Source organism: Papilio machaon, chromosome 13 (genome assembly GCF_912999745.1).
Source record: "Papilio machaon chromosome 13, ilPapMach1.1, whole genome shotgun sequence".
NCBI lineage: Eukaryota > Metazoa > Arthropoda > Insecta > Lepidoptera > Papilionidae > Papilio > Papilio machaon.
This window is the reverse complement of record NC_059998.1, coordinates 1,702,366-1,843,068: the sequence shown is the minus strand read 5'-3', so window position 1 is coordinate 1,843,068 and position 140,703 is coordinate 1,702,366. Positions and strand designations below refer to the sequence as shown.

At 32.8% G+C, this 140,703-nt stretch overlaps 3 protein-coding genes across 3 annotated transcripts; 1 reads left to right on the top strand and 2 right to left on the bottom strand.

Annotated features, from left to right (window-relative positions):
- Positions 1-22,068: 22,068 nt before the first annotated feature.
- On the bottom strand, positions 22,069-84,066 carry LOC106717761 (kin of IRRE-like protein 3). Its single transcript, XM_045680576.1, has 15 exons — positions 83,916-84,066; positions 51,451-51,572; positions 27,603-27,752; positions 26,923-27,106; positions 26,560-26,754; positions 25,997-26,191; positions 25,656-25,727; positions 25,335-25,455; positions 24,739-24,882; positions 24,120-24,304; positions 23,792-23,947; positions 23,327-23,443; positions 23,037-23,070; positions 22,628-22,843; positions 22,069-22,145 (listed from the first exon to the last, which is right to left on the bottom strand). The coding sequence occupies exons 1-14, from the start codon at positions 83,980-83,982 to the stop codon at positions 22,636-22,638; spliced, it is 1,950 nt and encodes a 649-aa protein (XP_045536532.1). The 5' UTR covers positions 83,983-84,066; the 3' UTR covers positions 22,069-22,145; positions 22,628-22,635.
- An 8,469-nt stretch (positions 84,067-92,535) lies between these two features.
- On the top strand, positions 92,536-93,492 carry LOC106717881. Its single transcript, XM_045680751.1, has 2 exons — positions 92,536-92,631; positions 93,036-93,492. The coding sequence occupies exon 2, from the start codon at positions 93,051-93,053 to the stop codon at positions 93,429-93,431; it is 381 nt and encodes a 126-aa protein (XP_045536707.1). The 5' UTR covers positions 92,536-92,631; positions 93,036-93,050; the 3' UTR covers positions 93,432-93,492.
- An 8,000-nt stretch (positions 93,493-101,492) lies between these two features.
- LOC106717763 (hemicentin-1-like) lies at positions 101,493-140,463 on the bottom strand. The gene is made up of 15 exons (XM_045680587.1): positions 140,407-140,463; positions 120,264-120,385; positions 111,497-111,646; positions 111,111-111,294; positions 110,056-110,250; positions 109,444-109,638; positions 109,255-109,326; positions 108,830-108,950; positions 108,556-108,708; positions 108,021-108,205; positions 107,513-107,668; positions 107,107-107,223; positions 102,396-102,429; positions 101,990-102,175; positions 101,493-101,676 (listed from the first exon to the last, which is right to left on the bottom strand). The coding sequence occupies exons 1-14, from the start codon at positions 140,417-140,419 to the stop codon at positions 102,001-102,003; spliced, it is 1,872 nt and encodes a 623-aa protein (XP_045536543.1). The 5' UTR covers positions 140,420-140,463; the 3' UTR covers positions 101,493-101,676; positions 101,990-102,000.
- Positions 140,464-140,703: the final 240 nt, after the last annotated feature.

Sequence of the window (140,703 nt, the reverse complement as noted above, 5' to 3'; positions counted from 1 at the left end):
ACAATGCTATCACATACAGTAGAAAATAATATCAATTGAGATTTAATTAAATTCAGACTACCAAAAACTTTACAGTTTATTATTTTAATAAAACACGCATTAGAATTAACAAACACTAAAACAAAAAACTAACTGCTTATCAACACATACGAGTATGACTTGACGTTTACTCGTGTAAATTTGATTTATTTTATGCAACGCACTTGAAATATAAATTGAATATACACTTTTGTATAATTGTCTTATATCACCGAACATACATAGAACATTCAAAGTCATACAAACACTAACACTAGTGTGACGAGATGTTAAACTTATCAATTCCATTCACATACAACCCATGCTAGAGGAAGCGGAATAACAATATTATCGATAAACAATCTACTCTTGTTGACATTCATTACATAATTCAACTATAACAATGCATTTGTGTTCATGACGATACAGCTAAGTAAAATTATTTTTAACAATTTCCCGAAACCGTAGGCTCGTAGGCTCGTAGCAATCTACGAATGTTTATCCCGCCGTAGCTAAAATCCCGTCTTTCCTCTAAAATCATATAACCTCGACCACAAAGTACATTATGTAGTTTTAGTCATAATATAGTTTTATATTGAAACATATGATCTGCTTGTGTTCTACCTAACGATATAATATTCTTGGCTTGCAATGTCATGACCCTTGTGTAAAAAAAAATTGTTCATCCTCTTATTGACTATGATAAAATAGAGACAGAAATTTTAGACAACCAAGAGGAACAAGACATGACAACTTCAAATTATTTAAATGCAACGTCCGGTCCAATTTAAAAATATCAAACTTAATAAATTGGGTCGAATGATAAGAGTGTTATTAAAAATTCATCAAAATACGCAATTAATAATTAATCTATTTTTAAATTTAAACTACGCAAATTAAATCGTTTAGATTAAATCGTTTAAAAACGTTTACATGATAAAATTATTGTCACGCGTATGAATAACGTCATTGTAACCGATAGGACTGTTACAGATACAAAAATAAATGATAAACGTAAATAAAAATAACGTCGTAAAAAGTGTGGCCGAATTTCGTCACAAAAATTAATGAACTAACGTCATTTCACTACTTGACCCCGCTACTGACGTAAAGAATACAAATTGTTTTTAATTTATCCATGAAAATCCTGTTCTTTCGTCAATTATATTTGCAAACTGATACGACACAAGTACTTACCAATGTAATTATTATAAATTAAATTCATGTCAAAATATAGTCGAATTTATGATGAGAAAAAAAATGCGATCGGAAAATGCAAACAAATAAATTCGCATTCTACTTACGTTCAAATCTATATAATACTAGCTTTTAGCCGCGACTCCGTCCGCGCGGAATAATAAAAAATTGAAAACGAGGTAAAAATTATCCTATGTCCTTTTCCTGGTTCTAAGCTACTTGCCCACAAAATTTCAGTCAAATCGATTCAGCCGTTCTTGAGTTATAAATGGTGTAACTAACACAACTTTCTTTTATATATATAGATATATATATATGTGTCGAAATGGCTAGGACATTAAAGTCTCCTACTGTAAATTGACAGTTTATAGCTAACGGTATCGTACCGATTGTTTGAAGTAGTCGGTGTATAGTAAACAGACCAAAAAAATCGTTTTTCATTTCAGTATTTTGAGATATACGAATATATGAAGGTCTTTCGTAAGTTGTCGTTCTTTGATGTAAGAAGTTCTTGTTTTGTTGTTTTATCCGGTATATTTAGACGAATATTCCACATGTTTATGACTAGCATCTGTGCGACAAACATATGTTAAATGATAAAGAGTGAATTGATTAAAATTTACGAGTGACACGGTCTTGTGGCGTAGCGATTAAAATGTTTAATATAGTTTTTTAATTAGGACAAACTTAAGAAACAAAATATATATTTATAATTAAATTTGTATAATATAGTGAGATGAGGTTTTTTTTTCAAATCATAAGGTGGCAAACGAGCAAACGGCCACCTGGATTCGCCACAACAGCGAGGCGACCGTTGCCCATAGACATCCGCAAATGCAGATGCGTTTCCTACATTTTATCTACGGAAAAGGGGACGCACAGAAAGAGGATATTTCTCCTTCCTATTTGTAATTGCTTCCACTTCACGCCTGTCTTCTGTGTGGTCGTGTTATTGCACCGGTCGACCCGGCCAATTCGTGCACCCAACAAATATTGTTGTTGCGGGATCTACCACTGTTACTAATAGTTCACAGATTCACATGTCTTTGTTTGACCCTTTTGATACAATTTCTACTAATCAGTTATGATACACGGTATACATAATTTCCACCAATGTTTATTATTAGTTATAACTAGTAATTGCAATTAATAGAAATTCGATCACAATTCATAATCATAGAATTTTCTTCACACTTTTTCATCATATTTACAAGTTGGCGTAATTTCATTATAAAGGAATACAAAGTTTCTTAACGTATTAATGATTAAATTGTACTTTTGTGTATAATGTTGATTTTGATGTTGTTCCCTAAAAGGTTTGAATGAGATCTGGGTTCGATTCGAATCATTATTTGACGAGTAAACAAAAGATAGAAACGTTCCAATGCGTTCATGCAAAACAAAACACAATAGAACAGCTGCAATGTCTGTTATTTTATTGTAATTGTAACAAGTTAATTGTCGTATGCAATGACTAATATATAATACCATCTAGGATCTGTTAAAAACGTAAATCATTAAGATAATACTGAATTATAATATGTTGCATGTCCGTGTTACAAATGCAGTTGTTATGGCAATCTGGTAACTGTTATCATAAAATATATGATAGCTTTTCCATTTGCGTATGAAAAAAAAAAATATTTAAGATAATAAAATAACTAACAATGTAACATGCTTTAATAATGTTCCAATGAACGATCGAATTTAAATAGCTTCTAAATAAATCTTTTTAGGCATTTTATAAACTGACAAATTACACGAACGTATGACGCGTGAACACAACTTAGACAAAGTGTTTTTTTATATTACAAGGTGGCAAACGAGCAAGCGGCCACATGAATTCGCCGAAATGGCGAAGCGACCGCTGCCCATAGACATTCGCAATTGCAGATGCGTTGCCTACTCTCAATCGACGAAGGAGGAGACGCACAAAAAGAGAATATTTAGCCTTCCTATGCATCTCCTCCTCCATCAAATCGACCTCCCCTTCCCATCTTTTCCTTATAAGAAAAGGGGTGGGAAGGGAAAGGGACTAAAATTAGGCCTCCGGCACCACACTCATCAGACGAAACGCGGAATTACTTCTACTTCACGCCTGTCTTCTGTGTTGTCGTGGTATTTCACTGAGCGAGGCCAATTCGTGCAACTGATGTTGTTGTTACTGGCATCTACCACTGTGATAAGTCTTTTGAAAACCTAACAAGGCGCTAGTTATTCATAATAAATGACTTTCAGTGACTAATAATTTAGAAAAACCAATAAACCCGAATGACTGTGCCCTATAAAACATCGAAAAAAAAAATTTAATGACACTTCGCTCGGAGAAATCGGTTAATCATTTTAGTCATAAAAGAATGGACATTTATAAAAACCACCTAACTCCTGACAGGCAAAACAGTCTCGATTGTAGTCACTTCTGACTATGAATCTATAAATAACACAATTACATGAGTGTTACCATTAAAATTGATTATTATGCCATGTCTAAGTGCTTCCTATCTGACTGCGATATAAGTTGTAGTTGGTGCTTATTAATATCAATATGTAAACAAGTCAATGTTCATTCATTGCTTTATACCAAAGATTGTAAGACTTGTGAAAAATAATAATAACTGTGTTATGCAGTCCTGTGCGTAATTACGAGCCGCCATAACGTTTGAATAGGACTATACTCGTATCAGTACATGTCTCGGAAGAAAAATAGAAATTGATGGATCTAAATTGAAATGCCTAATCTCCGCCTGTCTGTCTAGATTACATTGAGATTGATATACATTTGGCCATAAAGATTCAAGTGTTTATTAATCTATTAATTGATTTATTTTTCTTGTTACTCGTAATATCTCGACAGCTGACTGACTAGATGGCGTTGCTCATTTGTCAATGCAATTGAAATTAACATTGTAATGAGTCTATGAAATAACAATGTCAATGTACTTTATCTTCGAGCTGGTTCTAACGACATCTCTATAGAAAATATTCTACAATTTTTAAAAAATCTCATCAATTTTGCGGCTTATCATCAGAATATATGAAGAAATTTTCGATGTTCGACTAGTTTTTTTTTTGTGGTTTTTAGTAGCTTTGTGTTACAACTATCTGTCGCCTGCGACTCCGTTTGCGCGAAATTAATAAGTGGCCTATGTGTTCTTCCAGACTATGTTCTACATCAATGCCAAATTTCATCAAGATCCGTTGACCGTTCTGAAGATACATTCAAAAAAACATCCATCCATCTAAACTTTCGCATTTGTAATATTAGTAAGATTTAAATGTTCACTGTTTAGTATATACTTATTTATGTATATAGAAGAGCAGCGCCTACCTTACGAATTGGGAATATAAATAAAAAAATCTTTTATAGAAACGAAAACAAGTTCTTTTATAATCTTGTTACTTTGTCGGACGTTGCTTCAAGGCAACTCATTGGATGACATGCAAAAAATTGCCTGATGTTTACAAAAACTTTTCATATAAAAAGTAAGGTGTGCAATTTTATAGATAATGGAAGCGGATGCTTTTTTTCGACCAATAGTGTGTGAGACGACCTCTATTGGCAGTAATTAGTATCACACAAGCGCCAGGTGAATACCCTAAAGTAATTAAATTAAACTGAAAACTAAAATCAATTGTAAGAAAAGCAAAAAACTCTGTGTAAAAATATCCTAAGGTGCAGTTCAGTAAACTTGATCACAATTAACTCTTATTCTTCTCACTTTATGTGAAATAAAAAACAAATGACAGGTTTTTATTTTACTTTCATAGTTGAATTGGATTTATTTTATTTAATTCAGTTAAATAAAAAATAAATGCAAAAATCAAAAATGGGTTATAGGCGTGTTAATATTTAATATAAATGTCTATTAATTGCAATACATTTTCATTTAATAGTACATAAGGAAAAGTTAAATATGTACTAGTGAAACTAAGCGTAAACGAAGGTATTATGTCTCCATCTTTAATGGTTTGTTCAACAGAATTACGTAATTAGTTTAATTGTTTAGCAAGATTGATAGCTTAACTGACATATTGTCTAGTTAACACACAAGGAAAATTAAATTCTTTTAAGTTTAATATATTTTTTTCTTGCACACTGTTTTGATAAATCGTGGTCGAAGATATTTATCTTGATTTTTCAGGAACAATTGACTGATGATATCCGGTTAATGTAAAATGTATTAGAACTAGGGGTAGCCATCCGATTGACGTCGTTTCCGGACGAAACCGCAAGCGTGCTGTGACCTCACCACCATGCGTGGGAGGAACAGAGGGGTTTAGTGGGTATGATCCTTATTGTGGAGGGAATCCCATATAACTACCATATCATCTCCCGAGCGCTAAGTGTACATAAAATATGCAGAAAAAAGGGTAGTCATCCGTAAACCATGACGACCTTATTTTATTCAAATCGGTAACAGAGTTCATTGACTTAAATTCGTATTTAAAAGTGCAAATAGCGATTCCATTGCTTTGTGTAAATCTGTGATAAAATTTTGTTATAATGATTGAAAAATAAATTCTAACAATGCAAATATTCGTATGTCAGCATTATAAAATACTTTATTAAAATGTTAAAGTGTGGTTACTTTTTCTTGTTTTCTTCTTTTGTCAAGAAATTAAGCAAGATTACTCATTAAATTAGTCCATATCTATTTATAATGATAACAGTATCATCGCATGTCAAAAAGAAATAAATAAAAATTCCAATCCATAGAGTACGTGTATAAAGTAAGAAATAATGATATCTGTTGTCAGATGTTGCGTAACGTTCGTAAATAATATTTTACTCTATGTTTGAACAACAGATGGCGCTGATCACAATAACAACATTTTACCATAAATTAACCAGAAACGGTACATTAAATCATAAGTGTCTATTTTATACGAAAGAAGTAAATTATAAAGGTATTTTAAACAATCTACCTGTCGAATAGTCGAAAAATATAACAAAGTGTTTGATGTTTGGAACTTTACTCGTAGAAGTACATCAAATGCAATAAAAGATGGCGCTGGCATCAATATTGTTTGATAAATATAATTTGATTTGAATTTACAGATAATATAATGTTATTTCAACATAGAACAAAAACAAACTATGAAAAATAAAAATAATTATAAATAAAAAAGCAATGTAGAGGTAAATTAGCATTTTTTAGGTTTGTGGCCAAGAATTGCTAGGCGGAGAACATTCTAGAAATTTAACAATGATCTGGGTTTCCCCGAGTTTTACAATGTTGCCCGTAAGTCATGTTGTTAGCACATATGGGGGTAAATTTAGTTTAACATACCAACTTTTAAAGGCTTAACATCGAGTTCATGATACAAAATGTATTTAATTTATCAATTATTATTGATTTTAAATATATGATGGAAGTAAAACTTAAATGAACAATTGATCGTATTAGAGTAATTAAATGAGATAATTTTTAAACATATATATACTTAATATTTACATTAACTAACAAATTTTTTTTTCATTCGCATGATTTCAATCAACTTTTATTAATAGCAAAAGCTGACAATAAATGATTACCTATTGGATACAAATCAGATACAACAAAAGTGACTAGTATTCAAATTTTTATTGCTATGCAGTTCATTATTAAAACACAATCCGTTTACAAAATTATTCCAATATTTCATAGACGTCACTTGTCAAACTAATTATTATTAAAATAAAAACTATTAAAATTTAACAATAAGCCGATAGACAATTGATATATGATTTAATAATAAAGATTCAATCATATGATAGCAAATCTAATAAAATTCAATTCTATTTTTAGGGAACATATGAAATGTGCAAATGTGAACACTAAATGCATATCGATTCACTCGGAGCTCGGGGTTATATAAATGCAAGTCTGACGAGTCACAACCATTTTTAGTTTTGTAAAGTGAAGTTCGAGGACGTTGACGAGGAAGCTGTGCATAAGGTTAGTAGTTTCCTTTTTTTGTTCATTGATAAAACATTTAAGACTTCTATTATTAGAAGAAGGAGTAAGTAAATATTTGAAATGGTAAATTCTCAGTATATTATTACAACCATATCGCCATTTAATGTTGTTTTTGCAATTGTTGCAAAATATTGGCGTTTATTTATTGTTTTTTTTTTGTGAAATTCTAAGTTGGTTTCATTTCTTTCCGCCTGCCTTATTGCCTGCCTGCGTTTGCGTATTTTCCGCCATTTTGCTGGTCTAGACGTATTGCAAATGGCGCGATTCATACTAATTGATCTTAACAGGAGACAGGAGACATACTCAGTCATCATAAGTCACTAACCGTGAGTTTCGCCCTCCAAGCCATAAATAGGAATAAGACATAAAAATATATTTGACTCACATTCGTAGTTCTTAGGTATTTATTTTATATAGCCCTTTTGCCCTAGAATTAGTTTTTATTGCTTTTTAAACTGTACATAGATGTTTTAATCGTAATATTTTATTGGTTTTATTTTATATTTTAGTAAATTATGTTTTTAAATGTAAATAGATAATATTATTATTATGGTATTTTAATATTTATAGTAGTTAAGAAAACGAATGTGTTAGTAATCTAAGTTTTATGAAATGGTTTTGAAATTATACAAAGAAATAAAGAATATCCCGCACCCCAGGTCCCTGACCTTGATCATGTTAGGGGAACGAGAGGGCGGCATAGAGCCGCCCATTAAAAAAAAACCGTGAGTTTCTGAGGCCAGATTCCCCATTTAAAACATGTTATCTCTGTTTTATTTCTCTGTATTAAATATGACATTTTTGGTATTTCAGATCGCAATGGGGCTTTTGGCGGCAATCGCAGTAAATGCTATTGGAGGTGCCGTCATTTACGGCACAGGTGGGCTAGGCGCTGCCTGGGTGGCACCTATGCTGGGCTTCAGCAGCGGAGGTATTGTCGCCGGCAGCACGGCCGCCGCCGCTCAGGCCTACTACGGGAATGTAGCGGCTGGGAGCATCGTCTCACAGTTGACTGCCATCGCTATGGCGTCACCTACACCTTAAAACCTAGGTGAAAAATTCTACACCAATATATAATCTGTATTTGTTATTTATAAAATGAAAAAACTCGACTGAAAATGTACCCAAATGACACGGGGGAAGTATACATTTGAAATGACAACTCAAACTTCAACAGTAGTTCAGCCATTTAGGCTATAAGCACAAAAGAATTTACATACATTACATTACATGCAAACATGCATACATAAGAAAAAAACAAACATACACAAGAAAAATAAGACCCGTTTGTCTTGTCGGGAAAGAAAAAAATAATGTTTCATGCATCGATGTTTAATGTATTTTTATTTATTTCAAATTGGCTGGTCAATGTCTTAAGAAAAATGGAATAAATGTGTTTAACCCACTTAAATTATTTGTTTTAATTTACTTTAGTCCAATTGTAGGTACTGGCGTAATAACCAAAATTCAGTTTTATGGAGACATTATACTAATAGATTGTACTTGGCAGGGACCGAAAAACATGGAAAAGGGAGGAGGAGGTCTTTACCCAAAGCGGGATCCATATCTGAAGCTGTACAACTAACCACACTAACACTTTTTATTTTATTATTTTTAAACTTATTACATTTTTACATTTAGATAGTGAATACTTGGTACCATTAAACATATAATGTTTGTGTTGGCACTGCACAGTTCACTGATACAATTTAGCCATGTAGGATACATTCTATATATCCCATCTTAATTTAACAAGAAAAACATTATATAACTATGAACTACCGGAGTTATGTAAACATAATTTGTTAACAAAGTAAACTATATGGTGTTATTCTTCAGTTTTTTTTTTCTTAATTACAACTGGGTAGTTTGACGTCTGTCTATTAAAGTTCATCTCATAACGCGCAAGACACACTGGGCTTAAATTTGATTAATTGTTAATTATTCATATGTTTTTATTCTGGATTTGAAATATGAAACAAATCAAGTGCACCATATTTTGGAACTTACTAACTAAAAGAAATAGAAATAAATACCGTTCTTATTTCATTTTGCAAAATAAACAAAATTTTTATGGTAATATTATAATCAAAATGTAATTTTAAATTATGCAATTAGTCAATACGTCATAAGATATATATCATAAAAATAGTTAAATACTTAAACTTGAATATTTTTATTTTTTATTTTTATTTAACTGGAAAACTATGTTTTTATAGTCTTCGCAAATAGACAGTAAAAAATAATAGTATCAAAATCGCGAAGAGAATAAGAACAATTGATAAAGAATAGGGAAGTATAAAAATAATTCAAAAAAAGTTGAACAAATTAAAAGTAAACAGGAAGGTAAAAAAACAAGCGGCTAGCGAACCGGACAACCAAAGAATTAACATATATATAACATATTCTATTTTATTTGCAAGTTTTGACTTATATTAAACATCAGTCAAAACTTGCAAATAAAATAGAATATACATGTAAATGTAATATATGAAAATAAAGTTTAATGCCCAGCTTTAATCCATTAATCGTTAATAAACGAAGTTAACATTTGCTTAACGGATTAACTTTTAAGTTAACTTTAAAAAGTGTTAACGCTTTTGTTAACTTCCGTTAAACTCAACTTCCGTTAATTAAGTCCGTTAATCGTTACATTAGAAATTTGTAGTTATGTCATTTTGCTTATTACGCGCCACGCCAAGCTCCCTAAGTTCAGCTATATTAGGCGACTGCCGAAGACTCGAATGGTGAACAAACGAGTTGATAGTTGATATATGTGAAGTTTGCGTGCAAGTGTAATGCATCAGAACGTCCGGGAAAGACGGGACCAACAGGACAAAATAAAAAGAAGGTTCGAAAGATCGCAAAGATCGAATTAATGTGTTATAAAAACTATAGTGAAACAAGTCGCCACAATAAGTGTGAAATTGTAAATTGAATTTAAAAAAGTGCGTGCAATTCGCGCTTATCAAAAGTCGTTAAAAGATGTTATTTTTACTTGTTTTACCTATTTCTCTCAGCCCCTGAAGCAGTAAAATTTTGGTATGGTTAACTGATAACGATAAAATTTAACTTGCGTTAAATTTTCAAGAAATTAACGCTTTAACAATTAACGAAGTTAATTTTTTAATTAACGAATCAACGATTAAAGAAATTAACTTTTCGATTAACTGTGTCCCATCTGTGGAAATAATCAAGGCTTTATTATTATTATACTAATATCAGACACGTATATTTTTTAATCAATATAATATTTGAAAACAATATGTCAGTTCTTTAATATAGTATAAATAATTTTAGAACCAAAATCTACATGATAAAGGTAGGCATTATTTATGTTCGTCTTTCACGCCATATTGACACGGACGCTTTTTTTAAAACTGCGTTGGCGACTCTCACGTGAGTAACACTTTAAAATCACTCTTGTTGCGTTCGTTGAGCGCTCAAAATACAAAAAAAGCGGGATAAAAAGCGTTGCGTTTTAAAAGCGCTGCCATATCAACAGATGCGTGTAAATGCAGTTGTTGTATTGTAACGCTTATTAACGGGCGATAAAAAGCGCCAGTGTTAATGAATGGCAAACCGTCTAAATTTAATGTAATGAATTCTAGGTATAACAGAATAAGGAAAAACAAGATATTCTAAATGATGCAGACGTTGAACAGTTCATTTAGGTGAAGGCCGGCAGACTGTAGCTTTTATTTTTGTTTTTGAAATGCGCCTATTATTATTTCGATCATTCAGCATTTATAACAGTTAAGGCTGTTACTTGAACGATTTCGTGTTATAAAACTTTCTGTTTTCAATATTGCAAAATAACATAAATCTTTTATACTTTCCTGGAAAGTAAAAGTTCCTACTGTTGACGGCAATTCCTTTTAGTATATTAAGGTTAAAGGGGGTTGTGAAAATTATTGTCATTGGAGTTGAATATATTTTTCACTATATTTATCAACGACTAGCTGTCGCCCGCGACTTCGTCTGCGTGGAATTAAAAAAAAAAAACTTAACATATGCCTATATGTTCTTCCAGACTATGTTTTATATCTATACCAAATTTAATTAAGATCTATTAAGCTTTTCTGAAGATAACTTCAAATTATCCATTCATCCATCTACTTTTCTTAATTTTTTTTTTTGTCATAAGAACCTTCTGACAATAACAAACACAACAAAAAAAAGTGAAATCGCTCCAGCCGTTCACGCGTGATGGCGTGACCAAGGGATATAGGGATTCATTTTTATATATAGATGTATACCCACACTAATACATTCTGTAAACGTAAATTTCCGCTGCCGAAATAGTTGTGCAAAAACATATTCTCATCCCGCTCATTTCCATTGAAAAAATAGAGATAAAAAAGTTTCGGCAGTGTCATGGTCCCAACTGTTTAATATTCTTGTATTGCCAAGTTTACTCAGCAATAATAATTGTCAGTTGACATAAAAGCAAGGTCTTTAATTCCATGTTTTATTGAGGTTAGATGGAGACCGAATTAGACGCTTAATAAAAATGACTGGGTTAAGATCACGCTTTCACGGTACCATTTCATTTCGTTGTTATTCATCAAAATTCCGAAGTAAACCATTCGAAAATAACAACACGATTAAGAATTTCCATTTGGCGGCTTACATACCTTTCTCTTCTATTCCATTCATTTAACTTTAGAAGTATAAACTCGTCTTATTAGTTAAGATCTGACAAGAAGAAAGTAAACAATTAGGATTTTTTTTCTGTTGAAACAAAAGTTTTATAAATCATTTATTAATTGCTTGCACGCATTGAAATAATTTTTTTTCATATCGATAATGATAATTTTTCAAATTTTTATCCTATTTAAGTTATTTAGCCTTATTTTTATCCTGTAAAACCAGTTTGTCAGATAAGTCGACTTTGCTAAGTTTTTCCTTATTAATGTAACAAGCTATTTAGGGAGCAAAGGAGACATCAAAATGAATGTAATTTTCCTTGTAATTATTAAATGCATATATACAATGTTTAGTTAACCTATTTTATGATTAGTTTACATTTTATTTTACTTTATTTACGTAGTAGTCGTCTTTGTAACATCGGCGCAAGTATTTAGACTGTGGCTATATACCTGCGCTGCACAAGTATATATGCAATGAAGAATAATTAAGTATGTGAGAATCAAGTTAGATAGGATCAAATTAAATTAGTCGTAATTTGATATTATTTTTAGTTTGTTAAATTAATAATTTTGCGTGCTATAATATTATTATCAGGCGCTTAATAATAATGTAGTATTCCAACCAAGTAGAGTAAGCACTCCATTTCATATTGCTTGCAATACACGTTTTAACATGCAGGTTTTTAGACTACATGTCTAACGTAGAGGCAAACTTTAGCGTGTGTGACAAAATTGTACAGTTTTGTTTACTATGAAAATCGGTTGCGCCTTTCGATATCGTTCTGCAAGGTCAAAACCAAAGAGATTCTAATATAAACAGCACGAATGGGTTGGCTCACTCGGTTCAATACCACGACCACACAGAAGACCAGGAGTGAAGGGGAAACAATTCCGCGATTCTCCGAATGAGTGGGTGTTTCGGTGGTCTAATTTTAATCCCCTTACACTTCTTGCCCTTTTCTTTTAAGTATGAATGAGAAGAGGAAGTGAATTTGTCGGAGGAGGGGATGCATTAGAAGGGGAAATATCCCCATTCATCCTCGCCTCCATCTATTAAAGGTAGGCAATGCATCTATAATTGCGGATGACAATGGGCAGCGGTCGCTTCTCTATTTATGCGAAGTCAGGTGGCCGCTCACTCGTCTGTCACCTTATGACATTAAAAAAAATAGTTATATTCTTAAATGTCTATGGTTAAAACCGTCACACAAAACATTACATGTTATTGCGATTACATTGTATTTGAGTAGTATCGAAATTTATTTTTATAATATTATCAAAATATTGATGTCCTTCAAAATAAAATTCGCACATTATTGATGATAAAACACCCACAACTTCCGTATAGCATTCTGTTTTTATTTGATATATATGTAGTTTTTTGTTCGAGACCATGTATCAAAATACAGATTTAAATAGTTTGTGCATTCGAGAGAATTTATACCGGAATAGAATTTTTCATTTCATGTGTTGTTTTATATGTTAGCTGAAAAATGTGTACTTTGTGATAAGAGATTTTTATTGTTGCTCTTTAATATTTTGGAATGAAAATCTATTATATTTATTTACACTAATTTGACTTTGAGGGTGAAAGAATCTTAGTGTAGATCTTACACAATAAATCTACACTAAGGATATTTCTTAACGGGCACTGAACTACTATAAGTTTAGGTACAACTATTTATGGGCCGCGACTCCGTCTAAACTCTCCGTGTAATGTCTCCGATTGAAAAAAATATCTTAATTAGTAGCCTATATCTTCTTCCACACTATGTTCTACATCCGTGCCAATTTCATAGAGAACCATTGAGCCGTTTTGGAGATACCTTCAAACAAACATTAATCCAACCATCCATCCATCATAAGATTTTCATTTATAATATTAGTAAGATGTGGCACACGAACAAGCGGACATAAAAATTCACCAAAATAGCGAGGTGACCGCAGACATCCGCATTTGCAGATTCGTTGCCTTTAATCAAAATCGTTACCTTTAATCAACAGAGGACCAGAGGAGTATATATGTTCCACTGCCTTTAGGGGTGATTACAAATTTACAAGGGTACTTAGCGTTACAACTACTCGTTTTGTATTGATACAGCATATAATATTAGACAACGGGAAGTGAGATATACGTTCCACTGCCGATAGCTCGTGACTCATGAATATACTTGTTTGTCTACTCTGTGGTTATCTGATAGTTTGATTGGTAATAAATTATAGAAATATATTAAATAATGTAACTACAATGCGTAATACAAGTATACAGGTAAATGAATTAATGAACAGATTGAATTACGAATAGATTTTACATCTTCATTCACTTTAGAAAAATGATCAAGAATTGCCGATAAAATTGGAACTCTGTACATTGTAATATGTATTTGTACAATTTGTGGGACGACAATGAGAATTTATAGAACAAATCACTTATTAGGTCAGGTTATTTTCGTCTCACAGTACAGTACTGGCCTCTTTATGAAAAAGATTTATTAAGCGTTCGCGGATCATGGATAACACGTGTATTCGATGTACTTTTTTATCTGACATGTAGAAATCATTTATATCATTGTTGCTTATCTTAATTAAATACTTTTGTTCTTTTCTACTTGCTAAAGATGATGTTGATTTTACTTCAATCCAACGCAAAAATTAAGTGAACATGTACAATGTGAATTGTGAATTCCGTGACGGTAATGATTTTTTTTGGAACGAAGTTCCTTATCGCGCGTTGTGAAAGGGGACTAGATTCATAGAAATAAAATGTACTTCTTGTGAAGACTTAAGTTTTTTATTCATGGAATAAACATTGGTTCCTTCACTAATTAATTGAATGGAACTTCGTTGCATCCGGGTGTCCCTTGACACCTCTCAAGTTTTTATTATTTTAAATTATACTGTGAAGTGTTTCAAAGTAAATATGTAGCAAAAAGTGTTGTCGTAATGTACGGTAAGGGTTGGTTGAATCGAAAATAAAATGACAAGTTTAAGGGGTAAATGTGCAATAACAGTGGTAGACGCGAACAACAACATCAGTTGCACAAATGGGTAGGCTCGACCGGTGAAATACCACGACCACACAGAAGAAAAGCTTTAAGTGGAAGCAATTCCGCGTTCGTTTGATGAGTGTGCGTCCCGGGGGCCTAATTTTAATTCTTTTTTCCCTTCTCATCGTTTTTATTATATAGAAAGGATAGGAAGTGGAAGTGGATTGATGGGAAAATATTCTCTCCCTGTGTGTCTCCTCCTCTGTCGATTAAAGTTAGACAACGCATCTGCAACTGTGGATGTCTATGGGCAACGTCCGCCTCGCTATTTTGACAAGTTCAGGTAGCCGCTTGTTCGTTATAATTGGATTTGCTACCTTGGAATGGATTAGAACGAAATATAAATACTTTTTTTACGTATTAATGATGCGTGCAATAAAGACCTTGGTGGTGTAGTCGCTGTGATTGTATATAAAGATATCAACACACCTTTAGTTTTAATTAAAGAACATATAAAAACTTATGTGTGCAGTCTAAGTTCTAACTGCCGCTTAAACTATACAGTGGGCCTATTACGAATATTTCTGACAAACGCTAACGTATCGATATCGACAAAATTTATCGGACATAAACGTACATCACTACTCATAATAATTTTGATATAATTGACAATGACGATAGAAATGCGCTTGTCGCAGATATTCGTGATAGGTTCACAGTTCTAAGTCTTGCCTACACACGTACGCTGTTTAGATAAAACTGAAGGTGTGTAGCGTGCATTACGGATATAACAATAATAGCAATTGTCTCACCGGTATTTACCACTAACTCGTCACGTATTCTATCTCATGCAGAAATTGAACTTTGAATGAATTGCTCGCTCTATTTATTTTTTTAATTACATTCGTTGAACTCGAAACTGGCTTTTCCTATTAATCTTATCGTATCCTTCTTATATTATTTCTCCGGCTTCAAATAAGTAAGTTCTAAGTTACATCGAGTGTTACTTTACGTGTTAAGTTCGTATTTAGACATTAAGTTACTTACATAAATACTTCGCAAGGAACTGTTGAGTTATATGCATAAAAGATGATGTTTTTCAAGACCAGTGAACTCTGACTGACTTTACTTACTAGTTTCGTAAAATAATAAAAAATAACCTTAACCTTTATTTTTAGAAATATTTGATGAACGTATATTAAAAAATAGTGATTGTTTTTATGAATATGTTTTTGGTGAAAAATAAAATAAACATGTTTTACGATATGAAAATTTCAAAAAATTCAACGTAATTATATTCTTTTTCCGTTGCCATAAGTTTCAGTATGTTAATATAAAATTAATTGCCAGGAACTATTTAATCGCTCAGTCATAGTAAATTAAAAAAGTTTTAAAAGCTTGTTCTCTTTATACTATTCAATTTAGTACCATAAAACAATTCATAAACTTTGTGATTATCTTGTAAACTTGAGAAACGTCTGTTATTAAATGTCTAAGGGGAACGAGACTCTTTATCTTTTAATAAACCATCATTTTTAATAAGGTACTGTAATCTTTAGTTGTTTCCTCTATTATATAAATAAAATTTATTAAAAATAATTTTACCTTTTGTACGAACCAAGGTCCATCGTTCTCTAAAAAGACGCGTTCACATGGTCTTCCGTATATTGGAAAGAGATCTTCAGATTTGTCGAATTTCATACGCCGTTGTAAAGCGTTCATGAAGTATAAGTCCAAACCATCTTTCATTATGATATCTTTTTCTCTCATCTGCGTACAATTCTTCTTATACATCACCGATCCCATAGGACAGCATTTCCTAAAGCAGTTCTTAACTTTACACACACAACCGCGAGTTTCATTTACACCATTAAAGCTTTTCTTATAAACATATTTTGACGGAAACGCGAGACCGTTTGTGAAGATTGTACTGTCTTTTAAAACGCCGTCGGATATATCTATACTATTTTTATCTTCACACGGCTGGCCATTTAATTCGCAGGCGTAGAGGAATATTAAAAATAAAATCCGCCGCATTTTTATAAGATGTCGTATGTCGAAATGCTCAAACTAGTTTGCACAGTTTGGCGGGAAGCGTGCGTGACACGCTTTTGCGCGACCGATAAGTAGCTCCGCACTGGCCTACCGCGACTCTGACTCTCATTTATATGGGGTATTGAAATGTGATCACTTAAATTTGTCTGCGTGATAATTGGATTACTGCGGTATATCCACCTTCTTCGAAATATTATTGATACTTTTAAGAGATGTTATAAGAACTATCGTAAACATGTAGCTTTTTTTTCTATACAAAAGTTATGTAATTTTTAGGTTAATTGATTTTGTTTACTTTTACTTTATTTATAATTTTGTAACAAAACTTGTTTTTTCTCTGCAACTGTCCTTTTGTAATCAAAACCTTTTCAATTTACTTATTTATTTAATAATTTTTTCACTAATTTTTTTAGATATGTTCCTTAGTTGTTCAATAGGTTTTCTTGTAATGTACAAACTTTACGAATCTTGGATTAATAAAGTTTGTATTCAAGTCTTAAAACATTACGTGGAACTAAATGTGTTAGAATTCTGAAAATCAGCGAGATATGGTTGTAAGATAAAATGCTTGAAAGAAAAAATAATAAGTTTACTGTAGGGTTCCCTATTTTCTTTGTTGACAAGGCTTTTATGACTCCTCAAAGCAAACAGTGTGATGTCAGTTAGAAAATATATTTGCTATTTTAAATATTAACATATTAAAAGCTATGATAAAATTATTTGATAATGCTTGGAATAGATTCCCAGTAACTATGATCACATTGTATAGTCCGGTTATGTCATAATAAGTACATTGCAGTTAAACATTTATATAATCGAGGATGACAATGTCAAGGTTTATCGACACTGATTAATTTTTGCACCATATTTGTTAAAAGATATAAATCGTATCTTTTTATTTGATAGGACGCCGATTTCCAAGAGGTCTTTGTTAGTAGAGAAGAAGACGTGGTAGAAAAATGATAAAGTTATTTACTATTCAGAAAATAAACTGTCTTTACCTTAATCTCTACTCATTCTTTAACTTTTTATAAAACTTAATAAAATAGATATTTGGTAATTTATCATACTGTAGATCTATTACCAAATGTAGAAAGAATCATGCTGTATAGTTGCTTTGTTTCTGAATTAATTGGGTTGCATCAGTCGACCCTAACTACAAGCCTTTTGGGATATATCGTCCTAATTGGATTCCTTAATAATGTATTTTTCGGAATATGCCCGTGTTATCATGATAATTGTTTCTGCAATTTAATTAATATATTGATTTACGATGTTGTAGTTCGCCGAAATAATTTGTTCTTTGTAACTTGGGACCGATTTCCGAATTCGCTAATGTGAAAGTTACAACCGCCTCAATTAGTAGCGGCGTTAGGGTAGGGCCTGGTGGGACAACTGTCCAGAGCGCTCCGCATACGGGGGCGCTGCAGGCGCCGGTTTCGGATATAAGGGGGCATAGCAGGCGTCCGATCTTATATATCTTCGGAAAGGGTGCGCTGCAAAAATCTCGCCCAGGACGCCGAAAATACTAAACCGGCCCTGGGCTCAACAGTCTCAAAATAATACGTCGTAGTATGCCATTATGTCACTTAAATGACGTTTTTCAAATATGACAGTAACAGCCATCAGATAATAATTATTTCTTTTTGTTTAAGATCATTGAAAATCCAGGGAAAAAATTAAGATTGCAGACAATGTGTAAACTTATACAAGTAACAAAAGAATTGAATAAGCCTGTTAAAGTTGGCATGTACAATTTTAATTTAATTTCTTTTTAGCAAAAGACATTTCTATCTAATCAAGCATAACCTTTTTTTTTTTCAATTTTGACAATATATGTTGGCAGACCTTAAGGAAGAGTAGAGCGACAATTGTTACGTGATCTTAAGCTCGCTTCACACCTTCACTTCACAGTCGGACTCCTCGGCTAAAGCATTCATGTGAAGGCGAAATTTAAGCTATTAGTTAAACTGTCAGTTCTGACGTAATTTACAATTTAATACACATTTTTATCTCTATTTTGTCAGATATAATAACAGGGATGATGATATGTTTTATAAAAACCTGTACAAGAAAAAGTACGGACCAAGCGTCTGTAGATGTAATTTTATTAAAAAAAAATCATGAAAACAAGGAATGTTTATCTCAGAACAGTGCAGTTCACTTATAGGCCTATATAACGAATACAGATTATATTTTTTTCTATTACAGTTATACATTTTGTCTTACCATAGAACTTACTAGAGGAACAATTATTGACATAGTTCCGAAGGTATTCAAAATAATAGATGTTTAAAACTGTAAGTGTGTAGTGGGCTTTAGATAATAGCTACTTAATTCCACCCTGTCAGGATTATAGTCGTAAGAGCTTATAAAAAGTAATTTATTAATTCATGTCTACAAACAATTCACGCATTCTGCGAACGGCGAACACTTCATGTTAAAGTATTATTGTCACGCTAAAATACATAGGTATTTAATATTAATAGTCTCTCTTTTGTTAGTACATTCGTAATAAACTGCTATATTATGGTTCTTAATTAAATAATTAAAATAAGTGTTTATGAAAATTTATAGAAAAATGTTAAAACTCTCGCTCAAGTGTCATATACAACCTTAATTCCATCTGTTATATTTTGGGAATCTATATATATATATATATATATATATATATATATATAAAAAAAAGTCGTGTTAGTTACACTATTTGTAACTCAATATCGGTCGAACTGATTTAGCTGAAAATTGATGAGCTTGGAACTAGGAGACGGACATAGGAACTTTTTTATGTTGTGTGCCTTTTTTTTATTCCGCGCTGACGGAGTCGCGGGTAAAAGCTAGTAATAAATAAAAAATAAACTCAACATTAGTTTTATAGAAAGTAATATTATATACTGGCGTGCTCCATACATACATACAATGATGAATCGTCGACGAGAGTTGTCTATTCGGTCAGTACCAACAGGCATTTTCTACTATACATCTTGAAATCACAAAGAATTTTCTCACGACGATCTCGACCAGGGATTCCCAAACTATTTTGGACAAGTGACCCCTTTTCCAAAATGAACCGTTACCACAGACCCCCATGGCCAAATGACCTACTTTTAAGATCAATTATTTTTTTTTTTTTAATTCTGACTTAGGTCAATAGAAAACGACAGAGTGAGAATTAGCAATGCTTTAAGTTGGGGGTCGATATCAACCACTTTGGGAATCCCTGATCTAGACAAAAAGGTAGCGAGCGACTAGCTCTGACGACGAAAGACTAAAATGTCGACAACGAGTGACTGTGTGTACGAATCCCTATAATATTATTTCAACAGTTCAAACTTAAAGTTAGTTAAATCTGAATTGCTAAAAAATCAACAACTCTATCGAGATTCTTATTTAGCTTACCTCTTGTAAGAAATGGCGATTATTCAATTGATATTTCTTTCTGCATGTAGATCCTTCTAGAATCTTGAATTTATTCACAAGATGTCTCCAAGCGATGATTTTCTCAAAGTAATGTAACGGTTGCAGATTTTCCATAATTAAATCCGAATTATCACTAACTGGGATACATAATCTACGATTTGTAGTTTTCATAGAATAAATAAAACCTATAGGACAACACTTTGATATACATTGGCTTTTACATAGTCCAGTTTCCCTTTGTTTTATTTTTTCATATGTTACATTTTCACAATATGACCACTGACACAAAATAAGTATTAAATAAAGATGTAACATTATAGTATACATCTCATATGTTTTTGTAAATTAATAATTTAAAATTAGAATCGTATTTTTAACTAACAAATAAAATAGTTATTTGTTTTCTATTTGTTTATAACAATTTCTAATATAAAACTAATATTCACAGTACGAGCAAGGATGTAACTGATACAATATTGCAGAAAACAATGTATTTAATAGCTGTGTTATTACCCTTTTATGTTCATTAGTATAATGAAATATGTATTTTATTATTATTGTATGTCAAAAGAATACAGAGTGTTCCGGGAATAAAGAAAACAATGGACTATGAATTACAATATTTTAATACTGTTAAAATTCAACAATAACTATTTACAACATCAAATTAATAATAACAAATTATATAATAGTTAATGAAAGAAAAGTACATATATATTAAAAACTAGAATTAAATGCAATTTTAAGTACGATTTAATAAAAAGAACAACATTAAGTAAATGTAAAAAGTTAAACTGTAAAAAAACATACAACCTTTAACAGTTTCTTTTAATCAATGTTCAATAGAAGCGTTGTTAGAAAAAAGGTATTTTACAAAATTTTTTAAAAATTCCAATAACGTTAATAAGTATATGTAAAATTGTGCAAACACTACCGTAGTCAATGCTAAATAGCAATAATGTCATATATTTATATAAATAAAGAAAACTGATCCATTCACTTTCATTTACTCTAAAGAGATCTAATTATATTTCATCATATTTGCAAACATTCTAAATTTCTACGGCATCTGGAAAAACATGATCCAGGTATGCTTGATAACCATAAGTCTGTAAAGGTCTTGGTCTCTCTTTCTTAAAGTTTAATGATTGAGCATAATTCTTATTATTCCTATCGAATTTAGATGCGATTTCTTTTACTTTACCGGGTCTTGGTTTATAATCTTCTGTTGTGTCCCCATTGTCGTTCACATTAAATTCTTTCTGCTCATTTGTAGAAATTTCTATCTTTTTTCTTACTTCTTTTACAGGTGTAGTTTTGTCTACACTCTTTCGACTATGGTTTGATGTGCGAAAGCTCTTCGGATCACTTTTAAATAAATCTTTTTCAGACGCATTCTTTTCATTATTAGAATTGTATTTAGAAGAGTTTCTCTCAAATATAATGTCTTTGCTTATTTTATTTACATCATATCTACTACTTTGCGTAAAAGCATTTGCCAAGTAACTTTCTGTCCCTTTTACTATTCCAAAACATGGGTCTTTGGAATATTCTACATCATTATTACTCTTGCAAACGTAACTCTTCTTATTATTCACATTCTTGCCTTTGCTGCTTCTATCGGATTTTCTATAAACAGGCTTAAATGTGGACAGTTTGATTTCGTTGTTATTTATTTCGTTTGCAAAGTAACGTGGATCGAAAGCATGTGTTCTTTGGTGAGTTAAAGGCTTAGATAGTGATAAATATTTCGGCAGCTCTCCGTGCTTATTAATAGTTATATCGTATTGTATATGCGGATCTAAAACCGCATACACATTCTCTTTGGCTTCTCTTTCCAACGACGCTAATGCTGCCTAACAAAGAAAAAACAAGCTATAAAAAAACTGCATTAAAGTAATTTTTTAAAAGTAAAATATTAGTGCGGAATGTTGTTAATTATAATGTTAAGTTCTTAAAGCCACAGCGAGCATGCACTCTAAATAATTAAACGTCTTTCAAACCGTGAATCGTGTGGACAGCTTATGTCTACTAACAAACGTGGTTATATTTATTTTGTTTTGGAATAATTCAAACCAACTGTACTATTATTAATTAATCTCACCCACTGCGCCAAAAAGTTGACTAGACAAAGGAGTGTCACTAATAATAATCAATTCGAACGACCTTTTTATTGTGGTTAAATTGATTGTGGTTTGTTATATGTTTTACATTGCAGAGAGTTTTATGCCAGGATGTGAAATGTGATGGAGGCAGAGAGGGAAAAAACTGTTTTGCTCTCAAAATCTCAACGAAAGAAGTCATGCTACGAGGTGTTGGTGTTTGTTAGTGTCCACACCTGTGCGGTCACACGGTGGTTGGTGGTTGCAGCACGAGCGCGGCGCGGCGAACCTGCAGCGCACCAGGCGAGTACCGTGGCCCCTCGCGCTCCCCTGCACCAGGAGGAGGAGCCATGCTAGCACCAGGGGCAGGGGCCATGCCAGCTATCGAGCCGCGGACGCTGGCGTGCGATTGTGGCGTGTATACCGCGTCCGCTGGTAGCACCTTCACGTCGCTGTTGGTAACAGATTAAGTAGGTTTTAATCTCACCACAGAGTGCATAGAAGCAGCAGATACGACCTTATAGAACCTCACTAAATTAGAGTATTAAATAATTATTGGCACTTCTGACAATTCTCTTATGAGTTTAAAGAATAACTATTCAAGTCTTGTGTAAGTGCATGTCTTGTGAGGAAAAATGACCTTACCTGTTTAATTCATCAGTCTTATATTCGACGCTACCTGTAAAGAAAATAATAGTTTTGAACTAGTATTTAATTAATATCTTCAATAGAATATACAAAATTCTAGGCAGTGAAGGATTTACAAGGATTACATTATATTATGACTTCCATGTGTTTCTTTTTGCTGATTCAAGATTATTTTGACTTCTAAATTACGTGGCTTGAAATAAAAACACTTGAAATTCTAAATTACAGTGATGGCTTACTGCCTGTAAAATGATAAAGAGGAACATTTAGCTTCACAAATAGTTCACCTCTCTTCCGTCGACATCGCACTATGAGGCACAGCAGTAGCACCAGTAATGCTGCTATGACCAGCGCTGCAGCGATCAGTGGCGCAACGTGCGCAGTCTCTGTTAGCGAAAAATTATCTGCGTGAAGAAATTTCACGACTTTCCGTTAGATATTTGTGAGTTTGCAACCAATAAACATGCACTAAAAGCTACAAATAGTACTAAATATGATTTGCGTTTCAATATGAACCATTTTATTTGGTTGATTAAGCGATGAAAAGTAACTTAAAAAATAGACGAATAAGTGAGGCAGGTTTAAGTTGTAAGCATGTATTAAATAAGTTTACTTATAACTAGGAACTCTACTTCAAATTTTCTACTGGTCTTCAAGCCTCCTAATTTAAAATCTGTATTTATATGTAACAAATTAATTGTCAACGAAGTCCTGTATATTCTATGAACAAATCGTGTCGTATCGTGACGTACCGTGTACGGTGAGTGAGACAGCGTGCGAGGAGACACCTCGCTCGTTCTCGACATGCAGCACGTAGACACGAGCATCGGATGCAGACACGCTGCTAATAGCCAGCGTGTACCGGTAGCAGCCGTCGATGCTCTCCGCCTCTAGCGCTCGGTACCGACCTGACAAATAAATAAAGATATGAACACACAGAATTTAGTTGCTGCTTCTTGTGAAAGGAATGCTTAGTTCTTGTGTATACGAATATGTGTATGTAGACCAATGACCTCAATATCAGGCATTGGGAATGAACTATTTTGTAAGGTGTTGGGATGATGATGCGGATATGTTTACCCATATGCGAGGGTACATTGAGGCGCAGACTGCCCCATAGCCAGGCGGCGGAGCGCGGCGGCGGTTCTGCGCAGACTGAAGCCTGCGCGCGCGCCTCGCCGCCACTCCAACCGTGCGCAGACACAGCGTCCGGACCCACCGGCGGGCCCAAGATGTTCAGCGTCACCGGTGACGACTGCTGGCTCCTGGAAAAGTACAATGCAAATACTGACAATGGCAAGTCGCTTCATCAATTATATTGTTATGATTCAAAAGTCTCAAACTGCTCAACATTTACAACATCAAGAATTTTAATAATTACAAAGATTCTATCTGATGTGCTAATCTTAACAGATTACATTTATTGTAATAGATGACTGTCGTAATCTTGTAACTCATATTTTACTGTGACAGTTTTATTATTAGTTTGACTGTTCAGATGTCTGTTTAATTGAAATAAATCTCACTACAAAAATTAAGTATTGGGACTTGGGACTATATTTAGATGCGACATAAAATCCAATAAAACTAATGTTCTTTAATCGCTTTATATTCCGTCAGTTAGTAAACCGTTTGAATTATTTGTTTATTTATTAATGTATGTTTGTGTGCTTGTATAAAATAGTACTCGTGTATTTACCTTTCTTCAAGTCCTATGAAATTCTTAGCAACACAAACATATTGTCCGTGTTGATTGTACGAGACGTTGTAGAGTTGTAGCTGAGGTGTTGAAGATATCAAGTAACCGTCTTCTAGCAGATTGTTTATGTTTCTTGAACCAGGACTAAAATAAAACAAACAGAAGTTTTACAAAAGAACATAGACATCATTATTCTTCTTATCATCATCCTCTGAGGCGTTATAGCCGCGGGTGGGCCTGGGCCTGGACAAGTAAATTTCTCTACGCTGGTCTACTTTGAGCTTTTTGCGTCATTATTTTTCTACTGAATTAGTATTTTTTATCTAACTTCAAACTTTCGTGGTTTTTACTAATATACTGTTCGTAAGAAACGGATTCTTACCACGATTAAATCGCAGCTTGATTTTTAATCTCTTTAATCTTTGAAACAGCAAGAATAATCGGATGGGGAATGACTACGGCGGAATGTTAAAGCAATATAAATAATGTCTTTGACCTGAACTGAAAAAAATACTATTCGATCACATACAAAAAAGTTCTCATACAATTTAAAATGAGTATTTAAAAAAATGTAAGAAATATGTTGATATGTTTACCTGTGGTACCACTGATATGATGGCGCGGGATTCCCTTCAGCCCTGCAGTCCAGTGTGACTTGCGAGAATAGATTCGCCTCCACGACCGTGTCAGGACCGACCCAGGTAACTCGCGGAGGATCTGAAACAAATGAACGAACTTTTCAATATTTGCATTCCACAGATTCACCGAGTTTTTGGTGATGGAACAAAGATGGCGCTTATCTTAAAGCGAACAGACGGATTTATATTTTAATAAAATTATTATATTTCAGCTTTATATTTTAGCTAAATAATAATATTGATAATTAAATGTTTATAAGGAATTGGTCAATGACTTACATTTAACGTCAATTTCGATTTTAACTGAATCAGATGTTCCTAGAGAGTTCCTTGCTTGACAACCGTAGATACCTGTAAAGGAAGCGAAAATTAGTACCATTAATATTATTTTATAACATTTTATTTATCGCCCGCGACTCCGTCCGAGAGCAGTTAAAAAAAAAATGAAAAATAGATGTTGGCCTGAATGAATTGAATTGTACGTTGCGATACTTACATGGTTATATTCTTCTTTTATTAACCTTAAAATTCGTTGCTAGAGTTTTATTTTCACACTAATATTAGAAAATGTATTCGTCGTTTAAAGCAGTGTAATAACATTTAATTTGAATATAACTTACCAGAATGATTTCTTATAACGGGTGCTAGAATCAGCTTAGGTCCATTAGTAGCGATTATTTGACCATCTTTCGTCCACCAGACATAAGGTTTAGGGTTTCCATCAGCTTTGCAGTCTAAGGACAGAGCGCTTGAGCCCTCTTCAAGACTGGAGAGACCACTCGCGTCCGCTCCGAGAATAGAGACGACAGGAACGACTAAAAAATAATATAACATCATTTTATAATCTGGTTTATAAACTTACGGAAAAATTAATTATGGTATTTAAAAGGAGTTTACGTAATTATCACACCTTTTCCCTCTTTTCAAGAAAATAAAATAGTTAATCTCTCAATATACCCTTGGACTTTAATGTAGTGTTACCTTCGCAAACTATTCATGATAGAAAACATAAAATACCCACAAAGTTTTCTTTAAGTTTATTTTTTAAAAAAGCACGCTTCTTTCCCCAAATGTCGCAATTAATAAGGGAGATAATGGGATAATGAGATTTTATGGCTCGATGGTGTTTTATTTGTTCACCTATCCTTAAAATATTGGATATGTGAATATTGTTTGTACTTACACGTAACATCTAGCATAGTATACGAGTCTCTATAATAAGGTGCGGGGTACGAGGGATGGTGCGCGCGGCATGCGAGCTGCTTGCCGTGCGCCGATCTGGTCGCACCCATTTCGAGCACGGACCGCGCCGCCCACACTCGCGGTCTTTCCACTTCAGATGCATTCGTCTGACTCCATGCTGTTAAACGGTCTTTTTCTGAAACGAAGATGAATTCTTAAAGAAATACAAGGCAAATAAAGCATTTGACCAATTTCTTGCTCATAGACTGTCGTGGTCTTCAATGAAAGTTCTTTATGATGTCAATTTGTAACCTGAACTAGACTGAGACGTGTATCTCAGAAGTCTATAAAATTTAGACCTTACCTAAGTACCATTCGATGTACGCCGGCGGGTTGCCGTATCTGGCCTCGCAGACGACGGTGGCTCTGGAGCCGGCGGGCACCGTGATGTTCTGTCCCGGCAGCACGTGGGATCCGTTGAAGAGAATCCTCGGCGACTGCGGCGGGACTCGTACAGCAAGTGCGGCTGGTGGACTAGAGAGTGCATCCTGAAATTTTAATTAAATAGTCACTATAGTTTTGTTGCTTGATCACCCAATAGAAAAGTAAAATAAAACCTTTTTATTTGAAGTAAAAGTCAGATTTGAATGTACAATACATTCATACATTATTTATACAGATAATTAAATAATTGAGTTTACTTTTATATTCCAAATGCCTTCAGTAAGAACAATACAAAAGATTTTTAAAATTCCATTTCAAGTGTTCTAAAACTAGCCTGAGGCCAAAATTCGTTTTTCCAATTGTTTGCGAGCACGATCCGTTAGGTAATTGATAATGGATTCAGAAGCGTCTACTAGTATATTTCACATATATTGTTCATCCATTTTGTTTTTAAGCTTAGTCGAGTAGCGCTATCAAGGAAGTTTCAGTGAAAGAAGTTGCTAAGTCTAATGAATGATCTTATGCGAGTAGGATGAACATTTTTTAATAACAGACTATCAAGAAAATTGTGATGTAATAAAGCTATAATTATTCACTTACCTGAACATCGTAGTTGCTAGCGGTGACCTGGCACTGCCACTGGCCGTCGTCGAGCTGCAGCGTGGCTGCACGCACCCACAGGGAACAGTCGCCGCCCAGCGCGCTATGTTCATTCGCCCACTCATACTTGCCACGGTATATACCCACTGGCTGGAAACAAAAACCATTAACCTTATATCTTATATCTTCTATGTTGCACGTAATGTAGTGGATTGCGTCTATGGAGTGAGCTACGAAGATGCGTAGCTAGAATAGTATCTGCTCTATAATCTAGGTTGTAAGACTGTTAATAAAAACCAAAGTCTTTCGGATTCAACAGAAGAGCGCTGTTGTGACGTTAGTGGATATTCACATGTTCAAGAGTAGCTTTTTAATAATAAATAAACTCTAGTTGTTCGTTCTAGAAGTCGGATCAAGATTGTTAGAAAATCGAATATCGTCTAGGTTCCCATCAAAACTATAATGAATGAACTCTGTTATATAGTCGATTACACAACAGGGTGCAAGCAATAATAAAGCGATCCTAACGATTATGCCATCATAATTATGCATAGCATTTATTAAGCTAAAGCCGATCAAAATCATTGTTGTACTGTAATGAATACTCTATTGAAATAAAGGTAGCTTTACGCGCCCGAATTCTAATAAGTATTTAAAAGCATAAAGACATTTCAATACACTCGCGACATGAATAGACCCCATAGACAATGGTTAAAAGAAACAGGAAGCTAGCTTGAGGTATGTGAAAGAAGGGTTCTCTTTGAATGTCCTTAACAATACAAATAGTTTTATGGCACGTTATTATTGGTGTTGTAGCTATATAATTACGTATAAAAATCTAAGATCGAGTTATGGTTTTATGATAAATGTATTGTAGTTTCGGTGGAGATATACTTTACTGAGTATTTTCACTGCCCTAGGACGTGTACAGTCATGTCCATAAATGTATATATTTATGAAGCTTCAGAAAATTGTATTTATTTTCAGTTTTAAAAATATTTATGTACGTATCGACCATGGATACCTACTAATGACGAATACGTGCATACATATTTTTGAAACCGAAGGCGTATACAGGTTCCTATATTTTTTGTAAATGTATGTGCTGATGACTGTACAAAACATATTTCTAATGTTGTATGTTTTTAAGTATGTAGTATGTTATAAGAGTTATATTAACATGTTCTTGCATCTCGGCAATGGATGTCATAGTGAATTTAATATACTAGCTGTCGTACGCGACTCTGTCCTGCACGGCATTAAAATAAACTTAATAAGTAGCCTATGTGTTCTTCTAGACTATGTTCTACAACCGTGCCAAATTTCAACAGGATCCGTTGAGCCGATTTGGAGATAACTTCAAACAAACATCCATCGATCCATCTAAACATTCGCATTTATAATATTAGTAAGATTAAATAGTAATTTTAGTGATAGTAATTTAATTTATAACCTATTTTTGTAACATATTTTAAAAGAAATATAGCTTGAAATTGAAGAGGAAAGAAAATCCTATTCACAATTTTTGTAAGCTTGTTTCGTCTATACATATGCATGTTTGAACGTCCGTCTATTCACTATGCGCTTTGTACTAACGAATGCACACGTTGCAACTGGATAAAGGTAAAGTAAAAAAAAAAGTCCACGGTTCTTAACAACGTAACCTTATTATCTGTACGGTGTTAAAAATTGTTAAAAAAGGGATTCGAATTATAAACGAAATTAAAAAAAAATCACATTAATATTGTGTATATAGCGGTATAAATTTAAGAACTTTGTTATTAGTGTCACCTAAATTGTAAATGTTAACTAACATACATATATTAACTTCTTTTTAAAATTAGTCAACAATAATTAAAAATAAGGGCTTTACCATAAAAAAAAAACTTAGACATTGTTTCAAATACATTTTAGCTTAAACATACGTCAACACTTTTATACCGTGACTCTAGCACCCGGCGCGAATTTTTATCAATTCATGGTTATTGAATCATTACTATTCGTAGGTTTGTGAAATGCGATATTTACCAATATATTACGAATTACTTATACCGAAAGCATTGTGGTGATATTTATTTATGGTGAAACATATAACCAGGTTGACGTCAATTATATCTAGATTGGCGGTCAAACGCTTAGAACACGTCAACTAAACAGTGTCTAACAGAATTTTTTGGAGTAATACAGTAAGTCTTTAGCCTGATTAAGCGTCTTAATTATTCCGCAATGCTCTTCTGTGATACAGGAGTGGATTTGAGAGGAAACAAAGATACGGAATGGACGGAAAGGAGATTGACCTTACAATACAAAAAAACTCTACTTCTAGCTGTTCTTATGCGACAATGTATTCCTTGTTTGAATAATTTTTAGTCAGCTATTCATACCATTATTCAATGTCATGTTTGGGTTATGGATATTGTAAATATAATGCCAAATGATTCGATTTAGATTGTGCCTTTCCAGTGACTACTTTAAATTGTTATTCTTTAAGCATCAAGCGTGAACCGTAAAGCTTATCAGACTGTAACGAAGTCGTTATACCAACATGAAGAGTGTTTTTTTTAATATTATAAGGTGGCAAAGGAACAAGCGGCTATCTGAATTTGCTGAAATAGCAAAGCGACATCTAAAATAGTAGATGCGTTGTCTACCTTTAATCGACGGAGGAGGGAGCGCACAACAAGAAAATAAGTTCATATTGCACCGATTGAGCGTGGGCCCATTCGTGTAATAGATGTTGTTGTTGCTGGTGTGTACCACTGCTAAGACTCTTTCGGTCTTTTATACTCGTGCTATCAAAAGTCGGATGCATTTGTTTTTGAAAAAGCACATTATAGGAGTGGTTATGTTTCAAAAAGAAGCAAATTGAGTTCGACTAAAGATTCACGTATTAAGTCCATCAGGGGCCCTTCATCAGGTTGAGGACCGGTATTATTCCAGCGGACTTAAAATTACTTCTCTTAGTACAACCTTGAATTTAATTTACCTATCTGTTTACTTAGCATAGGTAAAGATCGTATGTTGCGCAGAATAGTCCAGAACAATCGACTTCTAACTATCGTCAAAGTTGAGTAACTCGTTTACTGTGAGATAAGGAAATTACTTGTTTAAGGCTTACTTTTTTTAATAATTCATTGTTAAGTAATAAAGCGGTTACATGAACAATATTTAGTGGTGCTTTAACGAAGCGATACAACGATAAGTTATGAAGTTGAGTAACTGAATTCATTCTGTCTAATGCTGTAAGCATTTTAATAGTTTGTTCTACTAATATCATAAAGAGGAAAGATTTGATTGTCTGTTTGATTGTATTTAATAAGCTCCGAAACTACTGATCTAATTTGAAAAAATTTTCACTGTTGGGAAACACATGATGACTATATTCAGACGAAGCCGCGTGCAATTGTCAGTCTTCTATAAACCTTAAGTAATATCGAGTAAAACGTTAGTATAAGGTAGATGTAGGATAGTTTCGAGTGTTTTCATTGTTTGTTGTTAGTCTATCGTCCGGTCTCTATGTTGATGTTACACTTACGTGTGTACCTCCAGTTATATTCTTCGATAGAAGTACGATTGAGAATGAAAACTTAATTAGTTCGAAAATCAACACGACTAGTAATTATTTTCCGACTACAAAATGTAGTAAATCACATGCAAAAATAACAACCACACGCATGTCTTATCCTACGATTGTAGCACATTTAGCGTGAACACTTCAGTGTGCAATAAAAATAATTTTCATTATCGAAACGCAGAATACATTTTTATAGAAAAGCAATAACAAATAAAGAGATTGATTTCATGATAATCGAAACGGATTGAACATCTTTATAAATCGGTGAGCGTAACGCTCGCTTTCCCGCCAAAACAAAGCAACGACAGCGGGTATTAATAATGATGTAGAACAATGGAGAGCGCGCAATATCCGTGGGCAGGGCGCGCCTCAACGCGGTCCATCGACCGTGGTGTCTTTGACCATCTGGCTGGATTGCTTTTTGCTTCCTTGAACAATACCTGGGTTTGTTTTAGTCTATTGAACAATATGACGTCATTGACAGAGAAATGACGAATGTTATAAAAAGTTTACCATCGATTTTGTAGCGAGTAAGACGAAGATATACTATATTTCATATTAGACGCTTGTGATCGAGCAATGCCTTATCTCAAATATTTTTCATTCACAAAATAAGTTCAAACTATGCTAAACCAATGCTTTTGTTTCAATCCTTTATAAGTTTTAATTCTTGTACAATTTGTTATGGGTATTTATTCCGGTAATTATAACTTTAAATAACTTTCTCAACAATAACACCTTTTCGAACCATAATACCAGGGTTTAAAGCGAACAGGGAGTCTGCGAGGAGAGTAATCAAAATTTATTATACCAAACTCATTAGGCTTACCATAATATTATGTGATTAATGTGGAACGCTATCAGCGCTGCTAGTATCTAGTATTAGGATAAAATAAAGTGATTCATTTTGCATTTTAGATAATATGGAAATAATAAAAATATAAGAACTATTTAGACAGTTAAAGATAACGAAGATGTCGAAGCGTAACAACTTACATAAGTAAAAAATATACTATAGTTATATATACCGTATACTATAGTTTGTATAGTAGAAGGTGTATTTTTTTTATTCTACAGTGGGCCTAACACGATTATGACAATCGCCATGGTAAAGTTATCGACAAAATTTGTTTCAAAATTTGTGCAGCGCCCCTATCGGGCGTAAAGTACACCAAAAATCCCATACTAAATTTGACATACGAAAGTGGTCGTCGCAAATATTCGTGCTGGGTCCATTGTTCTTAATTTTGAAATAAAAGAATCTAATCGATTCTGGTACCTACTTAATGTTACGACAAATTACTTGTCAAAAAAATCAAATTATCTTTTTTTTGTTCTTACAAATGAATCTTTAAAATGAGATAAATGAATGACCTAAATACATATTCGCAACAATTCATAATATATGAACCTAAACGATATTATTGTTATTTTATTTTAATTTAGTTTAGTTCTAGTTTGTCTGTAATGCCTCGTTTACATTATGCTAGTTGTATGCCAGCGCTTATTTTGAGTGCCACTGTCCTACTGTACTGGCATAATGTAATCCGGGCATAATTTTCATTGTTACTATCTGATTCTAGTGTTGTTGTGTATTGTTGGTTAGGAGTTACAGTAGACAGGTTTAGTTTGAGTTGCTGTCTAGTTTCTCCTACATAATATAACGTTTGGATGTTTGTTGTTTCTGTTTGTGCATCTAATCTCTTTGAATAAGTGCTTTAACAATCAGTGACGTATTGTGCTTTGATATATTATTTTTTATATTTAATTTTACTTCCATTTAAATTTCAACTATTATTAACAGAATGTGATAATTATATTTTTCGAGTACAGTGAAATGTTTTTTTTTATTATTTATATTCGTATGGGACATTTCCCACTAACAGTATCCAGTGCTTAGTAGCTACGTATATCGCACGCTTTACAATAGTGGGATCGGTTCGAGTCCTTGGTACTTAGTGAATTTACAATACACTATTGAATCTTTGACGAATTACGTCACAAGCACACAAGGACGTGTACGCGCGAATATCCAGGGGAACTCTTAGATGTATTCACGTACGGGCGTACAATTATGATGGAATGAGTTTGAACGGAGCTATACTCTCGGAGGCTTTCACGCTCGAAAACTCCGTTAAAATGTATGAGAAAGACGTTTTAGAGTTTAAAGTGAATTTTGCCGAAGTAATTTTACGGAGAAACGAGGTTGTTTGGACGGGCACCCGGCTGAAGTATGTTTTGTTTAGCGTTTGTTTTCCTTCAAAAGCATTCGGAATCATTGTTTGGTAATTTATGTTTAAGACGAGTTTGGCTGTATAATTTAACCTTGTTACTTGTTTTATATGCGAATTAAAATAGTATTAAAAACAGATTGGAGTTTCATTTGTTATTTGAATAAAGCGTTACGAACGTCAGATCAGTGTCCTTAAGGATCTTTCTTTGAAAGGCTTAAATACTTAATCTCACCGGTCTTAATCATCGTCTTAATCAGTTCATTTATATTTTATCATAATAAAAACCAGGTTTCATTTTTTTTTTAATAAACTAAGTATATTTTCATTAGGATAGTAAGTACCGGGTTTGATTTCCCCCATAATGTATTTCCGCATTTTCCCCTTAATTAACAACTTAAAACGTAAGTAGCTTAAGTAAAAAAAAGATTTTAGGCTCTCTCATTCATTCATTTATAAACCAGTAAAAGAGTCCCTATTATACATAATAGAAGGTCTGTGTTTAACTTTCTGTAAATCTTTGTAAGCGTTAAAGGAAGGAAGAACATTTCGCAGATAAAACGCTCAAAAGACCAAATGGTATTATGTTCAAACGTGGGAGAGATAAAAATAAACGTTTACGTTTTTAAATGTAAATATATTTTAAAGGAAACAGTCAAAAGAAAACTGTTTAATATTCTTATTTGCTATTTATTGCGTATTTCTTTGGATTTGCATATTTACTTATTTTATCAAGATTGAATGTCATGTTTGTTTAAAAATTAAATGACCTTGTAAGAGAAATAACTAGTTTTAAATATTTGTTACTAGCTGTCGCCCGCGACTCCGTACGCGCAGGGTTAGTATCCTATGTGTTCTTCTATACTATGCTCTATATCGATGCCAAATTTCATCCAGATCCGTTATAGCGTTTTAGAGATACCTTCGAACAAACATTCATCAATCCATCTAAACATTCGCATTTATAATATTAGTATGATATAGGAAAATACTTATTTATTGATAAATATTTCATACTAGAAGTTGCTTGCGACTTCATCCGCATCCACACGGAATTAAAAAAAATCACTCGAGGATAGGGAAGCTTCCCAACAGTGAAAGAATTTTCCAAAACGGTTCAGTAGTACCAGAGCCGATTCAAGGCAAACAAACAATCAAAACTTTCTTCTCTATAATACTAAGTATGGATTTTCATGGTTATATTCTTAAAAAAAAATCAAAACATACATCAAGACACAAACAACAGTGTGTGACTAGCGATCTCTATTTTTCTGCCTATATTCTATCAAATAAACGCATTCCGGTAATTCCGATCCAAAAATAAACAAGAAAAGGTCGTCCTCGTAAACGTACCTTTAAACAGCTTAAAGATTTTCGATCGAAAATCCTTTTTAATCTATTTCAATGCCCATTGAGAAGAGAACACAAAACACGGAGTTGCTTCGAGTATAATCATCTCCAATACTCCATAATCCATTTAGCTGGGCGACTCACATCGTTTTGAAAGGAACAGTGCTATTCATACAGACAAAGGGGCTTGTGTACGATCGATCTTGATGCTCACTATCACATATTAACATCGTTAATGGCCGGGAACTGAATAGAGACCTTTTATTCATAAGCCGACGAAAGGCGGCCCGACACATAAAAACTAACTTGGTCGTTGTTCCTAAAGCGATTATGTTATGTCTTAAAGGTGATAACGTGCTGAGCATGCGCATTAAATATTTAAATTTGGAATGTTATTTTTTTAATTTTAAGCCAATGTTTGTTCTTTCAGCTTCGTAGCTAATGAATGAGATAGATACGTCGGTTGATTTATGAAAAACTAGCTTTTACCCGCGACTCCGTCCGCGCGGAATAAAAAATAAAATAGAAAACAGGGTAAAAATTATCCTATGTCCGTTTCCTGGTTCTAAACTACCTGCCCACCAATTTTCAGTCAAATCGATTCAGCCGTTCTTGAGTTATAAATAGTGTAACTAACACGACTTTCTTTTATATCTATAGATATGCAAAGAATTACAGCAAATGAATTCGATGGATTATATTTTCAATAGTGGGTTATTGTTTATTTAATTTGACATAAAAAAGCAAATAATCTAAATGACAAGTATATTATATTCTATATGTATGTATGAATGCAGAAGAACGAGAGAGGTGTGTCAGGACCATGCCAAATGGACCGTGGTTTCTGCCTACCCCTCTGGATTACGGACTTGAGTTATGTTGTTGTATATACTACAAATATGAATAAAAAAGTTTCAACTCATAAAAAATTGTACTTGGAGTTGTTTCGAAACAAAACATGTCGAATTTTGGGAAAACATTATAATGGTATTGGGCCCATAGGATAAATTATCACAGTAACAATGAAGGGATTGTGCTATTAAGAATACAATAGGGATAAAAGATGCAAGTTACACACTTTTAAAATACACATGGTAATCTATAAGGGTAGGTGTCCACTGTCGATATACTTGAAAAAAATATATAATTTCTTTGCTATTTCTCACATTCTCTTTGAAAAAGTAGAGACAATAATAAGTCGTAATACAAAAGTGACGATAAGAGTGTAAAGATTTAAGTGAAAGTCTAACAAGTCTAACAGTTTTATTAGTTTATGTAAAGCAAACGGTCCAGGGATAGTATTGTGATGTATGAGATTGTAGGTGTAATTCCACAATTCAAAAAATATCAGAACGAGCGAAGATATACCAACTTACAGATCTACAGTTTTGCGGTACATTGGTTTTTGTTACAGTAATTTTAGATAATTTCTACATAATTTATTTGATTATATTTTTTTTATATTCCTAACGCCATCTGTTAGACAATTCTAAAACCAATAAGATAACAATAAAATCATATAATAATCTTACTAATATTATAAATGCTAATGTTTGCATGGATGGATGGATGGATGGATGTTTGTTTGAAGTTAATTTGGGAATTCTTACGATGACGGAAAACATCGTGATGCCACCTGCACATATCTGAGAAGAAATTGAAAAGATATGTGTGAAGTCAACCAACTGGCATTGGGCCAGAGTAGTTGACTATAGCCTAATCACCCCTAACTTGGAAAGGCTCCGAGCCTCCGACGTATTGTGAGCTGATGATGATTAATCTCGGGAACGGTCCAGCGCATCTTGATGATGGCACAGAAGTAGAACATAGTCTGGAAGAACACATAGGCTACTTATTAAGTTTTTTTAATCGGGGGTGATACTTAGTAATCTACACATTATAAATATTGTAAAATTAGGACCAGGACCACTTCGCATGTCTTTCTTAAGCACTGCTTCATCATATCTAGTTATGATATATTAAGAACCGTTTAAAAACATAGACATACTTAGCTTTTCATGTAATTGAAAAATTAAAATAAAAGTTTGTATTGAACTGCCTATCACACTCTTTGTGTATTTTGGGAACTTGTGTTACATAACAGATTGTATACGTAATTAAGCGGAATACGATTACTAATTAGGGATCATCAGCCATCAATTATTACAACAATTATACATTTGATTTACAACCGGTAACCGATCAATAAATCATAAATCAACGCCGATGCATATTAATCTTACTAATATTATAAACTAGCTTTTACCCGCGACTCCGTCCGCGCGAAATAAAAAATAGAAAACGGGGTAAAAATTATCCTATGTCCGTTTCCTGGTTCTAAGCTACCTGCCCAGTAATTTTCAGTCAAATCGATTCAGCCGTTCTTGAGTTATAAATAGTGTAACTAACACGACTTTCTTTTATATATATAGATGCGAATTTTTAGATGGATGGATGAATGGATGCTTGTTTGAAGGTTTATGAGATCTGGTACAGATGTAGAACATAGTCCGGAAGAACAAATAGGCTACTTATTAAGCTTTTTTTTTAAATGCGCGCAGACGGAGTCGCGGGCGACAGCTAGTTATAAATAAATATTTTCATAATTTTTGTTATAATAAAAATAGTATTTTGAAAATTTATCGACAGCAGTAATAAAAATATTCGATAAAACTGTGAGTGAAATATTTATGTATAATTTCGCATTTAAATATAATATTTATCTGTTAAATATTTTTTTTACATAAATTTATTTATCCAATAAATATTCCCTGAAAAACGTAGTCAGTAAATTGTCTGACTATGACCTTATTTACGCCATGACGAGATAAGGTAATCCCCCTATACTGGTACTTAATGATCCGAGAACAATAGTAAGCTGTTAACACAGTAATACGTAGTAATTCGCCGCCCTTAAGTTTGAGACCTTAATTAACGTTATCATGTTCAGTGATAAACATGCTTTTATTACTAACAATATATCTCCCGCGACTCTGTCCGTACGGAATTAAAATAAAATTTTAATTAATAGCCTATGTGTTCTTCCAGACTTTTACATCAATGCCAAATTTTATCGAGATTCGTGGAGCTATTCTGAAAATACCTTCAAACAAACATACATCCATCCATCTAAACATTCGCATTTATAATATTATTGAGGAAGTAAGATAGATACGCCTTGTCTCGTTTACTAATTTGAATTAAATTGTATACAGGATGTGTATAGGATAACCTTAAATCGTACGGCATACAGGTGTTGAGAAACGATATTATATTCAACAAAGACGACGCTATTGACGAAATTTCCTCTGCAGTCGCCAAAGGACGGATTTCAAACGATTGTTCGCAGCGAATTTAGCTGTGTATTTATTTAATATATAGGATGTTAAAAGTATTGTGTTGTTGATATATCGAGATTGATCATAATAAGTAATTATACTTTCCAGAAGGGGTATAAAGGTATGAATATAATTATGTAAAACACAGTATCGTGAAGAAATTTGCAAGTCAGCCGTTGATATTGTAATTCAAAGGCGTGTTAGTCAGTACGGGCATAATGGATTAACGTGGCTCAGTGGCTACCCGCTGCTTCATAGTCAGGTCGTGCAAATGATGAAATAATCATGTGGAAAATAATGCAAGATACCCTCAATACCTTTTTCACGACAACAATAAAATAAAAAAAGTATATATCGAAATTAAATTGTGATATAAGATTTCGAATGCAGTGATACTTGTATAGACATTATATATTACTAGCTATCGCCCGCGACTCCGTCCGCGCGCAGTTAAAAAAAACTAAATGGGGGGGGGGGTATGAAAAATAGATGTTGGCCGATTCTCAGACCTACTCAATATGCTCACAAAATTTCATGAGAATCGGTCAAGCCGTTTCGGAGGAGTACGGGAACGAAAACTGTGACACGAGAATTTTATATATTAGATTGTTATCTCTCACATTTTCTTTAAATAAACAGAGACAAAAATACGTGTCAATACAAGTGGCGTTGCAGCCAAAATCAACAGAGAGTATTTTTTTTTTTTTTTTATAAGAGAAGGGGGCAAACGAGCAGCGGGAACACCAAGGTGTTCATCGACGCCCATGGACATCTGCAATACTAGAGGAATCGCAAATGCGTTTACAAAATGTATCTTGTGTTTTAAATATTTTGAGCCTTGTCAGTTGAAGAAAACAAGAACAAATTGCACATGTGTGCGTTGTGCGCTTTCTATACATATTAAAAAAATGAGATGTGTGTTTGTAATTTACAACAAAATCATATTGTATTGATGACATATTATGTATTTAGCGTGATAACAAAAATCAATTATTAAAATTTCTGTCTGAATATTTGTCTGTCTTCTGTTCGCTAACACGCCTTTGTTCGGGTAATCACGCAGGAATATTAAAAGTTACATTTAATTCTGAGCTGACGAAGTCGCGGGCGACCGCTAGTAACTTAATATATTAATTTTTAATACTAAAAAGTTAAAATATATTCCAATAAATGTGAAAACAAAAAATATGTTAATTTACACTTCAATTTAAATGGAAATGTGGAAAATATTACTTGAAGCTTACGTTGAAAATTAATATAACCAGTTGATGCTCCATTTCATCTTCAATTGATTGTATCTTTTCATGAAATAATAATTTTTGCAATGATTGTATCACAAATTGTAATGTACATAGTCATATCATTGTGTATATTTGTCATTGTGTGTATAGTTTGTAAGGGAGATAAGGTACTCAAATTAATAAGGATATAAATACCTGATAACCTGAGTCTCATCGTTTACTAAATTTATAATTAAATTATATAAGCAGTGGTTGTTCGAATTACGATTATAATAAAACAAAAAACTTGAGAGGTGTCAAGGGACACCCGGATGGAACGAAGTTCCTTTCGATTAATTAGTGAAGGAACTAATGTTTATTCTATGAATAAAAAACTTAAGTCTTCACAAGAAGTACATTTTATTTCTATGAATTTTCGTTATATATTGAAACGTCGTTGCCATGGTGAAGTAGCGCTCATTCGTCGTTAACATACTTACTATAGCAAAAAGTCTCGTGACAACTTTTCGTAAGAATTTTTTCCGTCTAGCCCCCTTTCACAACGCGCGATAAGGAACTTCGTTCCAATACAAAATCTATTTTTGAATGATAACAGTGGCAAAGACCCAGTTCCTATCATTAACCTATTTGCTTATACATTTAGAATAATGAGAAAGAAGGAAGAGATTGAAAGGAAGATAAGAGAAAATACACTTTATATAAACATATAAAACTAAAAAACAGTGATGCAATGTGATACTAGTTCTTAGCTTCCTATAATACGTATAGTTACTGTGTCGGTAACCGAGTCTCTATCGATGTATCAAGGCATGACGACGCGACGATGATACCGGAATACTAAAAGGTACAGTCACGAACTTATTCGTGACGTGTGTTAGGTTAAGCGTGTTCTTGTGTGGTCTTGTAATGCATTCTTACCATTGAGAGTATAATAGATGAATATAATATAATGGAATGTATCAATCGTTAATTATGAGTTTCGACTGTTAAAAATTTTTGCAATAAACATAATATTACTATTTTTTTTATCGAGAAGCATGTCTATTTGTAACTAAGTTAATATTTTATTACCTACTAGCTTTTTGCCGCGACTCCTTCCGCGCGGAATAAAAAAAATAGAAAACGGGGTAAAAATTATCCTATGTCCTTTTCCTGGTTCTAAGCTACCTGCCCACCAATTTTCAGTCAAATCGATTCAGCCGTTCTTGAGTTATAAATGGTGTAACTAACACAACTTTCTTTTATATATATAGATTTGATATTAACTTACGAATTAATTAAATTACGCTCTGTAGTATACGATATACACATCTTTGAGCAAAATGGTAAGAAAAAAAGTTAATTTGCAAAGTGCATCGTCATTCCTCCGTACTTTATGTGGCCGAAGGAATCTCAGAGAAGGTTCGGGCTTCAAAGAAACTGTCGAGTCGCAAATGTAATCATTTCGATACCGAAATTATGTTATATTTTAATATTAAAGTCTTATATTCGAATGTTTCTTTCATTTTATATTTACAAACTGAATTAACAAATCGTAAAGGATAAAATGGAAATCATAGGAAACATGTACTTCTTGCTAGTCGCGTAACTTATTTATAATAATAAGTTATTTCTTGGTGGTATATAAACTCACGGTCTAAACTGCCGCAGTTACTAAGCGAGACATAATCCTATTTATTTAATGACAAATAACACATTAAAACACTTCCAAGCTTAAATATTTTAAAGCAAATATTTCAACTTTAGCTAAACCTTCTGCAGAACCTTCAATTGTTAATCTCGATGCTGACCTTTACAAATATTAAAAAACTATAAGACTTCATAAATATGTATCAAGAAATACAAAAAAAAAAAATGCAAAGAACATTCAATATGCAGATTGAAACTTGTCTATTTTCAATTCTTCTCCAAAAGAAGAGAACACATAGCCACATTAGTCACTATCAAACAACATGAGTTGGAGACAAAAGTTTTCAATTTGCATCAAATTGTACTTTATTCCGTACTTTTGAAATCTATCGGTTTTCATTTGTTTTTTTACGATATCAGCTCACTTGTACTGACTTTGTACAGCTTGTAATTTTTAATGTTTCTCTCATATCGTTATCTTTGTTTTTACAAAGAGAAGGAGAGTGATGGTAATCTATCTTATATCTATATCTATCTATCTATGTATATAAAAGAAAGTTGTGTTAGTTACACCATTTATAACTCAATTGGTGAGCAGGTAGCTTAGAACCAGGAATAGGACATAATTTTTACCCCCATTTTTTTTTTTTTATTCTGCGCGGACAGAGTCGCGGGAAAAAGCTAGTATATATATAAAAGAAAGTTGTGTTAGTTACACCATTTATAACTCAAAAACGGCTGAATCGATTTGACTGAAAATTGGTGGGCAGGTAGCTTAGAACCAGGAAACGGACATAGGATAATTTTTACCCCGTTTTCTATTTTTTTTTTTATTCCGCGCGGACGGAGTCGCGGGTAAAAGCTAGTAAGGGATAAGGGTAAGGAAGGATAACTCACTTGTAATGTCAACATGATTGTTTTTGCACGAATAGATATTGTATTATAATTCAGCACGTGTTAGAGTTTGATCACGTAAAAAAAAAAACAAAGTTTTCACATATATCACGAAATTTTAACTGGTGTTGTAATGAGAAAAGTTGCGAACGAGGATAACGCTCCGAACGCGTTGGCGTTTTAGTAAAAAATATTCTTCCCATTTCGAATATGAATTGTAGTTTGGAATTGGCATGTTATATCGCTTTTCAGTGATAATACTTTAAAAGATCATTTTAAGAAAGATATACGTTGTTTGAAGGTCACAGCTCAAACGAAAAACTGACGCCGTCTCGACTCCGTTCGCGCGAAAATAAAATAAACTTAATAAGTAGCCTATGTGTTCTTCCAGACTATGTTCTACATCTGTGACAAATTTCAAGTTCTATCCATCCAACCAAATTTTCGAATTTATAATATTAGTAAGATTGTATCTTAATTTTGCTTAATTTATAGTATTCACTTAATCAACTAAATTTTGGTAAAAAATATAAAAATTACGCAAGTGGTAGTGTCTGAATTGGTAAGGTGGTTGATGTAGAAGGAAGAAGGATAGAATTTTAGTTTTTTACCATTTAAAAAACTGGTAGAGAAATTCAGAAATGAAATATGTTACAACTCAAATTTAGCACTTTACGTAAGTAATATACGTTTGTTCCGAGTAATAGTAATAGTGTTTGAATACGTGATTTATTCTAAATGGAATGTACCACGCGGAGAATCTTTGTTAGAGGGGTTGAAAGCATAAAGCATTTATTATTTCTAGTTCTTGCTGCAGTTGAATGTATTGTAATATGTTTGTTTGTTAATTTAACATAAATTTTAGTTAAAACAACACTGAATTCTAGAACTCTCACGTGTTCATTGGATTGGAATTTATGCATTATAGGATTCTGTATGTTTTAAATTATGGAAATGTTCGTTATTTATACGAAAAAAGGTAAATAAAAGAATACAGTATTAGTAGTGATACATGGTTCAGGGGTTAAGCATTTGACCTGTAATCCTGTAATCTGCTGGTACTCAGTGGGGTCGTATAGTGAGCTAGCTGATGGGTTTTAGTAGTTTGTTGATATTTGTTTTCATTGAATGTCTATTTTGTTTAGTAAGGTACATTATTAGGCATTCATTTATTAAACTATTAGTCATACTGGTCAAGATAGTACTGAACATGAAGTAGCAGTATCACTCGACTTACACATAGTGTAGAGTTTCAAATAGTTCCGACAAAGGAATGTATGATTTATGCCTACCACTGTATCATATATACAACGCTGCGATATGCTGTAGAGTTTCTTAGAATTAATCTGGGAATTAATTAAAACAGCATAGGTGTGGTGTTTCGAACTTCCACGTACTAGTAGGGGGAATATCGTTAGACGGGCTCCATATGTGTTACTGTATACACTATTCACGAAATTGTATGGAAATTTTATGATTACTTCGGTCACGTAATGGTACTTTGTCGTTACAATATTTGGTCTACTAATCTTAACAGTATAATGAAAATTCTTTTTCCTAAGTACCATAATACGTGTATTTCTGGATTATATTTTTGGTTGGTTAGACTTTTAATTTATAGCTTTGTACTTGTTCCGGACTCGATCGAATACCGCAATTAAAAATAAGCATGCCTTTTTTAATACTTGACATTTGTTGAGTACAGAATTAAACATTCTGCCAAAGAGGTGGCATACTGGTCACTAGACCTTTGTCTTTTTAGATTAAGAAAAATATAGGTGAAAAATAAGAAAGAGAATCGCGCGGGAAGTGTTAACAACGTGATGTAATTGTCAATAGTGTTCGAGGATACAATTAATGTAAATATATATATACTCGCAGTTTTAACATAAGTTTGTTAACAATGTAATAAATGCATTTTTCGCTGCCGTGGTGCTGTTATCAATTAATACAAGTTTTTGTCACAACAAATACCTTCAAATACTTTTAAAGGACGACAAGATAAAACAGCAAGAATTTTATCATTGTAATCCTTTTTAAGTCCTCGTCGATAAAGGATTAAGATAACGATTGAGGTAATACTTAATGGACGACTTAACGTTGTTTATCGGAACCTTGTGACTAATGGTCTAACAAAAGCTCGTTTGTAATTTAATGCTTTATTGACCCAATACTAACTGGAAGAGGGAATTCTAAATTTAAAATTAAAATACTTGAAATGAGATCTATCTGACACAAACGAAGGACTTGTTACGCAATGGATAATACGTACGTATTATGAAACGGCAAGAAATCTTGAGGTACAGTCAAGGAAGTTTATTTCCTACCCGTTTCAACCAAAATGTCATTCGACACTGTCGGGTCATAGCGACACAAATATGTGGTAAATTATATCTTTTGGTAACAGTCTTTTTCCGATATTCGTATTTTCTATTGTTTTGTTGTTGTATTAAAGAATTGTTCTAAAACTAAGCAAACGGTAAGCCACGAATCTGTAACTTGTATGTATGTTGGGTCACATTATAAAAAGTCCACAATATGTTGCGACGTATGTAAATAAAGGTGGACGCGTACTCCACACCTCGTATATCGAGCACCACCCTGTTTCGCGAGCGTCGCGCCGATCGAGTTGACGGAGAGTGGACGCTTGGTGACATACAACAAAACGTTTTGATAGCTTATATATTTTATATCTTTATCCTGCTCCATCGGCGACATTGAGGCGGCAAAGAGTAGATGCCGCGGCGATTGCTAGGCGGGACGTGCCGTGCCGTGCCGTGCCAGGTAGGCGAATAGTTGACGAGTCGGCGTCAACCTTTATGCTACTTACATATACAATGAAACAAAGTCGGACCGTTTTAGGTTTTGCATTGGTGCCGCGAGTAAAATGGCCGTAAAACTTTTTATTGTTCGCATTAACAATAAAATCGTAAATCTAAAACTGAACGACATAATTTATATAACACATAGTATATTATAACACATGTCTCAATGGTCAATAATTAAGGAATGTAAATGAGACAGTATTTTGACACTCTTTTTCAAGGATACTGTTATAGTATGTTTAATAGATTATTTTCCTCTTTACCTTATATTAAAAAAGGAGGTGGTTCTTAATTCAAATGTTAATTTTTTTTTAATTATCTCAATAACCAAAATATCCACAATAAAATATAAAATCATTATCTATAAAAGAAATTTAAAGTGTACTGTAAAAATCCAACACTTACGGTAGCAAGTAATTAAGCTATAACTTTTGACAATGGCTTATTTGTGTCGTTGCGGCGTGAGTTGAACCCATTACCGTTTTGTTCACCACTTCACCGTGCGCACTTCCCAAAATTTAAACATTAAGCTTCGCAGCGATTATCTGATCCGATGCTTCCGAACTGGGAAACTGGGAAACACTACTATATTTTCGGTAATTTGAAAGATAAAATCAGGAATATCAGCGTTAAAACATTTCAATTTGTTCAGTCATATACACGTTCATACATTTTCTCTTTGCTTACATATTATATTTTTTATGCCCCAAAAATAAATACGTCAAATACAATAGTAACGATCGTTAAATAAAAATAAAATGGAATTAAAAATATGCATGCCTTTTTTAATATTAGATATGCGAAGGAAACATGGCAACACTAGTTTCATAAAAAGTGACATCGAGATTGAGAAATTTAAAAGCAGCAGATTAACACCAGAGTTGAATTAAATCGAAACTCTTTTGTAATTAACTACTTGGTCTGGTTTGGTTTGGTTTCCTAACACAGCATTTATTTACAAATTAATCGAAGAAAAGCTATAAAGACAACACAAAGTACCACAAAGTCAAAGACTGAGACTTATTCACTCAAAACAATAAAAGGAGATAAAAAATACAAGCTGTAACACCGTCGCGTATGGGGTCATACGTACGAGCGCCGAAAAGTCAGCATATTGTAATGGAAAATGTGCGTCTGGCCCAAGTGATAGCTGACACAGCTCACTTTACCTCAAGTGATATTTCTACTTTAAAAATAACATGCTAAAATAATAGCTCAAAAATAATATTTGTTTAAGAAATTACAATATGATATAGACAGTTATCTTAGACGTCAATTAAAGAGAAATTAGAAATTATTAAAGAGAGAAAAAAAACCGCATCATGAAAATAGCGCGAAATGTGCGAAAACGCAGCATTCGCCATTCCGCTAATCGTTAAACAGATTATTAGATACAAATTGTACTAAACAAATTGTAATAAAATATTTTTTACAGTCATAGGTCGTTGCCGTGTCAATGTCTCACGCTATCTGTTTATAGTTTGCGGCAATCGCGAGGGTAGCCGTAGAACAATGGCCGGTACAGCGTGACTGCGAGGCGTGACTGCTGTGCCTCCCATGACTGTTGTTTACGCCGAGTGCGATATGACTCCGCAACTACAACCACAACTAAAGGTAGGGTTGCCGTCTTTGTTTGAATCGGTTGCTGTGCAATAGACTATGATTTTTGAATACCATATAGTCCGACAAATTTATGTGACCCGGTGTGCATGAGTGACACTAAATTATACAAGCTTATTAGGATCACCTTGTTCATGTCAAAATGGTGTCACATGACCTTTGGCGTGCTGTAGCAGTCTTGTCATGTTATTTTAGATACCTAAAAAGGTTTTATATATTTTATGATAGGCCTAATCGCAATGGCAGCGCGCTCTCACCGGGCCAGATAATTTTGTCGGACTATACACATGTATAGCAGGAATGCTAATAAAAACATCAACGATAAAATTAGGAAATCGTACTGAATTAAAATCGAAAATAACGTACTGTTAGGGTTGCCATCTCAGTTTTAAAACGTTTAAAATATTGTGAACTACCAAACTCTAGAGAATGTGCAGGGTTCTTACAAACCTACCAGTTTAAGAATCCAAATTAAAATAAGAATATATTGTTATAATTATAAGTGGAGTTAAATAAATAAATAAATAAAAAATATTATACTTTATGGTTTTTAATCAAACGTATATCAAATAAACTTAACTAAGATTGATGTTAGTTGTGTATAAATTACTAATTCGTGACTAAATGAAAGTTACATTTATTCATTTAGTTGTATATTATATATTTAAATTATTATTACATTAGCTTCCGTCATCACTTTTGGTATCCGAGTTGCTGAGAAATCCGCCTCCTAATCTAGAAATCCAGGATGAGGCTCGCCTTAAACGTTATATGAGATGAAATGTCGTTAACTTAAAGAGATATGTACGCTTGTGAAATTACGTTGGCAAGTAGATGTATATTTCGAGTGAATTAAATTTTAAAGTAATGATACTAGAAAATATGGTAAAGATATTTTCCTTAGCTAATTTGCAATGCCTAAAATACTTTGGTAAATATTTATGTTATATATTGGGATCAAAAGAACATGCTGCTTAAACGTTGGTAGCCCTTGAATTATTTTTGAAGTTGGCAACCCTACTTGTAGCTATGAATGGCGCGGCTATATTCAGACAAATGCAACTGCGAGGCGAAAATGAAACCGCCATGTGTTTAGCTTGGAGCACGTTACTAACGGAAAACGTATTAGCATTCTTCGCTAAATAAAGAACTCGACTGTACCATGGGTAATGAGAAAATCTATTAAGAAACGTTCCTTATAATACTTAAGTCTAAGTCTAAGATCTAAACTTGAATCATGGTGTCAAATGACTATTTTAATTATTGTATTGAGTACGGTAACTCACAGTGATTGTCTAAATCGGCTTAACCGTGAAAGTACAATGACTCCACTAGATACCGGCGTCATAAGAAGGTGTTTTATATTCAACTAGCTTTTACCCGCGACTCCGTCCGCGCGGAATAAAAAATAGAAAACGGGGTAAAAATTATCCTATATCCTTTTCCTGGTTCTAAGCTACATGCCCACCAATTTTCAGTCAAATCGATTCAGCCGTTCTTGAGTTATAAATAGTGTAACTAACACGACTTTCCTTTATATATATAGATTATTTTATAACTTCAACGATTTAAAATAAAAATCGCTTCAATTAGTTTGTATCCGAGAAAAAATTAACCCCTTATAGAGCTAGAATAAAAATTAAATAAACTATTACGGAAACAAACTAAAAAAAAAAATTGATAAATTGAGATAAGAATTGGAAAAATATTTATTTGTCCACATTTACAACATAAATGTACATTTTTAATAAATGTACATTTTTTAATTTCTGGTAGTATTTAAGTTTTACTTTTATTTTGTATACGTTGTAACGTTGTTAATACAAGTCAGGTAACAAACTAACTAAACTAAATGTTTTGTGACGTTATAAAAAGATTTGTATTTGCAATAAGCTACGCGTAACATTCAAAATAACTGCCCGTTTAGGTTTAATAAGACTTTTACGTGAACTTTATATTATTTTACAGCTTTTGCGCCAATCACACTCAGTTGCACTACAATAGGCATGTCTTTTGTCTCAATATTATTCAACGATAATAAACGGGATTGAATTTTGTTTTTGTACAAGATTTTTACCAGTGTTAACTCACGGTTCCATAATGATACCGCAGTAGGATAATAACAGCGAATAAACCTAATTGAACTGTTAGAACATTAAAATAAAAAATAAAAATACCTGAATGACCATACAAATTTTTCCCACAAACAGAAAAATTATCGGTGTTTTTAATTTGAATAAAATAAAAGTGTATTGATTGGTATATATATTTTCTTCACAAAATACTAAGTCTTTAATTACAGAGACTGGTGTTAAAATTGATGTCAGAGGCATCAAGGTATGGATTCCTTCAACTTTCTGTTGCAATGATTCACAGGCCGCGCCGCGTGACTTGCCTAGTAATGATGGCTCAATACCGCGATCCTTTGTCTTTCCTATTGGTATTGCGGTTTCAATTTATAGTCATAATAGTTACTAGCTAAGGTTTTCCGCATGCTTTTTCTAATACTAACAGTGGGAGAAACTTTTAAATTAGAAAAAAAAATTAATTAGTTAATAGTTATGAAATAAAAACCATTGTAAATAAAGTTTAAGCATAATTTATATTGAAATTTAATTTGCACAATATAAAAAGACAAAAAGTTATTAAACAAGGGGTCTCGTAATAACAAATGACTTCCCTTAAAAAGACGTCGAGGATGTAATGAAATTTAAAAATTACCCTTTTTGTAAAGTCTGGGCCTAACATTTACTTTACGGCTTAACTTTTGTATTTTCAGGATATATTTCTCTTGTTTCTTTTTTAAAAAAATACTGTTGAGTGAACTCTAATCTAGTTGGAACTTTAATTAAAGTTATAGCAGTTTTTGTTTTGACGATGGGGATAACTCAGGAACGTAACAAAAAAAACGAGTAGACATAGTAGTTTAACAAGAAATAATTTGTTTATATTTACATTTTTTCAGGCATTAACAAAAATTCCAATTTTTAACATAATTAAAAAATACAGAGTATTCGCACTATTATAATTGAAAACAAAAAAAATATTTATAGTATTACTTAAGAATAGACGAAGAAAGCCTTTAAATGATGACCGAAATGTGGAACAGAGACAATTATCAAAATGGAAATGTGTCAATTAATATAAATTAAAACATTTTTTTTTATATCATAAACCGTACGTCGATGTAGTCGTGACTAAACCTAGTTAAGATTCAGATCTCGCGTCCGCTTCGACCGTTCATACTAAATACGTGCCATTTAGCTTGTAGCTGACCAGATAACCGTCGGTTAAGCGCTGGGCGTTTTGTTTTATCATTGTTAACGAGCGCCCTCCCTTATCGCGAGTGCATTCCGCTTACAACAGAAACTTTCGCCGCGGTACTAACACGACTTTTGTTTAAGCGATGTACGATTAAAAGCTAGTAACAAAGTAGGTTTTTTCCGTGTGGCTCAATGGTTAAGAGTCTGTTTTAATGTCGACCAGGGTTCAAATCTCAGTTCATTTTATATAAAAAAATAAGGTAGTAATGATGCTTTTTATCGAGGTCGTTCACAGTATTTCGGTTAACTGAGCAAGTATTTAATACGATTGAACAAAATGTTATGTCAAAAAGACTTGAAATGTTTTATTGCACGCTATTACACTGGCTAAATTGAGACATTCAAGTAAAATAAATGCTCACGGTGACCTTTAAAGCGCAACATTGTAATGCTTCGTTTTCGGTCAAAGACGGGAAAAATGTTTGTAAAAATGTTATTTGAAAGAAGAAATTAATAATAATATATTTTTGGGGGTTGGGGAAGTTTTTTAAGTATGGTGTATATTTTTCATTAAAATATCAAAGTATTTAAAATATATTTAATATTTTTTGTAAGAATTCCAAATAAAATCTAGACCTTTAGTAGGATATAGTTTTTGATAAAAGTGGAATGGTGTTGACAATGGAACCCATTGTCGACAGTTAAAAGTTCGTGCCTTTAACTATTGGCAAATGTTAAAGGCACAAAGTACATGGAACAAAGTAGACCAATATAACCAGAATAGTAGACTAGTGAGCGCTAAAATGTTCATCAATGGTAAAACGAAAGGTGAGAGCATTGCAAATGAGTTTCTCCTAGTACTGGTAGTTGAGCTTCAGTTTCCTTTTATAGCGGGCGGCTATTTGAAAAATTGCACATCAATCGACCACTTCCCCGGTCATAAACGGTCAGCCGCTCCTCTGCCTTTGGTACTTTATAAAAAGTGCACTTTTGCGGTACCAAATGATTCAGAAGCGCTTTTACGTTCGTAAATTACCTTTTTTTTTCAAATTGCCACATATATTATGTTGGATAAAATATAAGTGTACCTTATATTTTAAATATACAGGCTACATACGTTTTTAGGAATATACTCTAATTTTATTATTAAATCCCCCAAAGGACCAATGAGTATTATCTTTTCAATATCAAACCACATTCAGAGGACTGAAAAGGTAATGTTAGTAAAAAAAACAGCTGGCAGCTTTTATATGGGGTTGAATTCAGTAGAAGTCATGTCTGGGGAGTAGGGAGATTAATGCCAGTGCCGTGTGTCCGAAATGTTTCTATTGCTTTTAGAAACGGTTACGTTTTGTTGTTTTATTTTATTAAACAAGTGTTTTTTAAAACGTTTTACTATTTTATTTGCGACCAGTTGTTTTTTGGGTTCAACTTTCAAGGGATACAAAGGATATCTATGAAATTATATTGTCATCCCATTGATTCTTTTTGATGTTTAAGCTGTTGATAAATATTTAAGCTTCTAAGTGTACTGTTCCTAGTTTACACTACATCCAATGAAATTACTGTGATTACAAGATTAATTACTGAGATGATAACCGTACTTATACCGTACAGGTCCACGCAGCGTGGGCAGGCCTCCCGCAAGATGGACCGATGATCTGGTCAAGGTTGCGGGAGTATCATGGATGCGGGTTGCACAGGACCGATCATCGTGGCGATCTTTGGGGGAGGCCTATGCCCAGCAGTGGGCGTTACGAGGCTGAATGGATGGATGGAACCGTACTTAACTTGTTATTTTGTGCGTGAAAAACACCAAGTGTATTTTTTTATTTTCCCAGACTTAATTTTTCGCGAGTTTATTTGAGACAGAAATTTAGTACCTTGTTATCCTTCTGCCAGGAGCAGATTCCCTTCTTGTCGGATATCCGGCACTTGAGCAGCGCGTCCTCGCCCGGGTTCACCTCCGTATACGTCGGCAATTCGACAAAACGTTGCACCGCATCTGGAATTTTTGGTATTTTTTTGAAATAATTCTCAAAAAAGTTATAAAAAATTTGACAAGTAAAATTCTTATAAATTGAATAAATTGCGAATTTAAATTAAATTATCTAATATATAAAATTCTCGTGTCACAGTTTTCGTTCCCGTACTCCTCCGAAACGGCTTGACCGATTCTCATGAAACTTTGAAACTTTGTGAGCATATTCAGTAGGTCTGAGAATCGGCCAACATCTATTTTTCATTTTTTTTTTAACTGCGCGCGGACGGAGTCGCGGGCGACAGCTAGTATATTATAGATTTTAATGAAAAATAAATGTAATCCTGTGAAAATATTACCAATTAAATTGAAACTATAGACTATGTAGGCTCTATTTAGGAATCAAACACAGCTCACATGTGCATTGCTTAGCAACTGAGCCAACGCAGTTGAATAATAGAAACTCGTAACCACTGTATACCAACTTCTAAATAAATTACATTAGTAAATATTTGCCCAATTTGACTTCGATGCAAAATTTAGTAGGAAATTTGCAGACGTACATTCACCAATGTTCCTTTGCAAACATATTGCCAAACAATAATATTACTCAAAGGAAATTGAATCTCCGAGTCGGCAGAGGCGACTGGAATATGCACCATTCACTTTAATAAGCAGCCGCTATTCTACATTTCTGTGGAACAGTGTTGAAAACTAGACATTTCGTACGAATTGGGCTATGTACACCTATAATAAAAATATGACGTTAAATGAGATCTATCCTAGTAATATTATGAATTCCAAAGTTTGATTAGACGATGTTTAAGTCAACCAACCCGCACTTGGCCAGCGTGTGACTATGGCCTAGTCACCCCTAACTTAGGGTAGGGTCCGAGCCCCTCAGTGGGGACGTATAGTGAGCTGATGATGAACTCCAGAATTTATAGACGGATTTTAATGAAATTTGGAGGAGAGATGGACACTATTTTTGTGGATGGATACCTTTTTTAATTCGTTTTATTTACTGGAATATCATTTTTTTCAATAATTAAATGCTTTCTCCAAAGAACTATTTGTGTCTGTGAGATGCGAAACAGACAACTTGTCTGTCTCGGATTCTCCGAAGCGTTATCGTTATTAAATATACTCTCATAATGAAATGTTAGCTATTTGAGAAAATTCCAGTTATGTTTCAAATAAACTTACATAAATTACGATCAAATTTAAAATTCCTTAAACATGTTTACAGATATTAATCAAAAGTTTTAAAGAAAATTACTTCAAAATTGACAAAAAACATTTTTATTTTTCCATACATTAAATACTGACGTTACGATTTTTTCGTCCACCGAAGTCAGTTATGTAATAAACTTGAGGAATACAAAAAACAATAAAAAGTAAGAACGAATTTAAAACGATTGTATAAATTTCTAAAGTGTCATGGATGTAAGAAAGTGTGACTCGTGCGTGGGCCGTTAGAGTCAGAGTAAGCGACATTTTTACGTGCACACGGGTACATATGTTGTAGAATTTGTATTCAGTGTGGATCCGCGTATCGCCAATCGAAGTAAGAAATGAAAACAAGAATTTTCTTTTCCAATGGACTGCACAATACAAGGATGCAAAACTTCCACTGTTAGGTATCTTTATGAGGTGAAGTTTATAGTACACTTGCAATATATTTTTTTAAATTGTAAGGTGCAATTGTTTTCCCAATGTATAAGTACCTATTCTTAGATTTTTGGGACTCCGCAGATGTGAGCTTTTTGTATGTTTAAAATATAGCGAACTTAAAATCTGTACTCAATGTTAAACCTATAAAGTGGATAGATTTGCCTGTTTGTTTCTATTGAATGGGCTCTGAAACTACTGAAGCAATTTGAAAAATTCTTTCACTGTTTGAAAGCTAAACTATCCCCGGGTGACATTGGTAACATATTTTTTTTTAATTTCGCGCGGACCAAGTTGCGGGCAACTGCTAGTAATTCTAATTAAATTAGAGTAAAATAATTACCTTGCAAATTAATTTAAACAACAATTCGAACCCAAGACCTGCAGATCGCAAGTCAAGTGCTTAACCCTTGAGCCACCGACTCTTTATTTTCGTCGGTAGAAATAGGCGATTTAATGCGGAAAGATGTTCAATAAAGCGGAAACCCACGTTTATTCTGAATTCTGATTATTTGTGATGAAGGGACCGTATTAAGTTTGTTTAGGAAACATTAAATAAGGTCATGCAAGGTTATTGCTGTTTTCTTTGAAAATACCACCTACGAGAGATTATTTTTCGGATAAAAGCGATTTTTATAAGTAATAGGAAAAAACATTTTTTGTACGAAATACAAATGACGGAATTTAAGCAGGTCAGATTTATATACGAAGCTTGATTTTACTAATTAGAAGATAAAATTTTAGGAGTTTAAATTGCATTTAAAGGAAGAAGGAAGGGGAAGGATAGGAATAGGTAATATTCTCTTCCTGAGCATTCCTTTGTCTACCGATTAAAGGGCCAGCGGTCGCTTGCTCTTTAGTCACATTATAATATATAAAAAAAATACATCAGATCAACAAGAAGCTAAATTCACTCATATTACAATTCACTGAATATTCAAACGTTTCATTAACTACGGCGGGTAAAAATACATCAACCTTATATTCCTGACGTTTCAGCAAACAAGGGCCGTAATTATGTCCCAGTCAATCAACCTTTCGCAACACAAACAATGTACACTGCGTAAATACACACCACAATTAAACTGTCAAGGAATTCCGTAAAAAAAGATAAGTTGGCGTTTACAGAAATCTATACGGTTTAAAGTTAATTTTATTTACATTAGTAACGATGTTTAACTACATCGCAGTGCGCGTGGTAGATAAGAACAGAACATCAACTAAAACATTTATAAGTAAAAGGAAATTTTAATAACTACAATTAATTCTTTGCCTATTTGAAAGGACGTACAAGTTCCTGTATGTTCTAAATTTTTCTTGCCTTCATGACAATTTTAAAATTACAGCATTCATCGTCGTTATTATCAAGTGACTCAATATTTTTTCTCATATACTTTAATAAATATAAAGAAAATAACTTCTTTTTCGTATTCCAAGAACTCACTTAATATAAAATAGACATTATGCCAGTCTTTTTGTTTGAACTTAAACGTTTTGGTATGAGTTATAATTTATATTAAAAAAATCTTAGATTAAACCAGTCAGTGACCGTAAAAGGGGCATATTTACGAAGCTCGTAAGCCGTTTTTAAAAGTTATTTCATTTGCATGTAAAAAATTATGAGTCCGTAGTTGCAGGCCGGCGAATTTTGGCAGAGTGCCTGACCTGTGGTTTGTTTTATTAATAATATATAATAATCTGATTGATTTTAATAATATTACAAGTCATAGGAACATTTATTTAAATTGATCCATTTAAAAATATGATCAAACTTAAAAGGTATACGGAAATTAATTTATGTCGTTTTAAAGAAGTGTACGAATTGCATATACAATTGACTTTACTATAGATAATCTTAAAAAAATGTTGTACAAGTATATGAAACAATTACAACTTGCATATTTTTTGGTATAATGTAAAAAATATAATAAAAAAGTTACATTTAAAAGACCAGTACAGAATTAAATTTTATAAAAAGCTACGGTACTGTAACCGAATCATAGTCTGTATTAAATAAACAAATTAAAGAGGATTATGTTCAAATATTACTTGTATTAGAACTTGAGTATTCGGTAACGCGCAGTCGGCAATTCAAACAAATTAAAAATACATATTTCTCCTGTGAGTTGTATTTAAATATTTTTAATATTTAAACTCTGGCTCATCGCAATTTGTTAGAATTAGGAGTACAATGATCCTATTTACACACAAGTAAATAAGTAGCGGAGCTGTAACTTCCCTAAACCTATTTTTTGCTAATCACTTAAGTGCTGGAATACAATAAGTAATTTGTTATGTATTAACAAGAGTTCATTCGTAACCAGAAAACATCACTGTGGTCGTAATTAGCCGAAAGCATCATTAGTAATGTTTCCAGATTTGATTTGTATTATCTTATACTAATTACATATGTGATCAGAATACATTTGTGACATTTCTAGAAAATCTTTTCTTATATTCTTAACTCGATATTCAACGAACATTACGAAAAAAATGTTCAATTAACTTATAACATGATGGTTCAAGAAATGTTTGTGCAGTAAATAATTACAACATATTTTCCGCACAATTGATATAGGACGATTGTTATGTTACACTCTATATCAAGACGCTTTTTACCACAGCAAAGCTTTCCCGCTAAATGAATACGTTCACACCTAAAAGCGCATTACGAAATTTTAGAGGTTTTAATACGTAAGCGAGTTTGAAACGCCCTCTAGCATTTTGCAGGACGTACTTTCGTTAATTAAAATTAATTTAATCCTCTCAAATATGAACTAGAAACATGTATTAATTAAAAACCGTGAAACTTTATAACATTTTAAGCGAACCACAAATAGTTATAACTGAACCCATTTGCATTTAATAGAGTTTCTTGGTAAAATAACATTAGGGTTCTAAAGTACGTAATCTAGCTTAACGTTAGCAAATTAAATAAATAACAGTCTTAAAATCCTCGCTAACAACAGGAAAGCCATTCATAAAACGAGGCCGTTACAGCAATCCATTCGTGGATGCATGATAATGCACCGCAGTATAATGCACTAGCTATATCTCTCGACATTCCACTGGCACGTTTAAGCTACTTATTGCACCCCCAAACAACATGCCACCCACTTTCCCATTAACACGAAATTTCCCATATTTTCGGCAAAACATTCTACTGAATATGATTAAAGTCGGTTTACATTCGCGAACACTGTTGTATGGAGTTTTAAATTTACTAAAATATTCATAGTATTACCAACATTCGCTTATCAAATCATCTTACCAAGTATAAAGTTGTGCAAATTTGATAAGCTTTTATCATAATATGCACACGCTGGGAGAAGTAATTTTGTTTCAGTTAAATATCTGATGCTCTTTAAAGAAATATAGCGGAACAGTTTTGTTGACACTTTCTTTTATTACCGTTAAATTTGACTGCCTGTACACTTGTATTAAAATATTGTTGTCCTTATTTTATCAAAGAAAATGATAGGGACGAAAATCTATATCTATATCTATATATATAAAAGAAAGTCGTGTTAGTTACACTATTTATAACTCAAGAACGGCTGAATCGATTTGACTGAAAATTGGTGGGCAGGTAGCTTAGAACCAGGAAACGGACATAGGATAATTTTTACCCCGTTTTCTATTTTTTATTCCGCGCGGATGGAGTCGCGGGTAAAAGCTAGTATTTTATAGTTTTATGAAAATGTTTCGACTATGCAGACTCACAGACAGAAACAAAATAAGTCCATTTTTGTTTTAGGACAAAAACAAAGTCAATCAATGAAAAGTATTAACTGTATTTGTTAAAATCAACAAATTATTTATTACCATAGCAGAAACTAATTCTCTAAAAGAAATTGTTAATATTTTCGTGTGTACAAACAGTCCTTCATTTCGTTTCTGTTTAAACCGTATAAATGATATTCTACAATTGTGAAATTTTCTAACGCTAACGGTTCGAATAATATAGTGACTTGAGTGCAGTAACAAGGAATCTGACAAAGACATTTGCATATAAAATATACGTATGAAAACTTGCGGCCGACATATGACGACCTCACGTTGAATTTCTTCAAAATTATTGCCCGCACATAAAAACTTCTTACTTTTATTAGTATGACTTTTTCGTTATTAATGTGTGGAAATATTTCGTTGCCTTTAGGACTAATGTAGGTTAAGGATCGGTTACACCAAGAAAAATTATAAGGTTTTACAACAATTGTAATTTTCGGTGCGTACATGGCCTTCATTTTGTATATATTTTACCATATATTCATCGCTTGATTAAGAAATAAAGAAGTATAATTATTACGCAAAGTATAAAGTTCCACCTTTTTTCGTAAGACTTCTTCCTCCATCATTATCTTTTGATGTATTCACAGCATTGTCATCCTTAATGAGAATAAAGAATGTATTCTAAGTATAAAATGAAGTTCTACTGAGTAAAAGCTATTAAAAAATGGCAAGCAACCTGGCAAATTACATTGTTAGCCGGTGCTCTATCGTACCTGACCCAAATGACGTTCAATCAAACGGGCAACCATAACAGACCATTTTTCAAAATAAACGACCTATACAATAAGGCTCATCAATCATTCTTCCCAACAAAAGGTGAGGTACGAAGTGCGAACTGCCCATACCATGCTAAGATACCAGAGGTCCGTGCTACTAAATATAATACAAAAGAAATTATATTAAAATTGTAAATCAAAATCATGTATTTCAAATTAAATCATTACTTGTATCACAGAATATCAAATTTTACTAATATAATAAATCTTTATCTGGATGGATGGTTGGAGGGATGTTTTTAGAAGGTATCTCCATCTCGCTGAAATTTGGCATAGATGTAGAACATAGTCTAGAAGAACACATAGGCTAGTATTAAGTTTTTTTTTAATATCACGCGGACGTAGTTGCGAGTGACAGCTTTTATAATATGAATAAAAAAAATTAAACCATTTACTCTGCGACTAATCAACGCTTTTACAAATCATGTCGTTATCAATTCCCTTCTCTTTGAAAAAGAAAAATAGAGAAAACGTGTTTTGTACAGCTTTGACAATGGAAAGTGATGTTTAGTTATGTAATGAAATAGGCTTAATTAGATACCTACTATTAGATATATCGCAAACAAACACTTAAACTATTCTTTTACACTTTCCTTTTATTTGCATAAATAATATGTTTTAATTAATTCGTATAATAATAAAAGTTTACAAAACAACTTTTTAATTTGTACTGAACTTTCTTATCTCATGCAAAGTTCGGGCTTGATTACTTTTTTCTCTCTCATTTTGCTATTAGAAACTGGCGGAGTAACTTTTAAACTTTTCGAAGTTCGCTTTGTCCGTGTAGTATAAACCAAATTGTCTATAATTTAAATATAATGCTTTGTATGTGATAGATTTATCATTGCGTGATAATGACGGATCGTGAGAAAGACATGTACGTCACGCGACCATTCAACAACTAATGTTTGTATTAATTCGATGCGTCTAATTTTATACATGTGATTTAACATGAATATAAAAGTAATTGTCTATCATCTTTTATTTTGTAACTGAATGACCTGTGTATTAATATTTTAACATTAGAACTTGATACTTCATAAGTTTATCCTATTTTTATCGCTTGAATAACAAACCAAAACCAGAGATTTCTAAACTTTTTTGTGAACCATCAAATTTATTTCCTTCCATCGTTTAGCATTCGGACCTTACTTGAACCATAGAAGGTCCAAGTGGTCCAGTACTTCGGAATATAGTACGTTTGTTTCTTATATGCGTCATCTTTTGCAGGACAAAAACTGGTAAAAATGAGAAAACCGAGTTGTAAAAATAAAAGCCTTGACGCATACTATGAACAATCGCCTTATAGAAATGTTTATCGAAGTAAAGTATGATAAGAGACAAAGTTGTTTTTTCTTAAATAAATGAACGCGATAATATCGACCATTAGTCATCATTGGGCCTAGCACGAATATTTGTAAGTATCGCAATCGAGATTTTTGGTTGTTATTACTAGAGCTAGTTGCACAAGTTTTAATCCAAATTTTGTCTTTGATGATACGAAGGCGATTGTCAGAAATATTCGTGCTAGGCCCACAGTAAAAATTAGATTGTAAATTATTCTTAATGTTAAGTCATTTTAGTAATTTTCATCTCCTGCCGTTTTCCTTATTGGTTGGCTTAGTATGTAGGTACTATTCTTCCATACATCTCTATCAGCCGTCATAATTGAATTCACCCCCTTCAATGTTTAACAAACTTGCCGGCGAATTCGCAGAATTAAAAAAAATCTTATTAAGTAGCCTATGTGTTCTTCCAAACTATGTTCTATATCAATGTTAAATAACAATTAGTATGATGTAAAGAGTTTTTGAAATCAGGATCTTTAAGTTTCTATTTACCTAAAGTAAATATAAAACCACATTACAAAGTAATAAAGCTTTGGATTCAAGTAATGGTCACAAAAATAATCTCTTGGACGACTTTATTGATATTTATTACAGAAACCAATAACCGAACCTCAATAAATATGTATATTGCAGCATTTAGGGTGGTACCGTCAACAAATTATGTAAAATATATGTAACCGCTGAACGCAAACAAGCAATAAAAATGTATTATGCAGGAGACGGTTCAAACAATGCTATCTAGGATCGATTTTAATAAGAATGAATTTATACCTTCAACAAAAGACATAAGAGTTACAATATTTTGTCAGTTTTTTTTTGTTTACTGTACTAACAAACAAATCAAGATGTGTTTGCGTGTACACTGTACAATGTCTAACAGTGGTAGACGCCAGCAACAACAACAGTTGCACGAATTGGCCGGCTCGCCCGTTGAAATACCACGACCACACAGACAGACGTCAAGTGGAAGCAATTTCGCGTACAGTCTGATGAGTGTGGTGCCGGAGGCCTAATTTTAGTCCTTTTTTCCTTTGAAGATTGATTTGACGGAGGAGGAGATGCATAGGAAGTTTAAATATTCTATTTTTGTGCGTCTCCTCCTTGGTCGATTGAGGGTAGGAAACGCATCTGCAATTGCGAATGTCTATGAGCAGCGGTCGCTTCGCTATTTCGGCGAATTCGTGTGGCCGTTGGCTCGTTTGCCACCTTGTATAATATAAAAAAAACATCATTGGTATATAATTTTGACATTTTGTAGTAAATAACGTCTTTTATAGTATTTGCTTAACAATGAAAAGAAAACAACTGTCATTATAAATTTATCGTCACTCTGAGGACCTCCGATAAAAAAATGGAGGGAACTATTTGCGTAGCATTTTTTTTGGCGGTTTCTGATTGGATCCTTTTCTCTAAACATTCACGTTTTAATATTAATATCCTAAGAAACCTTTGAGAATTGTAAAGAGGTATAGAGAAAAAAGTTATTGGTGTTTTGTACCGTAAAATATTTTTCTTACAAGCATAATACTTTAGATAAATATTTTCCACAACCTCTGTAGCGTATTTCAAATAAAATATATATTTGTGTTCAATACAACCTTTTCAAAGAACTTTCTCAACGATCTAAACATTTAACATAAGTCCTTATATATTTATTTTTTGTATATATTACTAAAATCATTGTGTATATAATATAAAATTAACCTTTCATATAAGAGTTATTTAGGTTATAAAAAGGGTTTTTTCCACTTAATCTGTTTGAATGGTGTAAGTAGAATTATAATCAGTTTCTTAAATATTTTTTCACTGAAATTAATATCTCTTAAGAATGTCATTTATTCTGTCTTGTATATAAATATGATGACACAATACTGTACAATAGTGTGTTTATACCTTTATGTGAATCGTGTTTGTTCTCAATGAGAGAGCCTCGATTACTTCATAAAGCATAAAGGAATTTTTGTTACTACAGTACTTATGAATTATCTTTTTATATATACTTCATTTCAATTGCCACTACCATCTAAATTATGCCACCTTTCACCAATCTATCCATCTTTTCGGAGACCAACCCTTACTGATGTACCTCTAGATTTAAATTTGAAGGTATCTTTATCTTTGTTTGTGAAAAAAATTTACATCAATATTACAGATAGTGTCCTATCTACCGTGCAATAAAGACTTCAAATGCTCAAACTCTCACTTTGCGTTAGCTGAACCATCACAGTCTTTAGACCGTGGAATAGAAAGTAAGGTTTTACTGTCACAGTTTAATTAAATATATCAATATTTATTGATAGCGTAATTGAAATTAAATGATGTAAAGCGCATTCCGGTGCAGTGCGGACGTAGCGGTAAACTTAATGTAATTTTAATGATCCCTGCAGGCAATCAATTCGACTTTCCGAAAATTAAGCAGTTTCAAACGAATATTTATGGTACAAATTTGAGAGATTTTGAAAGCGATATTTCTAAGGATATATTACAGATATTAGAGGATATACTTTCAAGAGTATTAGTGTATTATTTTAATTTATTTAAAGTAATAAATAAGTAAAAATACATCTGTTACATGTAATAAGAATAGTACGCGTAGTTCTATTTTAAGAATGAATAAAAAACAAAACGTAACATTAAAGCGTGATAAAACTTAACGAAAAAGGAACCCGCCCCATTGTGTTTAAATACAGGGGGTGAGATTTAAAAACAATGAGGCGTGACCCAATTTATGATACCAGTTATTTTGACATATAATTATGGAACTAAGAGCTGTTGGCAAAGAGATATTAATTTTATATTGCTATCGACTTTGTGAGTTTTTTTCTATAATCTAGTAGTTGATTTCTTCTACGATATTTCGAGATTGCAGTCAAACACAGGATGTTTATTGGTACATATTTGCTAATGTATAAATGACCTTTCCTGTCGTCTCCTTATCTGTTTCTTGAGAACGGATGGGACTGGTAATAATTCTCAGTACATTTATAGTAAATCTTGTTAACATGTTATTCGTAATCAAACTATACTAGATTTCTGTATAGGCAACAATTAAACAATGCCACATTGTATTTTATATTAAACGCATTTTACCTTTCGGACAATGGTGTTGTCTTAAGCGATTAAATCATTGTATTAGCCGTATAAAGCGCAAGCTGAAGTATAATAATGACGTTGTCACTACATTCTTGAAGCCTTGACATTGGCCTAACAAAACGAAGTGTCGACAAAAAGCTCTCAATGTCACGCCTTTACAACTCGAACGATTCTCACGCGGTGCCCCGAACAAACAAAACTAATACGCAGCCTGTAACACGACACGGACCGCCCGCTTTCTCAAATCTTCGACCATCGCTCGTTCAGCACTAAATCTGTAAACACGCCAGAGTACTATAGCAGCAATGCTTAGTAACTTAAGAGTTAGAATCGAGAGTGAGGAAGGTCCGCGATAGAATATCCAACGGCGAGTCTAATGCAATAAAAGGAAGAGAATAGCCGCAAAGCTTCGACACGTCTGAATATAAGTCAACAATTCGACCATCCCGTGGGAACGGTCCGTGGGCGTTGTGGTAATTGCCTAGTTTACCTACAGCCTTACAGACCCTCAAAGCGAATATTAGTAATATAATGATAGGCTACGGCATCGGGAATGTAAGGGGAATGTACGGGTCGGGAAGATTATAGGTCCCGAGTGAATTATTGAGCAGGTCATATTTTATTTGTACAATAATAATGCAGCCGCTAACGGTGCACTTACAAAGCGAATTCGTAATAAGGCTTTTGTTACTTACCAATAGAAATATATTAGTTATTGAATTATTAGTGAGGGAAATAACCGTTAATATATTTTGTACTATTATTAGTTACATTAACTGTATTTAAATTATACTTTAATTCAACTATTCTTTTTATATTTTGTAGTAGCATTTTACACTTTGGTATCCGTTAGTGTGGAGAGGTTGTAATAAAAAAGGTGTGAGCGAGCTCCCTCTGTGATCAGTGATCCGTAACGGCTTCCATTCGCTCTCGTTGCACTCAACCAATATTTGTTTTACTCGACGATGACTTGTGTAAAATGAAATTAGTTGATGAAAAAAAAACTCTCCCGGCTTAAAAATGTTTGGAAAATTATTAATTCGTAATAGTAAAACCGTACTAGTACTGGTCCCATCGGCATTGCTTGAAATTATTGCTGTCAATAAGTCAATCTTTAGTAACATTATAACGAGGAAAGATTTTATTGTTTGTGTACCCAAACTAATGAACCCATTTGAAAATATTCTTTCACTGTTGGGAAGCTACATAATCCCCGGGTGACATACCTAGAATTTTTTTTAAATTTCACGCGGACAGTCACTGACAACTGTCATTCTCAAAAAATTTAAATAGTTATATAAGGGTATTTCGAACTACCCTATTCTCATGATATATATCATAATGACAACAGTAAATCAATAATTCCAATTGATCTTAAGAACAACTAATCAACATCTAGTATTATGCTAGGGACAGCCGAGGCTATGCACCGTCAATTTCAATACATTCAAGAGAAATATATTTCAATATATAAAGAAAATTTATTGAACTCTTAATTTTTTCCACTACTTCTCGTATCCAAAGCTTTCGATTTACCTATTCCAATCTCACTAATATTATAAATATGAATGTTTGGATGGATGGATAGATGGATGTTAGAAGGTATTTCTAGAACGGTTCAGAAAACAGCCTTCTAATTAAGTTTTTTTTTTCATCCCTCGCGAACAGTCACGGGCGACAGCTAGTCTGTATAATTGATGACTTAAATATGATTGTCGATGTTTGTTAATGCATCAGGTAAATATTTTAACACGTATTATAAATATAAACAAGATTATTGTGATAACATTACATACCAAAAATGAGCGATTGTTTATTTGGGATGGTGCGGCCCACGTCACGCGTCGCATTATTTATTGACACTTCATCTTATTTGCCCAACGATCCTTCGCCTATCATTCATATGGCCGATAGCCGATCATGATTTGAAACCTTATAAAAAAGGATTTCTGTACTAAGAAATGAGTTTTCGATATTCAAAACAAATATTTTTTCCGCTCGTAATATTTGTACACTGATAAATAGAGTAAGAAATTTAATATAACATAAGATTAAAAATGTCTTAATAAACTTGCATTGATACGAGGAATGCCTATTTTCTGATATGCGAACTGACTGACACGTGTTAAAACAAGTGACATACGAATTAATATTACCTAAAACAGTTTATTATAGATAATAATAATATTATATGTATATTGTACAATATATTATACAATATTGAATAGTTTAATGAAATAGAGATTTAAATTAAATATAAATTACGCTAGAACCTAAAATTAAAAACCTCAAAAAATAATATATAAAAACTAAAATAAAGGACTCCCTTTAGGCAAGGTTCCGAAGATACTAGCAGCGTTCCCCATCTGAATAGCTAGACTAATTCTTTTTCCGATGTAGCTGCCAGCTCTTCGGTCTCCTGTGATGTCGACTAACCTTTTTACTATTTCCTTAAAAAGCCTTCTAGCGCTATGACCCCACGGACCAAGGGTCTCGACACCAAATGGGACAAATTCATATTAGTAGCCTAAATAACAATTAAATAATAGACCATTAAGACATTTTTATAACACAACTTATTTAACAGAACTTACAAACAAATGAACTCATATATTTAGATTCAGTTGTTTAGGATATAAAGAAACAAAATCATTATCAATCCACTCCAGTTATTTTATGCATTTAATTTATTTAAAATATACACAACTTACATTGCATGATATAGTTATTACTTTTGTATGCGGTTTCATAGAATACTTTTACGCATACAACGAAGGAGAATATCGTAAATAATATTGTTCAAATACTCGGAATTTATGTCCGCTTTAAAATAATGGAGGCGTGGACGCTGCAGTAGAATGAATGTGATTTCAATTGAATTTATTTGTCATCTTCTATAAAATATGTTTTACATTATTAATGGCTCAATAGCTATTGATTAAATAAACGAGGTTGTAATAGTATTTTTATTTTTTTTAAATTCTGAAGTCTAGGTCTAAGTCTAAGTACCAGAAGCAGATTTAAATACTTGACTTATGTATTAAATTCATTAAATATCAGTAATTGCATCCATAATATGGGTTAAATATGCAACGAACTATACAAACAAAATTAACACGACAATCCAATTACGTGGCAAAGGAACAAAACACGGAGCGATAATAAAAAGGTAAATAGGAGCATGGTAGCGGCACAAAAGCACTTCCTGTGAGCGTTTGACAGTCAACATGCTTCGGTATGTGGGCGTTATCAAGGTGAATGAAAGGGATGATAATGTGTATTACTACGACTATTTTATCAAGGACCGATGGAATGCAAATCTTTTTGGCCAACGCACATAAATAAATAGTTCAAGAAATACAATTCATTAAATTTTCTTCGTATGTGGTTTAATATACAAAATTGGCTACATAAGCCACATGCGAGCACACCAACGTCAAAACCGGAGCTGAAGACAGTCGCCGTGGCCGATATCGGCCGGGATTACATCATCATCATCAATATACAAATCATTTAACTATACAATTAATAAAATAATAGATTTGTTTGTATGTTACAACGAAACTAAAACAATCATAATTCACAAATATGATGTACTTGTGTTGCTTATAATGAAAAATAAATTTTTAATCTTTTTTCTGTCCGTTTTTTTCCCGGATAATCTCCGAAATGGCTGGACCGATTTTGAAGGGACTTACTGGTAGATAGGTTAAGTATACAGGAGTAACTAAGACTATTTTTTTTAATTCCAAGCTAACGAAATCGCGCTGACGGTATCGCAGATTTTAAATACAAAATAATGTTATTGTTTTGAGTAATTCACAAATTGGTTTTATTTTATTAGCCTAGTGAGATTATAAACTCACAGAGATGATGACTTGAATTGCGTGTAAATAAAACACATTCAAAAAACGTATTTTGTTGCACAAACATTTACTTGCTTCATACTTAAATTTCGAACGTAAAATTGTCACAAATCCCCATTCCTTGTGATAGAGTGCCAAGAAAGCTAAGTCTTTATTTACTGTATACATTTAACCTTTGAAATTTATCTCACTACCGGTGTCGCATTTACATTATTATTTACAAAACAATTTGAACATTTCAGAAGTTGTTTTCAAGAATGCGAAGAAAAAAGTATTTGGGAAGCTCTAAGAGGCATATGATACCAAATGGCCGAAATAGTTTCTAATAACTTTTCCAAGTAAAAAAAAATAAAAATAAAAGTTCACGCCTTTTTATTGTCACCTCGTATGAAAAAGTAACGATTTTGTTTAGTATTACTATAGGATCATAAATCAATTTTATCTGGAGTTCGCACCGTCAAAGCATTTAGGTACATAAAGTAGAGAGAGAAAGAGAGAGATTTAACAGTCCGAGATACTAGTTAAAAGTTAATGCCCTCGAGCCTAGTTACTCTTAAATGAGGTTTAAGGCTAAGGGCCATCTGTGCTCGGCCACCTCACGCCCGGTGAAGCTGTAAATGCCTCAAGGCAAACAGTGACAACTCGTTCACAAAAAAATCCTATTAATAATCTTAATAATATTATTTAATCGATTGATAATGATGGAATTAATTAAGTCTGGGGAAATTGGTGAGGATTTATAATGAAATTACTGGCTATCGATTTACGAGGTCCGTATAATCGGACTAGTGCTCTAATTTACGAACGTCGAATTGGTTTTCGTAGAGGATGTGAAATTAATTATGAATCGATCAAATTAGGATTTAATAAATCTGTCAACAAAAATTTAAATTAAGCCGTATAATGAGTATATTTTCAATACATTGCAATAGAAAAATTATTTACAACGTTTTGTTAAAAAAAGTCACAACATTTTTCACACAGAAGTTTTAAGGATAGATTGATAGGACGGATAAATTTGGGAAACTATTTCGAAATTATAAATAATTAATTAAGGACTGCACTGAAATCAGCTCGTGATAGGATCAATTAGTCGCGTCGTCGGCAAATGGCGTGTGTCTGAGAGCAAGACAAAAGTACGAGAATTTGATAGACATTATATGTGATTAAATTAGCCAACAAAGCAGGGAAAATCTATTTTCATTCCAAAGTTCTCCTTATATCGACTTTTCACCTTTCATTGGTGTACGTGATTAGAATTCATCAGGTGTATTTATTGCAACAAATAGTCTGCACTGTTGATGGTTTAAACTAAAATGCACAAACAAATGTTTGTGTTTTATAGAATACATTTTTATTGGTTACGATCTGAATTTTTTTATAGAGTGTAGATCATACACGTTTTGAACTTGAGACATCAATAAGCAGTATTGAGACCAACAGCAAATTTAAACGTTAAATAAAATAAATACATTGCATTAAATGATGTAATTTCTGCCTACTCTTCAGAACAGAACGTATAAAACACGTAGCGGTTAGCCACTTTACGTTTGTGCCTTGTTTAAATTAAGTTCTCGGTTCACAACTCAAACTGTGTTTTATATTGGCTAGAAAGCTAAGTTTCTTATCTGGATTTAATTACTGTGTGTTACATTAACTGACAAATAAGTGAGGCTTCGTACTGGCTACTTTTAACTTTTATTCGAGAGCTGATTGTTAAATGGTAAAGTACATTATTTAAGTAAGTAACATAAATTGAATTATATTATAATTATTAGTAATAAACTTTATTGAGCAAAAACAAAGCTTTGCAGCTTGTTTTATCGTTTTAGTTTAAATAGCAATAAGAAGCTGTGATGTTGAGACTGTACGAAGGCGATGTAACTGACATTACACAAGCTGCTGCTGGCGATTGTTACCCTAAAACTTTCGTAAGCAAAAACCATAACTTTCATGTATAAACATTCCTTAAATAAATAAGTATCGAGCTCGAGTTACAATGTTAAATATACGATGTAAAAGTCAGTTGTTTCTTTTCCTCACATTTGCTAGGTTTGTTTTAGTTAGTTTTTTGTTTCAGCTCTTTCTTTTGTTTTTTGTTTTCTACTCAACTATTCGAGCGTATTTATCAACAATGGGATGAATAGCAATGGACAGCAGTAAAAAAAAAATAGAATTGTCTATTTTTTTAGTGCCCTCACCTACATACCTACTTAAATAAATCTACATTAGTTCTGTTATAATGACTAAACATTTCAAGTTAGTAGAAAATGCATTATTTGTTACATTAAGAACGAAAAAAATATTTTTAATAGTTTATACTTAGTTTTTGTATTTGAACAACAAAAATTAACCACGACTAACCGTATTGTAAGCTAACGATTCCCTGGAAGAAGTTATGTCTCTTAACCAAGTGTTTGGGCAATGGAAACCTATGTTTGGGCCACATGTTTCTCTTGTTTGGTTTATCATGTAATCAGTAATGTACTCAGTGAATTTCATGTTTCTATCTATCAGGTAGTGAAGTCTTTTAGGAAGCGATAACATGTTTTTCAATCCAATAACATTAAGTGAATTGTGTTACAAAGTATGACTTTTATATTCACAAAAGCAATAACAACTACGATGTTAAAGTATCGGAAATTAATTTTTCACTTGATGTTTCCATAAGCGGGGTCTACTCGCAAATATTTTATGGCTTGCTGCACTCGCTTTGACCGTTAATCGTTGTATGGAATTGCCGGGCTTTTGAACGTTAAAGCGAACGTAAAGAGAATGCTAATTTATAAGACAATGTTATTTATGATTTTACTCTTTTATTGTGTATGGCAGACGTTTATCACATATTCATCACTCATATAATAACATGTTTCAAGATCTTCTCTTAAAACAAAGACAAGAGAAGGTCTCATAAAATTCTCCTTTTTCATTCTCTTTTACAAAAAAAACATAGAAATAAATCTGTAAGTCTTTTTCAGTGCTGTCAGAAAAGCCGTACTACATACTAGTAGATTTCTACACTTTATTTTTAACGAGTCGAGAATAATAAAAAAAACTTAATGATGTAACAAAAGGAAAAACGTAAATTGAACATCTTAGACATAAAAAAGACAAATTTAGTTTAGTAATTTAGATGTAGGATGACTGGTAGAAAGATAAAAGAGTTGATTAAAACCGCTTGACAAAGTACAGAACGTAAAAAAAATGAAAAACAACATTTAATTGAGCGTGTAGCGAAATTGGACGAGGAAATGTTGCAGGAAAATCCATCATCCCAAACCGTCCCAAGAGTGTCGTTTGAGGCGATGGTATAAAAATGAGAGAAAAGATAAGCTGGAATTCATCAACACTCACTTTAAATATCAAGGCATTTTAGGTTTGTTTCCATGCTTACTCTATTATGCATTGATAAATGGATAAGCTTGGAAATGACAGCTTTTGCTTCAGTCCGAATTAAACGGGTTAATTCTATCTAAATTATCAGTTCGAATCCACACCATCGTTACAAGCCGCTGTATCAGCTTCAAAATGTTTAAAGTCAAATAGGCACAAAATACGACGTCGTATAGCCAGTCCATTTATAGAAGTGCTATTATGAGAAATAACAAGACAAAAGGGGAAAGAGTGTAGATTTTCATTCGATGAATGTAATAAATGAGTGAATGAATAAATTAATTCATATAAGGATTGTATTAAAGAGGATAGGAGGCAAGAAAGGAGTGAATTCAAATACATACATTTACATTAAATATAACAGTGGTGGACGCCAGGAACAACATCGGTATCACAAATGAGCCGGCTCACCCAGTCCAATACAACGACCACACAAAAGACATACGTGAAGTGGAAGATATTCCGCCACTCATCTGATGAGTGTGTTGCCAGATACTTAATTTTAGTCCTCTTTCCCTTCCCACCCTTTTTTCAAAAGGTAATGATTGAAAAGGGCAGTGGATTTGACGAAGGACGAGACTTATAGGAAAGGGATATATTCTCTTTCTGTGCGTCCTTTCCTCCATCGATTAAAATCTGTAAGTGCAGATGTCTATGGGCAGCGGTCTCTTCGCTATTTAGGCGAATCAAGTGACCGCGTGCTCTTTTTCCACGTTAAAATAACATAAAAACTTATATATTCAAAACTAGTTCGTAATGTTCATTTTTCAAATTACAACCATAACCGTACCTCAATCTGAAGGTCGTAAACCACAGAGCTAGTGGAATAAAAACGATTCTTTAACAAAAACGGAGCGGTTACGTTGCGCCGTCGTCCCCAGATAAGGTTGCGGTCTTGATATCGTTGCGATATATTTTTTCTACCATTTAAACACCTTGTCCTCTTTGCTCCAGCGGTTAAGTACTTTCGACCGGCTTTGCAACTTGCTTGTTACGAATAATCTAATAGGTGGGTTTCGATTGCAGTTTTATGTTAATACTAGCTGTAGAATTAGAAAAATAACTTAATAAATAACCTCTGTGTTCTTCCAGACTATGTTGTACAGATGTGCCAAATTTCATCAAGATCCGTTGAGCCGTTCCGGAGACACCTTCAAACAATCATCCATCGGTCCTACTAAACTTTCGTATTTATATACTGTTTTGCCCAATGAATGAAAGGTATGGTTATATGAATTAATTGTCTTAGTGCATTTTTACACATTAAAAGTTCACGGCTGACAATGTCATTTAATGTACATGGATGTATTTTAGAAAGTTTCTGTATGTAAGTTAATCATACAAATATGTATATTTGAAAGTGTTTTACTGCTTTATTAAAGTCAAATTGTTTAGATAAGTTTGTTATAAGTATTCACGTTTTGCACTTAACACGTTCCATGCCACGATTTATTTGTAATAAAGAGCTTGCGAAGGGAGCAGCACTGAACGTGTTAATAATAAAAGATAGTCAATTTTAATCGTCCACCTTATTTTGGTTAATAAATCGTTTTTGATAATCTCAATGTAACCTTTTATTTCTTTATAAACTCAGTAAGTTAGATGTAATTCATTACTAATTGACTTCTTAATTCATACGTAAAAAAGCATGACTAAGATTTGAGTAGCAATGTTATTTACTGTATCTTTTTTTTCTTAAACTTCATACCGGTTAATTATTGCCGTATCGTCTTTAATTTTGAAATGCTAATTAGATGAGGCTCTAGAAGAAAAATCTGAAATGTACAAAATAAATTTCATATTAAAATGTCATACAGAGATAATTTCTTATAAAATGTTTTATATCTCTGAAATAAAATTAAATGTTGAGCGAATAATTTTTGACATAAATTATTTAATACATTAATGTTAATAAATAATAGTAAACGTATTTGAGAATAACATTAAATATACAGGGTCATAGTAAATATTATTTATGGTCCCTTTGTTCTAAATCAGACGAGGAAAAGGGCCTTTAAATTAATTATTAATAAGAAACCGATTCCATACGTCTATTGGGTTACAGTCCACGAAAAATTCCTTTATTATTTCATGTACTTTCCTCCGGGCACCTCTGAACAGGCCTTTGAATTGGAACGACACCGTTTCGACAATAGACATGAAAACAAACATAGACATCGTCGCACGTTTGTATGTGTTACTGAACGATCGTGAAAGCCGCCTGTTTGCACTTTACCTAAGAAAGAAAAATTTAGTCCTGTTTTCTTCCTCCATCGATTAAAGGTAAGCAACGCATCTGCTATTGCGGATGTCTATGGACAGCAGTCGCCATTTCGGCGAATTTAGGTGGCCTCTTGCTCGTTCTAATCTACCAATCTTAATATCAAATAGCTAGAAATATAACTCATTTACAAAAATGTAACGTTATACTTCGATATTTTGTGTAGGTGACACTTCATTTTCCGTCATTCCTAAGAGGTAAGAGGTCTCTTATCAGCCGCTGGTTAGATGTGTTTTTTGGATGTACAATTTGCCGAGTTTATACATTATCCATAGGCAAATTATAAACGCGTTGCATTCCCAATCGTTCGGTGACATGTATAACGAAATGCTTTGTACACAAAGCATACCGCAGTGGTAAATAATGAAAGCAATTCAAAAGATATTCGATTTTGTCTGAGTAATAATGATGGAGACACGAGTATGGGGGCGCATTGAAAGAGATTATTTTTTTCAAAGAAATGATAGCAATAGGGACATGCAGATATGTTCCGTTTCATTTGACAGTACTATTCAATGGAGATCTCAATTTCATTATGTTTGTTATTTGTTTGCTCTGATTATAAAAAATATACATACTTGTGAAGACAAACATCATGTAATAATAAATAAATAAATTGTAAACTCTCATATATTCGTAATTTATATAATCCGTTTCAATCTATATCTATATATATAAAAGAAAGTCGTGTTAGTTACACTATTTATAACTCAAGAACGGCTGAATCGATTTGACTGAAAATTGGTGGGCAGGTAACTTAGAACCAGGAAAAGGACATAGGATAATTTTTACCCCGTTTTCTTTTTCTTTTTTTTTATTCCGCACGGACGGAGTCGCGGGTAAAAGCTAGTTTAGGATATTTTTTATTTGAAGGATACTGACATACATTTTTTACTTTACAAAAATGATATATATTGCTATCCCTTTCATGCTCTTCGTAAAACAGAGATAGCAAATATGTTTCAATACAAGTATTTATACAGTGGAATTCCACAATAATTAGAATAGTACCGTGTTATAGTTGTTAGAGTAAATGTCAAATAAGTTGTAGTAAAGATTCACGACATTACTATCGATGACCAGTGATTTCATCAGCGCGGAATAAAAAGAGAAGAAAAAAATAGCCTTCTTTACTGCTGCATACATAAGCTACCTTTCAGTAAATAGTCCCGGGAAATCGGTCCAGCCTTTTCGGAGATTAGCTTAAACACAATCGGATTTGCAGACAGACAGACAAACGTATATACATCACGTGTATGAAATAATTTTTTTTTACATTTATACCGACACTAATTTTATTAATTTTAAGATGTACTAAGGAAATATCTAATAAAATATAGTGTAATTTCTCTCAAAGGATTCAACGTAAAATGAAGCGGCACAAGCATTAAGGCTACACTAGCGTGTAAAATATCTTCTCTACGGACCAGTGCATTATATACGCTTTCTTCACTTAAAATGTTGCCGAGATAAATTGTCGAAGCAAACTTCTGTAGCTTAAACATATGTTCTATAAAGAAATAGGTATTCCATGGTTTTTCATCTCGCATCGAAAGGGAAAAGTACTTTTAATGTGGAATCTATCATCTATTACATTAACCGTTGGTTTCTGAGACCAAAATATCTGACATATCGTCCCTTGTTATCTTTAACAAAACGGAGATAACAGTATGCTTTAAACGGGGATTTGGGTCTCAGAAAGTCACGGTTAATTATGCATTGTTCTTAGATTGCCTTCTTATTTAGTCTTAATTGTCTTTCTATTCTGCATGGTTCTGCTTCAAATGGTCGTAGTGTGTGATAGTTTATAACCGTTGATGTTAATAAAGCTATCAAAATCACCGAAACCGATTTCCAGTACTCAAGTTTTACGTATTCAAACTCTTCAACTTTATAAACTTTAAATAGAGATACTAAGTTTAAATACGGAGATGGAATATTTTGATAATGGACGATGTATTGATTTTGGGATTACAGCGAAACCCTTGGGCCGGCTGTACTGACCTTTTGAACTTTTCTACCTGAGCTTGTTAAGTTTAAAGCACGTATGCTTAATATTATATATTACGATACATGAACGGAATTTGGGCTATATAAATTTAAAGAGCAAAATATAATGTTCATTTTTTGTTTGAACATTTTAAAACAAAAATAAAGTAAAGCGAAACCTAAAAATAAATAGATAAACCCCTCCGGTTTTTGTTTCTTACAGTTAAGCAACAAGTCTCTGTAGATTTTTTTAAGATTAGTAGGGGCAAAGAAGCAGTTTTTTATTGATTATCTCTCATGGACATTCGCAACATCAAAGGAAATTCGTCGTATGAAATCAAGATCACTAAATTCCAATTTGCAGAGATTTTCCAGTTAAAGGCAAAATGCCACTTAAGTAATAATATAAAATTGCGTGCTTGTGCAAAATATGCGGCAAATTTATTTAAGAAGGCAGACATATGCCACGCTTTATTTCTGCCACAATATAAAATGAAAAATGTAAAATGTGTTCCATTCCGCCTTCCAGAAATCACATCATATTTCTGTCGAGTAATTGTTACATGACTATGGCATTTGAATATAAATAAATTTTTATAAGATACTTTTATTCCAACATAAATACTATTAAAATACGTTTGTCAATGGCGCGTTCAGTAGAGGAAGAACTCAGGCTGATAATGATTCTGAAAATAATATCTATGTTAAGAAAAGTTTCCTAATTAATTTAAACTTTTGTGAGATATTATTATAAACTAACTAGCTATCGCCCGCGACTCCGTCAGCGCGGAATTAATTAAAAAAAAAATTAGTAGCCTATACGTTCTTGCAGACTATGTTCTATATCTTTGCCGAAATTTCATCAAGATCCGTTGAGCCGTTCCGAAGATACCTTCGAAAAAACATTTATCCATCCATCCATACATTCGCATTTATAATATTAGTAAGATTTATATACGACTGACACTATTCCGGCTTTTTATTTAAATTATTTGACAAAATTTTCCTGTCTCCTTATTTTAATTTAATATCTCCATAACATAACTACGGTGAGTAACAGCTGGTCTCTAATTGCTTTTAGGTCACATTGTATCTTGGTTATAATTAATCTAGTGAGCTTTACGGTGACTTGGTGATCGATATGCCTCAGCCGATGATCTACTCATCACTTATATTATCGATAATAAGTGATGGGAACTGATCTATTGCTTTATTAATAATATATATTTAATAAATAATAAGTATTTTCAACTTGTTAAATTGTTTTCAAACCGCCAGTTTTAATCGGCCGAAATACATAACATAATGTCATACCTTGTGGTCTTTTAAAAAAATCACAATGTGTTTTTAAACAAATTATTTGGACAGTGGTAACTCATAGCTAAAAATACCTCTTACTTTGTTTTCGTATTCACGATAAAACGAAGTTTGCCGTAGAATATCGCAATTTATACTTATTATTTTAAATTTCTACGTGACTTTAGTGAAACTTTAAGGCAGTGAAATAAAAAAAAAGCTTTAGACTAATAATTTAAGTTACCCGTTTGCATAAATTAATAAAGTGAAATAGTTTCACGTATGTAGATGTAACAAGATTAAAACTTCAAAATCCAAATCCGCAACACAGACCGAACTAAAACTTTGAGATACTTTTACTTGATTATATCTGAAACTAGCTTTTACCCGCGACTCTGTCCGCGCGGAGTTAAAAAAATATAGAAAACGGGGTAAAAATTATCCTATGTCCTTTTCCTGGTTCTAAGCTACTTGCCCACCAAATTTCTGTCAAATCGATTTAGCCGTTCTTGAGTTATAAATGGTGTAACTAACACAACTTTCTTTTATATATATAGATTTTAAGTCCAAGTAGTTTCAGGGCTTATAAGTATAAATTGAGATGAAATTAAGGTTGTGGAATCGAATATGTTCAATGTCTATTATAATTATATTCTATAGTTATTCCTGTACTGTTTTAAAACAAGTAATATTGTTACTTAACATAATTTTATTAGTACTTCAAGTAAAACAAATCCACGCATAGCAAATAACTTTAAATTCTTAATTTATTTCGATGATTCAGTTGGAAATTCAACGAGAAATTTATATGTAAATTAGAAATTGCTCTGAAAACTTGAGCAAGTAATACTAACATTTTATAATGTGTACATAATGCTACTTCGTAATAAATACTTAAAGCAATAACAGAAGTTAACAAAGGATTCCAAAGAGACACCGAATTTGTTCCTTGCGTTAAACGATGTTTAGACAAACCGGCTACGTGAGATATCTCCAACTGTACAAAGACAAATAAAATTAACACCCCGCACTTTCCACAGAGCATCGCGGTATTTACCTAAATTATTTTAATTATCATTACTACCATTACACTATATACACTACCGTTAGTGCTATAAAGTGTCAGTTATCTTAATATTAGGTCCTTACATATGAAATTGGCGTTTTTCGTACTGGCCACTTTAATCACGAATTTCTCCTCTTTGGTAAGGAATTCCAAATTCAAATTTGTACAGCTATAGACTCATGTATTTGTGGTTCGATGACCGTCATTCATTTGTTTTTTTTCTTCTGTTTTTTTCTGTTTGCGTCACTCATTTTACAAAATGGAAAACTTAAAATATCGCATTATTTACGAGTACGAGTTCCGCCGTGGCACTAGTGCTGCGGAAACGACTCGAAGGGTGAATGATGTGTATGGCGGTCGTGTTGCAAAAGAAAACACAGTTCGTTTTTGGTTCAAACGTTTTTGTTCTGGAAATTTCGATCTGCAGAACAAGCCCCGTGGACGGCCTGAGACTCATGTTGATAATGAAGAGTTGAAGGCTATTGTGGAAGCGGATCCATCGCAAACCACGTTCGAGTTAGCTGCAGGCTGCGATGTTAGTGATAAAACTGTTTTAATTCACTTGAAGCAAATTGGGAAGATTAAAAAGCTTGAAAGGTGGGTACCTCACGAATTGACTGAAGCAAACCGGCAAACGCGCGTCGACTGTTGCGTTACATTACTAAACCGGCACAATAATGAAGGTATTTTAAACCGAATCATTACCTGTGATGAAAAATGGGTTCTTTACGATAATCGGAAGCGCTCAGCGCAATGGTTGGATCCTGGCCAGCCAGCCAAATCCTGCCCCAAGCGAAAATTAACCCCAAAAAAGTTACTTGTAAGCGTTTGGTGGACTAGTGCCGGTATTGTTCATTACAGTTTTCTCAAATCTGGCCAGGCTATTACGGCTGATGTCTATTGTCAGCAATTGCAAACCATGATGGAAAAGCTAGCGGCTAAACAACCTAGGCTGGTCAATCGCTCCACGCTACTGCTGCTTCACGACAACGCTAGACCACACACTGCGCAATAGACGGCTACTAAATTAGAAGAGCTTCAATTGGAAAGTCTAAGACATCCTCCGTACTCCCCGGACCTTGCTCCAACAGATTATCATTTTTTACGAAATTTGGATAACTTCTTGCAAGGGAAAAAATTCAACTCCGATGGGGCAGTCCAAATCGCCTTCAAAGATTTTATTGATTCCCGTCCGACTGGTTTTTTTAGTAAAGGGATCAATGAACTACCTATGAGATGGCAAAAGTGCATAGAAAGTAATGGTTCATACTTTGATTAATTAAATATATTATATTAAAAAATATTCGACTTTTTGTTCCTCCCATACAAAACGCCAATTTCATATGTAAGGACCTAATATATATAAATCTCGTGTCACAATGTTTGTCCTCAATGGACTCCTAAACCACTTAACCGATTATAATAAAATTCGCACACCATGTGCAGTTCGATCCAACTTGAGAGATAGGATAGTTTAAATCTCAATTTTAGTTTTTTTTTAACTGCGCGCGGATGGAGTCGCGGGCGACAGCTAGTTGTAATATATAAACAGAACTAACTGGATATTCCCTTCGAAATCTACAGCACTTATATTGTTACTTAACTTCAAACTTACACTTAGATAGACTTTTTCAAATAACTTGAGCAGTGGTTGAATTACTTATACTTGTGCTGATAAACTGACAAATTAGTTAAGCTAATGCTATAAGTGTAGCCTTGTAATTAGCTGTATGTTAACTATCTTGATTATGATATTGTTGTTTTCTAGCTGTAAGTCTGCCATGTAAGTAAATAAATAAATAAATAAATTCTAAGAATCAAATAAATTTATAAACGTAGATATTACAAAAGAATTCTTGTACATCTGAAAAGCTTTGGAAATTGTATTCAAAATGTTTGATGGCTAGATAGTCGGGAATATTAAATACTTTATATGACACTCGAGTTTTCACTGTCTGTGTTGTAAGATGTTTCTGGTCAGGTGTTATGACTGTGTAAACTCTTGTTAAAACTTTCTTTCTTCACTTTCTTTGTTTCCTTCTCCCTTAGTATACATTGCTCTCATTGATGGACTACTTTAGTTAATTTGATTTGATTGTAACAGATTTTGTGGCTGATTTATTCGGTGCATGTGTCGTTTAACTGGGTTTACTGGCCATCGCTTGTAGCACTGACTCTAAACTTATTTGTAGTAAGATTAAGTTTGCTCAAAAGCTTTACTGGGAGCGTCGGTTGGAGGTCTTGCAGATTGCTTGTATGACGTTATGAGAACATCCCTATATTATTACTTTAAGTTTATTTAATTATTTGATATTAGCTTTTACCCGCGACTCCGTCCGCGCGGAATAAAAAATAGAAAACGGATTAAAAATTATCCTATGTCCTTTTCCTGGTTCTAAGCTTCAGTCAAATCGATTCAGCCGTTCTTGAGTTATAAATAGTGTAACTAACACGACTTTCTTTTATATATATAGATTAATAAAAGTTGTATGAAGCATAAAATCCGGATAAAATATAATTTAAATACAATTTCTGAAACGTTATCCCCAAATATGCAGTTTAGCCGCGCTCTCCTCTATTTTCTTTTAAGAGGAGTCACAAATGCAATTTAAATACCAAATTTTAAGTTTAATTTTTTTTTTAGTTATTAATTTAAATAATATTTATGTTCTTCAATTTTTACATATGAAGAAATGTTTAGGAAAAATCTAAAGATAGAATCAAGTTAATTGTTAAAAATTTTGCAAGTTTAATTTAGAGAACAGTGACCTAAAATAGGATTTAAACTAATAGAAATAACCGGGGTAAATGCAACTGCATCTCCATGTAAATTCACTCCATGTGAATTACCAACACGTACGACCCAAATAGAGACTTGTGGTTAAATCTATTGAATCTACAGATGAACTTCTAAAGTTAGTGGAACTTTAAACAATTGAACACTAAGGTAAAATATTAGACAGGATAAGTTAACTTACTTATCGGCGTAGCTACAATATCGAAGGTGAACATAGCTACTTTTAAGAACGATTGTTTGAAGTTGGTTTTTGAAATAGCTTTTTAATTATTACTTTGTTTTTATTAAACAGATTTGCAAAGTAAAAATTAACTTACTGACTCAATTTCGACAATTTACCTCATATATATAGCTTATGGAAACTGCAATTTTAGATACTTCATATTGTTATCCTTTAAAATATATTTATCTAAAGTGGTACATTAGATCCTTTATGCTGTCTCATAATGCACATTCGATTAAACAATCGTATGTGCATTCAACAACACTAACCGTTGGTTTCTGAGACTAAAGTCTCCGTTTAAAACTTTGTTATCTCTCTGTTTTGTTATTGTGGGTTTCTGTTAAAATCTCTGAAAACATATCATCATCCCTCTCATTATCTTAGAAAAAATAGAGATAACAATATGTTTTAAACAGAGGTTTTGTCTCAGAAATGTAATGAACATACTATATTTCATAAATTTTAATACATTAAAATTTATAAGTACGACAACTTTTTTGTTATCAAGTCTACCTCATTTAAATAAAATAATATTTAAAAACACTTTTGGAAGAGAATTTTCTGAAACTCTTCGAAATTATTCTGAATTACCATAAATAATATAGTCAAGAGATTTGCGGACTTAGTACCAGTATATTCTTATTACAATTTTTCTCCTTAACTAAGGTATAAGCCGACTCTTGATGCGGCAAAACCGTATCTGGTAAAGTAATTACAACTATAAAAGTTAACGTTGTAACCTACTTTTTAAAATTCTAACGTTGAATAACCAAAATTTTGCTCTTTTTTACGGTACATTACCTTTGTTGTGAGTCACTATCAGATAGTAAAAGCTTTTTGAAACTGTAACGTAAAATTGTCCATAGAAATAAAAATGAATACTGTATAGACATAGATGTCAATATTAAAACCGTATAAAAGATTTGGGACAGCAAAAATAAAATATACAATTTGCTATGGCAACCCTCTATGTGTTAAAATTAGACAAGAAAGATATAATCCGGGAATCCTGCGGAAACTTCTAAGAGTTACTTCTACAGAAGATGGCACTTCCTCTCTCACGGTGACTATTGGCAATAGGTTCTGAAGATTCTAAACTATACTACATTCTACAAACACAAATCCAAAACTTATTTTTCAGTTGTTTTATCATGCGTCATTTGTTAGTGATACCTGTTTTGCCGTCCTTATCATTACTTTTAAAAATAATAGAGATAGGTATAGTGTACTAACAAATGCGTTTGAAATTCATTTGTTTTTTGAGGAAGATTCAGCTTAGGTAGCACTGGTTGAAATGTTACAATAGTGTCTAAATTGATCAATAAGTATAATAATGTGGAACAAGTTGTGTAATTAGATTCCCGGTTCTTTTGTCTCAGGAAACGTAAGACAAAGCAATGTTACAATTACACGAAGACGTTTGCTTTGTACATTTTTTTCATTTGAGTATGCTCCCAGCTTTCTGAAGGCATTCTTAACATTTCGGCTAACATAAGGAATTCGTCACGTTCTTTTGTATTAAAAAGTTGACATATAACGCAGGATTTTATTACAATATTTATTTGATATGTTATAATATAAAAATGCGTTGTCTAAAAATTTCATATTCTGCAAAAAAATCACGGTGATCAAAATTGTGCTAACATTTGCGATAAAATCTATTCCGTAATTATCCAACAACATTGTTTTGTGTAATTTAATATTTCACAAGACGTAAAGATAATCAGGAAATTATATTAAAATTACATTATAGTATCATTAGAAAGAAATTCATAGCCGCGGTAAAGCGAGCCGAATTAAGATGATTATCGTAACACTGGCCGAAAAACAATGAATATTAAAATATTCAAAACAATGCTTACTTAGTGTAAGTTTCCATTGCCAAAATAGCTGAATCAGACATATCGCTATCTCTGTCTGACCAAAGACAATGAGAGAGATAGCAATATGTTTTTGTACAAACTTTAAGCGATGGAAACACATACAGTCCGGTACTGTTACAACTTCGCATGAAATAAAAAGTATCGAATTATTTCATCATGGTTTCGCTCTTGTAGTTTTTAATGTGTGTTTGTGTGTGTTTTTTTTTTTAATTTGATATATGAATATATATTATACGCGGCCAACCCGAAAAAATTTTACGAGAGAAAATGCAGTGTCATTATCCATTTTTAAATACGTAATATTCACTTGCATTTATAATTTTAAGAGAGGACAATTTAAAGAAATGTTAACTATTTTTGATTAAAAAAAGTTTTAAATACAAAGATTAAATGATGGCCACTTTTTGGTAAATGGCATAATTATTAAATGAATGTCATTAGTTTTGATGATATGGAATAAAATCTATGTTTCATTTTAAATGTTTCACATTACTTAATATATATTTAGGCTCTATAATTTAATTCTTTTACAATTCTAAAATTTTACACTCGAGTTTTTTTTTGTGTAACGTAGATTATTTTAGAATACATGTATACATAGATAAGTGTAGTTTCGAAATCTGGTATGAAATTCAAATACTTCAAAAAGTTACCAGAAACTAACCTTTCATCTGGTAACAGTTTGTGATTGTAAACGACTGAATGTCACATTAAGTTTAGACTTGCAAATGTATGCTCAACTAACGCATACGATGTGGTGAATACTTTAAATTTAATGTATTTCTGAACCAGTATTAACATCATCAGACCTTCTCCTACGGAGCCTTAGCATAGTATGCGGGTACTAATCTTCCATACTTCTCTCAACCATCATATCTGAATTTACCTTTAACTTGCGCACATTCTTTTTCACACAATCTATTCATGTGACTAAAATCTCTTAGCAAATTATAGTTTAGTTAATTAATAGTTAATTAGTAGTTTTTGGCTTGTAATGTTATCAGGTTGAGCGAAGAGAGTCTACTACGAGTATATACCATCCCACAATATTAACAGTTTCGTGGTACACTTAACTAAAAAACTATTTTTCTTTCAGATTTGGTCTTCGGTACAGACTGTACCGTACAGTAATTTCAATTTATTTCTACATGTGTTATCTGTCGTCAAAATTCTATTATATACCAAAAAAAATCAGAAGATTTATTTTAATTCCATTATTGTATTTCTAATGTCATTTCTTAGAAAATTATAATATCTAATTTTAATGATCAATGCATTAAACTATATTTTATTTTTAAATTTATTTTACACAATATGACAAAGTAGAAATCTTTGTGAGCCAGCGTAAAGCATCGCTTTTGCTGGTTAAATTAATTATCAAAGTATAGTGGAAGCCCAGTATGGTAAAAAGATGTATTAGAAGGGAGTACAAAAGGTCTTTTGTTAAGATTATTTTGCTTCAAGTTATACTTACAAAGTAATTTCCTAGACTAATATAAGTAAGAGTTAAGAGCCGTGGTACCGGTAATAAAAAATGAGTATAACTTTCATCTTCAACGTCGTAGTGAGAATTAAACAAAACACCTTTTAGTTCAGTATCATAACTATTCGAAACTAGTTGCCCGCGACTCCGTCTGCGCATAATTAAAAAACGTAATAAGTAGCCTATGTGTTCTTCGAGACTATGTTCTACATCTGTGCCAAATTTAATCAAGATCCGTTAAGGCGTTTCGGAGATACCTTCAAACACACATCCATCCATCCATACATCTTCTAAACATTCAAGTTTATAATACTAGTAAAGACTGTCTCGATAATAAACTATGAATTACTTTAAAAAAAAAACACAGTTATACACATATTTTAACCCTTTGACTGCTAGTGATTGATACTATGAATGTTAACGTGATTCTAAAAGTGTATTTTTACCCTTAAGTATCACCTAAACTGTTTTCCGTATAAGTACTTTGTTTATCTATTAGTCAACTTTGCGTTTCGGAAGCCTTTTTTCGTAGGTTATAATAATTATGATTTCTGGTAATGTCCAATCCGGTAATAATAACAAAGTAACAGCCCGAGCCGAGGCTCTTGAGGGCGCCCTCGAGCCTAGTTACTCTTAAACGAGGTTTAGACTAAGGGCCATCTGCAATCGGCCACCTCAAGCCCGGTGAATCTGTTAATGCCTCTTCAAGGCAAACAGTAACTACTCAATCACAATAAAATCTGATAATGTTTAATATCAGCGTGCGAAAAAAAGATTGACTTATGTTTATGCTAGAATGTAATTGAAACAATGTGTAAATTTTTTATAGATAGGTCTATAAACATTTATATTTATACTATCTGTCGCCCGCGACTCCGTCCGCGCGCAGTTAAAAATAACTTAATGGGGGTATGAAAAATAGATGTTGGCCGATTCTCATGATTGAATCAGACATGATTCTGATTCAATATGCTTACAAAATTTCATGAGAATCGGTCAAGCCGTTTCGGAGGAGTACGGGAACGAAAACTGTGACACGAGAATTTTATATATTACCTAGATGATCAATTGTTTTGACACAAAACATTCTGTTTAGTACATAATTCATAGTATTTTATTAACATTAAAGTAAAAAGAGCATCTGTACTATTTAATATTACTCAACACTACACATTATCTTTTCTTCACTAATAGTTCAAAAACTGATAATTGGTGGTTAATTTTAATGACTTTTTTAATAATTGAACTGTAACGATTGAGTTGCGAGTAAAATTTAAAGAGTAATTAGTTATTGCTTTAGTCACACAATAAATAAAAAGGTAGACAAAAAAATAATAATCTAGTATGTTTTTACTATTGTTTCTTATCCGAAAATTCGAAAATCCGAAAATTGACATAAAACAACTCACCAACTTTAACAGCAACCGAGCAAATAAATGCTGTCAGAATTATACTTTCTAACTCTGTATTTCTCATTTTTAAAACAATATATCACAATACATAACACAACGAAAAAACACAACTCGTAACTTTATTATCCGTAAAATCTACTTTATAACCGCCGTGAATTGGCGCGCAAAAGTTAATTCGTCTTTCATAATCACTTCACAAAAACATTCAAATTAATGTCAATAATAAAAAAAAGAAAAAATTTATCCAATTTTGCTTCTTCTTTAAATTATTTAATTCAAATTTAGAATTAATTATTGTTAATTTCGGCGCGAGACAAACGTTCGACACGCGCGCAAACTTCGAAATACCGTATGTAAAGGAACGTACACACCGCGCTCTGGTGATCGACCCCACCGGAACCACACTCAATGGGCCCGCGACTGACGACTCCATGTGCACCGCACCGAAACGCGCCTTCTACAAACTTAAATCATACGCCGTTAAAATACCACTGAACCTTATCATGCAAGAAATAAAGTTCAAAGTTAAATAACTTTTTAATTTTCTATAAATTTGTCTTTATATTAAATGTAGAGTTCGTAGTTTTGTAGAGCGTACGCGCATAGAAGTACGTGTACGGTACCACCTATTGTTATTCATGTCAAGAAGGACTACAATTGGATATAAAAAAACAATGGGCAAAGGTAAAATAAAAATTAAGGACAGCGATTTAGAAAAGAATTACGCAGCACAAAGGAATGTGATTATTAATAAATTAATGCACAATAATTGTGATGTAATTTAATTATATTGTACTATTAACTAAATAATTATATGTAAGCATTATTCACTACTCTGGGGTAGATAGAATGCTCGTAACACTTAATTCAATATTTTTACATGTTTGTTCAGTTTTAGTGTTCTAATTAAGAAAAATGTTTGTTATAAGTACACTCAGTCGAATGGATAAGCAATTATTAAAATAATCTGTTCTATCTTAGCTATATTAAATAAATCACACTCTGTTATTTCATATGTTCAAAAGAATCTCACAGAGTAAACGGTGATTTGTCACTAGAATAGAAAAATACATTATATACACGGTCGCTTTCTGTAGTGGAACCATCTAGGACCGGATAATCCCTTCAGAAGTGTCCCTTCACAAACAAACGAGTGCTATTTCCTGTTTACAACTTGTTAAGCTCCACTTAAACTTGCCACTGTTTTCCCCGTGTGTTGTTATAGGACACGGTGTGAAATTTTTGTTTTAAATTTTTGACACACTTTATTGTTGAATGTAAAAGAATTTTCAACATATAAATCACTTGTATTTAATGTTATTAATTATTGCGAAACAACTTTAGAAGCGATTAGAATTCAAAACATAAGTGTGCAGTTTTATTAGTCGATAACTTGGTCATAACAGAGTGTCGTGCAAAAGATTTCTTGTTCACGCATACCATAGCGCCCGCATGCGAGAGCCGTTTTCGTTATCCGTTATTGGGCGATAGTCCTTACTTTTCCTTACCACGTATTGTACTCGTCAAATGAGTCCCCGAATGATGCTTGCTTTGCATCGATCGATCATTTTTATGAGTCGTCAACCCGTCTGCGGGGACTCCCCGCATGCTGTATAATTACCGAGTTATTGACTAATGAAATAGCGCCCTAATAATGAGTTGCAGTTCTTAAATATTTAAGTAAATTTCCGAAATGTCTAAGACCATTTATTGTACAAGGTACTTAAGTAGTTATTGATGAATTAACTTGCTAAGTAACACGACAATCGTACAACATTAGAATACTAATCACAAATGTGGATAGAATTTAAATCTCCGTCATGTTAAATGGTAGTAATAGAGTGTTTTATCAACTAAGATCCCATTGTCAACGGTCTTCTGTCATTTCAACAAAGATGAGAATTAAATCCACCTTTTCGTCTTTAAAACTATATAATCATTCCAGATTCTATCTGGGTTTCCTGCTAATTGAATGCTATGTACGCCCGTTATCTGTATGTTCTTTTGTTTTTATTGTCTGTGTGTTATTTGTGCCTGTTCGTGCTTTTTGAACATGCAATTGCGGTACCTCTTTAATAAATAAATAAATAAATAAACAATTTTATCCTATACTTTTTATCATGGTATCTTAAAGTATAAGCTTACTCATTATAATATTGATGATTATCATAAGAGTTTTAAGTTTTATTTTGTTATGTAAGAAACTTGCGTTGAAATTAAAATCGACTCAACAAACCTCATCTTCTCGTGTCCAACGAAGCGACGCGACTAGAGAAAGGTACTCTGTATTAGCGTCCAAGTGAAAGTCTTAATTTTGCAATATAAGTTTTCATCGTTATGCGATGTTAAAATAAGTAATATTAGAGGCAAATAAATAAATTCATTATTTATAAGATTATTACACAGAGTAATGTTTAACTTTTTTAATGATTGGAACGAATATCCAAAAACTAGTAGACCGACTCAAAAACTTCTTACACCATTAGATAACTATATTATTCCTAGAAAACATATGGTATATTAGTATAAAATAATCGGTCGCCCGCGATTTTGTCAACGAATAATTTGATATTAAAAAAAAGTTGAGAAAAGCATTCTCGTATATCACAGCTACATTCCTGTGAAAGTCCCGTCAAAATCGGTCAAGCCGTCCCGGAGATTACCTGGAATAAACCTGGCCTTACGGACAGATAGTAAGCCAGAAAGACAAAAATTAAAAAAATGCATTTTCCTTATAAACACAAATACATCATGGTTGCAAAATATTTTTTTTTTTTCTGTTCAATTTTGTAATTGTAGATGTTTAAAAAATAAATCTCCACCTAATCTATGTCTAGGATACAGTGAAACAGTTGTTTGTAGTAAATAGTAAACCTAGCGTATGATATTTCGAACAAATCCACGTATTCGAATATGTAAAAGCCGTGCAGATGCAGAGTACGGCACGGACTAGTCCGGGCTCTTATCTCACCGCGGTGTGCTGAAACTTGGAACAAATGGTTAGCAACGGAATACGGAAAATATTCCGCAAATATTACTGTTGTAAAAAATTCTAGTTATTTAAATTTTATTTATAGCAACATAGAGTAGATTTTATATAGCCATTTGCATACATTTTTGCCGTCACAAATTAATTTTGTTCCTTCGACGGAAAACAAAAGTTGTCGGCATAAATGATAAAGTCAGCTATTAGAACTTGGTCTGTAACCTTTGCTGAGACATTCATCTCAGAATTCTGGCCATATTAGGCTATACTCTAAAATTTTAGGAAAAAAAAACAAAGCAATTTCTTTTTTGTACTTAAAGTGTGGATTTTTTGGTAATTTAGCTAACACAAAAAATGTACGACTATTCATATTTGTAGCCGGAATGTTTGATCAAATAGTGTAGTTGATACTAGTTCAAAATTAAAAAGTTAATTTAACATTGAAAAAAAAAAATGGATTTTTTTAAATTACTTTTCCTCATGTAGTTATCGACCTGACCACATACAGGTACCGGGTTATAGTTGAACTTTGAGACACGTTGCATAACTAGGTGTGGGATGCGATCTCTATAGCGATCTGGAAGTTCAATGAGTTTTTGTAGATGACAGAGCGGATGGTGATTGCTGAGAATACGTTAATATTTTTATTTTGTGCTATACGTATACCTATTTACTTTGTGTGCTTTAGGCAAACATTTGCGGACCCCCTATTGCATAGGATAATTGAATTTGGGAACGATTGAAAGGTATCCCTCTAGACAGCGGCGACCTTTAACCGTAGACAAGGGAACGAAATTTATTCTTTGTTTTTACCTTACCCTCGCCGGTGAGGGGATATAATATACTCGTAGGTATCCAAGATTCGATTTCCGAATAACTTGTGTATGTTTGAATTAAACATTGTGTAAGTATGTTTTTTGAAAGTAAAATTAGAGAAGGGAGTCGATAATAGAACGATTTATATTAAAAAATCGCTTTAAAATAAAATAAAAACAAATGTTACAATTCGATATGTCGAATTATAAATATAGTTTAGGATTTAGAATGCAATCTAGATTATTAAGGAATTAAGCCTAAATGTAATAGAGCGTCGATGGCTCAGGGGTTAAGCACTTAACTTGTAATCTGCAGGTCCTGCTTACGATGAAGAAAAACATTGTGATGCAACCTGCACATATCTGCGAAGAAATTCAAAGCTATGTGTGAAGTCAACTAACCCGCACTGGGCCAGCGTGGTTGACTAAGATCTTGTCACCCCTAACTTAGGGTCCAAGCCCCTCAGCTGGAACATATTGTGAGCTGGTGATAATGATGAAACGACACGAAAAGAAAATTTTAATAAAAATGAAAGATAAATACTTTACCTGGAAATGGAACACACAACTATTGTAACATGTGTTGCGGATTTAAAATATTGGATATGGTTTTCAACATGGAGAAACAACGCTGCAATTTTATAAATAAAAATTTCTCTTCAGCAAAGAAGCAACGTCATTAGATAAACTTTTATATGAGTTTTACGAGTATCAAATTTGCTCAAAAAATTCCCAAAATGGTAGCATTTTGAAATGTCCTTTAATGGCATACTCAAAGACGTCTAATTGTTACTTAAGCAAGCCCTTACTGTAGATAATGGTAGATTGGCCATTTGACTACTTTGATGTCAGTAGTTAATGAATAAAAACAATCTTTCACGGTCACACAACTAATCATCTAACTTACCTTTCACAAGACTATAAGTTCATCGCTATTAAAATGGTCAAGGCAATTGTAATTCTTAACCTCTGATTCTCTTGAGAATTGTAAATGTAAAATAATAGGAGGGTTTAGTTGCTCAATCGCTTAAAGTACGCTCTGTGTGTAAAGTCAATTAAATTTTGTAACACACAAAGATATTGAACTATCATGAACATTATACGAGTACCGTTGTTGAATTAATGCTAAGCAGACGAGGGGGTAATGTATAAACTCTACATTAGATCGACCTTGAACAATATTGCGTCACGGAAAATACTATTAAGTAGTTAAGTAAAGTAGGAAAACAAAAACGTTTTTCAACTTGAACAAATTGAACTAAATACTTCAATTCATTAATATCTGAGACAATTTATTGCGTTGTTACGGTGTAAATTGCGAACATAGCAACAACTGTCTGTAAGGATCAGTGATTTTCAGAATAGAAATTCTGTTGGCTTAAACTAAAGCTGAGTCATTCACTCATCACTCTTCCGTTTCCGAAGCTGCGTTCAGTGACAAACAAACGACTGGAGCACAATTTCTATCATGAATACTCGTAACCTTAGTAAGTAGTATAAAGAGGTTTTATGTCATGTTACATGAATTACGGTCAAACTTTTTACCTTCTTACCTTTGATACAAAACCTTAGATATAATAAAGTATTATTAATTAATGTGTTTGCAAATTTAACCAATCAAGTGCTCGCAATAGCAGTCTTAAAACCTGATCTATCGATTAAAAGTTGCTTAATCCATTTTTCTACTTTCTCTCATACAAAGTTATTAAAATCTTCCAATCGATCTTAAGGAAAAATTATGGGGTTCGGCACTACTTAAGTTTTTTTTTTAATTAGCAAAATCAAGGGGACTGCGCCTAACATTAGCAGAAAGAATGTGAAGAATTCTCAATTTTATGTCACATATTGATGCTATGAGATAATTTAAAAAAAGTTGGTATCAATTTAGATAACGTATAAAAGGAGAGTTACATGCCATCCCGGCAGCAGCGCGTGGATTTACTGCTTACCGGTGACGGGATGAAATGTATCCCAAAACTTTAGAACAGTACACTTTGGCCAGTGTTGTGTGATAGTACCGTGCCAAATTTCGTTGGCACTAACTTGGTACACAATCTGTTCATTTAGTTGATTGTGATATTTTAATATTTAATGACTATAAGAAAGAAAAACGACCGCTTAAGGTATGAAAAAATGACGCAAAGTTTTAAAAAGGATTCACACAATATTGATCTTCACAGAATCTTGTATCGATTTATTTGATGATAAAAGAACAATAAGCAACTGACACTCGGAAAACACATGACACTTTTTCTGAAAATGTATTTATACCTTATCCTGTTTTAATTATTGTAAACTAGCTTTTACCCGCGACTCCGTCTGCGCGGAAAAAAAATAGAAAACGGGGTAAAAATTATCCTATGTCCGTTTCCTGGATCTAAGCTACCCGCCCACCAATTTTCAGTCAAATCGATTCAGTCGTTCTTGAGTTATAAATAGTGTAACTAACACGACTTTCTTTTATATGTATAGATAAGACTAGCTTTTACCCGCGACTCCGTCTGCGCGGAAAAAAAATAGAAAACGGGGTAAAAATTATCCTATGTCCGTTTCCTGGATCTAAGCTACCCGCCCACCAATTTTCAGTCAAATCGATTCAGTCGTTCTTGAGTTATAAATAGTGTAACTAACACGACTTTCTTTTATATGTATAGATAAGACTAGCTTTTACCCGCGACTCCGTCTGCGCGGAAAAAAATAGAAAACGGGGTAAAAATTATCCTATGTCCGTTTCCTGGTTCTAAGCTACCTGCCCACCAATTTTCAGTCAAATCGATTCAGTCGTTCTTGAGTTATAAATAGTGTAACTAACACGACTTTCTTTTATATATATATAGATATAGTTATTGATGAAATCAAGTGCGCAGCTTGCTCAAATGCTTACTAAACAAGAGCGTGTTTTCTAATTCAGTTTGCATTTATAAAAAAACCTAGATTAGTCCTCATTGAGCCAGGTAATATATTTTAAATAATTCGTTGTGCTATTACTTGCTTGTCGGGTTGTAAGTTTTAAAATTAAATTCTTAAGAGTGTATACTTAAGCGCTTCTCAACGTGATACTGCCGCGAATGTTTATTAAGTATGATACTAGATCTTCTAAGCACAAAGTAGGTATAACAACTTTGTCAAACTATGTCTTTGGCGATTTGTGTACTAAATACTTGGAAACTAACTTGAACATCGGAATTTCATTAAGTTCGAATCAATCTTGAGTAACTTAACATCATTGATTGTGGATTTCTGAGACTAAAAACCTCGTTTAAAACATATCGCTATCTCTGTTTTGTCCCAGATAATGAGAGGGATGACCATATGTTTTATACAAATATTTTGCTCTCAGAAACCAACAGTAGGTTTATGTGTTTTGTTAAAGATACATTTTCATTCTACGTATATAAAGTTTATGAAATGAGTAAATATTAAACTATTACGAAACAGGACCGAGTAGTATGATTAGTAAATGACTTATAGAATGTTTTATAATTTTGACTCTTAGTAATGTTTGAAAAAGTCTGTCGCACTTAGTTTAGTGCCTTCAATTCCAACACATAAGATTTTTTTTTAAATATTTTTGTCATCAAATTTTTACAGTAAACCTAACATGTTCCGTGCAACAGACTCGCCTCACTATACCTTTAACTATGTTGTGTGTTTACGTATATTTGTGTTAGCGCCACCTCACACAAATAACTTAAAACAATTTCGCGAATTGTTCCGTCTAGTATTCCTTCAAAGTTTCGCCACGAGCCACACACACACACTCGACGTTTTGAGGCAAAAGATGGCGCTGTTTACATATTACATAGTAAATAATGCAACCTTATGAAAACTTAGTATGAGAGCAATGAGAGCAATATTTTCACATAACATCTCAAACATTTGGTTTTCACTTGGGACGACTTTTGCTTTTGAGGTAGAGTGCTCAACTTTTCAATCAAAACATTACTTAAGCAATAAAACGGAAATAAATCATACTTATCGCTAATCATTTATATTAATTCATACTCTTGCTGTCGCCCGTGACTTTGTCGGTGTGAAATTAAAAAACAAACTTGAAAACTTGCCTATGTGTTCTTCCAGACTATGTTCTATATCTATGGCAAATTTCATCGAGATTCGTTGAGCCCTTATGGAGATACTTTCTAACAAACATCCATCCATCCATCCAACCATCTAAACATTTGCATTTATAATATAAGTAAGAAGTAAGACTTATTATCCATAGCTTTTTTTAATTAAATGCAAGTGGTAAGTGGCATCAATTTTCGGTAGAGTCCATTGGTATAGTGTTAGAATTATATTTTTTAGAGCAAATAAGAACCGATGTTTTAAAACAATCAATGAAAATTAAATGTTATCACTTATCAAATCATGTAAATAATTTGTTGACCTTTGTGTTACTTTATTTCTTAATATACATGATATCTAATTTATAACATGAAATCTTGATTGATCACTTTTCATCAACAATATAGCGGGAATAGTAGCTGTATATGTTCTTGCAATAACTACAGCGTGCGTCACCTGAGATGTAGCTATGACCTGTTATAATTTCAATAGTGGAATTAGGTCACTGACCTATTCCAGCCAACTTGAGACCAAAATAGTAACACAGCGCTTTTATATTTAAGCTACTAAACCAGCCCCCTTGCTATTTTTCATCGAATCTCCTTTCATGTTTCTAATCAGTATGAAAATGATTATATTCGAAATCATAGCTTTGTTTTGAAATAAATTACAAAGGTGTTAAAGCGCATGACTAAAATTTATGACCGCGCACCCATTTCGCATTGGCTAGTTAGTTGCCAGCTTGTAAACCCCGTACGATAAAGCCTTCTCGCATTCGGGTGCGGTCCAGTGTAGTTCCTGCTGTACAGGATAAATATTTCTCGACGAAAATATTTATAAAAGGGTAAGTTATTTTCTAATTATTATTGTTATTGCCTAATTAGATCTTTGTTATTGTTTTGTACCGTATGTTTGTTGTAGATTATCATTTGATTTATAATATAGTGTTCGTTGATTTTAGTTTAATATTTGTAACTCATCTGCACTTGAAGGTTTCAACATAAGCGATCAATACAAGCCTTTATGGATAGTATATTACTATATTTCACTAGTTGTTAGTAGGGACAATAATATTTTTTTGGGTACTTTTTAATGAACATTGGATTTACGTTTTATATTCTAGAATTATTTAAAAGACAATTCCAACAAATAATGATGTTTTTAAAGATGAAATATTTACTCAACGATATTTTCGTAAATCTATAATTGTATTTTATATTGATAAAAACATTTTTTTTTTCTTTTCAGATTTCGAAATTAAAAATGAGTGAATTAAAAACTGGAGCTCCAAATGATGGAGAAAATAATGATAACAAGGATAATAATCTTGAAACTCAAGGCGAGGATAATGAAGCAAAGAACGATGAAGCTAACAAACCAGCAACAGATGAAGACCCAGCTTTGGCAAGACTCCAAAAACTTTGGCTTGAACACATCCCATGCATAATAGTAAACAAACCGGACGGTACTGAATATAGTATCAAATATAAATCGCAGAAACGTTTCCAAACAAGGAGAATAAGATTGTCTCACTTGCCTCCACGCATTCCTAATGCTATAAGAATTCTGATCACAACAGTCAAACCGAAGAAAGTGCAGAAGAAAAAAACCTGCCTTCCTTACAAGAAATTCAAAAAGATGTAAATCTTTTTATTCGTATTCCGGCTGTATTGTCGAAATCTTGTATTTTATTCCTTTATTAGTGTTAGAACTTGTTTTAAAATATGTAGTACTTATTGTTCTAGCAAGTATTTTATATTAAATTGTAAATCATCTTTTTATTCTGTCTTTATAGTTTAATAATGTATTAATCTATTATAGATTTTAAACTTCACTTTTTAATTAGGAAACTATGACCTTGAAAAGTTATTATCTTTTCTAGATGTACAACTGTGCAAGCCGTTAAATATTACAGCAAAATTAGCTATTTTTATGTTTTGAAAGAAATTTAGAAATATTGTTTTATTTTATCAATATTCACCTTTTTAGAACTTCATTAGAACTTATAGAATAAATAGAAAATAACATTTCAGCACTCGTTGAATAGTATTGTATGATTCTATTATCATTGTAATCTATGTTGATATAAATAAAAATTAGATCCCGTCTACGTTTTATTTACGTAAACAATATAATGAAAATAATTAAGAATGTTGAACTAAAAGTATAAAACCTTAGCCTCGACTAAATGTTTCAACTACGATTTTTTTTTTTTTTTATATTATAAGGTGCCTAACGAGCAAACGGCCACTTGGATTCGCCGCAATAACGAGGCGACTGAAATGCAGATGCGTTGCCAACCTTTAATCAAAGGAGAAGGGGACGCACAGAAAGAGGGCATTTCTCCTTCCTATGCGTCCCCTCTTCCGTCAAATCCACTTCCACTTCCCATCGTTTCCTAATAAGAAAAGGGTGGGAAGGGAAAGAGTACTAAAATTAGGCCTCACGTAGCCTTATCAACCAGTGGTCCTAGCACGAATATTTTAGTGTAAATTTTGTCGATGATGATACGATGGCGATTATCACAAATATGCGTGGTAAACCCAGAGTTCTTTCGTTTCTAGCTGTCTAATAATATAAATGTTATTAAAACTTTGCCTATTTTCACGGCATGAGAAAAAAAAAGACATGAGAGTAAGTGTTTGTAAGTAAGAGAAAGTGTAAATTCTTGAAAAAGTAATATTCAAATTTTAGCCGATGTTAAGTTCTTTAACCTAGATGTTCTTATACGGCACACGCTTCTTTAAATATCAACACTTAAAGAACATCAAATTAGTAAAAATATTAGTATATAAATAATTCTTTCTTGTTAAATTAATTATTCAAATGTCAATGTAAAGGTTACCTTTTTATCAAAAACGTGATTAAATTATGTTTGATTCAAGATAGAAAACTTCTTTTGAGTGTTTCGTACTTTCGTCACAAGATGGCATTATTGACCAGATTAGAATAAAAAACATTATTTTATTAAGTCATTCACTTGTGTATAAACATTTTAGATGGCGGTAGCAAGTGAAGGAACCTCCACCAAAGATTTGAAAGTGCTAAGTTGATATTGATAATTATTGACTTAATTTTAAAATTTCCTTTTAAATTAAAAAAGAAAAAGCAATATATTTCATCCATATTTTATTAAGTTTAAAACATACTTGCTTATAATATAACATATTTAACAATAAAAAGTAAAGGGAAAATTGTTTCAATAAACCTGCCACAGAACATACAGAATTGAGATGCAAATAAATATAAACTTTAAAATAATTAATTGAATTTACATTAACATTTTTCTTAAAACTACACACATTTTCTAACAACATTTATTTTAGTTACATCGAATAAGTATTAATAACATACACATTAATGAAAACTAGTTTTTACCCGCGACTCCGTCCGCGCGGAATAAAAAATAGAAAACGGGGTAAAAATTACCCTATGTCCGTTTCCTGGTTCTAAGCTACCTGCCCACCAATTTTCAGTCAAATCGATTCAGCCGTTCTTGAGTTATAAATGGTGTAACTAACACGACTTTATTTTTTTTATATAGATTTAAATCGGAGAAAACGATGACTCGGCCTGCATTACCGCATCCAGAATAAAGAATGATATTTTGTTATGTAATGTCGAATCAAATTATTTTGTTACGAATTATGTTAACACACACATTAATTACACGAGACAAAATAACTTATAAGTTATTTTTTTTACCTTATCTACACCACATAGTACACATTAAAAGTAATAGAAAGATAATTAAAATTTCTTAAATTTTTTGAAGGGTAGAGTATAGTTTATTTTTCGTTCAGCTTTATTTCTAGTAGGCGGCTTAATTTGATCTTGCCCGGCATTGCTTGGACCGGCGGTTACAACTTCAGTTTCCATAGATTCGTTACGAGCATTAGATTTTGCATGGCTTGGAATATTCTTAGCTGCTTCATCGCTAGGTTTTTCATTTTTTTCTTTACTTGGGCCAGCAAGGCTATCTGTAGTTTTACTAGGTTCACCGCCTTCATTGAAAGTAGTCTGTTCGTTGCTATCATTTGTGTCTTCGTCACTGAAACTTAGTTCGTTTTCCTTTTTCTCGGATACATAGTTAGTTTTACTTGATTCACCCCCATAATGGATAGTTGCCTTTATTTGGCTTAATATATAATTTGTTTCATCATCACTTGAACTTAGATCTTGTTCTTCTTTCTCTGGGCCAACAGACGTATCTTTAGTTTTACTAGTTTCACCGCCGACATTGGAAACTAACTGGCTTAGGACGCAATCAGCTTCTTCATCGCTAGAACTAGTATTCATCGTTTTCTGAAATTCTTTCATAAATCCTGTTACATTTTTAATAGTAATTCTCTTTTTTCTGCCAGTTTTATTACAAACGATTGTAGTAGAAAAAAGATCATCATTGTTGCCATCAGCCTCATGATTTGATTCAGAATTGCCTGATGATGTAGATCCGTCGTTCTTAGCTAAGTCGTTGTCTGAAAATCTTAATAGATCATATGGGTCATTGCTGCCACCGTCGTCCTTGTCATAAAAAAGGTGTCGACCAAATAGGCCTCGTTCTGTAGAAGTCTGAGGTTCGTTTATACCCCTACAAGTCGTATCAGAGTGACTTTCATTCTTACTTGTTGTAGCTATTGGCACTTCGTCCCTTGCTTGTTTGGAAGGACTTTCATCTTCGTTTGCTGTAATATTCATAGAGTCATCGCTCTCATCTTTCTGTAGTTCTGGTGATGATTTTGGGGCTGTTCCTTCAGTCATTTCGATTCTTCTAATTTATCAATTAACTTTATGGTCTGTAAAATAAAAATGATAACAATTTTATCAAACATAAAAAACTATGTAATATTTTACAAATTGTATCGACATGAATCATATTTCAATTAGTAATTACAGTAGATTTTTATCATTAATTATACTATTATAATGTTATTGTTTATGTTGATCTAAATTTGACACACTGAAAACACGAAAATTTAATATTTCATAAGTTGCGCTCCGAGTACATTTGTCCGACGGCCGACGGCAAATAGCTTTACGATTTAAAAATGTTTAAAAAAATAATGCTGGAATAAAAGTTTTATTTCTTTAAAATCCTACATTAAATAAATATATAAATAAATAAAGCGAATTATTCTTATGCTTTTAGTAAATTTTTGATAATTAAAACCTAAGTTTAAAAATAAAATTACACTTTTAATGCTTTTTCTTAGAAAATACAGCTACAAACTTTTAATTCGCAAAGAATAATTATTTTAAATTAATAAAAAAATGCAGCTCTTGTTCTATTATAACATGTTTCTATATATACTTAAAATGGCGCCTAAAAAAATTTTATTTTATTTAGCTTTTACAAATTAGGATAAAATCCTACAAGTTAGTAAAAGTTCGTATCAAAATATGATCTAAGATTACTAACTTATCACTAAAACAATAATTTGTTACTACAAAATAACAAAAGACTTATGGTATCTCTATTTAAAAATAGAAAACCTAAATGTTCTCATACTATTATATTATTTGCAAAAAGTTAAGTTAAAAGTTGTAATAAACTCAAAAGAAAACTCACCACTCTAACACTTTATAATCGAGAAACTTGTATCACTTACTTGATGGAAATTTCGACAGAAATATAAGGAGACCGACCGCGATGCCTTCCCCAAAGGCTCTGGCGGACGCACTTCTGTTTCATGACATCTACACAAAGCTTCAGCCAATAGGGGCGTTGTTTTCATATAGGATGCCTGTCATGCGCACTACGTTTTAATGCCTTTTATTTTGTCCCTTATTAAGATCGAAAATTTGATCATACAGTACAAATAGGTTATTATCAACAGCAAACAACACTCTTAAATAATAAATCAGTTGTTTTTCTTAGAAATGAAAATATTTTATAAAGGGCTACGGCGTCGTTTATTCATCTTTCGTCTCAAGGACAAGCCTGTATGCATTTAATAAATATTTTGTTTGTTTCTATTTACAATATCTTGCTCCAAGGACCTTGTACAGTGCAATTGAAACAACCTTGTTAAGAGAGGTGTTTAAATTACTTCAATTGAAGGATAGAAAATCTTAATACAAAATTAAGCAAATAAAACTCACATTAAATAATTAATAATTTTATTTTTATCCTCATTACTACATACGCATAAATTACAATGCGTATTTCTAAAAACATCGTTTTACCGTGGGTTACTAAGCCCAAAATCTCCATTTAAAACATTGTTTTATCAAAGATAATGACAGGAATAACGATATCTTCTATATATATAAAAGAAAGTTGTGTTAGTTACACCATTTATAACTCAAGAACGGCTAAATCGATTTGACTGAAAATTGGTGGGCACGTAGCTTAGAACCAGGAAACGGACATAGGATAATTTTACCCCATTTTCTATTTTTTATTCCGCGCGGACGAAGTCGCGGGTAAAAGCTAGTGTTTTATATAAATATTTTGATCTAAGAAACCCATGGTAACAAAACTCATGTATTTTGTTTATTTTATTTGATTACAATCTTATTCCTGTGTATACTGGTGTTAGAAAATAGATATGTATTTTAAAATAATCCTTAGCACTTTTACGCGCGACTCCGTCCGCGCGGAATAAAAAATAGAAAAGGGGGTAATAATTATCCTATGTCCGTTTCCTGGTTCTAAGCAACCTGCCCACCAATTTTCAATCAAATCGATTCAGCCGTTCTTGAGTTATAAACAGTGTAACTAACACGACTTTCTTTTATATATATATAGATTTTACATATTACATTTTTGCAAATTTAATTTTAAACGGAGACAGAAATTTTATATTACAATCATGTTTTTAAGTGGTCCGGAGTATTTTCTTCTTTTTTAACACGTTTTTTTGGTTTTCCTTTTGTTTCCATTGCCCTTTTTTTAATATTCCTTTTCTCGGGAGTTACATTTTTTCCAACATCAGTGGTTGATTTTAATGTAGAATCTATTTCTTCAATGGATCCTTCGGCATTGGTCGGTTCATTTTCACTGTCTGTAGTGACATCATGTGAGTTATGTCTGTCAGGAGAGGTATCATCTCTGTCATTATTATCAACATCGCTATCTTCCATACAAATGACGTCAGATTCATAATCATCCGATGAAGCGACATCTGGTGTCACATTCTGGTTACGATGCATGGTAATCCTTGTAGTAAACGTGGAAGATGACATTTGTACTGATATATTCTGTGCAGAATCATCAAGATTTTCAATACACACCATCATTGTGTTGTTACTATTGTTGGTACTGTCATCGTTATTGTTATTTCTGAACATTTGTAATACACTATCTGTGCAAGTCGTGGAACTAATTTCGAACTCGTCATTTTCAACTGTTTCATGTTCTGATGATTTGGGCGTTTCTTCCATCATTATTATCAATTTATTGCAATCTGAAGGAAAAAAAATTATTTATAAGTGTTACGATTTTATTTTTTACTTTTCAATTTAAAGAACATGTTAATTTGTTTATGAATTTACTTTATTCTCAATTTACCGCGTGTTTACGCCTAGGAATATGACAAACTAGCCACGATCGCGCTTTGCATGTGACATGTACACTGATTCTAGTAATATTAAAAACGCATTCGTAAATCTTTAAATTACAAGTAAGAAATTTAATTCCGACACATATTTCGAACATCTATATATGTACAATCACATCAATTAAGAATTAAATTATTTACTAAAGTTTAAGTGAAATCAAAATACGTTCAAAAAATGACTCACCGCTTCAAAACTATATGTTTCAGGAAAGTCGTATGATTCTTTTCCGAACAAAGGAGTGGATATACACAAGTACCGCTCGCGTCGCCGTTCCCAAAACCTCTGGCGGGCAGTGTTAGTTTTCATTTCATCTTGAACAAGCTTCAGCCAATAGGCAAAAAGCTTACGTTAACTTGTCATGCGCCATGTTAAGGTAAACTTCCACTGTCGTAACTCCTGTATTACGACAACATTACCATCCCTCTTATTCTCTTGAGAAAAACAGAGATAGTAAGTGTTCAAATACAAATAATTTTTTAAATACCTCTTCTGGAAGACATTTATGAAAAACATTCCTTTACAGTTAAGTACTCTGAATTCAAATGAATCGGATACCTTGTTTGTGACCGTTAGCGTCTCGCGCTAACTTTGCATAATACTTGGCCTCGGACACTGTATAATTTCTTTAAAATGTAACCAATCCGTTATCATTATTCGTATTATGGTGAATATGTTCGGCCGTCGTCTGGTGCAAGATGTCGAATGATTTTAAATAAATTTGACGATGAGAGTAGGTATTACGTGATATATCGATGAATTATTTTTGAAGAACTAAAGAACAAATTAAAGCATAGTTCGAACAGAAACACCTCTAGTTTAATTTTTCATCACAACAAAGAATTTTTGACGTCCGTATCTATATATATAAAAGAAAGTCGTGTTAGTTACACTATTTATAACTCAAGATCGGTCGAACTGATTTGACTGAAAATTGGCGGGCAGGTAGCTTAGAACCAGGAAACGTACATAGGATAATTTTTACCCCGTTTTCTATTTTTTATTCCGCGCGGACGGAGTCGCGGGTAAACGCTAGTTTATAAATATAACAAAGCATGTTCTTAATATTGAATATATATTTTTAAGTTTAGGTAAACAAGAAACATATTTTATGTTTTGTCATAATTTATTTAAGTATAAGTACAAATACATAAGTGATTCAAGTTATTTAAATTGCATTTCTAGGTGCAGCGCAAAAATTTGCTACAAAAGTCTTGCAACATTGTCATTCAAAATTTGAAACAAATCCTTTGTCTTTTAAACCCTTTATTACAATTTTTATTTTTCTTTCACAATTTAAACTAAAGGATAAATTAATATTTTTATTAATAAAAGATTAAAAAATAACCAACTTTTAGTAATCGACAAAAATACTAAGTTTGCAGTTCCAATTTTTTTATCCATATTTTCTTAACTTTGGTATAACTTATTATATATTCACCTACGTTGATATCTTTGGTATTATGTAAAATCTAAATAAACTATTACAAAATGTTACTGAGATGTATTGCATTTTTACTTGCATATATTTAATAATGTTGCTGGTTATACGACTAAAAAACGTGTTATATACCGCAATGGTTAATAGAGAAGAATTATTAAGATAGTTAAGCAATACTTAAGTAATATATCACAACACTAATTTTATATTATCTAGAAGAAATTGTGCAATAATCTAAATATGACCTAATAATATAGTATGAATTTTTACTAATTAAATGTTTAATTTTCTTAGATATATACAAATATTTACAGTCTTCTTAATTTATTAAATTTTGCAACTATGTACATATTTTTACATTTATTTAATTTTATACCTAAACCTACGATACATTGTGATATTTTATGCTTATATAATGGCTTTAAAGGGTGCTGTACTGTTATATGCTTGGTATTTAATTGTAAATGTGTATTTTAATAATATTATTATTCTAGTATATAAAACAATTGCTATGTAAAGATTTTGAGTACATACTAAAGTTCTATTTTCAAAATAGTGTATTCGAAATTTTAAATTAATAATTAGGCAGTCGAAGTGTTGTATGTATTTAGTAAACTTACTACTTTATATTTAACAGGCAATTATACGCAACTACGAGTATAAACGAAAATATAAACTTACTTTTATGCTTATGTATGATTTTTTACCATTTTCTGGCTCGGCCTTGACCATGGTTATCCCAGTTCAGGCAATCTATAATCTTTAGCGCTTTCACTACAAATTGTGCTTATTACATATATTTAACTATGAATGAATGTTTATATTCAAATGGTCCCTTTTCATTTACAACCACACTTTTTGACACTACACTGCGATGTCACACGCATTCTGGAACAAAGGTTAATTAAATTAAATCATAGGAATATATTTCCTAAATCTTTATCTTTTAAATGTTTGTTAATTACTTAATTCTGTTTAATTGTGAAAGTGTTTGTTCCAAACTTCAAAATAAATATAAACGATCATTTATAATCTGAAACTGCTAAAGCTTGTTATCCAATTTTTTCAACATTTGTATAGCTTACTTAAAGCATGTTCAAGTGGACTGTTAGTGCTCATAATTAAGTGAGAGCTCTTCGAAAGGGATCTTATTTTATAAAGTTTGAAAGAAGAAGGCTTTGTGCTTACTAGACAATCATACCTGTCCATAGATCACACAGTAGTGGGTGGCTGCAATACCACAGCAGCGTGACGGACCTGCATAGCCGCCGGTGAGTAGCGCGGGCAACTGGTTTCAACAGTCGTGGTTCCAGCATATCGACTGTCACTGGAGCCTTGGGACGGCTGCGGACCGTATAAAGCATCCGCTGGCAACACCTTGACTTCACTGTTAAAAGTTTTAGGAATAAGTTGACAATTAAATGAAGAAAGAGGAAAACTTTATGCATAATAAGGCAAGAGGGTCTAGCACGAATATTCATGAGAACGTTTTCGTAACGTCATAGACAAAACTTGTACACTTTTGACGTATTTTGTCGAAGACGCAAAGGAGCGTGTCGCAAATTTTTTTACTAGGTCCTCAAATGTTTCTTGTTAATTGCTCTTACCTGTTTAATTCATCAGTCTTATATTCGACACTACCTGAAATCAAGAAAATTATTATTTCAATTTAAATTTTTCTTACAATGAATGATTGTACCACCCTTCCACCCTTCGACTTCAGACAGTTAGGGGATGAATTTTAAAAATACAATTTTAATGCTCTTATAATAATATATAATAATAATATAAGCCTTTATTCAGACAATATACAAACAGACATAATTTAACGTTATAATTAATAAAACAATCATTGTCCGTGTGTCAATTTGACAAAGGCCTCCTCCATTTTGGACCACATTCTTCTGTCTCTCGCTGTTCTGGGCCATGCACTCCCCGCTACCGCTTTTATCTCGTCTACCCAACGAGTACATGGTCTACCTCTTTTTCTGTTCTTGTGTTTAGTATACCAGTGCATTATTAATTTCGACCATTTTTCCTTTCCTCTAATTGTATGGCCCGCCCATTTCCATTTCAACTTTTTGGCTACGATTGTGACGTCTTTTGTTCTGGTATGCTTCTTGATATTTGAAATTCTTATTCTGTCCGACAATCTCACGCCCATCATACATCTATCCATGGCATTCTGACACACTGATAATTTTTTATTTTGAGCCTTTGTGATTGCCCAAGTCTGACAACCATATGTCATTATAGGTAGAATGCAGGTATCAAAAAGCTTTCGCTTGATAAACATGCTGATATCCCGATTTGTCATAATATCTTTGAAGCTCCAGAATTGCTTCCAGGCGTTACCCACACGTCTATCTATTTCTTTCGAGGTTGCATCAGTTGGCGAGATTAAGTGACCTAGATAAATATATTCTTCCACATATTCCATAATAGTGTTGTTTATATGTATAGGTATTTTCTCTCCGTTTGTCATGATTTTTGTTTTTTCTGTATTCATAACTAACCCTACTTTTCGACTTTCTCTATCCAGGTCATGGAGCATTACTTCCAATTTTTCAGCTGAAGGTGAGAAAACTATCAAATCGTCCGCAAATCTTAGATGTGAGATGTTTTCGCCATTTATGGTTAGTCCTTCTTCCTTCCAGTCTAGGTGCCGAAAAACTTCTTCCAGAACGGCTGTAAATAATTTTGGTGATATAGGGTCGCCTTGACGGACACCTCTTTCTATGTTTATTTCTTTCCCTTCTTTTTCTAACTTTATTTTTGCTTTGCTATTACTGTACACTTTTTTCAATATTCTTATGTATTTATTTTCAATACCTTGGTTGAGGAGTGCTTGCCATATGAAGTCATGTTCAAGGGAATCGAAGGCCTTACGATAGTCTACAAAACAGCAATAGAAATTTATATTAAATTCTTTGGCTTTTTCAAATAGCTGTTTCACGACATAAATGTGGTCTATTGTGGAATAACCACTCCTAAATCCTGCTTGTTCTCTCGGCTGATTCTCATCCAAAGTTTTTGTTAATCTATTTAGGATAACTTTGGAAAATACTTTATAAATGTTAGACATGATACTAATGGGTCTGTAGTTATTTATGTTATTCTTGTCTCCTTTCTTATGAAGTAATATTATGGTCGATGTTGTCCACTGATCAGGTATTACCTCACTCTCCAAAACGTCATTAAATAGGTAGGTAAGGGTAGGTACCAGGTGCTCTCTATTTGCTTTAAGAAACTCGTTGGTGATCCCATCTGAACCTGGAGCTTTATCTTCCTTTTGGGTTCTTATAGCTTCGTATACTTCTGCAGGTAATATATTCGGTACACTATCTCCCCCTGACAGGTCTGTGGTCTGAGTGGTGTTTGTTTTTGAATACAGATCTCGGAAGAAATTAGTAGCTTTCGAAATTATTTCTGGTCGTCTTGATTCTATTTTGTTATTTTTATTTATAATATTTGGTATCCAATCTGTTTTATCTCTTAGTTTTTTCAATGCTTTTTTAGTACCTCCGGTTTTTTGAACACATTGTTCTAGTATACTTAACTTGTATTTTCGTTTATCTTTCCTCATGTTAGTTTTAATTGCCTTACTTAAAATCGTTATCTCTTTTCTCGTGTCTTTTGTTTTTTCGTTCATTGATATTATTTCAGCTCTTTTCCTTAATAGGTCTTGTGTTTCCTGAGTTAACCACTTTGCCCTACCCTTCTTATTGCTGGGAACACTTTTTTCTCCTGTAGTTATAATTTCTTCAAACTTGTTATATTTATCCTGAATATTGAGATGTTTCATTTTTTCCCTAAGAACTTTAATTTTCTCTTGCATGTTTTCAATGTTGATTTGTTCTTTAGTATTAGATACTTTTATTTTGTATGGTCTGTTCCTATCCTGTTTTATTCGTAATTTTGCTCTCACCATTCTGTGATTGCTGTTAAAATTAAGGTTATTTATTACTCTGCAGTCCTGAAAAGCTTTGCTTTTATTGGTCAAAATATAATCAATTTCATTTCTGTGTCGTCCGTCTGGCGACTCCCATGTCCATCTGTTATTGACACGTTGTTTAAATGAGCTATTCATTATTTTAAAGTTATTCTCGTATGCTAGTTGGATAAGCTTTTCCCCATTTCTTGTTCTTCTTCCATAACAATATGGGCCTAGTGCTATGTCTTCTCCCTCTACTCTTTTTCCAGTTCTGGCATTAAAATCGCCCATCACTATTAGATTCTTGTGAGTATGGTTTTTAATTGCCTCTGAAAGGGTAGAATAGAAACATTCGATTTCAACAGCAGTAGACTGTTCTGTTGGAGAATATACTTGTACAATCGACCATATCTCATTGTTCGGGGGTAATTTTATATTAAGAATAACAATACGTTCGTTAATACCAATAAATCCGTCTATGTAATGTTTTAGTTTTCTTTTAATTAGAAAACCTGTGCCGTAAAGACCAGGAGTGTCTCCTTTGAAGTAGAAAATAAAGTCGCCATAATCTTCTATACTCTCCCCTAGTCGGCGGACTTCGCTAAGTCCAACTATCGACCAGTTGATGTGTTCGAGTGCTAAGATTAGTTCGGTCAAGCTTTCGTCAGTTCTTAATGAGAGAGTGTTGTATGTGGCAATGTAGATTATGTCTTCGCTTTGTGAGGATGTAATATTCTGCGGGTGTGCCTTGCGTTGACCTAAGTTATTTGGAGGGTAATGGTCATCTTCCCCCACGGTGACCGGCCGGATTGGGGTGTATTTTATTTTTGTTGTGATTGTATTGTTATGTTTGTCTATATCTATTTTCCGGTTGTAAGGCGTGATGATTAGTTTTTTGTTGTTGAGTCCGTTAATGATTGTGATCTGGGTCTGCTGGATAGATAGTCCATCATGTTCGTTTTGTTTCTCTTCTTATAGTCAGCTCTACTAACGACTTCTTTACTGTTAGATTGTTTTGGTTGTTCTTGTGTTTGTGGTGAGAATGATGTTTCTCTTTTTCTTTTTTCACGATTATTTTCTTTCGTCGTCTTTACTATGAGCTTATCATAGTTGAAGTACGCAATATTTCCTTTCTTTCTTTCTTCCTCTAATTGCATTTGTTGTTCTTTTCTTCTTTCTATTACACTTTTTGGAAGATCTTCTTTAACGTAAATTCCCTGTGGTAGATTCTTCTTACTTCTCATAATAAGTTGTTTTTTCCAAATTGTTGAGATGGACACTACAATTGGCCTAGTTTTGTCCGTCATTTTTCCAATCCTATAAGCTTTGATTATCTCATTGTTTTCAATCTGCACACCAGTTGTATTTATAATTCCTTTAGTGCAATTTATAAGTTCTATTTGATTTCTTTCTTTCTCCTCAACCCCGAAAATCACTATGTTACACATTCTTCTTTCTTTTTCCATAAAAGCTATCTTTTGCTGAAGTTCTGAAGTTTTTACCTTTAAGTTTTCATTTTCTTCTACAAGGCATTTTACTTTATCGTTCATAGCTTCCATTACGTTTTTAGTTACGGCGTTTGTTATTTCTATAGTTTGCTTGCTCAATTTTTCTTCTAAAAATTCAATAAGTAAATGCATATTTTGATCCATTTTTTGAACTTTTTTTTTTTACTATGGTTAATATTTTCCCTAATTCTAGGGAAAATCGTTTAGGATGGCAACTCCTAGCAAAGATGTCAGACAGTCAGTGACTTTGACGTCTGTCGACAATGACTTTGACGTCTGTTGACAATGAATTTGAAGTCTGTTGACAATGACTTTGACGTCTGTTGACAATGAATTTGACGTCTGTTGACAATGACTTTGACGTCTGTTGACAATGACTCTGACGTTTCTTGACAGTGACACTTGACAGTTGAAGTTGCCGATGGAATACGATGACGCAGTCTTTTTTGATGTTGGCAGAATTGTGTAGTATTATTTTAAAATGTTGGCACAATGTACACAATATGGCTAGCTGACTTGCGGTTATTGGTCTTGAGTGAACAAATTATTTCTCCTTTTTCACTTTTAACACTACGATTCACCAGAACTGTTACTGACATATGTAGTTGCGAGTACTTAATATCGGTTTTTTGCACTTTTGTTGAAGTTTAAATGAGATAACTATTAATATTGAATTTAAACACGGCAGTCGTCGATAAACAATGTTTGCTTTCTAACGCCGGAACCGGAATCTATGCTCTTATACGTAATTTAAAATCTCTGCTCGAAATTTTGAGATCTAAACCAAGTAGTTCGAAGTGTTTTTTTTTTAAATTAAAAGTGTGCTTTGATAATATACAATTTAGTTTCGTATTTGATACATTTGGATAAATTTACCTCTTCGTCGTCGACAGCGCACGATGACACACAGCAGCAAGACAGCAAGCGCGGCAATGACAAGCGCAGCCGCGATGACGGGCGCAGCACGCGTCGCCTCTGTTACCGAAAAATTGTCTGCGTGAAGAGATATCACGGCATTTAATAATATTTACTACTAAACATAACTTAAATAAAAAAATTAAAATAAATTTAGATTCACTTTTACACTCGGAGCAATTAACGGAATAAAAGTTGTTTAAATAGCCTTTAAAGAGACAAAATCGATTAAAGGGTTTTAGACAAATTTTACGGAAAAGCGCGAAGAAAAAGAAATTGCAATCACAGTACCCAAACATTAATAAAAAGGCATAAAAAATTTATGGATATAAGTTTACTTCACAAATGAAAACAATCTCACACTTACCATGAACAATAAGGTTAACGGTGAGTGAAGTGACTCCCCTCTCGTTCTCCACATGTAGTATGTAGTCGCCCGCATCAGGCTGGCCCACATCGTCAATGCACAGCGTATAACGATAGCAACCGTCTACTTCTTCCTTATCTAGAGCTCTGTAACGCCCTGTGAATAAATGTTAAAACATTGTTACCACTTATTATAAAAGGCTAAGAAGCAAATCATCATGACAAGGTTCCCATAACGTTGCTTAATTGAATAGAAAATTGGGTCTAAGAACTTAAAATAGTGTCTGTCGTATAAAGCTAGTTGTATTAGAGATAAGAAATGATTAGCTCATTTAAGAACTACCTACGGACTTCAAGTTCAAACACTTCAACGTGACAACAATACACGTTCTATGCCACCATTAACCAACGCGGAAGAATTACAGTGGTAAATTATCTCATTAATAAAATAACGGTTTTAAAGAATTTCATGTTTCGTGATATGTGTGACAACAGTTGTTCATGTTTACCAATCTCTGATGGTACATCCATTCTCCAGCTGCCCCATATCCACGAGGCGTCGTCAGGGGCTGGTGCGGCGCACACGGTCGCGTGCACTCGACCCTCGCCACCGCGCCACGCGTGCACCGACGTCGCCTCGAAACCCATAGGTGGACCCAGCACTTTCAATATTATCTCTTCTGATAGATGAATTCTATTAAACATATGGTAAGATTAAGCTTTATGTAATGAAATTTTACACAACTTACGTAGGGGCATTTGAAATCTATATTATGTGTTACATAACCTTCCTTGCAGCTTACAACATAGCAGTATGAGTATGGTCATATTCAATTTATGGTTCAGGAGCACTATTGAAACCACCTTAGGCTAGAAAAATTAAAAATGTATCGAAAGATAAATTAAAACAACTACTTTATTTTAAAAAACAAAAAAGTGATTGAGGATCTAGGCCAAAGATAACCATGCCGTGGTAGAAATGTTAATTTGTAGAAGAAGGTTCAATTTTCATAAAGAAAAATTGTTCAATTGTTCATAGCTTACTTTTCCTCATGTCCAATGTAATTCTTGGCGACACAAATATATTTCCCGTGTTGATGATAAGATACGTTGTGGAGTTGAAGCTGCGTCGTAGACGATATGAGATAATCATCATCGAATATCTTGTTGTCATTGGAATGTATGGTAGACTCTGGTCTGAAATAATGAAAAAGGTTGGAAGTTAAAGAATTATTGCATAAATTGATTCATTCTTTTGCATCGAACAGTTTAAAAACTTTAAAATACTTTTGTTATTAAATCATTGAAATATTTTTACCTGTGATACCACTGGTATAAAGGATGTGGATTTCCCTCTGCTCTGCACTCCAGAGTCACTTGTGAAAATAGATTGGCATCAATTACAAAGTCTGGACCAACCCAGGTAACACGTGGTGGAACTGAAATTAATAAAAATAATTTTTTTTATGTTTATATAAAGATATGTCCAGGGGTAGAAGACCTTTATGTATCAACGTGCTATGAAAAAGTTCAAAAAGTTTTGTCTTTGAGATTATTGTGTATATTTCGTACCACAGGAATCACTCGTGTTCGCTCCTTATATAATAACTACTTCACTTTGTCGTACTGCATTCTGAATTTTGTGATCAGTGACGTGCCCAAAATATTGTGTCGCGTGCCATTGGTTCGCCACCCCTGAACCCTGGCATTGCCAAATTAAAATTAGTTTAATACCATACTTACATTTAACATCTATATCAATTTTGACTGAATCAGACGTCCCAAGGGAATTTCTTGCTTGACAACCGTAAGTTCCTGTAACATTAAAACAACAGTAAATGAAAAATTGCTAAAGTAACTAAAAAAACTATTGGATATCAACGATCAAAAGTGTGAGATTGATAAAATATGCGTAATAAAAGTTAAGCTGACCTGAATGATTCCTTGTTACAGGTGCAAGTATAAGCTTGGGACCGTTAGTTGCGATGATTTGTCCATTCTTCGTCCACCACACGTAAGGTTTGGGGTTACCGTCCGCTTTACATTCCAACGATAACACACTAATGTTTTCTTCTAAACTGGATAATTCACTTGCATCAGCACCTATGATAGATGCTACTGGTACATCTGCAGATTAATATAAAAGTCATTTGAAATACAATACTTAATTAAATAATAATAATAATTAAAAAGATACTGTTAAGTTTTATAGCCTGCGTATAAACATGTATCCTTGAACGAAAAACACAATCTCTAAGTCTGATCGAGTTGGGAATACCGTTGGATACAGATTACACTAGTCAATTGTTTCGGACAGGGAATTGTACGAATCAAAGTTAAGTAATCGTACAGTTTTGCAACACACCATCAATACGGTGCTGATGAAATTGAGAACTTTATCTCCGTGACAGGAATTGTTACATTCCGATACTAAGCTGTATATATAAGAAATGCTAAGAGACCGACATCTCTTTGTTAGGCCAGAGGAACATTATAATCAGAAGAATAAGAGAAGACTGGTAAAATATTTTTCTATCCACTTACAGGTAACATCGAGCATTGTATAAGAGTCGCGGTAGTAAGGTGGTGGGAAGGAGGGATGGTGGGCTCGGCACTTCAGCCGCTTGCCGTGCGCGGACCTGGTTGCTCCCATCTCAAGCACGGACCGCGCCGCCCACACACGCGGTCTCTCCACTTCAGATGCGTTCGTATGACTCCATGCTGTCAATCGCTCTCGTTCTAGAATGTATTAAAGCATTAATTAATAGAAGTTCTTGCTTAAAACAAAGTGTTGTAGGGAAACTGTTTGGTGTTAAATTCTTTTTTCAATTTGTCACCTCGATCATCTCGATATTCAACTTCTTCTTTTCTTAATCAAATAATTCATACCTATAATAATTATTTAAACCTTACTCTAAACAGAATATTTCAAACGAATGGCCAATTGCAAGTTTTCAATCTCGCAGGTACAGAGTTTTATAAAATAAAAGTCTACGGTAAAAAAAGGTAACAAATTTGAATTTTTATTGCATAGGAATGGACTTGCAGCGTTGAACCATGTTACAAATGGTTATTATAATTTTTTAATTTATTGAGTTTATCTATATTGTAAACCTAATTGAACTTGTTCTAAGCATTGCATTTATTACATTGCCGTTAGTTCATGTAATTAGACTCTTATTTCGTTTTTATTGTGTTAGGATTTGTGATACGGGTGTAGTCCTTCACATGATTCTTTTATAAAATAATCATTAACTGCTATATTTTCGTTAAGTTTACAATTGAATTCAAATGCTAAGCCTAGTGCTATTAGTTCGCAATTGAAGTTGTTTAATAGACAAACATCAACAGTCTCGGATGTTTAAACTTGCATCGCATACTTAACATTATCACTTGCCAAATGAATGAATTTACGTAATGATATTTAGAAATTTGTGACATTTAGTAGTAAGTTAATGAGTAACCTTAGTATATAATTTTCTATGAATTAGAATATTTATATATATTTCCAGCACATTTTCTATGATTTTTATAATGCAAAATGAATAAATTTTTATAATTTTGTAAAATTTGTAAAACTGCAATAATTGTAGTCTTACCCAAGTACCACTCGATGTATGCGGGCGGGTTGCCGTATCTGGCCTCGCAGATGACGGTGGCTCTGGAACCGGCGGGTACCGTGATATTCTGTCCTGGCAGCACGTGGGAACCGTTGAAGAGAATCCTTGGGGACTGCGGCGGGACACGCACAGCAAGCGCGGCGGGTGGACTTGATAAAGCATCCTTGAAAGTACATAAATAAACGTGTGAAATTGTACAACCATATAACACATTATAATAAACACAAATAGGTCAGGATTTATAATGATAGGTGCCAATATTTTATCTTTGTTTTTCCTTAAAAGCTGTCAAGCATTATTCCAGTGAACAATTCAATAATTGGCCGCTATGAAATTTATACAGTAACTTTACATTTTATATGTACCTGGACATTATAATTGCTGGCGGTGACTTGGCATTGCCACTGACCGTCGTCCAGCTGTAGTGTGGCCGCACGCACCCACAGCGAGCAGTCTCCGTTCACGGCACTGTGCTCTCCGACCCATTCGTACTTACCGCGGTATATGCCTACGGGCTGGAAAAAAAAAATAGAAGAAAAGGCAAAATAACGTGATCGTTCCATTCTATAAATAATTATATCTTCATACATTAAACAATTGTGAATCATAGTTCTAAATAAGGCTAAAGAGCATGTTATTATGAACAGTATATGAATCCACACAAAGTATATGATCTTTGCATTATAAGTGATCATATCTTTGACCACATTTTCCCAACAGGGATTCCCTCGTTTCTCTGTTTAATTAAGTACTGTATCTAATTAACGTATCGACCATTATTACGCTCCCGTCAGACTCATAACTATTTTGTTATTGAAATTTATCGGCGGATATTCGACGTGGTCGAATCCCAAATGACCCGAGCCATTGTTTTATAGTAATGAATGTTCGACGAAAAAAAAATACAAAAATACGCATATCCAACACTGAAAAGTGTTTAAAGGAAGAAAAAGATAGAGCTGAACAAAGGAACGATGAACGGACTCAATAGTACATGCGAATAGAACGAAACAAGGAGCTCGCTCCGGGCGTATGAACTAAGCATTTGTTTGCTGCACTATGCAGTTGAAAAAATGAACTGGAAAATGTATACCTTTATACAGGGTGTAACTTGAGAAGTGTATCAAAAATTTGTAGAGGTCTAATTATAATAAGTGAAATAACCTTACTTCCATTGAAATACGATGAACATAAATTGGGTTTAATCGATAAGTATAGAGTTCCTCGACCCCTATAAAAGCTTTTGATCCGCCTCTCAAGTTACACCCTGTACATCATTCTATGAAAATTTGCTAATACTATTGTATAATAATAAAGAAAATAAGTTTATATTTATAATCGTTTTTGATTCGACTGTTTCGATTATATCGCACATTAGAAATATTGTTTTGCATTTATTTATTTCCTTCTATTAAGTAGAGGCCATTACATACTTTTTGCGAAAGACCCAATTTCCGTTGTTCTGTGAACTAAACAAAAACTGACATTAAACATTGTATTCAACTTTTTTCGCGACGACTGTCGTTAGCAGTTTTTTGTTTTGCGAAATTAATCCTACGCTAAATAACATATGGCGTGGAAGCCGCACGGGGACGTTAAGTCATACAAAAAATTATCAGGAAGTGCGAATTACTTGGCTCCGGAAGTATTTTAAATTAGATTATTTTTATATACTTCCTTCGTTTTTGTCTAAAATGTGTCTTTACCTTTTTTATGTAAATTTTGAAAAGACGTAATTTTTTTTTTTTACTTTTAATTGAACAAAATATTCCATTCGCATCCAAAAAACTATACAGTAGGTACGCCTGTCAAATGCATTTAAGGGTAGTGTAACCCCTTTTTGTTAATGTTGATTAATTATATACATGATTGTTCTCGGTTTTTAATTAGGGGTTTGCGAATATCATTCGAATCGAATAATTCCATTAAATAATTTGCAAATTCTGAAAGGCATTTAATTCAATTCAAGTTGTTTCTCGAAACTTTAAGCTGATGAGATGAATTCGAAAATCGTTACTTATATTCGGAACTCGAACGAATATTAATATTCGATTCAGAACTCGAACAAATATTACTATTCGATTCTGAACTAGTATGAATATTAATATTCGACTATATAATAATTAAGTTGGAATAACTAACAAAATATTTGTTTCATTTTAAATTATTTCAATATACGCTTAAAATTTATTTGCATTGTAACTAGTTTCATAAGAAAATAATGTACGACCACGATAGTGGAACCAAATAAAATAAAATCAAACCCAACATAAATAAAATCAATATCCATTATAATTAATTATTCTGGTGATATTGACTATTTAAAAAAAGGAGTTATAGTTTCACAATAACGCTTGTTTTCTCACCCTTACTTTATTATATTCAAACACTTGAACATCTCCTCCGCTACAGAGATGAGTTTCGTTTACCTACTCTATCCAAAACTTACTTCCCAAACTTCTGACTCTGTGGCTTTTATAACTTAATATAATAAAAACTAATATTGTAAAGTTACTTCGAAATTATAATTGTTTTTTACCAGGCTTGTTCACACTATTTTTCAGATATAATTCCTATGATGGGAACAAGTTAATATAAATAATTATTTATTTATATATTTATTTATTTGAACATTTTTCCTTTTCCAGGCATCGTTACATATAATTTTTTAACATGCAACACAAAAACAATTTACTTATCACTAGGAATTACTATACTATTCAATTAATATACGTTACCCAATGACTTATAAGAATGACTTTAAAAACATCTTAGACGTTACCTATTTATTGCCCTATGTGTGTATTCTCAAAGTAGGTAATTAGATTACATATATAACTTACACGCAAATAATTAACATTAATATTCATAGAAAAACAGGATTTTCTTTCTTTTTTTTATTGCTAAGAAGTATAACTTGTCTAAAACTAGTCCACGACTCTGTCCGCACGGAATTAAAAAAGAACTTAATTAGTAGCCTATTTCTTCTTTCAGATGATGTTCTGCACCTATATCAAAGTTCAAACAGATCCGTGCAGCTCTTCTGTAGGACCGGAGGATGTACGGATTTATAATATTAGTAAGATTGAATTAAACCGTGGAAAGTACATAGCTTTTCATTAATATGAATTCACTACTCAAAAAGATTTAGTCCGCTTTGATCCGTGTCACGTGACTAAGTTCACGTGGATGAAAGTTGAATAAACCTCAGCTAATGTACTACCACAACCTACGGGAACATTGATAGAACTACGAACGCATAAGAACAAATTGTATTACAGATCTGACTAGACCAACTTCGCTTTATCCGGGGAATGAACACTTAAAACTGATTTTCAGATTTTCTCCGCAGGATGCAGAACATTTTGAAATTTGAGAGCACCATCTGTTCTTTCTCTTATTGCTTTCATTGAATTGGTATTGTACTTATTACTGCAGTTTGCGTTCCTCAGTTTTGTTCTCTTTATTTCACAGGTGAGTCGGATCTGGTTGAAAATTTCAAGCACTTGAGTTTTGTAACGACTAGCGTATATAACAACGCAAGTTGAGGCAATATTACTGAAGTGTCCTAACGTAATATCGGTAAGAACTTCAATCGTTAAATGTATCTTCGAACTTGCAAATTGAATGGATGTTGGTTTAAAAGACTTAATCTTTAACTTACAAAGTCGAATCTTTACATTCACAATTTTATATATAGCATAAGTTTGCAAAGTAGTACGGTTTAGATTATAGACTCTAGAAAAATGTCTTTGCAATTAATATAAGCCTACGCTTCGGTAACCGAATCACCGTGTTCAAAAACTTGTCGTTGATTATTTTTTTAATTTAAATTTTAACTACTATCTTACTAATATTATACATGCGAATGTTTAGATGGATGGATTGATGTTTGTTTGAAGGTATCTCTGTAACGGCTCAACGGATCTTTATGAAATTTGGCATAGATATAGAAAATAGTCTCGAAGAACACATAGGCTACTTATTATGTTTTTTTTTATTCCGCGCGGACGGAGTCGCGGGCGACTGCTAGATATTTTATAAAAAAAGGTAAAAGCGGGCACGATCATTAAACTTATAAAGTTCTATTAAAGAGAAATATAAGTATGGTATTGGCCTTTTAGTTGACAAAAGAGCTCTATAATAGGCTTTGCGAACCGTTCTATTGTGATATCGGTTATGGTAATAGGCACTACTGGTACAACTGACCTATTTTAAAAAAATATGAAAAATAGGAATGTCCAGAACTTATTTATAAATCGTGAAGAGCCTGCGATGCCACTTGACTTGCAATCTGCACGTCCAGGGTTTGGATCCTGCCATGTACCAATGTGATTTTTGATTTTCGATTTTACATATTTGTACATTTACCCGACGTTCTTATGATGAAGGAAAACATCGCAACCTCTACATACCTACGGAGAAATTCAAAGATATGTTTGTTTTGACAGTGGTAGATTCCTCAATAACAGTATTTGTTAGGAGCACAAATGGCTCGGGTCGACCGGTGCACGACCACACAGAAGACAGGCGTAAAGTGGAATTCATTACGTGTTTCATCTGATGAGTGTGGTGCCGAAGGCCTAATTTTGGTCCTCTTCTCCTTTCCACCCTTATCTTATTAAGAAAGGATGGGAAGGGGTAGTGGATTTGGCGGAAGAGGGGATGCACAGAAAGAGGATATTTTCCCATTCTGTGCGTCCCCTTCCCCGTTGATTAAAGATAGGCAATGCATCTGCATTTGCGGATGTCTACGGACAACGGTCGCCTCGTTATTTCGGCGAATCCCGGTGGCCGTTTGCTCTTTTGCCACCTTTTGATATAAAAAAGTCAACAAACCCGCACTGGGCCACCGTGGTTCACTATGGCCTGATAATCAACTTACAAAACAATTCTAATTACTAAGACTTACACTAGACAACTAGAGTTAACCTTAGATGATGTTGAACACTGATTATTCGGTTAGACCATGTTAATATGAAGGGATACATGCTTAAAGTTCCGTTGTTATCGTATTCCCTAAATAGTGGACTAACCTTATTGCTCTCTGAAATTTGGCAGAGCACCATAACTCTTATGAGAGTATTGATGTGTACAAATGGTGATAAAACATTCTAAAACCCGCTCGTCATATTTTAAATATTATATTCATATGTTCGATATATCACGCAACACTTATAGAGGCTCAAATTATACCTCCGTACGCTTTTCATCATATTAATGGCCTCCCAAATAGTAATGGCGGGTTAGAATCGACGGCGCGTGAGCTTTCGCGGGGCGAGATCAAATTTATTATCGCCAAGTCATCAGGTTTCTTGTAAGGTATGATAAATGCGTTACGTGTTTACCGATGAAAGGAGAACATGAGGACAATTACAAATATTTAGAAGCCACATTAATTGTCAGTTACTTTTAGATCAAACTATGATTGAATCTAAAATTAATTGCGTAGTTTTGATTCTTAGTCTATTTAAGTCAAGTCTTCTAATAAAAAAAACTTGAGAGGTGTCAAGGGACACCCGGATGGAACGAAGTTCCTTTCGATTAATTAGTGAAGGAACCAATGTTTATTCTATGAATAAAAAACTTAAGTCTTCACAAGAAGTACATTTTATTTCTATGAATTTTCGTTATATATTGTGACGTCGTTGCCATGGTGAAGTAGCGCTCATTCGTCGTTAACATACTTACTATAGCAAAAAGTGTCGTGACAACTTTTCGTAAGATTTTTTTCCGTCTAGCCCCCTTTCACAACGCGCGATAAGGAACTTCGTTTCAAAAACCTAAATCTTCTAATTCTTAACAATCATTTATTTGACCTTACAGATTATGTAACATTTTTTTAGGCAATGATTTTCATTTCCTCAATCATCTTATCTTCACATATGTACTTCTATTACTTAACCGATCGTAAGCTCTGTTTTAAAAAATTGTATTAACCGTAAAAAAAAGAAAAAAAAAGGAATACAATACTGTAATTTAGCATAAGGAATATGTGAAAAAAGAGTACGGACCAAGAGTCTAGAAGTAGAAATTTTTTTTTTTAAACGACACAAAACGTTCTAGTATGACTAACTTAATATGCTGAATACATCACTTTATATTTTGCTTGATTTATATTTAAATTCAAATGACGAGTAAGACTAGCTTAATGTTTGTTCCTCACAAAGACAGTGTAGACAATCGATGGAACGATTCGTACCTGACACGGAGTGAACACTGGGCCACTCCTAACACAATAAGGATTTCACTTCACTAATATCGCGTAAACTTGCTTCGTAATTGTCAATAAATCGCACCAGACCTTTCCGAATATCGTCCAGGGAATACCCGAGGCTCCGTACACTTGAGTGTAAATTCAATATTAACATTACAACAGAATACAATGATCATGTATTCAGATAGTACATTTTATATTAGACATCAAATACATTTTTAAAACAATCGAAACATTTAGGTTAGATATTTTGAGGAGATGTGTACAGAACGATTTCATGTTCAACTTAATTTAGATTGTAGGTGTAGACAGTTCTAGAGAAAGTTTGAAAAGCATAGTCTATTTTACAAGCTTTTATTTAGTGTCACCTGTCCCGATGTTTGTCAACTAATCTTGCAAATTAAATTTAATCCACTTTCCGGTTATTGATTGATTTGAAATTTTACAAACATATGTAAATTCCGTGACAATGCAATATTATGGTACAGATCTGATTATGAAGCGGAAAGGTAGGAACTTCGTAATGAAACGACACAAAATTATCTAGCTTAGATTTGCTTGACTTTGTTTTGAATAGTTTGTCTTTTTTTTTAATTTCTTAATATTTTAATTAACAAGAACGTCATAAAAGCTAACATTTTTTAATTTTACAGTGTTATAAATCTTCTATATATAAATATTTAAAATCGGGGTACACCAATTACCTTCGAAACGTATATACGTTGTTTGTTTAGAAAAAAATCACGATCGTGTATCGAAAGGTCATTGAACCCCAATTAGTTTTTAGAATTCCTAGTTCGTAACTTACACTCGAAATTCCCTGGACGAATTTTGATCGAGTATTTGAAGTTTCAGTGACGTAGGTCAATTAAAAACTACACGCTAGACGGTCGTTAGAATAGATTTTTATACACTAGATCATATTTGTAAAGAGAAGAAGAGAACACAGAAATTTTAATAAAAAGTTAAATGAAAATAATTGTAACGTATTTAATTGACAAGTCCAATAACCCATGTCCAAGTGTATTCAACTTGGATTTTTTAATTTTTTTTTGCAAAGAAAAATATTATTTAAAAAAACTTTGATTTAAAAAAGTTTCACAGTATTTCCCTTGTTGGACTGGTATAAATAAATAATACAATAAAAATCTGTATTCAAATGCATGTATGCAATAACTTCAAGAACAAACTATTAAATTGAATGCACCGCATAAGCAACATTAACTTTACCGAGCTATTATATTTAGATAAAGTTCGTCGCTAACTTATATCTGACTAGCGATTCAACACGACGGCTAAATTTACAAGGAACTTCATTTAACAGTTCCCTCACGCAAACAGGTATGAGTTAACAGAGAGATTTCCCTGCATAATGTTAGTTTATTTCAGTAAATATGTAACACTAGAAGTCACCCACAACTACGTCCGTGCGGATTAAAAGAAAACTTAATTAGTAGCCTATGTGTTTTTGCAGACTATGTTCTACATCAATGCCAAATTTCATCAAGATCCGTTGAGCCGTTTTAGAGATACCTTCAAACAAACATCCATCCATCCGTCTAAACATTCGCATTTATAATGTTAGTAAAATTACAGAAGTGTAGCTTAGTATTGTCCCATATCAAAAGCATCAATTAATTTAAATTTTAGTTTTCATCAATTAAAATTTTACAGTATTTGTATGTATTAAGTTCCTTTTTTTCCAACGTCAAATGCGTTAAAAGTAATTTTTTTTTATCTTGAAATGTATAAGGAAAAAAGAGAAATTATGACCACGTAAAACTTAAAATACGTTTTTATGTGAGTCTTAAGTTATTGCCGTAAAGGCATGGTTCTTATCACATGTATAGGTACATATCATATTGTTGTCTGTTAATTTTTTAGCCTACTTTTAGAGGAATGAGGTTATCAATTCGTATGTATTTTATTAACATCGGTCCTGGTGCTCTGATTTTGACTTATTTTTAATTAATCGAAAGGCAATTAATTGAATTATTTTTAATTAATCGAAAGGCAATTAATTTAATTATTTTTAATTAATTGTCTATATTTTTTTTTTAAAGAATAAGAGTGGGATGACAAATTGTTTTGTTTTGTAATTAGTCTAATGGAGGAAATCAAATTAAGGAATTGACTAGTAATTAGAAAATTATCCATTTTTTAATAGCTCTCTAATTCTCATGTCCTATGAATAATCAAAATTAATGGTTTCGTAGGACAACGATTAAAAAGATAAAAGATTCTTATCGATTAAATCATTTTGTCGATTTGTTTGACTTTCATTATCGATTGCTGTGAATCATTAATAGACAGTTAATCGTTTTAACGAAAATTACATACAAATGTACACACTACGATTATTGTAATAAGAACTAACAATAATTTAGAAATATATTAACTAGGTATTTTTAGTTGGTTTGCATATTTCATAATTTTTGTTTACCATGGTAAAGAAACAAGAGCGTTGGTGACTCAGGGGTTAAGCACTTGACTTGCAATCTGTAGGACCTTGGTTCGAATACCGCCATGTACTAATGTGTTTTTCGATTCTCGATTTACATAGGTACATTTATCAGACGTTCTTACGGTGAAGGAAAACATCGTGATGCAACCTGCACATATCTAAGAAGAAATTCAAAGATATGTTTGAAGTCAACCAACCCGCACTGGGCCAGCGTGGTTAAATATGGCCTAGTCACCCCTAACTTAGGGTGGGCTCCGAGCCCCTCAGTGTGGGACGTATAGTGAGCTGATGATGATGGTAAAAAATTTAATAACATTCAGTTCAGTTCAAAAACTTCCTCAAGTCTTAATACGCATAAAAACGTAAGCTATATTAGGCAAAAAAAATTGCTCCAATATTTTTTTCTTGTAGCAACATTTAAGACTTCTCTCAAAGGAAAAAAAGCGTTTACCTTGTTGTCTTTCTGCCAGGAGCAGATTCCCTTCTTGTCGGATATCCGACACTTGAGCAGCGCGTCTTCACCCGGGTTCACTTCCGTGTACGTCGGCAGCTCAGAGAACCGCTGCACGCCACCTGCAATACAAATTATTACAGAGCAATGTTTTTGACTTTTTACAGTATAAGGCAAACGAGAATACCGATGTGTGTGTTAGCTCATTTTCCTTCTATTCGAAGACAATGTTGCAATTTTAAATCAACATAACAAATCATGCATGTTACAGATATTTTCACATAAAGCTATTTATATTCTGGTACGAAAACGTAATCCGATATTAGTATTCGTTGAACGCTGAGTCTCCGCATAGCCAGTCAACTGAGAAATGAAAGTAACATTTGTTTCTCACGATTTATGAGATCACATTCAAGTCACATACCTTCTGAAGTAGACCTCTTGAAATTACAATTTACAACATTTACTATTATTGCATCTATTTATGTCCAAGTTCAAAGTTAACAGGTTAAAAGAACGAGCTCACTTTTAGGCTTAATTAGAAACATGTTTCTAATTATCCTTACCTGATTAGAAACATAAGTCTTATTGTCGCTAATAGTGACTCCTAGCTTAAATATTAGACAGTTAAATTATTACGGTATTATTCAGAATTAGAACCGGCTACATTTATCAAAGTTCCGGATTAAAATGTTACCGTAGCCAAGAAGTAGCCTGTGTATACAAATATAATTATATGTTTGCACCGGAAAATCTAAAACTCATAAACTGATTTTGATAAATCAGCCAGTACAAAGCTATTAATCGATTTTATTTCATCTTCGTGCGCAAAGTCGGGTTTATTTTTAGACTAGCTGTCGCCTCCGACTCAGTCCGTGCGGAATTAAAAAACTTAATAAGTAACCTATGTGTTCTTCTAGATTATTTTCTACATATGTGCCAAATTTCAACAAGATCTGTTGAGCCGTTCCGGAGATACCTTCAAACAAACAAACATCCATCCAAATATTCGCATTTATATATTAGTAAGATGAACATAAAAACATTTTCAAAACCTTTTAAAATATTCGTTACAATCGCATCAAATTTGATTATGAGTTCAATTTTTCTAGCCACTTCTTAAAATACCAGGGGAATGAAATGAGATAACGGATTACATAACACTGTAATTTAATTTGGGATTTTTGTTTTATTTCGAAAGACAACTAAAAAGAAACAAAGATTAATTCAAAGACCTTTTATAGTAACACTTCACACATATAAAATCTGCTAAAACTAAATCTAGTTGTTCATCTAAGTCAGAATCCTGTTTGTCGTCTGAACGTCTGATTTTTATAAAGAAAAGAGAGGAGAAAAAAAACTTGAGAGGTGTCAAGGGACACCCGGATGGAACGAAGTTCCTTTCGATTAATTAGTGAAGGATTTTATTCTATGAATAAAAAAACTTAAGTCTTCACAAGAAGTACATTTTATTTCTATGAATTTTCGTTACATATTGTCACGTCGTTGCCATGGTGAAGTAGCGCTCATTCGTCGTTAACATACTTACTATAGCAAAAAGTGTCGTGACAACTTTTCGTAAGAATTTTTTCCGTCTAGCCCCTTTTCACAATGCGCGATAAGGAACTTCGTTCCAAAAATACACAAAATAATACAAGAAAAGGATCAGTAACTATCAACTTCAAAGGCGAAATTAGGAAACTTCACGATATGTTTTAGTACTCTGAGGTAAATCATTCTCTCATTTGACCCAAGTAACTAAAGAAGTAAAATTTGATACAGCAATATCAACTTCAAGTTAACCTATTAATTAAGTTAATAACCAACAAATCCGTACTAACTAGCTCAGCTATTAAACTAATCCACAAATGCATAATAATGGATCTCGTAACAACGTTGTATCTAGGCAACAAAACACGGAACGTTTAAAGCCTCACACACCCTCGACCAACTTCCATTAGCCAAGTGAATTAACACGAAAAGTTTTGAGTTAAGAATTCATATAAAATACATTTAAGAAAACTTTAATTACTAATATTTTTAAGTTGAGATTACGTACCTGTTGTAGATTTATCGGTTTTTGCCTGACTAAAAGAAGGGTAATGTAAATAATATATCTGTAGGGCTGTACGTCGGTTTCTAGGTATGTGTATGAGGGGATGTTGTACGTAAAATTGAAAAAAGTATGCTTAGGTTTTTTGGACACGTTGAAAGGATGAATAAAAAGAGATCAACAAAGTATACGGACTTATAACGTCTATATTGATGTGAAATTTAAGAAGGAAGGTATAAAGAGGACCTGAAACCGACGTGCATGTATGCGTAGATTAATGTAGAAGGAGCAAGAGAGGAGTGTAAGGACCATGCCTAATTGAGGTCCGTGGTCTCTGCCTACCCCTCTGGGTTACGGGATCACGCCCGTATGTTATGTTATGTGTGTTATGTTTTTGTTGATATTGTTTGTATGTATGTCACTTCCATTGTGAACGCCGGTTAGTCGCTGTAGTGTTTGTGTCTATGGAATAGATACAATTCACTGTCTCATGTACCACACTGGAAGGACAGCTGTCTCTGGGTAGTTGAGTGACGAACGCGGTACGAAGCGGACGTGCGCCTGCGCTCCAGTGTGGTAGTGGTGAGCCAGTGTCTGTCCTTAATCATCTTTAGGGACCCTATGGTCCTACAAATGGCGACGAGGTGAAAAAAAAATAAAAAAAACACACAAAATAGGAAATTGGTAACTATGTCCGTATTTTGCGCCCTAAGTAATAAAATACTTGTGTGTAAATTAAAACATTGCAATCAAGATATTTAATTTTATGCCTAAAAGTAGGGTACAATTATTATAGATTTCATAATAGAAGAAAGATGACAATATGATACGGGGAACATTAGTTTACAGTCTTATACGATTTTATAAGTTGTATACGTGTAAAATAGTAATGATGATTTATTGCAAGCATGCGATATCACTTCCGCCGTCGTTATCTATTTATTATGAGTAGGAATATTTGTCTATTAAAGTTTAGTTCACAAAAATTTTAATTGTCAATAATATTTACAAATTATTACAGCTACCTGTAAAAAATTAATTGTAAAAAAAAAGCGATTGAAATTATTGTAAATTATTATACTTTCGAGTACTTACAATATCAATCTTCATAAGTGTAAGGAACGTCAATAAAAGGCGGGGTCAACGGGTGGCCTGATTTATTTGTAAAGATGTTTTAAATCTGTTATATTAATCTACTCACTATTTGGTCATCAAATATTCTCTGTAACGAGACACATCAAATGCTACAATAAGTATCAACTGACATATTTATTTTGTTCAGAAATAATTATATTTCTGGCAAAGGTATTTGTGAATCTTCTTCAACGAACCGTTCTAGGATCTTAGACAGTGTCATACGAAATATGGGTCTATTATCTATTAACTGCAACTAAGTATTACACGTAAAAATGACAGGTACAGGCCGTATTTTGAAAATCGGCTATCATTTTAACTAAAACTAGCTTTTACCCGCGACTTTGTCCGCGCGGAATAAAAAGATAGAAAACGGGGTAAAAATTATCCTATGTCCGTTTCCTGGTTCTGAGCTGCCTGCCCACCAATTTTCAGTCAAATCGATTCAGCCGTTCTTGAGTTATAAATGGTGTAACTAATACGACTTTCTTTTATATATATAGATAATACAGATATGTAGTGCTCTGGATTTCCATTAAATTGGTGATATATCTTCGTCTATTTTGGATATCCATTAAATTGGATATATGAATGCGTAAATAGGTAAACCTAATAAGGTAAGGTAAAATAGTATTGAAAAGTATACATTTATAATTTTGATTTCTATTAAATTAGAGATATTCTAAACTATTTTATTACGTTGTACAAAATGAAATTCATTAGATTGAATTTAATGTGTCTCGGACTTCTTTTGAATAAGAAGCATAAGTAAAAAACAAAAGAACTTTTATTAAATTGAAGGTATTTTAGATTTTAGATTTAAATCGAACATTTTCAGTAGGAAGCAGCTGATATTGCAACGACTGCTAAAAAGAGAGGTACATTATTACAATAGCGAAGATAATTTGTTTGTTTACAACAAAAAAAGTATACGCTAAAACGAGAAAAAATGAAGAAAGAGATAGAATAATTGTGTTAGTGTAATTATGATTTTTGCGTATATCGAAAGATTGTTTTAAAATTAATAGAATGTCGTTGAAAATAAGTCAAAACATATTCTTACTAATTGACTATAACGATTTTATAGGTGATAAGAAAGATAGAAGACATCACCCGCAATCGGTTGTTTTCGTTATGTCGTGGTCATGTGACGTACACTCTGTACACTGAGAGCAATTTAACTTTATTTAACATATAACATTAGATCCGACGATATATCATTAGATGCTAGAAGTTATCGATGGCATCTCAGTTGTATAGTTTGATGCGTTGAGATGTGTCACTGGATTGGTTATATAGTTTATTTATCAATGTTACAATAAGTTCCCTCTGATGTTAAGAAGTGTTATTGATAAACCTATGGTAATAAATAAAAAAGTAGTTAATACTTAAGTCTGTTCGTGGGTCCTTAGCAAAAAATATATATATATTACCAAATTATACGTAAAATTAAATGTTCAATTGTGGGAGCATGAGCAAATGAATATCCGGGTGCAAATAGTAACAGATACATGTAAATACTGCACAAAAGTTTGATTATTTTCTTTTGAATATTACCAGGTCTCACAGTTTAATAGAAAATTTGTGTTGTCTAAATTTAGTTAACTCTAATTCCGTGACGTCGGAATGTCGATAAAAAAAAATGACTGAAAAGGTCATTTGTCCATCATTGTCAGTGTAGTATACAAGTGTGTGTAACTAGTGCTCGCTGTCATGTGTATTGTACAGGCAGTAGTACATCGGCCCAATCGTCTAAGTTTTATTTGAATTTAAAATATAACTAAACTATAGATAGGTTTAGCGTTCGTCCGTGTTTCGTAAGCGCGGAAAAAATATAGCCTAGGTTCTATTGATAGTCTCGACAAAATCGGTCCATGCGATTCGGAGATTATTCATATGGCCATTTGCCTGATTGTCCCTTATAATATTAACAAAAATTAACTTTAACTGTCAACTTTAACTTGCGTTAAATTTTCATCGATTAAAGGCTTTAACGATTAACGAACTTACATTTTTATTTAACGACTTAACGATTAACGAAGTTAACTTTTGATTAACTGTGCCCACCTGTGACCAGGACCATAACAGGTTCACAAATTATTAACATCCTGAAGGAACTCTTTAGTCGACTGGGCTATCCACATTCAATCACTGCAGATTGTAAATGAGCCAGCAGTTTGTAAATTAAGAGTTTAAAACTTTTTGTGAAGATTGCAACATTAAACTTTTTAGTACTGTTCCATATTGGCCGCAAATGAATGGGGAAATCGAGCTTCAAAATAGGGATATCTTAAAGTGCCTTAGAATAAGTGCAAGCGAAAAAAGAGACACGAATATAAGAGAAACATTATATTAGTATTTTATGATGTATAACTCTACTCCTCACTCAGTAACAGGAAAGACCCCTTCAGAACTTTTCTTTAAACGAAAGAATAGGGTTAAGATTCGATGCTACATGATATTATTATTATTCGGGTTTGTTTCAACATACAAAATTTTTCAATTATTTAATTCAATATTTTATTTTGACATTAAGCTTGAGTGTTGTTGATACGCCGGCTTGATAATACATCATGGCGTCGGCCGGAACGCTGCGTGATTAGTGAATTGATACATACTTAAACCAATGATCTTATGACTTATGATAACATTGATACTTAGTAAAGCAACAACTGCAATTCAAAAAGAAAAGGAAATGGATTAGCTAAGTGTGCATTTGACTAACACATAATTATCGTGATTAAATAGTAAATACTTTATTGGCATGGCCGTTTGGTTTATATGAAATTTATGCATAATAATGCATATTATTATGCAAAATAATGAGAAAAAAAAATTAGATTTCAACTTAATTTAAGGTTAATCTATATACTTTTCTTCGTACTATTCATGGCGATCATAGTATATCTTCGAGGGGAGTTCATTGCAGCCACTGATAGTGACAATGACTCACACTTTTGTTGTTTTGTTTTGTATTTTCTGTACTACAAAATATATCTAAATTATACGTAAAATGTTTGTTAGCAACAAGACCTACCGTTCTCCTATATCAGTTGTTAATTATTGCAGATATCCATTAAGTTGGTTGTACAGTCACATGCACGGAAATGTAAACATTGTTCTTGTTATGACGACATGACTTCTGATGGCGTTGTTCGATGAGTACATCATTTAATCAGATGATGTAAATTTCTTTTAATTTAATTAATTTAATTAATTTTTATGACTACCATTAGGTTTAGGTTTAAAGATCTTTATTAAAAAAAAAAAAAAAAAAAAAAACACAATGCTTCACTTACAATGAAAAAAAAAAGGAGTAGATATGATCGGAACCGTACCGCCGTGCGTAAACAACTTCTGAAAATCCGTGCTCGTAATTTTATTTAAAAAAAATAGTTATGAGTAATTGCATTTATTTAAAGTAATAGTTATAGTTTTTCTGTGCGTTGTAAGGAAGGTGTAAGTTTAAAGCGTTTGCTATAAACAAATGTTTTGTAAAGTTTTTAAATGTTATTAAACTATGCTGAACAATTATTGATATACCCGAAAAATAAATATGTATATCATACAGGCTTGCGGGTTAATACGTAATATAGATACAGAATACAGGATCAATATAAAGCAAAATAAACCTTAACACAACTATAGAAGAGAATCTAACTTGACAGAAATGACAAAGTTATATATGTAGAAAATATTGAGAGATTATTACAGTTCAGCGATGATTATGATTTAAGTTTATTTTTGAAAGCATTAATACTGTTACAATTCTTTATCTCGTCTGACAGTTGTTAAACATTTGAAGGCCTTCGAACGAAATAGTTTTATTCCATAGATAGTTCGCGGAGTAATAGATTTAATTTGTGTTTTTGTTACGTCAGTTATGTTTGTTATCTCTTTTTTCGAGTTTAATGTTAGACTTAATGTTTTTATTTGTTATGTTCATTATGAGAGTACAAGTCCTAAATTTAAACTTTGAGTGACATTAAGTAATTTTGTTTGTTATAAAGTTCATTAGTTGGAGTTCGGTAATCAAAAAATTAAATTGGTGGTAATGATTTTCAGTAGATGTGAATACATTAAATTGGATTAATACAGTGTCAATGAACACAGAGAATTCCATTCAATTGGAATTGAGGTTACCATTAAATTGGAAACACTTAGGTTACCATTAAATTGGAAACACTTAGGTTACCATTAAATTGGAAACACTTAGATTACCATTTAATTGGAAACAGTTAGGTTACCATTAAATTGGAAACAGTTCGGTTACCATTAAATTGGAAACACTTAGGTTACCATTAAATTGGAAACACTTAGATTACTATTAAATTGGAAACAGTTAGGTAACCATTAAATTGGAAACACTTAGATTACCATTTAATTGGAAACAGTTAGGTTACCATTAAATTGGAAACACTTAGATTACCATTAAATTGGAAACAGTTAGGTTACCATTAAATTGGAAACACTTAGATTACCATTAAATTGGAAACACTTAGATTACCATTGAATTGGAAACACTTAGATTACCATTTAATTGGAAACACTTAGATTACCATTAAATTGGAAACAGTTAGGTAACCATTAAATTGGAAACACTTAGATTACCATTAAATTGGAAACACTTAGATTACCATTAAATTGGAAACACTTAGATTACCATTTAATTGGAAACAGTTAGGTTACCATTAAATTGGAAACAGTTAGGTTACCACTAAATTGGAAACACTTAGGTTACCATTAAATTGGAAACACTTAGATTACCATTAAATTGGAAACAGTTAGGTTACCATTAAATTGGAAACAGTTAGGTTACCATTAAATTGGAAACACTTCGGTTACCATTAAATTGGAAACACTTCGGTTACCATTAAATTGGAAACACTTCGGTTACCATTAAATTGGAAACACTTCGGTTACCATTAAATTGGAAACACTTCGGTTACCATTAAATTGGAAACACTTCGGTTACCATTAAATTGGAAACACTTCGGTTACCATTAAATTGGAAACACTTCGGTTACCATTAAATTGGAAACACTTCGGTTACCATTAAATTGGAAACACTTCGGTTACCATTAAATTGGAAACACTTCGGTTACCATTAAATTGGAAACACTTCGGTTACCATTAAATTGGAAACACTTCGGTTACCATTAAATTGGAAACACTTCGGTTACCATCAAATTGGAAACACTTCGGTTACCATCAAATTGGAAACACTTCGGTTACCATTAAATTGGAACACTTCTATTGCTGACTACAGAGAATTCCATTCAATTGGAATTGAGGTTGCCCCAGAGGACTCGAAATTTATGTTAAAGAATTAGATAGGACAAACAAACTTGCAAGTACATTTATCTCTACGCCTCATGTAGTCGGAAAAACTACATGTCACGGTAAGGAATGAAGAAACTGGACAAATACTAAGAATGAACGTTACACATCTAAAAAGAGTGGAAGGGGAATGGAAATGTAATGGAAATTTAAATGAAGATACATCAAACATTAATGAATGAAACAATCTGGTTGGAAATTATTAATTTATAATTACAGTAAAAAAATATATATAAGATGTTTATTGAGTTGAAAATAATAATAAAATAAAACTTGTTAACAAGGAAGGGATGTAGTGTTTGTGTCTATGGAATAGATACAATTCACTGTCTCATGTACCACACTGGAAGGACAGCTGTCTCTGGGTAGTTGAGTGACGAACGCGGTACGAAGCGGACGTGCGCCTGCGCTCCAGTGTGGTAGTGGTGAGCCAGTGTCTGTCCTTAATCATCTTTAGGGACCCTATGGTCCTACAGTCGCATTTCGTGGTTTTCTTTTAAACTTATATGTAAATCGTTAACGATATCACCTACCCGAATATTTGTCCGTGTGTTTTTATAGCAAGGGGAAGAATTTATATTATTATTAATAAAATGGTACACATAATAAACATTAAATCTCTATCTTACTAATATTATAAATGCGAATGTTTAGATGGATGGACGGATGGATGATTGTTTGAAGGTATCTCCGAAACGGTTCAACTGGTATTAATGAAATTTGGCATAGATGTAGAACATAGTCTTGAAGAACACATAGGCTACTTATTACGTTTTTTTTTTTTAATTCCGCGCGGACGGAGTAGCGGGTGACAACTAGTATGTATATAAACGAAAGTAGTGTTAGTTACACTATTAAGAACTCAAGAACGGTTGAACCGATTTGGTTAAAAATTAGTGGGGAAGTAGCTTAGAACCAGGAGACGATAATATTTTAACCCGTTTTTGTTTTTTCTTAATTCCGCGCGGACAGAGTCGCGGGTAAAAGCTAGTATTAAATAATTACACTGTGCACATAGTTAGGATTTAAATCACGCGTTAATTACTTCATGACACTAGAGTAGAGTCTGTTAATGCCAGACTAAAAGTTCTATTAACATGAACTAGCACAACTTTTTCATACATACTTTACCCATTTGGTGGTCTACGAGTTATTACAGAGTTGTGTATAGTACGAATAGCGGAAAATTTTAACAGGTGATTTCAATTAAAACTTTGATGAATCAATTTAACATTCACAGTGCATTTAAAAAAGAAAAAAAATGAGGTTTATAAAACCTTGTGCGCTGACTGCACTTGAGTGGGATAAGGCCAAAGGATGATAATTTTATTAAATACTAGCTTTTACCCGCGACTCCGTCCGCGCGGAATAAAAAATAGAAAACGGGGTAAAAATTATCCTATGTCCGTTTCCTGGTTCTAAGCTACCTGCCCACCAATTTTCAGTCAAATCGATTCAGCCGTTCTTGAGTTATAAATAGTGTAACTAACACGATTTTCTTTTATATATATAGATTAAGCTGTAGTTTATTTTTTCTTATAAAACATTTTAAAAACTGACATCTGAATAATGGTTCGTATATTAAACACTCGAGTTATTTAGATCTAAAAATTTAGATCAGCCTATTACATTTGGAGACATTAAGTAACCTATAAACCAGACAAAGCATGGAGTAAAAGGACGAGAGTACACCTATCGAGTACACATCGTACAGAGTACATGTCGGAAAATATTGCAAACTTGGATTATGTCAATACTGTAATGTCTAAGGATTGAAAACAAAACATAAAACTCTTTTAAAGGGAATTTGATACCTACATCAAGTGAAAATACTCGTGAAGAAAATCAAATACTTTTTAACCTCACAACTCCCTTATGAATAAATGTAATTGCTTACTTGTAAAATTGAAACACGACTTTCGTGTCGGAAAAAAAAAAACCATCGAAGTCCCTTTAGAAGTTTATTATCGAAACAAATGCTCGGACGTCAATAAATATGTATATGACAGCGTTTTGGGGTTTGGGGAATAGAGAAATATGTAAAATATTCACCGGTGGACCCAAAAATGAAATAAATAATACATTATTCAGGAAACGGTACGAAATAATAGATACATTGGCCGCGTCGCCTAAAACTACGCGTCAAGGACTGCTTGTACTCGTAACACGGAGCTGTTTCAACTATGTACTACAACTGTCACATGTTACTGTAGATATAAAGTATGTTAATCTGATTTTTTTACCAAGTATTTCTAGAGTAGAAATGATTATATTTTTTACTATATTAAAATAAAACATCTTTTTATGACACTTAGATTCTTCGTTTTGTGATTTCTTTAAGTCTGAGAAATCTCAGAAACTTTTATTTGATATTTGAATTCCAATGAATTTGTAACACAACTGTGTTACAAACTCATTGTAAAAGCCTAATAAGACCTAACGTGAGCTATAAATAGGTAACTCGTATTCAGTACAACCACTCCAACACATACAAACGATAAGGGGAGGATCTAACAATATTTGCCAATAATGTAATAGAAAACGAGACACGCCGCTATTCTACTATCGGCAAAATACTCCAGATCTATTTTTAATGACTACCTAGAGGAAAACTATTTTATTTTCGAATGCATCGTTATTGATAGTTCATAGAGTAAATTAAATATCGATTATATTTGCAGTAAGACAACATCAAAAGTTAGAAATATTTTAATCTGTATTTCTGTTAATCTTAACAGTGTACGGCTGTCGTTAAATTGGGACACTTTTATTTTGGATTTACTGTGATTTGTAGCATCAATAGTCTAATGACTAAGGGTATGGATATTGGATATCGTGGTCGAGGATTCGAATCCATTCGACTATTCTCGTAAATAATATCCTAAATGGGTAAATGGTTATTAGAAAGTATGTTGAACCTTTCTGGAGATATCTTCTAACATACATCTACCCATTCATCCATCTCGATGAAATTTGGCACAGATATAGAACATAGTCTTGAAGAACACATAGAATACTTACTAAGTTTTTTTTAATACCGCCCGGGCGACAGTTAGTGATCCACACTAAACGAAAATTTATATAATGAGATAGAAATACTTAATGTTTATTTATTAAAGGATATTTGTACCGATATTTTGTGACATAAAAAGAATATTATGTCGGAACACGAACCGACAGTTACATAAATAGAAGCAACTAATTTATCCTGTTTTCTTTGTCCTCGTCACTGTTGTAGATTTTTATCACAGACCGAATAGTAATGTGTCTGTTTTTCAAATTATAGAATAATTACTGTAAGTAAATTGTGATAAACGTAGTGTTATGTAACAAAATTCCATAAAGAATTAGGTACACCTAAGATATAATTGTTAAAGGTTTGACAAAACTTGACAAGAAAAAGTTTTTTTTTATGATACTTTGTTTACATTTCAGGACCTCAATATCAAACTATAAAAAATGCGTACCTCATGAATACAGTCATTAAAGATAATCCAATGGCATCTAATATTAACCGGAAACATAAATATGATTTTAAAAATAATGCACCGTAAAATTAAAAGGGCTTTGAAAATTTGATACAAAGCACAAAACAAATCAGTAACGGCTCAAAAGTATTAAGAAAATAGTTCCATTTTCATCTCGACCTCCCTAAAAACGATTAATCATTGAACACCGCAAAATTGTTAAAAAAATACCCTCCCTTACTGCAAATCATGCACTCAAACACACAAACACACACGAACACACACAAAGGCACATCCAAGCTACATTCCATAAAGCACACCCGTCATATTTGCTTTTGTACTTAAAAGTGTTTTTCTGCTTTCCCCTTAAAGTATGGTCGTAGAGACAAAATTACCTCCCCTATTGAAAACCGAGGGGTAATTTTATGGCTTCCATAGTTTTCCTTCATACTGAATACAGAATGCGTATTCAATAAAGGTAAAATATAAGGCAGGGATACAGTTGAGGGGCATTGAAATGCTAAGATTTTTGCATCACATACATTTTACGATAAAGAGAACTTTTTTACCTTTTGGCAAAACGATGATATTAACATAATGCAAGCAATGTCTAGTTTGTAAAAATAGCCAAGGATTTATACAAGCTAAACTGTTCAAATAGTTCGCATTGTGTAGATCAATCCATATACACCCTTACACTTGAAGGCACCCACGTTATCGCTGTATAGAAATACTAACATCGGCAATTTATTCTAATCCTTTGCTTTGCGTTCGAGAAATGATGATGATCGTTTCATTCGTACTCGCGGTAACTCTGAAAGGATGTAGAACAGTAGTATTTTTAAACATTTTTTGGAACGAAGTTCCTTATCGCGCGTTGTGAAAGGGGGCTAGACGGAAAAAATTATTACGAAAAGTTGTCACGACACTTTTTGCTATAGTAAGTATGTTAACGACGAATGAGCGCTACTTCACCATGGCAACGACGTGACAATATATAACGAAAATTCATAGAAATAAAATGTACTTCTTGTGAAGACTTAAGTTTTTTATTCATAGAATAAACATTGGTTCCTTCACTAATTCATCGAAAGGAACTTCGTTCCATCCGGGTGTCCTTTGACACCTCTCAAGTTTTTTTTTTCATTGTTTTTCCATTCCATATTTTTAAGAAGACAAAGACTGATAATTTAGGTACTATAATTGTTTGAATTGTTTACATAAGTTCATGATCACACGGTTAAGGTAGTTTGTGAAGAATACCGTAATGTCAACACAAGTACTTTGTATAAGAAGTGATGACATAAAAAGCTCTCAATACCCACACCCCTTAAACTCGGAAGATTCCCACGCGAATGCCGCGGACAAACAAAATTTTAACACGCCTCGTCGTCATTCGAGATGATCCTTTTTCTTTTTTTTAATACTCAATGACAAGCGCTACTTCAACTTTCTTTTTTATAATTTAAAATTCCCATTTAAGAACATAAAATACGGGTTCAAATAAAATTTGAATTAAATTCGTTCACATAATTTCTGACAGTTTTAAATTTTCCTAATCACGTTAGAAACTGACGAAATTCATCATCGATCTGTGACTTCATTTACTTAATCTAAATTATAAACCAAACTTTGTATAATTAAGTGTGAAATAAAAAAAAATATTCCGCGCACACGTAATAAAAAACTTCACATTGTTACTTAATAGAAAAACAAATCGTCATCATCATCAACCTACCCTTAACCCTATGGAGGGTCGGCAAAGTATGTACTACTCCTCCATACATCTCTATCAGCCGTCATATCTGAATTTACCCCCTTCTTACGCATATCCTCTTTCACACAATCCATCCATACTTTCTTCGGTATTCCTCTACCTTTATAGCCATCCACATTCTATCTCATTACTTTTTTGTTTTGAACATCATCCCTCCGCATAACATGTCCAAACCACGCTAACCTTCTGCTCCTCAATTTCTCGATAACTGACGCTATAATAGAAAAACAAATCGTGTCATACTTATTTCACGGTCTCTCAAAATAAAATATTAAAAATGTTCAATTGAAGAGTTAAGTTTTTGAACCATTTTCGAATAGACTTAATGAATGACCTGTTTCGTTCATTCAAAGTTAAATTCATTCATTCGGAAAGTTGGTCATAAGTACTCTACTTGGCGCAGCTCTATAATACAGCTGTAGAGAGGGTTCGCTTCGTGAATATTTTTACACGCGATTACTTTAAATATCAATTAGTGAAAAAAATATTTTATTTTGTAACAACTTGTGTTTGCAAAATACTCATATATGGACATAATTCATTAAGGTGAGCACAGTAAAAGAATTTTTCAAAATACACCACGCAATAAAACACAAAGGCCAAATACTTAAAACTGATAAAAGTAAAAAGGCAATAATCCCTACGAGAAAACTACTAATTTAAATTTTCTGTATTTTCAGGCCGAATTACACTGAATAATATTCTATAATCACTATCACTTAATATAAATTTAGAAGGTACCTCTTTGTGAAATGCCTTTTTTCATAATAATTTTGTTTTCATTTGCATAATTAAAAAAAAAACACATCGAAGGAGAAGTTTTGATAGAAATTGTTGCGACTGGTGATATTAAATAATGAATTAATAGTATTCTAGAAAAAATAATTTCCTTGAAATAGGTTTCTCTCTATGATTTCCTTCGAAGATAAATACTAAATTAAATCAAGCTTTCTTTTCGGTCAGTATCAAAAAAGTACCACAAGGCCTTTGTTGGACTGTATCTGACTTATCATTTCTTTTTAGTGTTTTATTTCACTGGGTCGCTAATAGTCGCACTATATTTTTGTTTAGGGGAAATAAATAAATTTAATACTGGCCATCTGGTAGACGATAATAGTAAGATAAAAGAAACAAAAGTTACCAATTAAAATACGTATACTTCGTAAGTCACATAACTACGGTGGCGACCCAATTATATCGCAGATAATAGAACGCGCACGTACAATGCTACGGTTGTATTCGGGTGCAATGCTAGCTTCACACGACGGAAGATCAGTAACACAGAGCAGTAGACATTGCAGTAATGATATTGTTTGAAAGACTGTATACAAGGGACAATGTCAATACAGTACTGAAACCAAAGACAAATTATCATATAAATTAATAATTTCGTGATAAGCAGGTTTATTTCTCATTTATCTCTAGCGATAAATCTCATCGAATGTAACTTTATCTAGGGGATTGTTCTGATTCACATTGTGGTTTCGAATAATAGCATTACTATTCTGTTTTACTGTTCTGCCTCAGTGTGTTGCCATCGTGTGAAACCAACATAACTCTTGATTGTGTTCAACAAAACACCCAAACACCCTCTATGTGCATTCAAAATGTTCACAGCGTGAATCTCGTCACGATCTTAATTTGATCATAATTGGAATTCAATGACGATTCATTATTAATTTGTCAGATATGCGACCCGTGTGAAATGAAAATCCGTAAGCATCTAACAATCATGAATGCATAGTCGAGGATCTTTATTTCCTACCCGTAACAGTTCAACTCCATTTAATATAATTAGATTAAAAACTTATCAGAACATAATATAAATGTGCCAAATTAAAGCTCTTATGATGACAGTTGCAGTCAATTTAATATTAGAACGTAAATGGAAAGCAAAGGACAATGGGCAAATTTGTATGGAGTCTGGGCTAAATGCTCAACAGTGATGAAAGCCATGCCATTTGAAAGATTATGGGGTGTTATTTAATTCATACTATGGCAGCCATGTCAAAATCGAGTGCGAACATGGTGTTTTCGAGCATTCAAAAATATAATAATTACTATGGGAGTTAGTAGCATTATCGTGTTGTGTTTTATATTTAAGAGAAAAAAACAACATGTTTGTTTGTTTATTGCTCTATTATCATTTATTACATAGATTTAAACATTTTTTTCGAACTACAATAATACTTTAATAATATACAAACATCTGTTACATTTTTGTTTCGGTAAAAAAACAAAATTGTAACAGATTTTATTAAATGTAACAATACTACTGTAATAATAATGTATAAAACACAACACGCTAATGCTACTAACTCCCATAGTAATTATTATATTTTTGAATGCTCGAAAACACCATGTTCGCACTCGATTTCGACATGGCTGCCATAGTATGAATTAAATAACACCCCATAATCTTTCAAATGGCATGGCTTTCATCACTGTTGAGATCTTGGCCCAAAATGCCCATTGTCCTTTAATTGTGTAACGCTTATATTTATATTTTAATACTCCGTACGCGCGGAATTAGAAAAAAACATAATAAGTAGCCGATGTGTTCTACCAGACTATCATCTACGTCAATGCCAAATGTCATTTAGATCCGTTGAGCCGTTCTGTAGATACAATCAAACAAACATCCATCCATCTAAACATTCGCATTTATAATATTAGTAAGATGTATCTAGTTAATTAGGTAAATGTGTCAAAAATTATTACTGCAAAATGTTCTCATATTACCAGCTCAATGAATATTAGGCTGTATTTCTCTGATCTTAAGGACGTTTTTCCAGTAATAAATTTAACTCTAATGTAGATCTTATATGAGTACTGGAGTGATATATATTACAAAAACAAGCGTACCGTGAAAGAGGGGACATTTCCAAGCCACTGAATACTATTTAAAATAAAACTATTACAGAATTGTTGTTACGGTGCGTTTCCACTGTTGAAACACATATTGCGATCCCTTGAAAGTAAGTAGTGACCTTTACAATGGTTTGAGTTTATCTACTTGTTGGAAAATATTAGTAAAGATTTTATATTCTAAGAATTATGTAAATAATCAGATCTTATTACCTAGTACAAGAATTAAAAATAAACTTTTTGCGTACTACGAGTATGTAAAGATCTGTTTAAAATAATATTCAGTCAAATTTTTATAATCAAATAGACTTTTTAATACAATTTAAGCTGGGTATTATAAACAAAGCCAAGAGAGAAATAGACACGACATTGTTCCGCCATTGAAATAAAGCAAATGGTTTGAACATTTTATTTGTTAATATTAGCGTACTCTAATAGAAATGGCTCGAGAAATTTTTCATTTCGTAATAAAGTCCCTTATTGTACAATCTCCATGTTGGCATAATGCAAAATGTTTTTCTTTTTTTTTTCTAAATTTATTTGAAAAGTTTTATAAATAATCACATGATAATTTAATCTAATTTAATTTATATCAAAAATAAGTGAGGTAATAAAACAAAACTTCTTATCTTATTAATAAAATGGTGCACTTCGTAGCCGCATTATCTAAAAAAGCTTAGTCCGGAAACGAACGATGCTCATGAGCTTTCTAAAGCTCGCATTAATTCAGTTAGAATTTAAGAAGTCTTTTCATTCGATAACACTTCTCTCTCTATTCTCACTCCGATCTAACTTGCCATTCTTTTACTGTGCCTTGATTTTTCTAAGTTCGCAATTTCTCACAGGAAGTGCTCGTTAAAACTTAGAGTGCTTCTTTACTTCTAATTACTTGGTTTTGTGGAGGATTTTTGCATTTTTTTTTACTTTAAAAGAAAGAAATAAACTAACTGTAACTTGAAAACAGCTGAACCATGGAATAAACCACTTCAAAGAATTTTAGTAAAAAAATTCAATATATGTAAAAAACCAAAAATTTTAACTAAAAAACTTTATTACTAATAATCTAACCAAAATTTTACGAAGAAAATACTAGTTGCGGGTACTTAATTCGACTAAAGCTTATTATGTAATACAAAAGAAGTATTTTCGATTTTTAATTTTAAAAAAATGGTGTGAAATAACACACATGTTACAGAGAATCTTCATGTTCCGGTACAATAATATACTTGTGTGATTTGCGCCGTGCCGCAAGGGCGCAGCCTTGCATACTGCACTCCACACCCTTCATACAGCGTACCTGCGCCTCGCAACGAGGTGTGACCGATAGGGTTGCTAATCAACTTGTAATTAAAAAATTATTAGATTAAAAAATTATTTTAATTTTAAAGCTAAATAGCAATAATCAAAATTATAGTTTAATTTATTTGACATTTTTTTTATTAATTTTGAATAATTTTTGTAGAAAAAATTATTTATTAAATAAGATTAAATTTAACATATGAAACCCCAGAAATATACTATAATTATTTTATAATTAATAAATCAAATTTATATAATTTTGATTTTTTTCTACAGAAGATTTTTGTCAACCCTATATGAAACATCGAATAAAGGATTTCATAGAACAGCTGATATTTTAATAAACTACGTTACTTATACACAGGTCATTGAACATTGAAAAATATACTTTAAATGTTAATCGTCACTACCATAATGTGTTTCCACTGTAAAAATACTTGTATAACAACATGTTAGATACCTTTGAAGACTGTGTTTTACAGATGAATGTGATGAACTTTATGATATGATACCTGTGAGTTAACTGCTTTCCAAAATTACTCTATGGACTGACCGTCCTATGAAAAGAGGCATAGAAAAAAATTAGGTTAAATCCACATAAACCTGATTAGTTTACTCTCTGAACATTTAATATATAATTTAGTTCTTTGTTACGTGAATTGATGATGTAAAAATTAAATGTGTACTAATTTTAAATGGGACATATATGTTACAACGTATTAAGTAGTATGTAGTTTTCCATGCTTTCTACACTGTTATAAAAAGTTTTATATATTATAATCTATGGATGCGTCTTTTAGTTAGAAATTTTCCAGTCTGTTTGACTTAAAGTTGAGAATAGTGTTACTGTATCGAGCTGTATGCTTATACGAGAGTTACAAAGTACATTTTCTATACGCAAAGTGCTGCATCAGATAAATGAAATGCATTCATGTTTTTGTTATCCAAGTATCAGTGCAGTGGAGTTATGGGGTTACATTTGTTTTTCTTAGCAAAATTCCCTATTATCGTATAAACATTTTGAGACTAGACCAAAAAGTACACATATTATAAAGATGTTATATTCTGTGGATGGAAATGATGTTGAATGTTTTTGAGTGCGGGAGGCCTAACTTTAGTCCATATTCCCTTCCCACCCTTTTCTTATAAGGAAAGGATAAGGAGGAGATGAACGTACAGAAAGAGCATATATCCTCTTCCTATGCGTTCTCTCCTCTTTCGATTAAAGGTCGGCAATACATCTGCAATTGTGGTTGTCTATGGGCAGCGGTCGCTTCACTATTTTGGCGTATACAGGTGACCGTTTGCTCGTTTGCCATCTTATGACATAAATTAAAAAAAAACTGATATGTATATGTATAAGTATAAAATACTTAGGATTAAGTTACCATTAATAATAAAAATCTTAAAAAAATTCTCCAATTTATTTTACCGTAATAGTACAAAAAATTATATTAAAAAACTATTAAAGAAATTTCACAAAAATAACAGACAGCAAATCTACGTTAAAATGTTAAAACGATAATTAAAATTTCAAACGTAGGAAACATTTTTTTCATTGCAAGACCTAAAAAAAAAAACTTATCAAGAACTCTGCTAACATTTTAAATTAGCATTTCATATATGCCAGCTCGTAATTAGTGGCTCGTATTCCTTTTGTTCTATTCTATTCTTAATGATATGTAGCTGGTGTGCTTAGCGCGTCGCGACAAGCGGAACTAGCATTATATTGCATGGATACGACGCCCTCTCCAACTCACCACAACACTTCTATGATTTAAAACTAAATTTTGAGATATTTTTTTGGCATTCATATCAGCCAGTTGGCTATTGACAATGTTTTATAAATTTAAGAATATGCATGCTGTTGATGTACATTTTTTATTAAATAAAAAAAATCACTAAATTGATGACTCCTTAGATAAATTGATAAAATATCCAAGGAATTAAATTCAAATACTAATTCTTTCCTTTTGTTAAGTATCTATTTGTATACATTACTATAATTCAACCAAAGATATAGATAATCTAATGTTCTCATTTGTAAGTTTCAAAAATATATATTTAAGAATTGAGGTCTATTTAAAATGACTATATATCTATCGTATATTAATTGTAGATATCTTTGGTTTTAGAAACAAATGGTTCCGGTGAGTTGCGTTATTGTATTTTTTATTTATTAAATAATAAAAATAAAGGACTTACCAACTATTTCCATAACAATAAACAGGAACACTATCGGAACAATGTTTTTATATTCCATATTGGCCCTTCTTTACGCACCAGTGCACTTGAAACTCCAACCCTTATGTTATTACACGTTTATACATATTAAAAAAAAAACAATTTACTTATTTCTACTTAAATAATGAAAAGTAATTTTTATATTATGCTACGTTCTTTTCGCGTTAAAAGTTCGTAAGAATTCTATCACACGTGCGTACACTTCGCGTTCAAAGTTCGAAATGCACGTTGAAACTCGAGAACCACCGGAACCACAGC

Bases quoted from the DNA above. Each gene is read 5' to 3' on its own strand.
- LOC106717761 (XM_045680576.1), bottom strand. From the start codon at position 83,982: ATGAGAAATACAGAGTTAGAAAGTATAATTCTGACAGCATTTATTTGC. The intron at 51,573-83,915 runs GTGAGTTGTTTT...CAAAAATTCCAG, and splicing joins CTCGGTTGCTGTTAAAGTTG to ATGCGGTGCAACGTTTTGTC. The intron at 25,456-25,655 runs GTAAGTCATTGA...CATTTGTTTCAG, and splicing joins AATCGAAATTGACGTTAAAT to ATCCTCCGCGAGTTACCTGG.
- LOC106717881 (XM_045680751.1), top strand. From the start codon at position 93,051: ATGAGTGAATTAAAAACTGGAGCTCCAAATGATGGAGAAAATAATGAT.
- LOC106717763 (XM_045680587.1), bottom strand. The intron at 111,647-120,263 runs GTAAACGCTTTT...TTTTTTTTCCAG, and splicing joins CCTGGCAGAAAGACAACAAG to CCCGTAGGCATATACCGCGG. The intron at 109,639-110,055 runs GTAAGTGGATAG...ATTAATCTGCAG, and splicing joins TACAATGCTCGATGTTACCT to ATGTACCAGTAGCATCTATC.